Genomic DNA, 144,179 nt, shown 5'->3' with positions numbered 1-144,179 from the left:
ATCTGGCTAGGGGGAAAAATGAGAGGAAAAACAGAGAAGAATAGAGAGTTCTCTCCCTTTGTTTGAGGTATGGGAGGGAGAAAACCGTGATATACAAGCAAATCTTCATTGTGTCTCGATTGTGAGACATGCAAAGTGAGGGGCAATTCCATACCCTTTCATCATTTACCAATATAGCAACATTAACACAGCCACGGTGAGAGAAGACAAAGGAAGGAAAGGAAAGGAAAGAAAAGGAAAATGAATGAAGACAGGAGGGGAATGGCGGATGGGCTTGCTTGAAGAAAACTGTGACATGCAGAAATAAAATATAGCCGAATTAAGACAAACAAACTGTAGCGTGAATGTCTGAATGAGAGACTTGTGAAAAGAAACGACAAAGAATGGGGAAAGACAGACAGGACGGTAAACTGTCATCTTTGAGCTGTAATGCTATGTTATTCTAGGCTAGAGAAGTCCCTCCCTAAACACTGACCAATTTCCACAATAGGCATGCAGGCAAGAGCAAGGGAGCTGCAAACCAACAGTGCCAGCGCTCAGTTCCTTTTGGCTAGCGGGGCTTGTCATTAAGATCTTTTTTTCCCTCTCTCTTCTGGAAATGGGTTCGAACCACCAGCAGTTCGAACCACCAGCAGTCCTGGAGGCCGTCTTAAGACTCCACGAAGCCACGTCATCTCCACAGTGTGTGTGAAAGAAGATCGAGGCACATTTTCTTGTGAATAGAGGTCAATGTGATTGATGATATTTGTGCAAGGTGAACATATTCCACTAGAATTTCCTTTTTGCGGTATGAAAATATGTTTCATAGGGTGCTTAATGTTTTGAGGAAAAACGAGAAGAATCTTATTAAAGGCCTCACTCCCGAACCCCCGAGTACAGCATCTTGCAATGGGTCTGTTCCACAAGATTCGCTACACCATGCACCAAGATACCCATGTACCTGTCTAAATACTTCCTTAATGTCAATGAAGTCCACACCCACAACACCAGAGGGAGTTCAACAAACCAAGATTCGGCACAAACAAGGGACTAAATTAATTTCGCTCCTATGCCACCAAAATGTGGAACGCCCTACCAACAGTCATTAAGACATGTGAATCCCTTGACTCCTTCAAAACCGCTCTCAAAGGGCATCTACGGACGGCTGCAATTCAAAAAAATCTGTCATACAGCAGTCATACAGCAGTCAAAAGACGTGGAAGCAGTTGAAAAGCAGAGGTAAAACAGAAGAAAAGTAGCAGAAAGAATTCCAATCCAGATATCTTGGAAGAAGCACAGGTCAGGAGAGAACCGGACCGGATTTAGAACTCAGCCAACCCCAGAAAACTGCAACAACTCTTACTTTTCTCTCTCAGTTTGTTTCTATTCTCTCTCTCTCTCTCCCCCCCCCCCCTCTCTTACTCTCTCAGGCATTTCTCTCAGGTCTCTCTTCTGTTTCATTCCCCTCATGCACTTCCTCACTCTTTCCATGTTGCTTGTCATCCTCCTGTCTCTCTACTACAACATGAAAAGAATATTGACATTGCAAATCAACAGAGGTCACCTGAAACAACTACAAAGAGCATAATACTAATAAACAGCCGTTATAATTCATGTATGTACTGTACTTAACATCTGAGAAATTTATGTTTGAGGAGGCGTGCATATTCTCTGCAGTCCCCCCTGTCCCCCCCGATTACGTTACTGAAAGCTTTTCCGTTTTGGATAAGATCCATGATGGTGGAGGTGGGGACGGACGAGCTACTTTTCTCTTGTAACTTGACACACACACACTCACACACACACACACACACAAGATCACAGGCATCTGCGCAGGGGTGTGTGGCGTGAACTACAGTACAGTCCCCATCACAGCACTGCTTGCATGTGTGTGTGTGTGTGTGTGTGTGTGTGTGTGTGTGTGTGTGTGTGTGTGTGTGTGTGTGTGCGTGCGTGCGTGCGTGCATGCATGCGTGCGTGTGCGTGCGTGCGTGCGTGCGTGCGTGCGTGCGTGCGTGCGTGCGTGCGTGCGGAGTGCGGACACTGGTACCCCATGGGGCAAGCGGAGGAAACAGTCCTGATTCCTGCACGCACAAGAGTGAGAGACAAGAGTGTTCCTAGATTGCTTACCTGAGTGGTGTTGCTCCAGTCACTCCCCCCAAAACTGAAATGTGTATCATTAGGAACAATATTTGATGTCACTATTCGACTGGCCTTAGTGTCCAATCACATTATTTTCTGCACATTACTTGATCAATGGCCACGCCCTGTAAAAAAGGTGACCCACAACCACAACACAGCATAATGTTTAAGAAAGTGACTATAGATCAGGCCAGTGTAAACAAAACACATCACCTGAAACAACCACTTTGACCTTCCGCTAAGCTGTCAAAATGAGGATCTGTCGATTGACTGATTAGAGGTTTGAGCTCTTGCTCATCCTGAAGGCCATGGAGATGAAAACTGATGGTTAAAGTTGGAAAAGGCAAAATGAACAGTAAGCCCCCCTTCAATCACATCAGTCCTTTATTAGCATGACAGCTGTGTTTCCTTAGCTGGGTGCATGTATGTGTTAATTTGGTCCGACATAAAACCCAGACCCTAAACCTAACCTCACAGGAAGCCACGGGTAAGTTTTAACCTAGCTGCCACGCATGTCTTTCCTGCTACACTATGCATGCGTGCATGCGGGTGCGGGTCTGCCCATAGATCCAAAGTCCCGTTAGTCCAAACATGCATTAAGGTTGGCGAACATGCATTAAGGTTGGCGAACATGCATTAAGGTTGGCGAACATGCGCTGCTGGTTGGCGAACATGCATTAAGGTTGGCGAACATGCGCTGCTGGTTGGCGAACATGCACTGCTGGTTGGCGAACATGCACTACTGGTTGGCGAACATGCATTAAGGTTGGCGAACATGCGCTACTGGTTGGCGAACATGCGCTACTGGTTGGCGAACATGCGCTGCTGGTTGGCGGACATGCACTGCTGGTTGGCGAACATGCGCTACTGGGTGGCGAACATGCGCTACTGGTTGGCGAACATGCGCTGCTGGTTGGCGGACATGCACTGCTGGTTGGTGAACATGCGCTGCTGGTTGGCGAACATGCGCTGCTGGTTGGCGAACATGCGCTGCTGGTTGGCGAACATGCGCTGCTCCCGTGCTTGCGGTTATGTTTAGGGTTAGGTTTCTGTTTTTTTCTGGCTATGCTGGCTGGTCCTTTTGGTCCTTTTGGAACCCCATCCACACACACACACACACACACACACACACACACACACACACACACACACACACACACACACACACACACACACACACACACACACACACACACACACACGACTGACGACGAATGAGACGTAGCTTGCGGAGTTAGTTCATTCAGACACACTCAAGGGGGTTCATGCCATGCTCAAGGCGCACACTATACTCAAGGGGTTAACATGCTGCATTACTATGTGGGTGTACAAGTGTGTGCAAGTCCCTCACGTCATTGTGGCAGCGGTGGCCGAACGGATAGCGGCGCGGTCTAGATACCGGAAGGTTCCCAGTTCGAATCAGCCGTCCGACACGTTAAAATTACCACCGCTGAAATGCCCTTGAACAAGGCATCAACCACTACGATGAAATGTGTTCTATGAGCAGGGCCTGGCTGGAAACAAGTTCTTGAGCTTAGCCCAGATACCCTGGGTAAATATAGATTTCATTTCATTTCATTTCATTCGCCGATGCGGCAGTCAGCTGACCAATTGGGCGGGCTACTTAAGCTCACCAGTCTGCATGCTCTTCCTGCCTTCCTCTGCATATGGTCCCTGGTCGTATGTGATGTTTTTTCCCACCACCACCCCAGCACCACCGGTGGGCTCTGCTATTTATGTTCCCCATGGGGGGTTATTGTATATCTATCTCCCTGCTCTTAATGTTTTATGTTGTTGCTTAATCTTGCCGAGCAGGGAGAAATCCAGCAGAGCCGAACGCCAAGTCAAATATCATATGCACACTCATTACTCATTCTGTAATAAATATTGGTAAATCTATTCGTGAGTTGTCTGACTGAACTGATATAATTTTGCTGTAAAAATCAACACTGGTACAGGACTTGACCATGTGGTCTTGAATGAGGGAGATAAATCAAGTGATAACCCTGTTTCATCCTGAACAGGACTTTGGCAACAGGCAGTACAAACGTTAATATTTCAAAAGAGACAAACGCTAGAGGAAAAGGATAGATGTTCTCTTCCTCCTCCCTCCCTCAGAATACTGTACTGCACACGTGGAAGACATTTCTGTTTTCAAAGTTTTCAAGAGTTCAGAGAAGGGGGAAAAAAAGGAGAGGCAGAAAAGAAAAGAAAAGAAACATATTGAATCCAAACCCCTCCTCTGCATTGTGACTGGCTGGAGGACGTCATCTGGTCAGGAAGCCTGGATTCACTCTTCATTCGTGCGTGCGTGTGTGCGTGCGTGCGTGCGTGCGTGCGTGTGTGCATGCAAAGAAAAAGTAAGAAAGAGAAACAGAGATGGAAAGAAAGGGAGAGCTCCTGACTGTACAGATAATGAGAGACAGACAGACAGACAGACAGACAGACAGACAGACAGACAGACAGACAGACAGACAGACAGACAGACAGACAGACAGACAGACAGACAGACAGACAGACAGACAGACAGACAGACAAAAGACAGACAGACAGACAGACAGACAGACAGACAGACAGACAGACAGACAGACAGACAGACAGACAGACAGACAGACAGACAGACAGAGTAACACATGTGAGAGAGAGGACAAGCCCATTCCTGTCCCACGTACTGCCCCCAAGTTGTAAAATCCTGGATGATAATTTAGCCCTGAGGGTGATGGGTCAGAGTTAAAGTAACACTCAGAACTTTACAGTGCATGCGTGTGTATATAAACCCTGGAATGAATGGGACCTAAAATGCTGCCTTTCAACATAATGCAAAGGAGGTCCTATTTAGAGATGGCTGAGTGATAACACCCCCCCCCCCCCCCCCCCCCCGGGTCACAGAAGTATATTCTCTATGGATAATAACCCTATAGTCTACCACTTGGCAAAGCGACTGTCAAGGTTTCAGCCTCCAGGAAGAAACCCTAAATACAAAGGGAAGACATCATTGCACATAACAACCACACCAAGGGGTCTAATGAAGTACTGTCACCTCGGAAACACATGAAAAACTGAAAAAAGAATACACTTTAACAACACAAATCTTCTCTTATGAGGCTCCCCGGCTAGGGGTGCATACGTTGGTTAGACATATTAACAGTCCGACAGGCATTAGTCCGACAACACCGTCGCTCCCGACATGTACAACTAACCTGTGGGCCCGGGTTAAAACTCACGCGTGGCTTCCTGTGAGGTTAGGTTTATAGGATTGGGTTTTGGGTAGGATGTCGGACTAATGACTGGACTGGTCATTAGACCAAACACATGCATCCCCTGGCTAAAAATGCTTTCAGTATAGGCCAAAGACATACATATACTTTACATGAAAATGTCTGAGAACCATTGCTTTATCTAATGCTCTGTGCAGGAAATAGGGACACCAGATTGAAAGTGGCTGAGAAAGGAAATGTTGCCGGTTTGAATCCCCGGACTGGCCTTTGAACGAGATATTTACCCTCCTGCTGCTCAGTGGCAGCATACAGTTGGAGGCCATCGATATTGTCCTTTTCTTTTTGCTGAGGTTTGCGTGATCTGCGCAAAAGGACAGTTAACCCATTTTGGGCGGGAACCCCTTTTGGTGTTATAAATTATGTTATAATTTAGCTATTGAAAAATAGCAGATCTACAAGCTCATAGCGCGCCACCGAGTGGCGCGCTACGAGCTTGTAGGTCTGCTTTTTTTGAAAAATCGTGAAAATATTTATTTCAGAAAACTGGAGGATTTAGAAGGATTTTTTTTAAATTTGAGGTCAGGCCTAAATGGGTCAAATGATAAGGGACAATATCGGTGGCACCCAACTGTAACTGTGGTGGTACCTGCAGCTCCCAGGTGTGAATGAGTATCTGTATGATTAGTGTGGCAATGCTACCCTGGATTAAAAAAGAGAAAGGCCCACGGGGGGAAATCAAAACAACAGACAACACTTTTGGAGGCTGTGCTCCCCCTTGCATCTCATTCCGTTTCTCCGTCTTTGTGGACAGAATGCGACAGAGAGAAGAAAAAGGGACAAGACACTAGTAGGCTCCAATTTTGTCTCTGACTTTACCCGCAGCGCGGCCCGCAATTCAGCCGCTGCCCTGAACATTACGAATATAGGAGCTTTCTCTGTCCCTTAATTGTATTTTGTCCAGCATCACCCGCTATCTTTTTTGCCGACACCGGTATTTGCGCCTAGAGGTGTGGTCATGGGCGTGCTGGCACGGCCTACACGCATTTCCTAGTTTACATAGAACTTTTAAATTTTAAAAATTAGAAAGATTTGAGCGAGTTGTGATTCAATGAAAAGACGAGTGTTCTTGGCTCTGTGCGGGTGGAGAAACACAAGCACAAGTGAGACTTCAAGGCAGCAGCGGGCTTAGGCTATGAAGCAATATAGCACTAACGGGCAACGCATAAGGGATCTCTTAAAGGCAATGGCACGTGGACTGGTGATTTGTTTAATTATTGTAACGCCCAAACCACATATGCATAAGGTGTTTAAGGGATTTAGACAGGTAACCAAAATACCAACTTTAGTGGGGGAACACCCTTTCCCCACTCCTAAATCCCCAAATAGTGGCTTTAGATGAGACAAAAATGGAGCCCACTCACAAAGTGAAAGAAATGCTAAAAGTGAGAGTATGCAGTGTGCTGAGAGAGAGTGGGTGGAACGAGACAAGAAACGTTGACAAAATAAGAGGGGCAGCTAGGAGAATGAAAGGACACAGGATGAAAATTAATAGTCGAGAGCAAATGAGAGGATAAGAGAGAGAAATCAAAGGAAGGAGGAACTGAGTGAGGTTCACAGTGTTCCTTTAAAGTAACCAAATGGACCCTTATAGATCTTTAACTCTTGAGTGTCAAATGACACAAATTTCACATTCTCAAGAGTTACATTATTGTTAAACATCTGCATTACTTACTTTACAAGAATGTAGAAGAATTGTTCATTTTGATCAACGTTTTCCTGTCATCTCTCCTATCGTACCAACATCTAAACAGCATGGAATTGTGGACAAAATCTTATCCAACAACAACAAAATATTCTGTTTTGGGTCTGAGAGGGTAAATCTCACTTTGGGTCTGAGAGGGTAAATCTCACTTTGGGTCTGAGAGGGTAAATCTCACTTTGGGTCTGAGAGGGCAAATCTCACTTTGGGTCTGAGAGGGTAAATCTCACTTTGGGTCTGAGAGGGTAAATCTCACTTTGGGTCTGAGAGGGTAAATCTCACTTTGGGCCTGAGAGGGTAAATCTCACTTTGGGTCTGAGAGGGTAAATCTCACTTTGGGTCTGAGAGGGTAAATCTCACTTTGGGTCTGAGAGGGTAAATCTCACTTTGGGCCTGAGAGGGTAAATCTCACTTTGGGCCTGAGAGGGCAAATCTCACTTTGGGTCTGAGAGGGTAAATCTCACTTTGGGTCTGAGAGGGTAAATCTCACTTTGGGTCTGAGAGGGTAAATCTCACTTTGGGCCTGAGAGGGTAAATCTCACTTTGGGTCTGAGAGGGTAAATCTCACTTTGGGTCTGAGAGGGTAAATCTCACTTTGGGTCTGAGAGGGTAAATCTCACTTTGGGTCTGAGAGGGTAAATCTCACTTTGGGTCTGAGAGGGTAAATCTCACTTTGGGTCTGAGAGGGTAAATCTCACTTTGGGTCTGAGAGGGTAAATCTCACTTTGGGTCTGAGAGGGTAAATCTCACTTTGGGTCTGAGAGGGTAAATCTCACTTTGGGTCTGAGAGGGTAAATCTCACTTTGGGTCTGAGAGGGTAAATCTCACTTTGGGTCTGAGAGGGTAAATCTCACTTTGGGCCTGAGAGGGTAAATCTCACTTTGGGTCTGAGAGGGTAAATCTCACTTTGGGCCTGAGAGGGTAAATCTCACTTTGGGTCTGAGAGGGTAAATCTCACTTTGGGTCTGAGAGGGTAAATCTCACTTTGGGTCTGAGAGGGTAAATCTCACTTTGGGTCTGAGAGGGTAAATCTCACTTTGGGTCTGAGAGGGTAAATCTCACTTTGGGTCTGAGAGGGTAAATCTCACTTTGGGTCTGAGAGGGTAAATCTCACTTTGGGTCTGAGAGGGTAAATCTCACTTTGGGTCTGAGAGGGTAAATCTCACTTTGTGTCTGAGAGGGTAAATCTCACTTTGGGTCTGAGAGGGTAAATCTCACTTTGGGTCTGAGAGGGTAAATCTCACTTTGGGTCTGAGAGGGTAAATCTCACTTTGGGTCTGAGAGGGTAAATCTCACTTTGGGTCTGAGAGGGTAAATCTCACTTTGGGTCTGAGAGGGTAAATCTCACTTTGGGTCTGAGAGGGCAAATCTCACTTTGGGTCTGAGAGGGTAAATCTCACTTTGGGTCTGAGAGGGTAAATCTCACTTTGGGTCTGAGAGGGCAAATCTCACTTTGGGTCTGAGAGGGTAAATCTCACTTTGGGTCTGAGAGGGTAAATCTCACTTTGGGTCTGAGAGGGTAAATCTCACTTTGGGTCTGAGAGGGTAAATCTCACTTTGGGTCTGAGAGGGTAAATCTCACTTTGGGTCTGAGAGGGTAAATCTCACTTTGGGTCTGAGAGGGTAAATCTCACCAAATGGTGGGCCGTAGCGCAAATGCCCAATAAAGAATGGGCCTTGATGTGAAAATGGGTTGAAAACCCCTGCTGTACTTCATCGTATGATGGTGCTGGTGTGCCACAATTACCTGATCTACAAGCTCATATGCTTCAGAGCTGACTGTGTATACTGTAGTATAGAGAGAGGAAGGCAGAGGAGAGGAGAGGCAGTAGAGTTTAACCAGATGCAGTATAGTTGAACAGGGACGTCGTCAGCCAGCAGGCATGTGCTCATGCTTCAGCTATGTAATGGACTGCTTTCTCCATGCTTACACCCCCCTGTACCTCAGTTAATTCCTCTCTCTCCCTCCCTCTCTCTCTCTCTCTCTCTCTCTCGCATGCACGCACGCACACACACACACACACTAACACACACACACACACACACACACACACACACACACACACACACACACACACACACGCGCGCGCACACTTCTCTGTATCTTTATCTGTCCTTCTTCTTCTTCGTCTTCTCCCAAGTTTCCAGGCTCTCTCTCTCTCTCTCTCTCTGTCTCTCTCTCTCTCTCTCTCTCTCTCTCTCTCTCTCTCTCTCTCTCTCTCTCTCTCTCTCTCTCTCTCTGTCTCTCTCTTTGTCTCTCTCTCTCTCTCTCTCTCTCTCTCTCTCTCTCTCTATCTCTGTCTCTCTCTCTCTCTCTCTTTCTCACTGTCTCTCTCTCTCTATCTCTGTCTCTCTCTCTCTCTCTCTCTCTCTCTCTCTGTCTTATAAACATGCGTAGAGGGGGCAGAGAGGGGGGGTGGGGTGTATGTTCTTGCATGCATGTCTTCTTAAAGAACTTACTTTGCTAGAGTAGGGTACTACGTTGGTGTTACCAAGTAGGTCATTGACTTATCGGCTTATAACATGTTCGATAATTAGTTGTATAACACATCTGAGAGTCACGCCATGACTGCACAGCTACCGTGTACTGTATACATTTACAAATTCACTATACCCATTATGCAGATGGAAATAAGTGAGTTGCTTGTTAACAGCGCGTCTATTTTAGATGAAATAACTAACACACATACATCAGAATTACTCCATTAATTGTAATTGCGGACCTGGCATCAAAGAGTCGACACAAGTCAAAGCTGCTTTGAGACAGAAGAACTGCGGCTGAAGGCCACGTAAAACTCTCCTCGTCTGTATCCTTTGTCTGTGACTGAGTAAGAGGTCGTCTCGAACAGACTAGCAGATCTGTAATCCACATTTGCTATGACTGTGATTTTCCATGGAGCACTTATAGGAGACAGAGAGAGAGAGAGAGAGAGAGAGAGAGAGAGAGAGAGAGAGAGAGAGAGAGAGAGAGTCAGCGAGAGAGAGGGGGGGGGGGGGGGGGGGGGGGAGTGAGAGAGAAAGAGAAAAAGAAAGGGGGAGGGACTAGACAAAGGAAACTGGGAGGAAAAAAATAAAACTGTCTGCAATTCTCCACTGGAATTTCTGGCATCATCAGCCAAACCTTCAAATGTAACCAGAAGGGTTGTCAGTATGCACTCTTATACGTTTTACATACACACATACTCACGTATACATGTATACATGTGTACGCACGCACGCACGCACGCACGCACGCACGCACGCACGCACGCTTGCACGCACGCACGCACGCACGCACGCACGCACGCACGCACGCACGCACACACACACACACACACACACACACACACTCACTCACATGCGCGGACACACACACGCCAGTAACCATGCTGGAAATTGTGGCCAATATACTAACTCCTCCAGTCCTCCTACAGTTGAGTTAAGCATGATTTCCCAGACCAAAACTAAACAAGCTATTTCTCTATTTCTGTCATTTTCTATGCCTACTGTAATAGGCATTAAGAAAGCCATCAGCCCTTCAATCCAAGATGGTTTAATTTATAGTACATTGTCGGGGGGGGGGGGGGGGGGGGGGGAGTTGACTATTTTCACCCCCATTTTTCCTTCTGTGATAACATCCCTTCTGTACTGCAGTAGCCACACTGTCGATAACAAATGTACCTGCTGCTTTATGATGGCATATAGCTTGAGGTATTCGCTCAGCCGTAGGACGTCAACAAGAGGGTCACCTCAGCCAGCGGGCGATGATGTCATCAGGCCAGTGTGTAAATGGCACAGCCCAGCGGGGGACACAGGCTTTTACTAATGCCTGCGATGTGGGAAAATCAGTTCCTGCCACTTTAAGACTCATGTGCCCGCCACATGGCTCTGTAAGCGTGTAATGTGTTCCAGGTGCGCGCGGCGGCAGTTTTCTCAGACACACACACACACACACACACACACACACACACACACACACACACACACACACACACACACACACTCAGACATTTGTACTGTACTATGTACAGTACAGTATAGTAGACATATACCAACACACTATGGATGCATGTATGTCTACATACACAAACACACAGAGCCACAGGTCCCAGGGGGGGGTTTGGAGCGCTGACCTTCAGGCTTTACGGGGCTCTCTGTCCTCAGAGGAGGCCCTGATGACCCCGATCAACCAGGCATGACCGCTTCTTCACACACACCTCTAATGGCATACACACATGTAAACCCTACAAACACACATACAACACAATACCTAAATTGTGGTCTGGGACAAAATCCCTCACACAGTGCGTTTGCCTGTTATCTCTCCTAATGGAACCAACATCAATACAGCATGGAATTGTGGACAAAATCGTATTCAAAGACAACAAAATATTCAACGTTTTGGGGTCTGAGAGACTATAAATGTCATCAAATGGTCATGGTTCCATGTCTCAAATGCTGCTGCTAGGGTGCTGACGAACACTAGGAAATATGACCATATTACACCAGTCCTAAAATCCTTACATTGGCTACCAGTATCCCAGAGAATTACATTTAAAATGTTGTTACTTCTATACATCTGTTTGTGGCTCTGGGCTCAGCTACATCTCAGACATGCTTGAAGCCATATGAACCATCTAGAACCCGTAGGTCATCTGGGGCTGGCCTACTAATTGTTCACCCCATAGTTGGAACAAAACATGGGGAAGCAGCATTTCACTATTATGCACCACAAACCTGGAATAATGTGTATGAAAGGTGCTATATAAATTAATTTCCTTACCTTGCCTTGCCAAATGCCGAATAAATAATGGGCCTTGATATAGAAATGGTTGAAAACCACTGGCATAATAAGACACGTACCCCACAAAAAAACCCTGAAGGACTTTTACCACACATCAGTAACAGCAACACACACACACACACACACACACACACACACACACACACAGAAACAGAAGAATAAGCTCCAAATCTCCTAAAACAAAATAATTCGACTTCTTCCTAGGCCTGGGACCGATGACCCACCAATATGCAGAGCATCTGGATAGCATTGGCTGGCTCCGGGTAGAAGACAGAGTCAAACAATAATGGGTCTGACATTTAAAAGTGTACATGCAACTATGCCCTCCATGCCCATTTACTTGACTGATTACTTATAAAAAAGTGAGCAACCCCACAGCCACAAAACTAGAGGTAGTGTAAACAATGATCTGCATGGTGCCACCCACTTACAAAACAATTATGGGTAAATTCACCTTCTGCAGTCCATGTCTGTAAGATTTTGTTGTGATATCTTTACATGGAAATGTATTTTCCCATCTGTTGCTTGATGTCAGTATACTCATTGAGCCCCTTTTATTTTCTGTACAGATTAAACGGAACAATTTCTCCCACAGCCCAGCAGGCTATGCAACTCTGAGGGTTCAACAGGAAACATAAAGCACCCGAAGCCAAGCAGTATAAGCTCATCGCAGGGCAGTCTTTAACTAACAGAGTGCTAGCATGAAGCCAGCGCACTTAGCTCATTAGTCAATTAAAAGGATCTTGTTCTATGGAACCCCCGCTACTGTTCCTGAGCTCTATTTATATACAAAGACTGCCCAGGAGTATGTTTGTTGTACCTGAATAGAAACCAGGGGCGCAGACGTTGGTCCGACGTGCAACAGTCCGACACATGCATGAGTCCGACACATGCATGGCCGGTTAAGACTCGCCCGTGGTTTCCGACATGCGTTGCCGGTTGAAACTCACCCGTGGCTTCCCTGTGGTTAGGTTAGGGTTTGGGGTAGGTTAATAGGTTAGGGTTTGGGGTAGGTTAATAGGTTAGGGTTTGGGGTAGGTTAGGGTTTGGGGTAGGTTAATAGGTTAGGGTTTGGGGTAGGTTAGGGTTTGGGGTAGGTTAATAGGTTAGGGTTTGGGGTAGGTTAATAGGTTAGGGTTTGGGGTAGGTTAATAGGTTAGGGTTTGGGGGTAGGTTAATAGGTTAGGGTTTGGGGTAGGTTAATAGGTTAGGGTTTGGGGTAGCTTAATAGGTTAGGGTTTGGGGTAGGTTAATAGGTTAGGGTTTGGGGTAGGTTAATAGGTTAGGGTTTGGGGTAGGTTAATAGGTTAGGGTTTGGGGTAGGTTAATAGGTTAGGGTTTGGGGTAGGTTAATAGGTTAGGGTTTGGGGGTAGGTTAATAGGTTAGGGTTTGGGGTAGGTTAATAGGTTAGGGTTTGGGGTAGCTTAATAGGTTAGGGTTTGGGGTAGGTTAATAGGTTAGGGTTTGGGGTAGGTTAATAGGTTAGGGTTTGGGGTAGGTTAATAGGTTAGGGTTTGGGGTAGGTTAATAGGTTAGGGTTTGGGGTAGGTTAATAGGTTAGGGTTTGGGGTAGGTTAATAGGTTAGGGTTTGGGGGTAGGTTAATAGGTTAGGGTTTGGGGTAGGTTAATAGGTTAGGGTTTTGGGGTAGGTTAATAGGTTAGGGTTTGGGGGTAGGTTAATAGGTTAGGGTTTGGGGTAGGTTAATAGGTTAGGGTTTGGGGTAGGTTAATAGGTTAGGGTTTGGGGGTAGGTTAATAGGTTAGGGTTTGGGGTAGGTTAATAGGTTAGGGTTTGGGGGTAGGTTAATAGGTTAGGGTTTGGGGTAGGTTAATAGGTTAGGGTTTGGGGTAGGTTAATAGGTTAGGGTTTGGGGTAGGTTAATAGGTTAGGGTTTGGGCGTAGGGTGTCCCTGTGAGGTTAGGTTAGGGTTTGGGGTAGGTTAATAGGTTAGGGTTTGGGGTAGGTTAATAGGTTAGGGTTTGGGCGTAGGGTGTCCCTGTGAGGTTAGGTTAGGGTTTGGGGTAGGTTAATAGGTTAGGGTTTGGGGTAGGTTAATAGGTTAGGGTTTGGGGTAGGTTAATAGGTTAGGGTTTGGGGTAGGTTAATAGGTTAGGGTTTGGGGTAGGTTAATAGGTTAGGGTTTGGGGTAGATTAATAGGTTAGGGTTTGGGGGTAGGTTAATAGGTTAGGGTTTGGGGTAGATTAATAGGTTAGGGTTTGGGGTAGGTTAAATAGGTTAGGGTTTGGGGTAGGTTAATAGGTTAGGGTTTGGGGTATAGGTGTCCCTGTGAGGTTAGGTTAGGGTTTGGGCGTAGGGTGTCGGACTGTCAGACCCATGCACGCGTAGAAACCAATCAGCATATTCAGTTGCCTTTTTGTATAGGCCTACACGTGAAACATACTGTATGAATATGTGGTTGATATTTGTTTTTGATTTTCTGATTCCTTACATAATACCCTTTCCAAAAATGTATAGTTATGCAAATCTTCAAAAGAAATCCAACAAAACTTTAAACCAAAGCATAAGGGACCTGACTATTAGCTGCTAAACACGCTTTCCATGTGTATAATGAGTTTCTGAACCCTGTCATTCTGTGTGCCCTATAGGTAGCCCTTACCTTCCGTTTGCTAACCACAAGCAACGGTATAGAGTCAAGCATTACCTGCAAACATCCTTGGTTAACCACAGGCTGCCAAACAAGTTTCCTGTGCTTACAACTGCCCAGCATGCTCTCACCTGGGGTTTTAGCGATATCATTACCACTATGTCTTGGTGTTTAATTTAGATGTATAGTAGCTCTAATTCAATGATTCGCAATCTTTTTAGACCTTAACCCCCCAAAATAATCATATTTGAATTGGAGACCCATTTCACCCTGACAAGCACTTGAAATTGTAGGAGTTGAGGCATTACATTTAGTTTGACTCGGTTCTACAGATAAATATATTATAAATATTGTTTTGCCTCAATATTTAGTTGTTTGTTGATTATTATTATTTTTTTTTATTGTAGGTATTAAATAGGTCTGGGGCAGGGTGGTGCAGGCGGTAACGCTGTTGCCTCACAGCTATAGAAGGTCCTGGGTTCGATTCCTGCTGGGGACGTGTTCTCTCCTCCATCAGTGCCCATACTCTAGGTCACAAAAGGGCCTTTCTGTGTGGAGTTTGCATGTTCTCCCCGTGTCCCCTAGGGTAGGTAGGTAGGTACCCTCACAAAAAACATGCAGTAATCCTGGTCTCTATACTGCCTACCCCTGGCCAGCCGGGACGCCTGATGGGAGGGGAAAGGAACTGGTTGGAATAACGTGTTCCTTCCACGCTCTACGTTAAACCGGGGAAACTCCCCCCCATGGCGGGTGAAAAGAAGCGGCTGGGACTACTCTTCCAAGGAAGCATGAGGTCAGTCCATTGGTCTCCCCAGGTTGGAAGAGGGAGTGTATAGCACCCAGGATTACATTAGACAAGTGGGTGAAAAAAAGGGTTATAAAAATTGTGGCATAAAGATTTTGGAGAGGAAAAGAAAGGTTGAGACCCAACTCAGAGTTGATTTCGTCGACTATTACTATGACACAAAATGTTCGTCGACTACCTATTTTCACTGACGAAAACTAAATGGAAACTAAGTGAAAACTAAGCTATGATGACTAAGACTAAATACATTGACAATTTTGTCAACAAATAAAAAAGAAACTAAAATGTTAGGCAGGGCAGTCATTTTACACTTGGTAGCATGCTGAAAATAGCCGATCTACAAGCTCACAACACGTCGCAGTGTAAAATCAAAAAGTCATTACGACGGCATCAAGGCCAGCCAAAATACATTTTAGTCGACTAAATCAACTGTAGATTAGTCGACTAAAACTAGACAAACACTAAAACATTCCAGTTGACTAAAATGTGACTAAAACTCAAAACTATCCAAGCGACTAAAACTAAAATCTAAATGTTTCTGTCCAAATCAACTGTTAATTCATTATGCTTTGATGTAACGTACTTGTTTCCGCCATTGCTCTGAGTACGTAACGTGTCCCTGTCGCTTTCCTCTGGCTTAATCACTGCATTCACCTACTGTATTACACAATATGCATGGGCTTATACTGTATGGCACATAGTGATATCACAAAACACAGTACAGTACATAACTCTAAATAATGCTAATGTTGTAGCATTGTTTTATTAGCTTGTACATTGAGCTTGTACACTTGTAACTGCAATGACATTCTAAGCAAGCATTTGTGTTCAGTCAGATCAGATGCAGGAGCAATTTGATTTGTGTCTGGGGGGAGGTAGGAGGGTGCTGTGGTATCAGATTTCCCCCTCTCACTTCATTTAGGTGTAAAATTACCCACAAACCAAGTCTACAGTCTAAAAATAAATTGTACCCATAATCAGTCTTTTTCTGAGCGTTGAAACAAAGCAGCGGAGTCCCTTATCAAGTGCAAACAGTCACATCTGTGTAGGCTACCCCCCCAGAAAACACTGTCTTACAGTCAGTGAAACATGTCTTTGCACTGTGTCCTGCCCCTTTCTTTTCCTTTTTCCATGCTTTTGAATCCACAGTGTTTTCTTTGGACATTACATTTGGGACTGTGTTCCAAAACCCAAGTATCCAGACAAGCTGTGCTACAGGCAAACAGTGTGGGAGGGGGGGGGGGGGGGGATGAGAGAGAGGAGGGAGGGAAAATGATGATGTGGACCTTGTGAAAAAGTGAAACAGTACATACTTGGAGGAGGATAGATTGGAGGAAAAAGAGAAAGAAGGGAGTGTGTGTGTGCGTGCGTGCGTGCGTGCGTGCGTGCGTGCGTGCGTGCGTGCGTGCGTGAAAGTTTGACAGAAAAAACAGAGAAAATTATAAAAAAGAGACACGTGCTTGAATTTCATACTCTAATCCAGCTCGCTTCTTTCTTTTAGATCTTTGTGTTACCATATGTTTACTGACTATCTCACAGCTTTGGCCACCTTGTCTCTTAAAATCATTGTTATGTTCTTTGATGTTAGGAGACAGTTTCATTTGACCGCATGCACCACAGCATACCTATTCTGGAGCAAACATTCGGTGAAAATAGCTGATCTACGAGCTCACAGCGCGTTGCGACACGTTGTAGATTATAGACTGTTTTGGGTGAAGAGATATGGTGTAGATTAGAAGGAACAAGGAGGGACCCTAGTATAGAGCCCTGGGGGACCCCAGGGTCAATTAAGTATTCTACTGTATTATTCTATTAAGTCTCTGAGGCGCTACACTGTCTCTATACATTCTATGTATGTAATTACCTTGCTTATTGTAGGCCACTCTGGAGAATGAATGAATGATCAAATGAATGATCGAATGAATGAATGAATGAATGAATGAATGAATGAATGAATGAATGAATGAATGCCATTTTTATTTTGGTGTCATGCCACTTTGGCCCATCCCATATGGGATTAAACACACACACATTTAACAAAAATAAATATAAAACAACTGACAATTACAATCCTTCCTGTTCATATTAAGTCTTGCCTTATTACATACACAACATAAACACATATCATTTAACAAAATGAAAACAAATAAGACAATGCCATTTTACATGTAAATGGCCTTCCTCATTGACCAGGCCTTTTCAAGAAATGAGGCAAATGTAAAAAAGAAAATTGACGTTTCAGTTTCTCCGAGTCATCCAACCACACAAATCCATAATTCGCATCCATCTTAATAAAAAGTCTCTGCCTGATAGAGTTGTATAGAATGGGCAAAAACTAAACAAAATGCATATCATTTTCCTTTAGATCACACAACATAATCTATTCTCCTCAACCGTGCCTGCCTACATATCTATACCAGTCTCAATATAAAGACAAAGTATGCAATGCCAGCCTTGTTTTGGGTATATAAGAATCGTTATGGAGTTTAAGAGGTTAAAGTTTTTTTTTTTTCGCTCACAAAATGCATTCATTCAAATGTTTTATTTAACCGACGATTGGGATTTAGGTTGTTTCTACCATGGGAGTTAGGTGGGGTCCAGCTCGGAAAAAAAGATGTAAAAAAATATACTTTAGATGGATTAATGCTTATTAATCAGATCTCGTGTTGGAATGGGATTATCTTGTTCCCGTCTCGCTCCCAGACCATTCTAAACTGGCCAACAGCTGACAAGATATGTTAAACTCTAATCCCGAGTTTTTGCATAGATTGTGTAGCACACTGGAGAAGGTGATTTAATCCGTAAACTCATGAGCAATATCAAAAGAGCTTGGTCCAGTTAGGTTAAGGATGCAGCACATATTGTGGATGTGGTTATAGCTGGTCTTGTTACTGATAACAGTCAGCTCCCCTCACAGCCTCGGCAGCTTTCTTCCCACCGCGGTTTAGAGAATGGAAAAAATGACTGTAGACCCAGACATTGGGCTGCTGGTTTACTGCTCACCGACACACTGGACCTGAGAAAACATGAAGACAGAGAAGGAAAGACAGATAACGATATATTAAACATATGTATACAGTAAGACAAAACTATAGCGAAATAAATGCACCGTGTATACAGAGGGATTGTGCTAAAGCCGAGTTGACCAGGGACGGATTAACCCCACAAGGGCCCCTGGGCCGGTACATTCTTTGGGGCATTCTAGCACGCGTGTGCGCAGAATTTGAGGTTTTTTGTGTTTTTATAAAACATTTTACCTAAATTTAACAAAATCAATGGCCAATGAAGGTTCCCAGGAGCTTTTTTCAGGGCCTCAAACCCATTACAGGGCTTTACATTTTCCCAGAAGGGCCCTTGAGAGCCAAGGGCCCCTGGGCCATGGCCCCATTGGCCCAATGGGTAATTTGGCCCTGGAGTTGACACATCCACACACGCTGCCAGTGTCCTACTGCCATGACAAAGACAGATTGAAGATTAATTGAAGGGGTTCAGATTGCATAGACAGCCATGTTACCTCCACAGGCATTCTCTCTGGTTAAACTCACCATCACCTCCATGGAAGACAATTTGATGTTTGTCTCTAACACTTGTTGGGTCTCAACTACCCACCAGTGAAACTAGAGCGGTGCCCATTGGGCACTGGCTGGAACGATGCAAGTTGGAAATTAATGCCCCACCCAGTTATTAAGTCTGTGTCCCTTTTATGCCCATATATGGAGTTCTTTGTCATGCCCAAATATGGAGTCTATGCAGATGTCAGAACCTCGGTGTGATGTCAGAACAGGCCAGCTCCATATATGGAGATCTGTCCAGAGCCTTGGTAGAGGCTTTTGTCCATGGTTCTGGACAACCGGCGATCCGACAGACTTGACAGCGGGCACTGCACTCCCTGTGGGGGTGTGGAACGTGTGTGTCAAATTTGAATTTGGTGGGGCGAACGGTTCTGGATTACAGACATACGTCGTACGTACACACGTACACACAGAGACGTGGTGCATTTATTGCGACCAAAGGTCGCAGTTAACTATGGAATCGTGCATTTCCCGTCAGTGTGTTGGTTGGTTGGTCGGGGTGAGAGAGCGTGTGACATCACGTGACATCATCAGGGATGGAGCACGTGACATCACGTGACATCAGAAGGGGTGGAGATCCCTGATGTCATCAATATTAAGCCCATATATGGAGATCCCTGATGTCATCAGACAGTGGCCTTGTGGTTAGAGTGTCTGCCCTGAAACTGGGAGGTCGGGGTTCGATACCCGGCCGGGTCATACCAAAGACTGTAAAAATGGGACCCAATGCCTCCCTGCTTGGCACTCAGCATCAAATGGTTGGATTGGGGCTGCAGTGAGACGCAGATCCTTGGCTGCATCTCACCATAGATATATATAAACACTAGATGGCTCAAGGCGGAGTTTCTGACGTCGTTCACACGGCAGCCATCTTACTTCGGGGCTACAGTACAGTATGTTCAATGGCAGCTCAAACAGAAACAGTCATAACTCGCTCAAATCTTGACGGATTTACAAACGGGTTGGTTTATTACAAACGTTGTCAACGTGGCTATGATTCAGGACGCTTATCTGCTTAATTTATGTTTTTTATATGAACGTCGTATAAAATCATATACGTATGCGGACGTCTCTGACGTTTATAACAAACCAAACCGTTTGAAAATCGGTTGAAAATTGAGCAAGTTATGGTCATTTAAGAGTACATGCCCTATAGACACAATGTTATGTGTCCCGAGGTAAGATGGCCGCCACGTAACGACGTCGCTCTCCATTGGCCAACAGCGCGGGTGAGCTATCTAGAGTTTATATATATCTATGCATCTCACCGCTACAAGAGATGGGTCAAATGCTACTGTTGAAATGCTGAATGCTACTGTTGAAATATTGAATGCTGTGTGAAATCGTACGACTTTGAGCACGTGACATCACGTGTCATCATCAGGGATGGAGATTCCTGATGTCATCAATATTAAGCCCATATATGGAGATCCCTGATGTCTTCAATATATGGAGCTGACCAGTTCATATGTTGATCCTTCCCCATCCATCCTTCCTCTTCGATGTCTCCCTTTTGACTGATACCTGTCCATTTAAACTCTAGACGGGCCTGCCCCAAAGTTATTTGTGCAGCCGTGCCCGGCAGCCGGCGAAAACTAGAGTTCTTAACAGGCCCGAAACTTAAGATCTTACCCCCCATGCCAAAGCGCCAGTGCTCGCCCAGCAGTCTGCTGTCACCCAGGCGGATGTGTGCACGCTTCTCGCCCTCAGGTGTCTTAGGATAGTTCTTAAAGTGGGCAGCCTAAGGTGTCGTGACAAGTCCATTTGATATTTGGAATTATCTGTAAAAGTTTGCAGTTGGATGAGTCAGACTCCTGCATCAGTATGCCAGTCAAAGCATGAGGACCAGGGTGACATTTTCTACCGGTAATGGTTTATTTAAATTCCATTCAGAGTGACAGATGATATGGAAACTGATGGAAACGATGATGATTGTAGGTCAAAATAATGCATCAAACAGGAACAAACTAAAAAGTAGGAAAACAAAAGTACCAACTCCAGGAAATAACTTAATCTTATGCCTCTCAAACACCCACTCAAAATGACAACTGCCTGCCTTTTGATTAAGGCCATATACAATCAGCTAGTGTTAGCTGGGCTAATCACTCAAGTCATCAGTACAGGTGTGTACTCTATTGTTTTCGCTAAAAGGTATAATATGTGTTCTGTCCTGTTTAATTGGTGGTTTGGTTAAGTACTTGCCTCCTACTGGTGAGGGGAACAAGGCCCCAGAACACCTGGCCAAGGCCAACGTGGAAGCGCTCGGCTATACTGGTCAAGGCCATAGGTCAAGGATGGGACTGCAGGCGGGCCCGTGCATTTAGCACAAGTAAACCCCGTGCAGCTGGGGTTTAACATTGAGCACTTCCACATTTTGGACACCAAATTTTGGTGCCCAAATCGATAAAATGCATGAGTAGACCGTTCTTCCGGGTGCTTCAAAACGCCACTTACTGTAGCAACCTCCATTGAAATGAATAGCAGGGGGCGGGGCTGTCACTGCCGGTCTGCACTCTATCCTTTATAACTCTATGGTGGGGATAATTAATTCTATAATTCTGGTGAGGCTCTATACATAACTGTACAGGTACTATAGACAGTCCCACTCATCTTATACAGACACATCTAACATCATTCGACCGAGCCCCACCTGTGGCAGCAGCGCTCTCTTCCCCCAGGGTCGAAAACTTGACCCCCGCTTTGAGCTGTTTAAAAGCCAGATTGCCCACAGCAAGTGTCCAACACAGGAGTTTATGTGGCAGCCTGGCAGGTGTGGAGGTTTGATTGGTAGCAGGTGGCAGACAGTTCAAGCTCTGATTTGAGCCTTGAACAAATACCCTGGTCCAGCAGAGCAACTGTTTGATGTCCCTTTAAAAGACCATATACTGCTGTGAATACATAACTGTATCATGTCAATTCACAGTTTGGGCACAGTTTGTACATAAACATTGCCAACTTTTCCGTTAATGGCTTTATTTCGGGTATGTTTATATTTTCACCATAGTCATTAACCACTTAAACCCACTAAGAATCGATAGCAGGGCCGCTTTGAAACCCTTAGTATTGTTATTCGAACAATATCTGAAATGTCATGCTCATCAGCCCATTGACTTGAACACTTGACATTATTGTAAACAAGCCATTGGATTCCATTTGAACTTGCAGGGACTTGAAATGTTTGAGATAGGTAAGCAAACACAGTGAGGTTATGTTATCATTACATTTTACTGCATTTTAAGGCTCAGGCTGATTCGATTGATTGATTATACGAAATAAATTCAACTGTGTGATTATTCAACATCTAAAGCCACTAGGAAGAAAATGGTCTGTGTTTATATGTGATCTATGGTCAAAGTTGTGAAGTCAGTGCTTATTGATCCCATAATTCATTACATTTTGAGCATGCATTTTTGGATTCTGTGCATTGGAAAACATAATAGGCAGCATAAGCAGGCTGTGCAATTGTACAACACATTCTGTTTAACGAATAGATCTACTGTATAGTAAGAGAAATCTATGAAAATCTGGGAACTAAATCGTTACCAAGAAATTTCTTCACCAATGTGTTTCTAAAGGTGTCTAATAACATGTACTAAAAGTTTGAAATTCAACTCCCGTGGGAAATTGAGTTATTATCATAATATGTGACCTATACCCATAACATCCTATATAAGGCAAAAAAGTCCAAATTTCATCATTCTTTAAGTAGCATGTGACATATGAAACTAGGGTGTTTTCATGATTCTGAATCCATTCCAAGCATTAGTTTTGCACAAAGAACACTCCTTGGGAGGAAAACAGCCATAGCTGTCATCACAGGTCAGCCCATTTGGTCAAGTGGATATGGCCTAATTTAGCACAAGGAGTGTTTTTGTGCAAAACTAATGCTTGGAATGGATTCAGAATCATGAAAACACCCTAGTTTCATATGTCACATGCTACTTAAAGAATGATGAAATTTGGACGTTTTTTGCCTTATATAGGATGTTATGGGTATAGGTCACATATTATGCTAATAACTCAATTTCCCACGGGAGTTGAATTTCAAACTTTTAGTACATGTTATTAGACACCTTTAGAAACACATTGTTGAAGAAATTTCTTGGTAACGATTTAGTTCCCACATTGGTCAAATACCTGATAAAATGCCCTTAGTAGCTTTTCTGAGACCCCATTCTTGTGGAGATCTCTCTCTCTCTCTCTCTCTCTCACTCACTCACTCACTCACTCTCTCGCTATCTCTCTCTCTCTCTCTCTCTCTCTCTCTCTCTCTCTCTCTCTCTCTCTCTCTCTCTCTCTCTCTCTCTCTCTCTCTCTCTCTTTCCATCTGCTGAAATAATTTGAGTGGAAGAGAGGAGGTCTGGAAAAGTCATTTTACTTCCTGGATTGTTGACGACTGCAACCATAAAGAGAGTGAGCCCAAGCGACTGGCTCCTCAAAATGGCTTGGTGGAAAAGGCTACACACTACACAGTAAAATATTCAGTATTCATTTAACTCTGACAAGAGTGTACAAATGTTCATTTTTTTTGTTTTTGGAGCTAATCTGGTTTAATCCTCTCTGCTTTTTCTACAAACTGTTTTCAATCAAACAAACTGCATAGATGTGTCTATCTCAGAGAATCTTTCTCATAGACCACGTTCAGCAATGCTGGAACGTATTACGCTTAAATAGCAATTTCTTGGGACAAATGTACCTTTTATTTGGTTTTTGAATTGGAGCTATAACACTGAGGATTGTAGTGCAACCTTTCTGATGAATTTAAAATGGAGGACCCCATGATGGAAAGAAGCCTTAGTGCTTTCTTGGTTTTTACCAGCTGCTGCAATGCGCTGGTCAATGTCTCGCCATAGCAACAGTCGTGACATTTACGCAACTTATCCGTGGGTTTTTCCTCATTGGCTAGCCTCTAAGCCAATGGGACACGTCCCATAAAACCCATTCTACAAACTGTTAATACAGTTTTCAATCAATCAAACAAACGGTATAGCTGTGTCTATATATCTCAGAGATGATTTCTCATAGACTTTCTCATAGACTCTTTCTCAATCTGATGTGTTGACAACCACAAAACAACCCTTTTAGTTTTGAGGTCTCATTTGCTCTTTTCACCCTAAACTGGCACAGTTCTTCATGACCTTTCCTTGCAAAACGTCCTTTGTCTCAAGAAAAGTAAGAATGTGAAATATGCTACATTCCATTAGGATCAGATGAAGAATGAAAGTGTTATGCGGCTTCATCAGTTTAAATGTTATATTTGGAATGCAGCTTTGGGGACAATTGGTGAAATGAAACGTGGAGATGGACAAAAAAGGGGACGTCTCAGCCATGAGCAGGATTGGTTGCGCGGAGGTAATGGTAAGACGTGGGAGAAAAGGAGGAGGAGGAAGGAGGATTTGTCGAGAAGAGGAGATTTGTCACTTCAGAGTTCCACCCGCCTCCCTTATAGAAGTGCACCACAGTGTGTGTGTGTGTGTGTGTGTGTGTGTGTGTGTGTGTGTGTGTGTGTGTGTGTGTGTGTGTGTGTGTGCGTGCGTGCGTGCGTGCGTGCGTGCGTGCGTGCGTGCGTGCGTGCGTGCGTGCGTGCGTGCGTGCTTGTGCGTGAGTGCTTGTGCGCGTGTGCTTGTGCGTGCGTGCGTGCGTGCGTGCTTGCGTGCGTGCGTGCGTGCGTGCGTGCGTGCTGCGTGCGTGTGCGTGTGCGTGTTGGGCGCAATTAATAAAGAGCATCTGAAAAACTGAAATTAAATTATATATTGTGTAGCTTCCACAACATCATGTCTGATATATTTCCACCATTTAAAGTTGAATATGCAATAGCCATTGCCCACATTACTGTGGGGCAGTGGAGGCAGTTGGAAATCACATTATTGTGGTATGTGGAGCTCCGATTCACTGCACGAGCGACACTTTTTCCATATGCCTATTGGAAAAAGGAGAACTGGAAAGATACCTCCCCCATGAATGTTGGGCCAGTGAACATCCCAGACTTTGAAAAGTAAAAGAGCAGATTCTAAAGGGGCGGAGTTATACAAGGGAAATAATGGGAGGAGCAATAAATAAAAAACGTGGGGTATCAGATTTCGATATTCACGACAGATTCAGAGTCTCTAAGAACGACAGTGTTAGAAAAGAGACTCAGCCAATGGACCTCTGTGACTCATACGCGTTCCCCTCCTGATCCCCTCAGACTCCCCCAGCCTCCCTCCCTCATTAATTTGAGGCCACAAATGGTAGCAATCTATCGGCTTTATGTAGCATCCTAAAGTATCATCCGCCGTGTGGTTGTTGTTCATCAAAGTTAAAGCGTTCTGCGTTTCTCCAATTTGTTTTTAGCTGCAAGCTCTAGCTGTGCCCTTTTCAATAAAAGCTGGTTGCGGACGGAGCCCGGCCGTTGTGTCTCTTGTCTTTGGCATGTCGACCTGGTCTCAGAGAGCATTTTCCCAGATGTGTAATGATATACGACTGCACTGAACTGAGAGAGAGAGAGAGAGAGAGAGAGAGAGAGAGAGAGAGAGAGAGAGAGAGAGAGAGAGACAGAGACAGAGGGAGAAAGAGAGTGGGAAAGAGAGAGCATGTAGAGAGAGAGAGAGAGAGAGAGAGAGAGAGGGGGGGGGGGGGGAGAGACAGAGAGAGAGAGAGAGAGAGAGAGACAGAGAGAGAGAGAGACAGAGAGAGAGAGAGAGACTCCAGACAGCTGGACTCACTTAAATGTGTTCTTCGTGTGTGCTGTAATATGGAAAAGATTTCGGCACTCTCTCCGCTCTGCTCGCCATTCTGAGCTCAGTTTAACCCTTAAATTGCTAATGTAGACTCCGTTTAACAATAAGTCCAGCCTCTGCTTTGATGACGCCGACAATGACACATTGTGCACAGCGTGCACACGACTCGTACTGCTACATGTCCATCCTGTGTACCTAATATTAAAGGACCACTTCACCACTTTTCAACATCTCTTCATATAATTGGTCCTCACTAATGTTCATGATAAAACACCACCATTTTTTCCTACTCAGTCTGTGTCTCATAGGAGGGCTTTGGGCAGTTCGGACACCCGTCCACCAGTGACATCATCATTAGGCAGATTTTTTTTAAAACAAGATTTGTTTTAAAATATATTTAGATTATTATTATCGTGATAACGATGGCTTCAACTTTTGCATTGCAACTTTTCAGGAAAAGAAAGCCTGCCGTTTCTATTAGCTTGGATTCACCATCGATGATGTCACTGGTGGACGGGTTTCTGAACTGCCCACAGCCCTCCTATGAGACACAGACTGAGTAGGAAAAAATGGTGGTATTTTATCATGAACATTAGTTAGGACCAATTATAGGAAGAGAAGTTGAAAAGTGGTGAAGTGGTCCTTTAAGGATTGCTTCATGTGCAGAAGACATGATTTTTTTCCTACCAATTAAAATTTAAGAGAGCACAATAGCAGCTACTTTGTCAAGTTCATGGGAAAAGATGTCAGACCAAAACTATACTGATGGGTTTCACAACATTTTGATTTCACACAATATCTCAGCTAATTCAACTTATAGAAATTGTTAATGTAAGCAGTCTAAAGGCATTACATAGAATGATTTGTACTGAAAGGTTGAAGATATCTTACAATAAATGCACCACCAATGCATCAAGTGAAGTTGATCAAGACTCCAGCTCAGGAATAGAGGTGGGGAGCAATAGAAGATCTCAGAACTTCTGCTGCTATCCATTGAGAGGGACATCCCCAGTTTACCCAGATGCGATAATTTATATTTACAAACACGAAACACAGGGCCAAAAGAGGATTCCATCACCCTGACTATCACCCTATGCAGCTCATTGTGTGTGTGTGTGTGTGTGTGTGTGTGTGTGTGTGTGTGTGTGTGTGTGTGTGTGCGTGTGTGCGTGCGTGCGTGCGTGCGTGCGTGTGTGCGTGCGTGGGGGGGCATGTGGGTACATGAGACTGTGTGAGAGGTTTAGAGGTTTAGCAGTAATAGTAATATGTGTCACATAATAAAACGATTTTAATCTAACCAGGTTTTGGAATTATTTCACCATAAATGCATCACAACTTCCTGCATGCTGGTGCCCCACCGCATGTTCCCTTTTTATTTATTTTTTCAGGTGAAACCTCACATACAACAGGCCCGTTGCTATTAGCGACCTATAGTCATGATTGACTGCCCCCTAAGCCAATGGTATAGTCTGAAACTTGTGTAGCCAATCACGTAGTAGCAACCTAGTCATGATTGGCTGCCTTCTAAGCCCTGCCCCGCACCGCGGAAGTGAGCGCTCCCTGGGAAAGCGTCTTGCCCCTCAGACAGTCTGCCACTGCTGGTAACTATCTCGGTGACACAAGTTCACCAGTAGAATTTGTTGGGCCTAAATCCATTGTGAAAATGATCTCTTCCTCAACTGAAACGCCCTTTGCATTATTTATTCAGGCATGTCTAAAATAAAACTCCTAGCTGGACAGTCTCTAAATGCCACTGAGTTTCTTTTCTCTTTCTCTCTCTCTCAAACCGCGGGCCAGCTCTATCCAGCAATTAGCTGCTAGCCGTGGACTCCAGTGACATTGTGCGGAGATATTTCTGTCACGTTTATTATGCCTTAGCTGACCAGACTGAGTCATGTGGACACGCAGGCAGACCTAACCATGTGTTAGTCCCAGCCAAGGGAGGCTCCCTCACTTTGATTTTCATTTTCTTTCCCCTTTTTTTTCATTCTTTATTTTTTGTATTCACGTCCTTTCTCATTGCTTCAACTCTCTTGTCTTTCAGGGGTATTGTTTTTGGATCGCCTGAGATACATCCTCAGAGAAACAGTTCTTTGCTAACAGTAGGCTTAGGCTACGATCAATAGGCCTATACAAGACATGCATTCAGTGAGTATTAGTTAAACTCAGAGACATTAAAAGCTCAGGATTTAGCAGTGTAAATTTTGCCCAAGATTTCAATTTCATCGGTGTGTGCGTGTCCGTGCATGCGTGCGAGCTTAGTGTATCTCCTATCTCCAGCAGAAAAGACCCCTTAGCCTCTGACTCAACTTCTCCGCCATGTTCATTTGCGATTGTTGACATGTATTTATACTCTCCCGTACCTCCCCCTGCCTCCCTCCCTCCCTCCCTCCCCCAAACATCTGCCCATGCCCACTCCCCGATAGCAGACCTCCTCAATAACCCCACCCCCTCACTGTCTTCAGCAGCAGGTCTGCACACACACTCACAATGTTCCACTGGAAACAGCCTGCAGCTGTGCTAGCCTAGAGGCGTAGAGTCAGAGAGAGGAGGAGGAGGGATCAAGAGAAGGAAAAGAAAGGGGGGGTAATGAGAGAGAAAGAGACGATGGAGGGATCGGGGATCAATAGGAGGAGAAGAAGAAGAAGAAAAAGAGGGGGGGTAAATGAGAAAGAGAAGGTGTGGGGAGATAAGAACAAGGCGGGGGTGGGGGAGAGGAAGAGGGGGGTGCAACTGAGAGAGAGAGAGAAATGGTGATAAATAAAGGGAGAGAGACCGTGAGAGACAGGAGCCCTTGCAGACTTGGCTGGGTAGTTATATAATTTGAAGCACATAAAGTAAATGAGAGCTCCTTAAAATGTGTGGCCGTTTTTTTACGGGTCCCTGCACGGTTCCTTTCTCTCTTCCTGCCTTCCTTCCTGGGTGAGCTGAGCAGAACGCATGCCAGTGGCCTCAGCATTCTGATATGCGCTCAGGCCTGTCAGGCCGGCCAGTGAGCGGAGTGCTTTGAAGCAGCTTGTCTCCTTCATGGTGCTTAAAGCCTCGAGCATGTGTCAGCAGCCTCCAGCTCACCTCCGAGAAAGGAGAGCGTTTTTCAAAAGACTATACTGCACCATGCAATGGGCTACTTCTGTAGTGTCCTTAGTCCCCAAATTGAGGCCATTTAATACAATCAAGTTATGGTTTACTTTGCAAGCAACTCTGGTGTTTTAGGACTTGAGCCTCCTGGCAATGTCTCTAAAATGACTGCGCTGTTATATTGAGAAAAGGCTGTCTGTTGAGTTTCAGAGAGGACATACCCTTAAAGCGATGTTGAAATATGGTAGAACTGTGCAGGGTGGCCTGTGGCCACGTCTATAAGTCAAATTATTGTTCATCATCTTTATCCGTTTCTTCTGTGTGATCAAGGAACTGCCGATTCCATTCACTCTCATTGTACAGGTATAATACAAAAATATATATATATAATCACACTCCGTGTAAAGTGAGGGGTGCTCTTATCATCATGCATCATCATACTGTACATCACATTCCGTTCAACCAATCGAATCATCGCTATGGGGTCCACACATTGCTCAGCCAATCAAATCATCGCTGTGGGGTACACAGAGACAGACAAAGCTGGGCAGCCCCTCAAAATAATAATAATCATACTTTTAGCATACCGTACAGTAAATTAATGTAAATGAATTGGACTCTGCCAATTTATTAAAAATAACTTTGTCTTGGCCTGGTATGTACTGTACATGTATCTATTTTGACTACTGGTTGCAGCATTGGGGGCCTATTGATGACCTTTTTGTTGGACTAAACACTAAAGTATTTATAACATTTTACTTTACCCAAATTGCATACTACTTTTCTAAGATGTTGGCAGAATCCCCTTGCTTATGTGCTATTCACCGATCACCACAGTTTGCGAGGCACAAAGACAATGTGACAATATTTCGACAATGACAATATTTCGACTTACTGTATATCATGGCCAGGCAGCTCTACAACCCAAGGCTCTACCAAAGCTCAACACATTGCTTTAAATGTTTTCCCTTCGCATGGCTTCAAATGGAAAGTTTATCACCACAGTATCCTGAGCAGAGATCGAGAGAGAAAAAGCTCCCTGGATCATAGGCTGTAATTTCAAAACCCCAGCTGCCCCGTAGTTGTCTGCTGCTAGTGTGCACGTCACTGTGTCTACTGTACATGTGTGCATGTACTGCATGCATGCATGTACAGGTATGTGTGAGCTTATGTGTGTGTAGCCTACTTGTGTGTGCCTAATCAAAGTGTGTGTGTGTAGTTGTACCCTGCGAGCCCCTGTGTGTGTCAGTGTTGATTTTGACAGCAAATTTAGATTTTAGTTTTAGTCAGTCTTTTGAATAGTTTTAATTTAGTTTTAGTCACCTTTTAGTCACCTGGAATGTTATAGTGTTAGTCTAGTTTTAGTCGATTAAATATCATAAAATGTACAGTTGATTTAGTCGACTAAAATGGGTTTTGGCCTGTGTAAAATGTGTAGTGTAAAATGACTTATACAGGATCACTTCTCCACTAGTCCCTTGCAAATATTTTAGTCTCGTTTTTATTTGTTGACGAAATTGTCAGTATATTTAGTCTTAGTTTTAGCCATCATAGCTTAGTTTTCATGTAGTTTCCATTGAGTTTTCGTCAGTGAAAAAAGGTAGTCGACGAAAGTTTTTCGTCATCGCATTAGTCGACAAAGTCAACACCGGTGTGTGTCTGAACAATTTTGTCCTCCCTCTTCTTGAAACTCTGCTCTCTTGTCTGTCTTCTCTTTATAGTTTTCAGTGAAGTGAAATGATTATAGGAGTGTAGTTAGTGCTCCTCCTCCTTAATCACCCACTCTCTCTCCCTAGTTTTCTCTCCTCCATCATCGCTCTACCTCTACGGACAACTGCTGGTACTCAGGTGTGTGGTCCATATCTCCATACATATCATTATTTGACAAAATGGTAGATCAACCACATGCACACGCGCCCGCACGCCCGCACGCACGCACGCACGCACGCACGCACACACACACACACACACACACACACACACACACACACACACACACACACAAACACACACTTGTACACACACTCCTCACACATCTGTCCTTTTTATTAAAGTGTCCTACATCAAAAGATGCCGCACAGGCTTACAAGACACTCACAAAATGTACATACGCAATGATACACCATAAACAAAATACAAAAACAGTTACTTATGGAATGGATACATCGTTCTCCAACTGCCATGCCTTCTCTATGAATTTTCCTAAAACAAAAACGTCCTCGGTGAACAACCAACTTAACATACAACATTCAGACATCCGAAACAAATCTGGGTCAATTCCTATCCTGTATTTTTGTCAAATAAAGAGTTTCTTAATGATACAGTGGACAATGGCAAACAAAATGAAACCTCTACAACTCCCAGGTCACAGAGAACACACAGTCACTGCTTCTCAGGAATGCCAGTATATCTGCCCACCTCTAATGCCAGAGGTATATATATAAAGTGCAAATGCTTCTAAGCCTCATGCTGTCTGATGATTAAATGTGTGTATTGAACAACAATGTGAATGTGATAGTGTATCTTGTATATGAATGCACATATGCAGTACCATGAGTTGGTACTGCATATGTCTCCACAGGGTGTGTCTGACTAGCGCAGCGCTTAATGGAAACAAGTAGGCTACAGGGGATATATCCTGCAGGAGCTAAACTATAGGTTTCTGTTTACTTCAGAAATGCTACGCGAATGCTACAATATGCTAATGCTATGCTGAACCGAGGTTTTTGTTTTTTTGTTTTCCTGAGTTCGTATAAGGCCAAAAAGCAATGCACGCAACCTTGCATATAATTATGTTGTGCCCTCCTGAGTCCTGAGTCCTGCAGGCATGAATTCTTCCACTTGTATTCCTACAGTAAGCTACAGTAACCGTGCTGTCTGTAATGAAATGAAATGAAATGAAATCTATATTTACCCAGGGTATCTGGGCTAAGCTCAAGAACTTGTTTCCAGCCAGGCCCTGCTCATAGAACACATTTCATCGTAGTGGTTGATGCCTTGTTCAAGGGCATTTCAGCGGTGGTAATTTTAACGTGTCGGACGGCTGATTCGAACTGGGAACCTTCCGGTATCTAGACCGCGCCGCTATCCGTTCGGCCACCGCTGCCACACTGTCTGCATGAGCTAAACAAGTTTTGCAACTTGCCTGCTGTAAAATGGCACTGGATCTCTCTACCTCGATCCCAATTAATTGCAAGATATTCTATAGGACAGGACAGTATAGTGTTAAACAGACAGTGGTGGAAAAAGTACTCACATTTTTTCCTTAAGTAAAAGTATTAATACTGCAAAGTAGAACTACTCTGTTTAGTCTGTTACAAGTAAAAGTCCAGAATTCAAAATTTACTTTAGTAAAAGTATCGGTATCAAAATGTACTTAAAGTATTCATTTGCAAGATAGTCCCCATTCAAGTTTTCAAATGTATAAAAATAATTTGAAAATAGCAGATCTACATGCTCACAATTGCGTCGCATGGCGACGCATAGCCCTGGTCCAGTGTGTTAGCAAGTCTCTCTCACTAACGCCTGGCGGGAAGGCCTCTGCACACACAGGTAAATTCCACTGCTGTGCGAGCGGTCCAACTTTTTACCGCAAATAAACAAAACTACTGGGCTAATCACCAAAACAAAGCCTGTTTTGTGTTGGTGGCTTCCAGGCTGGGAAGTGTCTCAGGTCCTCAGCTTCTCTAGAATCTAGATCGGCGGCAGGCACAACCCGGAAATGTAGTAGTAGAAGAAGTTACTCTGTGACTCTGTCCGGTACATTACTTTATAAAAATGACACAAAGTGTGTTAGTGAGACAAATGCACTGGCGCAGGGCTAGGCGATGCACTGTGAGCTTGTAGATGACTCCAGTTGCTTTTAAACACTCTGAGCATCGTTACCTAGGGAGACTATAAAATGTGGCACTTCCAGTGTCTCCAGCAGATAGACAACGCTGATGAAGGCTTGAACGCCGAAACGCGTTCGTTGTACAAAGTAACTAGTAATTAAGGTTTTCAAATTATTGCAGTGGCGTAAAATTACAATATTGGACTCTGAGATGAAGTTTTGGAAATGGGAATTGGCCTACTCAAGTAAAGTAGGCTACAAAATCCTCAAAATTGTTCTTAACCGATATTCTACAATGTCCTCTCGTCCAGCTTACCTGCAGGTGGCTCAGCCATATGCTCCTAGTGAGGACCTGCCTTTGGATCTGCATTGCCTGGCATGGCATGTCTCTCCTCTTTCTGACCTTGAAATAAAGCAAAACATGGCAAGAACATTATCTCAAAAGAAAGGTCTACAATAAAGACTACTTTCTGAACGCATATGCTTACTGCAATGTCATGTGGCACCGATGGTTTTGTGACGCAAGTTTAGATTAATGTAGAAGGATGACCTGACGAAGATGTAATTGACTCATCGAAACGTTGTCACTTTTTACCTGCACCCTGATATAATAAAATAAGGGCCTAAATCGTCTGAGCTGCTCCAGTGCCTTCTTGTTCGCAAGTTTAGATTAGTTTTTGTTTTGCACGGGCTATACAGTATTCTATAGATGGTGAATAGGCTTTTGTGTTGTTGAGAGGCATTGAAAACATTACACATGTATACTGTAGATTATGCGTTTTCGTCTAACAATCTATCATAGTATTTCAGTCCTATCTACTGTATGTTCACGTATTCTGTTCCTTTCCAGCTGGTTGGCAGGTGGACAACTACCCCTGGCATGAAGGGATTCGCTCCACCCATAATCCTTAGCGCCTGCCTCTGGATCCGAGGGAAACATGAGACACTGCGAGAAGGAACCAAACAGGAGACAGCCCAGAGACATCCAATCAGAGCAGAGAACATCTGGAGGAATCAGAGTGCATGCCGAGCTGGCATGCAGCATTCGGAAGACAACAGAGGAGTTATATTCAAAATGGCTGATGGTTAAAAAGAATTGAATTGAAAAGTCTGAATTAGTGTCTCCTCCTGTACCAGTTAGTGTCATACTGGCTGTGGCCAGCTTTAACCATGGTCACAAAGTATCTGAACTGGGACACATCATTTGTTTTGATAATGTTTCGGACACCATCATTGAATATCGACACATACAATGTATTATAAATGATGAGATTATATTGAAACCTCTGTATCAATGCACTTGGTATGACATTCAAATAAATTCAATTATGTTATATGTTATATGTTTATTTTTGCATTAGCAAGGAAACTATAAAACCAGAAATGAAATCTGAAGCTAAGCTACCATTACAGATGTTGTTGGAGACCTAAACCCTAAGTGTGCTCTTTCTGGGGTGAACATTATGCGAAAACAGCAGATCTATAGTAGTAGTACTGCGAGAGTGAGGTCTAGCCAACACCAACTCGGGATTCCTGGATCGCTGCCCTCCACAAATTCCTATCCAACATCAGGTTCTTGAGCTCTGCGGTGTTGTCAGCCAAGCTGTCGCGCCGCAGCACGTCTACATAGGTGGTACGCTTCTTTCCCCTCCTGGCTTTGCCCTGGGTTGGCTCCCATAGGGTCAATTTACTTGCCTCAAGTTCTGGGTGCCTGACGCAGTGCCCTGCCAGCAGATCTATAAGCCCACAGCGTGTTGTAATGCAATGTGTCGTGAGCTTGTAGATCTGCTATATTCAGCGAGGAGATTTGGTGTAGAGCGAGGGGGGGAAAAAGGTGGGGACCTAGTATAGAGCCCTGGGGCACTCCGCTTATCTAAGTATACAGTCTCTAAGTGGTTTACTACCCTGACAGCCGTCAGTGATAAACATTCTTGGGTGGCTGGCTGGCCCAAATCAAAGGTTCCGGTTTATGAAAAGGTGATGAAGATACCTTTAGGCACAAACTATAGCCGATCATGTCAATGATTTCCTGCTGCCTCCAGATCCTCCGAAAACACGAGCGTGTAACTACGGGGCTGTCAATGGGAGAACTGCCATCTTTAAAACACATTTCATCTGCATGGCCCCTCCCATACAGCCTCCACACACACACACACACACACACACACACACACACACACACACACACACACACTCTTTCTCTCTCCCTTCTTTTTCAACCTTTTGACTTGGGACTGCTAGTGGGGGGGGGGGGGGTGAGATGAGGTTGTCTGGATATTCCTGCGATGACTAACTTTTTTCTGGCATAGGGGGAGGAGGGAGAGGAGAACTGTCCATGAAGAGAAGGGGAGCAAAATCATAGATAGTTGAGCAGCCATTTTGAGCTGGTCAGTGCCATGAACAGATACAAGCTAAAGCTAAAGAAGTTCCATTGAAGTTATTTTCTGTATGGTTTCAAAGGCTTTAGGTTAAAAAAAGGCAGCAGCATCTTTCAGCACAGAATGGAACAGAACTGAACAGAACAGAACTGAACTGAACTGAACTGAACTGAACTGAACTGAACTGAACTGAACTGAACTGAACTGAACTGAACTGAACTGAACTGAACAGAACTGAACAGAAAGACTAATAGAATACTAATAGAATAGAAATCCCTGCATTGTATTGCAATTGTTTAATAGCTTAGCAGCAATGGAGTGCACGTTATCCATCACTGTTCAAATACTGTGTGTTCTTGGTGTGGTCTCTGTGAGTGGAGGGTTGTCCCCATTCATCATTTATCATGTGGCCTTATACTGGCCTAGTCTAAATGTAATAACATTATTGGTAAGAGAGCACACCATGAACCACATGAACCCTATATGCTGGGCATATCATAATTGGTGAACATTTGTAGATCGCCTATTTTCGCCAGAGATTTGGTGAAGAGGGTCAAAGTGACAGACCAACGGATGACCCTGTTCAACTAAGTATAGGGTTTACAGTATGTGGTTAATATATACTGTTCGATCTTTAGGTCCACTGCAGGTATTGTCTATTAATCATGAACTTAGTTGCTGGTTGATATTTACACAGCCTACCTTTTGACTCTTAAAGATGAAAGTGCAAAAATGTATATCCAGAAGGTTTATGACAGCAGTGATGTCAGTGACTCACACATGCACCTTTCCAGAGGGAATCTTTATATCACTTGTCATGTTTTGACATGTTTTGGCTATCCATTTATTGGGAGGGACAGTGGCAGTGTGATCTTATCAATTGTTTGGGTATGAGGGCCATTCTGAGTATGCCTATTACGAGCCACAGTAGTAGTAGTAGTAAGTAGACCACTCACCACACTGCATGTCTGGTCATGTGGCCAGGTATAGGAGCTCAGAGAGAGAGAGGGGGGGGGGGGGGGGGGGAAATTAGATATGTCCCTCACACCTGTAGCTCTCCCAGTATGCATGGCTGTGTTGTGATAGTTTCTCCATTGCATTCCATAGATAAGCATTTGCTGCATAATTAAAGGCTGTTAAATTTTGAATCAAATTATAAACTGTACCAATTAGGTCACATTTTTAGCTTGTCATCATAACTAAGCAATAGGTGTATGGCCTATTGTGGGACACTGTGCAATGGCTGCAGGTGTATGGTGAATGCTTTGCACGTGGATAAATTAAAAAAAGAAAGAAAAAAAAGTGCTATGAAGGATATTGCTACGTGTTACTTACAGTAGGCTATACATAGACTAGGCAAAATAGCCACAATGACACGATTACATTTCATACCAGTCACTGAAATCAAATAATTGAGCTTGGACGTGCGAAGTGTTTTTTAATCCATGCGTAAAACTTAAAAAAACCAAAAACAAACACCTCCTAACTTCACAGCAAATTAAATGTCAGCCATCTCCGCTTTACGAACTATATACTCTATAAAAGACATGACGAGTTTAAAGAGGCCTATAGGACTTCCCGGTGCCCACCGAATGCCAGCCGACGCGCCGCGCCTCATGGCGCATTTTACGCACACTCTACCCGGGCAGCGCAGCGCCACGGTGCCCACGGTGCACCCATCCATTTGGGTTCGGACGCTCCGGATGCGCCACCATGCACCACGCGTAAAAGACCGGTCTGAGAAGAAGAAGAAAAAAAATGTAGGGCCTTCATCTCCCTTTTAAACGTCGACGCTGTCCACGTCCTCAAAAAGAATGGATCTAATTAAAACGTTGCACTCGTCATCATCGCCGATGCTGTGCCAAACGGTTTATACTGGGGAGAAGAAGGCTGGGAGATTCTGGACCACATGACTGACTGCTGGGCTGTGCGAGCTGGAGGGAGCGCAGTCAGATTTCAGCTTCTGCTCTCCCATTGGCCAGTGGGCCGACTTTTGACACGCATGCGAGGGAACCTCCTGCCGTATAAATAGGGCCGATCGAACTTTATTATTCTAGCATCACGGCAGCCGGTTTCTTTGGAGTTACGCGCGGAGTTACTGTATGCCAGCGTAAAGGTGGTCTAAAAACAAGGGGCACAGCAGGCACAAGGAGTCTGCATGTCTGTTTAGAGACATGCTCAGCTTTGTGGATACCCGGATTCTGTTGCTGCTTGCAGCAACCTCATACCTAGCCTCATGCCAATGTAAGTTTGAATAATCATGCTTTTTTCCTCTGGATACTTACTTTTCGGGTCCCAAAGTTTTTGAGGATCTCGCTGAGCTGCGTTTTGAGCTTTGACTTTTACAGCTGGGAATGTACTACTTGAAGGTGAACCTATGAAGACAGCACAAACCACCCCTGATTTAAACGGTCAACGGACTGAGCTCATTCGATGGATATTTTGTTATTCTTCAGTGTTTCCCAAAGGATACAATTTGATTTAGTATAGGCTATCCATGAGGGAGAAGCAAGCAACGTTGACCAAAAAGTTGTTATGGCTTTGAAAGAAACATACCGTAGTCTCTTTCCTTAACATTTAATGTTTTTTGGAGCTATAGATTTGGGTTAAAGCTGTGTTATTACTCCCTATAGATTCCTACTGGGATGAAAAGTTTGGGGCGTTGTACACATTGTTCCATCCAGGCGTTCAGAGGATGAAGCTCTAGTATTGTAGGGAACAGCTTACGTCGCCCCCTGGCGGCCGTGGTTGCGAGCATCCTTTTTTGGGGGGGCATCAATTAGATTTTCTCCTCCAACAGACAGATCCAGTTATCAAGACAAAGCATAGGCTGAAATGACACGTTGTGCTAAAATACATTACAGTGTTATTGTTTAGTGCCATAATGGGGCCTTTTCTATGTCCTTCTTTAGTTCATATGGTCGTACCAGAGTTAGTGGTCATAGTGATGTATTAATAATTAGATTATAATTTATGCAGATGTCTTTATATCTTTAATAATTAAAGGCAGCTTCACCAATTTCAGCATTCTACTTCAAAGTAGGGATGATTCTCTTTGAATACTCAAGTGCGCCGCCTTGTGGTCTAGTCTGGGCATGAGCCATGAGGCCTCAGCCATCAAGGGCTAGGCCCAGTCCAAATATAGCACTACCCAAATGAGCAACATAACTGTAAAAGAAAAAAATACCTGTTCATCACTCTCTTATAAGGCATAACGGCAACAGTTGTTTGGCCTAATTGAAAGCTATTGTCAATTTTCTAATTCTGATTTATTTTACCCTATTGGCCTGAATATAAGACTAAGACTTTTTTTCCAATGGAGATATCCTAAAAAACTGGGTCGTATTATAATTGGTGACTAGACTATTTTACTTTAAATGTTCTTTTTCCACAAATGAGTCTTTAAAAATGGGGGGTCGTCTTACAATCAGAGTTGTCTTATATTCGGCACATTACGGGTTTTTAGATCTAATCTGGCACTTTTCCAATAGTTACAGGACAGAATAGACTCGATGGCAGAGTATTATATGCAGCTGTTTATACAGTAGTTAGTTGTTAACCACATCCTACTCCAAATGCTGTATTTCTTATCATGTTGGTGTATCAGTAGACCCACAGGCATAATAACATACCTGCCTGGGCCTGTTGGCAGCTGGAGCTTCTGATTTGTTTTCATGGACCCGAATGGAGCATTCCAACTGATTCAATATGAATACTGCAAACATTTCATCAGACAAAATTCAACCCTTAAAACCTGACCTTTTGACCTAACGTCTGGAGGATATAGGACGGTCACTGCCTTTAAAGATATGACGCAAGAATGTGTGTGAACATTCTAACCTGAAATGTATACAGCACCAACAGCCACAAATGATATTTACGCAATGTAGAGGCTCAGAATTACGCTTGATTCGGTCAGAAGACAACGGCCACCTATAGGAACGTCTGACAAAATGACGTCACGCGCACGTCACACTTTCGTCACGGCTGTAGCTACGTTGAATGCTCGCAGTGCCTTTGCTCCAAGGAACGCGTGAGGCCTTTACGCGTCCACAATGTCCCCTTTTATTGTCTATCGCAGTGGTTCTCAAAGGTTTTCAATTTCAAGGAGCCCATAAGCGACCATTTTGGTTCCATTACACTCTCTTGAGTTTTACAGACCTGACCATTTGGATTCCCCTCAAAGGAACCCCGAGGGTCCCCGGACCCCACTTTGAGAACCACTGGTCTATGGATATGGCAGATGCGGCGATTTGCTAGATGAAGGAGCTACTTTTATGCTTTCAATAATGTATGCTCCATATGGACTGGTTTTCCAATGTGGGCCTATAGCCTAGTGCAGGCTATCATTCTCCAGAATGTTTAAGTGTAGATAAGTGTATTTCTGTGATGCCCCTGAAATAGAAGCCTATTCTAAAGGACGAGACCTATAGATGTCTAGATGCCGTATGATTTTGTTTTAAGCTGATTATGTCCTAAAAATGTTAAATGTTCTAACAAGAGTATCCATTTTCTCTCTCCCCCTTCCCTTCTCTTCCTTCTCCTACAAACATCACAGACGGGGTTAGTACATATTACATAATGCATGAATTTATCAAAAACAAATTGTTCAGTTTTTACCTTTCTTTGCTGTCTCCTGCGTTCCATGCATCCATAACACGCACTGAAAAGACACTTTGCCTAAATCTAATCTCAGCAATTTGAGCGACTTCGGCGATAGCAGAGCATTTATGAATACTTGAACCAAGTTACTTCTCCCCCAGTCCTCTCCCTTCCTGTTCATGAATAGGTGAGGGTCTCATTGGCTACAGTTAATGTCAGTGAAAGCTAAAACCTGCCCGTAAGGGGGTACTCATGGGGCCTGGTACAAAGGATCCTTTCTGAGGACAGGAGAGAGAGGGGCAGGGTGAGATTGCCCCCTAACAGCTGACGTTTGGTCAGTTCTGCTTCCTCCCCAGCGCCTTGGTTTGGATTGGATTTTAGAGGAGCAAGCTGGTCTCAGAGCAGTGTCTGAAAAGAGCAGCCTGCATCCAAAAAGGGGGAGAAAGTCATTATTAAACTGAAAATGTAACCCGGGAATTGATCAGACATTCCACCATCTCACATTGCATAATGGGAGATCTGTTGTTTTGCCATTCTTATGCATTGGATTGAATTGACAGATCAGGCATAGAATGTAGCTTTATTCGTTTAAAATGCTCTGCTCGTGACTGAAATTGCTTCAAATTACTAGCAGCATCCTGGTGTCTTTAAAGGGCAGCGGGTCATGTTTATCATGACTATGTTTACCTGTAAACAGTAGCCACGTGGCTTCTAATGCTGCTGGTGGCATGGCCTCGTCATGATACACCTGTAACTATGACAATGGCAATTATTGATTATTTATGTCATTTACACAGTTTTAATAATTGTAAAGCAGGTTTATGTAGGAGCATGTGCTAATAGGCTATCCATTCATTATTACCATTATTATGTTGTGTAATGATAACAGGACATATTTAAGACACAATGATGAATGGTTGATGCAGCATGCACATTAAATGACACAAGAAAGGCACGCTGAAAAGACAGAATAAATAAATCTTGCATTTATTTATCTTCTTTTCTATTCAGGAAGGACCTCAGGTGAGCACAAATACCTTCTTATGTGTCATTTAGCATCCAGAGTGTCGCATTATATTGTAAGAATGAAGCAGTTTAGGCCAGCAAAAGGTTAAAGTTCATCATTGTGATGCACTGTAAGGCCTATAGTCTTGTGGAGTTGATTGAACTGTGTTGTCTTTGTCTTGCATGCCTTCTGATTACATGGTGTGTTTACAGTACGTGCACATGTAGTGGACACCTTCATGTAGTGGCCTTGAGACAACAACCTAAGCCTAATTTATACTCCGTAGTACGACTGTGTCTGCCTCATTCTTAGCTTGAAAATCAGTTATTGTCGGATTGTCAGTTAAGTGACACGGTCGTATGAACGAGTATGAATTTCGGTTTTAGGTGTAGGTTTAGGTGAGTCGTACGCGTATAGTGGCATGCTTTGCTAGATGCACGTGGCATTGATGTGTTTCTGAAGTTGTAAGCTGCTTTGTGGTTGGGCCTCATTGGGTTTTGTTTTTCCACATCATAGGGACCCAGAGGTGACAAAGGGCCTCGAGGAGACAAAGTAAGTTGAAAGAAAACCGTACTACCTTTCAGTTAAACAAATCTGAATCACCATGCTGCCCACATGAGCTGTTGGTGTGGCCAGATCGGCCACTAGAGCTTCTCATGTGGTCTGCTCTGTATATATGTTGCGTACTTGACGTGGCGTCGCGTGACGTCATGTGACCTGTCAACGCCGATAGGACACGCCCCTTTGTTTACATGCCACCCATAGCCCCATGGCTCGGTGTCAATGGCAGGTGTTTCAAAGAAAGTGGTATTTTATTCAAACTGTATTACCAATTATCCCAAACGTGGTCATTCCTTTACAACATCTTGACCTAATTCACTTCTTTGACAAATATTTGTGCTTCCTTTTGCCCACTTTTGCTGAATTAAGATAGATAAGATACAGCATTGGTAATACGATAATCTCCAACAGTGAGATTTGTCTGATTTACAACAGATACCTCATAATTTACAGTATACCCGCTTTCAATCTCACATAGTTTAACGTCTCACTATGGTAGGTAGCATCATAAGCCTTCAGTAACCGTTTACTGACGACGTCGCCTATGTTTTGCAGGGGCCTCAGGGACCTAACGGAAGAAATGGAAACGACGGACTCGATGGACCCCCCGGCCCCCCTGGACCCCCTGGACTCGGAGGAGTAGGTTTCTTGTCTTCACTTCACAAAACACCCTGTAGCTTCTCTCTGCCTCTGGGTCTGTCCCAGACTTGGGTCAGATGCATTGTCTTAGTTGATATATGGCATGCTGCTCCTCCTTCCCCTGTGTTATACAAATCCAGCCGAGCACTGAATATGTGAATAATAATCTATATCTGAACGATGTATGTACTACTGTATCAGTATGTATTTGGCCCATCTATGGCTCAGACCAGGATGCTGGCCAGGCTGTGAGTAACATGATCACAGTAGCAATATGGAACATGATTTGGGAAATAGCAGATCTAAGCGCTGTAGAAAGAAATGTGGAAACACGTTGAAGGGGATCATATAAGTTTGCCCATAAAGCACATTCCAAACACTTTGTATTTCAGTAGCTGTTTGCCCCGCCCACTATGTCATTCATGTCTTAACCTGATGACCTTTGACCTTTGACCCCTCCTTGCCCCCTTATGACCTCCGTAGAACAGGATTAAGGTCATTAGGGTGAGGGTTCACATACAAGGATTGCATACTGTAGTTACGAGATTAATTTAATTTCAATCTAGTTGCCCATCATTTTGTACCCAGCAAAATGCATGAAGGAAAGGTTGGAAAAAGGCCATTTTATAGCAGATTATTGCAGACATTAATAATTAGCTAAACGTGGAAGTTATTTCAACTGTTAAGCTATATGCCTATATAGAGTCATCACAGATATGTGGATGAAGGGTTAAAACATTTTAACATATTGGGGGCGCTACTTAAATATCCATTCATGACTGGAAATGACCAATTAATAATCTACAAGTAAAAATAAGTATTTTAGTGAACACGTGTTTTCGAAGCAACAGTAGTTGGGTATTATAGTAAAACATCTAGTAATTACTATGTATTTTACTTATGTATGTTTTGTTTTGTGCCTGGCCAACAGAACTTTGCTGCTCAGTACGATGGTTCCAAAGCACCTGAAAGCCCAGGCCCAATGGTGAGGATCACACACACACACGCACACGCACACACACACACACACACACACACACACACACACACACACACACACACACACACTCCCGAGAGTTTAGAAATCACACCCGTTTGAACTGTGAAGTGAGGGGCACTCTTATTATACATCATCGTCTACACATGATGTAATTTCTTCCTTCATTGTCAATGGCATTTAATGTTTGAGTTGCCACATATTTACGTCATATTTGACGGACATTTGACCTAATTTCTCCTTTCATTGTCAATGGCAAATATTGAGACAAAAGTGTGTGGACAAAAACTGTATATAGGAGGGGCTAAAAATCACACCCGTGTGAAGTGAGGGGCGCTCTTATCATCAATCGTACATCATCATACATCATCTCATTCCGGCCAATAACAATTTGCGTCCTCACCTTCGTCATCAATGTTTGTGTTACGCAATGTTTGTGTTTACACCCACCAAAGCTGGACATAGGAGATGTACCTATAGGGCTTTGATGTGTCCATTCATTGTCAATGGCATTTAATGTTTGTGTTAGGACAAAGTTTGTGCACACCCACCAAAGCTGGACATAGGAGATGTACCTATAGGGCTTTGATGTGTATGCCTACAGATTAGCTTTCTAACGAAGGAGTCCCAGGTAGAAATTACACACAAAACAGTCACATAACTTCACAGTTCTAAAAGGTTTCAGGTTTTAGAAGGTTCTGGTTTACCTTTCGTAGTCGACAAAGAGCCTCATGATCGCACATGTGTACACACTACGATACTGATTTATCCCACCTGACACTCCTGATATTGTGAATATGATTTAGGATATAATTAACTTATGATGTGTCAAATGTGTTTGTTTGATTGATTGATTGATTGATTGATTGATTGATTGCTTCATTGATTGGTTGCTTGATTGGTTGCTTGATTGAATGGTTGGTTTATTAATTATATTAACAATTTCTCTGCTGCAACAAACCGGATTATGAATATTTGGCAATAAACACCTTGAACCTTGAAATGTGTTTCTCCATAGGGACTGATGGGAACTAGAGGCCCCAACGGACCTTCCGGACCTCCTGTAAGTACACACACACGCACACGCACACACAAACAAACACAAATCCATGTCCCATTCTGTTTTCTATGTCATGACTGATCGACTGATGTGTCTCTTGCTCCTAAACAGGGACCTCAGGGACACACAGGACATGCTGGAGAGCCCGGAGAGCCTGGACAGTCTGTAAGATCATCCTCCTATGTCGTTAACCATTTCTGCTTTACCTTGGAACTGATACGAATGTTAGTTTCGCATGTAGTTTAGGATGGCGAAGCATTGAGGCTAATGGTAATGTGACGACGGGGATTGTACATGTACATTCCTCAATGCATTTTGATTTCTAATCTGTGAGAGAGAATTCAAGCAATTCGTTTTTCCCTCCCCAAAGGGCCCCGTTGGTGCTCGTGGACCCCCAGGACCATCTGGCAAGGCTGGTGAGGATGTAAGTATCCTTGTTCTGTCACCATTTCATCATGTCCCACACTTTGACCCACCTTTTCAGACTCCATCATGGCCCATAGCACTTATCCTACCCCCTTAGATAGCACTTTTTTGACTAGCATTTGAAACAGACTTATAGCATGTCATGTAGACAGCACAATAATTGCATTGTATGTAGTCATAGCACATCATAGTACATATGTATAGCATAGTATAGTATATATGTATAGTGTCATTATATAGATATGTTCTAATTACGTTCTTAGCTTACGCATGTTTCTTGATAAATGCTTTTTATATATGTGATGTATTCCCACACTTTTGTTCTTGCCTAATGTAAATCGCTCTGGATTAAGAGCGTCTGCTAAATGCCTAAATTGTAAATTGTAAATTGTCCCCTCAGTTCTTCAGTTCAAAGTCTTTAGCCGTTTTCAGACAAACCTTTCCTCTGTTATACCCTCGGAGACGGTTGGTGGTTTTTATACTATAGTCTACACTAATGTCACAATGTTAAAATGGTGTCTCTTGGCAACTACAGGGCAACAACGGCAGACCTGGCAAGCCCGGTGACAGAGGTACCCCCGGCTCTCAGGTGAGTGATAGTCCCCGAAGGACCCCAAACATTGTGCAGAATATATATTCAAAGATTTGCGCCACATTTTCACGATTTTTCTAAAATAGCAGACCTACAAGCTCGTAGCGCGCCACTCGGTGGCGCGCTATGAGCTTGTAGATCTGCTATTTTTCAATAGCTAAATTATAACATAATGTTTAAAACACCAAAGGGGTTCCCGCACAAAATGGGTTAACCTGACATCACAAAACAGCATAGTATTTGATTTGATATGCATCTCTTGGCTAGACGCACAAGCAAAGGGACAGATTGATGCCTAGTACCAACACAGGATTTGTCCTATATAGTACTAATCGTGTCAAACATCTCTTTGTGATCCGATCCTCTGCAGGGCGCTCGTGGATTCCCCGGAACCCCAGGACTTCCCGGAATGAAGGGACACAGAGTGAGTGTTGACCTCTCGATCTGCCCTGAGTGCCCTCAGGACACCCGCTCTGTACTGTACTCCTTAGCACAGATAACATTGTCTAAAATGGAGGAGGAGAGTCGTCTGTTCTATACTGTATACAGTATATAATTATTGTTTTGCTGTGGACAACACCGCCTGGACAAGCTAAAGAACTGTGGACTATGCACTTCCAGTACCAAACTTCCTGTGCACTTCCTACTTCCGGTTTCCTGATGGCGGTTAAGGACCAGGAAGTGCTCCGTGACTCCACATTGCATTTTAATTATCATTCCTATCATAGCCTTTGAATTTAATATATGGGAATAATAATTTGACATTTTACATAAACGTAATTGAATCTCACCCTCTAAATTTGACTGAAAGGACAATTGTCATAATTTGTTTTCCCTCGCTTAATAGTTATTATTATAAATAATAATTTGGCACTTTTCCATATTTGTGTTAGAAAGATTAAGCCCTTTGGACATGAATGTGTCCAGTGGATGATTTCAGAAAGCCTTTTATTGGAAACAGCACCAGATTAACAACTCGTTGCAAATCCAACATTTGAGGACACCTGCTTTCCACCAGGACTGGCAGTAATGTGCCTCCCATGAGACCAATGGTTTTTCCTATTTATTGTGATAGTTATAATGACAATTATAAAATGGTAAGCATTTTCTTTTTATACAGAAAGAAAGTGCTTCATGATATGGAGAGAAAAATAGACAATATAAAAGCATTGGTGGACATTAAGGAAATCAAAAAGAAAACAAAACGTAATGCACTCCAGATTAACCCACCTTGAGAGCATGGATTATCCAGTATAGATTCTTAGAATTCCATTGTTTGGATTATTCTTTGCATCACCATAATTGGGAGTTGTAGTCCCAAGAGCCTGTCTCCCCACCATGCTTGTAGGCTGTGTTTTTAGTCAGCTACAGCATTCTCAAACGTCTCCAATGTGTGTTCCAGGGTTACACTGGTCTGGATGGACGCAAGGGAGAGCCTGGCGCAGCTGGAGTCAAGGTAAGATATCAAAGATGCTCTAACCTCATATCCAAGTCTTCAACATTAGTTAAAAACTGTGAAAAGGTTTCATGAATCATGACACGTTCATTCTGGAGAGAAATTCTAGATCAGTGCAGTGCATCGGAAATATCTACGGTGCTGCATAAGACCATGCACACGCCATAACGATGATGATAACATTCATGTGGATGTTGACGACATATTTAGCCATAAGCAACTCAATCTATGACACCTGGTCACCCTAACTCACTCTGTCCTGCATCTCCTATAGGGTGAGACCGGTGCCCATGGTGCTTCTGGAACTCCTGGACTTGCTGTAAGTATTAGTAACAGCTATATATCTGTACATAATATCTTTGTCGTAGCTTTGTCATTTATACCCAGTTGCAGAGTATAATAAGCCAAACTATGTTATGGACCAGGCCAGGGGAAATATGACTTATTATGAGGTATAAAATACAAACAGGGTTAGACTCAGACAAAGAGGCTTATCCGATCCAATTGGTTCCATTTGTTGATCGCACCATTGTCTGTTTATGCGAGAGTTGATTAGATTTTTGATGATTGCCTTTTCATTAGACACTAGTTGATCATTCCTACCACCAGACACTTGATGTACAATACTACATTTCATTAGATTAGCTGATCGTTCCTTCCTTTGTTTACCACCAGACACTTCATGTTTTCTTCCATGTTCTCTCCTCTAGGGCCCTCGCGGTCTTAATGGTGAGAGAGGTCGTGCTGGCCCTGCTGGCCCCGCTGGTGCTCGTGGCGCTGATGGCAACGTTGGACCCGCTGGACCTGCTGTGAGTACCGTCCCTTAAGTCTGACACTTTACCTCTATCTTTAACATAGAGATAAGATAAAGCATCCGTTTCTCGTTCAGTAACCTTCCTGATTCCAAAAGGAAGTAGTCCTCATTGGTGATGATGAAATGATTACTATATTTACCTAGGGTATCTGGGCTAAGCTCAAGAACTTGTTTCCAGCCAGGCCCTGCTCATAGAACATTTCATCATAGTGGTTCAATGCCTTGTTCAAGGGCACTTTAGCGGTGGTAATTTTAACGTGTCGGACCGAACTGGCGACCTTCCGGTATCAAGACCGCTCCGCAAACCGTTCGGCCCACCGCTGCCACTTGACACATGATGTTCATGAGGCCTAGTCTGTGTTTTACCTTGAAGATTGCTAAGTGTATCCATAGTCCCGAAACTGTAGCCCCAGGTGTTTCAGGTTTTATTTTTGTCTCACCAAAAATCAAAACAAATGACGATTATTACAACTACAACCAGGTCAGAATATTCAGTGCGGAATATGCCTCAATGCGACACGTTGAGAACTTGTAGATCAGCAATTTTCACTTTTCACCGCACGACCCCATAATGTATTATGGTAGTATACTAGAAAGATGAGAATTATAACCATTGACCCTCATGTGAACTATGACCTCTAACGATATTGACCTTCTTTCTCCCAGGGTCCTCTTGGTGCTGCTGGCCCCCCAGGTTTCCCTGGCTCCCCCGGCCCCAAGGTAAGTGTGATGTCACTTCTGGTGGCCTTTCCTTTCTTTTGGGAATGGTATTAATATCATAAAATCATAAAAGCTTACGCTGCCATATACAGTATATGACATCATCATACATCACATTCCGTGCTCATCCAATCAGCTGAGCATATTCCGTGCTCAAACGGACAAACACACATACACACTAAGATGTTCATAGGAGGGGCTCAAAAAAAAGTATTGTCAACATGAATTTATGCTAGAAATGGTCCCTCATTTGCAATGGTGCCAACTTTGCCAAGCCTACCACTGAGAATACTAATACACACATGGTCAAAAGATACAAAAATAATAATATTTGAAATGTTAACATTGACAAAAGACATATTATGTCTTGATGATTTATTGAGGTCAATAATTAATTCCAAATCAAGACATGTTACTTAAATTGTCTTTATTGTTCCGTTTTGCTCATTGTATACAGTAGTATCCCCAAGGGAATAGCTACAGTAACTAGCTAGATAGCTAGACTGTCACTGTCAATTGACAGAGTTGGACCAGATTCATGCTTCATGCAGACTATATGGTATAGACATAATCTGTGGCAATATGGCACAATCACAGCCTGCACGATGGCCTCGAGTCCACTCGCAGAGACCATGACGCACTGTCAAGACCGCACAGACCCCAAGATACACCAGGCTTAAGGCAGAGGTGTCAATTCAATTCAATTCAATTCAAAGGGCTTTGTTGGCATGAGAAAACATACGTAAACATACGGAACAATACAATCAAAACAAAAAGTCATAATCTCCAATAAATCTATTTCTATCTACCGAGATCACTCGATGCTAGTGCAGGAACACACACAATGATTAGTCTTTAGTCTTTGCAGTTTCCATTGATGAGAAGTGTCATCTACAATTATATCATAGAGGGATTATATTCATATATCAGCACATTACAGGGTTTTATATCCAGTGCTGACTTTGTTGCAGTGCAGTGCAGTGTTAGCCAGCCCAGCAGGTAGTGGTACTAATATTGACGATTATAACTGTGTGTGACTGTGGATGTTTCTGCTCTGTGACAGGGAGAGATTGGCGGTGCTGGATCTTCCGGCCCATCTGGCCCTCAGGGATCTAGAGGAGAGCCTGGAAACAATGGCGCCGGTGGACCCGTCGGTCCCACTGTAAGTGTAACAGCTGATGTTGCTCATGATATGGCATTATTCTCACAGTACTGTACACGCTGGCCCTGGTACGGCTGGGAGATATTGAAAGAAATATCACTGTCTCTATCCATAATATGATGATATTTCAGAAGATGTTTATTTTCACACATTTTTAAAATGAAAATGAATAACGATGATATGATGACAAAACCGGTAGAGGCACTCAGCTCGAATGAGATCAGAAAGTTATATCATGTTACTGTAACATTTAAGATCAGGAAAAGACAACATTCAAGCTATAATATCATGATGTTATGATATGCTGTATTATAACCAAAATCTCTGTCGATATCTAGTCTCATATCACTTTAGTTATATTATATCAATATGTTGCCCAGCTCCTGGCCCTGAGTTGATTCCAACTTATTGTATTTCAGTCAGGAGTCAGGACAGACTCACGAATGGGTCAAATATATTCATTGAATATAAAATGAGCAATATATTTATTTTGTTTTCACGATTAATTGGATCCCTACCAATAGGGACTCCGAATCCCAAGAGTATATAAAAGTTGACCCAAAATGGCAGGTGGTAGCTGGGGTGGTGGAACAAGACAGCAGCACAGACAGCAGTAGGCAGCAGCCAGCAGCAAATAGCAACGCAACTTCCCCATTTAAATAGGGTGCTCTGAAGTGAATATGTGATTGGTTGAGAATTGAAGCATGGTGGTGAGATCTACCAATGGTGGGCCAGCAGCAGGAGTTACTTCCCTGACAGAATTAGCATGTACCATGCGTGAAACTAAGTATAAGATATTAATACTGTTTCACAATAGTTTATGTTATTTCTATATACATGTAGCTTGGTTGAATAGGATTTAGGATTAGGATAGGATTTAGCCCATGTTGGTAATAGTCATACTGTAATAATCAGTTGTAATCAGTGTACATACTGCACAAATGCCAGAAGACAATAATATGATATAAACGTATAACGACAATTGTTTGAACGTGGTTTAATGTTCTTTGTGCATGTTTTGACACGCTCTTATGTTCCCATTGCCTCCTGCAGGGAAACCCTGGAGTCAACGGTCTGAACGGAGCCAAGGGAGCCGCTGTAAGTATACAGTTCACCGGGGTCAAAGGTCATTTAGTAACCACATTCATGGACCTCAGCAAATAAAGTGCCCCTACCACACACACACACACACACACACACACACACACACACACGCTCTTGCCACACAATAACTCAATGGGCAAGGCTCTTAGATTGAAAGCCGTTTTGGCTGGAAACCGAGAATCAGGAAGTAAAAATCCGCTGTTTAACATGTCCCACGATTGTCATTTAATCCACCCAAAACTATACTTTTTTGTAAGCTAGGATCATATCGTTTGGAGAAAGGAGCCAATTAACACTATAACATTGAACACCCTTACCTGTGAGGACATTTAAAGTTAGGCGTGTTGATGTCTAAATGGACCTCTTGTTTTTCTCCCCTGTGTGACCTATAGGGTACCCCCGGAGTTTCTGGAGCCCCCGGCTTCCCCGGAGGCAGAGGAGGACCTGGACCCCAGGGACCTCAGGGATCCGCTGGACCAAGAGGACTTGCTGTGAGTACACATTCATTACACATGTAGGGTGCGTCTCAGGTCCTTATGCTACTCTGTCCTAGCTCCTCCATCCTCACTCAAACTGAACATAGACTCAGTCTGCCATTTTCGCTTGTTCCCGCTCGAAGGGTCTTGGAATTAGGATTGGCACGTAGCCTAGGATCTAGACTGTCATATATTTATTTTATCGGTTCTGACATTTTGTGTATCTACAGTATGACGGTCTTGGTAACGGAACCATAGAGTCCCGTAATGGCCGCAATCTTTAGCAGCGCTTATCTCCAAATTGAGGCGCAGATGAGGTGATATGAGGTGAGGCACGATGTTAGGAGTCCAATAAAAAATGAGCGCGAGGCTCCGGCTAGCAGATTAGCGTCTTTCATGATAGTTTCATGCTAGATCGACCTACGGAAACAGCATCGTCAATTTGTAGTTTTTTGTAGACTTTGCCTGGAAAGGGTTAAAGGAGTGGCTTCAAATGTGTTAAACAATACGGAATAATACGTAACGCAAAGAGCCTGTATGATCAGGTAACATCCATGGCTTTGGGTATAAAGCACTTTATATTTTGAATTTGTATAATTTAAGTAAGATGTACGAGGCTTACACACAGAACACTATTTGGGGAAAGTCACCAAGACTGTCATAGATACACGGATGTCAGAATCAATAAAAGACATCTATGACAGGCTTGATCCAAGGCTAATGTATATAAGGAGGCATCACTGGGGAGCTATGGGAAAGGAAACCTATCCCATCACTGGGGAGCTATGGGAAAGGAAACCTATCCCATCACTGGGGAGCTATGGGAAAGGAAACCTATCCCATCACTGGGGAGCTATGAGAAAGGAAACCTATCCCACCAGGAAGGCTTTCCAAGCTGTACAGCAGTGGTTCTCAAAGTCCCCTCTATCCCACTCCCCAGCTAAATGATACATACAGTTGGGTGCCACCGATATTGTCCCTTATCATTTGACCCATTTAGGCCTGACCTCAAAATTTGAAATAAATATTTTCACGATTTTTCAGAAATAGCAGACCTACAAAGCTCGTAGCGCGCCACTCGGTGGCGCGCTATGAGCTTGTAGATCTGCTATTTTTCAATAGCTAAATTATAATGTTTAAAACACCAAAATGGGTTAACTGTCCTTTTGCGCAGATCACGCAAACCTCAGCAAAAAGAAAAGGACAATATCGATGGCCTCCAACTGTAGTTAGGAACCAAATTGACCCTTATGGGTGTGTAACTCAGAGAGTGTACAAATGGAATCAAATGAACCCGTTAGGATCCATTTGGTTCCATGTGTACACTCAAAGTTCAATCGACATTGATTTTACAATATACATTGTTGGGGTCCCAGAGACAGAAAGGCCATTGCATGGGATTCCGTAGGCTAATGCATGTCAAACTGGGGGGTCCTTGTAATGAAAATAGTTGAAGATCACTGCTAGAGCCATACAAATCTTCTCTTATGGGGGTCCCTGGCATATCTTTTCAAATGGGGGTCTGCGGACTGATAAGTGTCAATTTGGGGGTGCTTGACATGAAAAGGTTTGAGAACCACTCACATGACATGTGATCACCCTGCCCTTCAAGCTGACACTATAGGCTAATGCCCCTACATCAAGCGTCAGCTGTGTTGTTGTCGAATGGACGTCGCTTAATATGACGCTTCGGAGGAATTCACGTCCCACTCCTCCGAACAACATTTCGTCGTTTCCTCTCTCCTTGCCTGCATGGTTTCCTCCTCCATGCATCCTCGGGGGAGGGACTTAAGTTGGCAAGGAAAGGAAGCAAGTGAGGGGAAATGAGGACTTTTATATAAAGGACCTGAGGCACACACCCATAGACACACACTCACGTGCACACACATAGATTTGTATATCAGATCAGTATATGTTATAGCGAAGCAGTGTCCCAGGAGGTCAGCTGGGAATCAGAAGTCTCCTCCCAGTGTCATGTGGAAGTTTCATTGAGCAAGACACTGACCGCCCCTACGTGATCCCTGGGCACTGCCCAGTAAATCTTATGCTGCGTTCACACGGGCAAATGCAAAACATACAAAGATGCATATAGCTACGTACACAGTGTATTTGTAGCTGTGTGTCTTTGTCTCTGAAGTTGAAACCAGCTCGACGTTTTGTAGCTTTGTTTGTAGCTTTTCCAGCCAGCTACAAACGTCGGATGCATCTTTGCATCTTCATCTTCCATTGATCACTGGAATATTAGTTGTTGTGGCCATAGATATATATAAGAAAGGCTAGATGGCTCACCCGCGCTCTGGCCAATGGAGAGCGACGTTGCTACGTGGCGGCCATCTTACCGAGGGGCAGCATAACATTGTGTCTATGGGCATGTACTTTTTAAATAACCATAACTTGCTCAATTTTCAACCGATTTTCGAACGGTTTGGTTTGTTATAAACGTCATAAGACGTTATAAGACGTCTGCATAGTTATATGCTTTTATACAACGTTCATAATTAAAAAAAACAACATTAAGCAGATAAGCATACTGAATCATAGCCACGTTGATAGCGTTTGTAATAAACCAACCCGTTTGTAAATCTGTCAAGATTTGAGCGAGTTATGACTATTTTTTGTTTGAGCTGCCATAGAACACACTGTACTGTAGCCCCTCAGCAAGATGGCCGCCGGGTGCACTACGCCAGAGACTCCGCCTTGAGCCATCTAGCCTTTATATATGTCTATGGTTGTGGCTCTGTCACTTCCTGCTTACGCTCAACGTCGGTTGACCGGTTTGAGACCGCCTACCTTTCATAAAGCCGCAGCACCCTGTATATATTTTAATGTATTCTTTTCACCATTAACAGGGGTTCATACATACACTATCATCAGAATTAAGTAAAGAAAACGGGTTGTGCGGAACTCTCTTTAAGCAGTTAAGAAAATGTCCCCCTGTTGTTGTTTTTTTTACACAAATCGAACCCTGACTATACATTGCACTTTATTGATCCTGCAGGAGGGTTTCAGTTGTTACAGCGACATACAGTACATAAATGTCCTAAATGATACAGAAGGACCTGATCATTAAGACCACTCACTATGCACATTGCAGCGCACAACGCGTCGCTAATGTGTCCATAATGGCCGTACAACAGCAGTGTGCAATGTATTCAGGATAGAAAAATATTTTAATAACATAGTAGAAACAGTATATAGCAATAGTAGAAACAGTACCTAAGAATATCAATAACTAAATGAAAGTATAATAATGAATGACAATTGAATGGTAGTATTGCTTGTACATGGAGAAGCTTCAGCACAACACAACAAACAGAACTGCATGCACTCCAACAGCTGGTTCTGCGTCTCCATTTCCTCACTCTTTTAATCCAGTCACCTCTTATCGATGGTTCTGACGTCTTCATTTCTTTATCCAATTCAGGGAGATCCCGGTGCAGCTGGTGTCAAGGGAGATGGCGGTGTCAAGGGAGAGCCCGTAAGTTTGAACCTTGTTCCAAAACATAATTCATGTATTCAGTTTTGTTACAATACAACGTAAACCAAAGATGTTTTTTCATATGAATAAAAAACACCTTTCTATTGTCTTGCTCAGGGACACTCCGGACCTCAGGGAACCCCCGGACCTCAGGGTGAGGAGGGTAAGCGAGGACCCACTGGCGAGCTCGGTGCCACCGGACCTTCTGGACTCCGTGGAGCTAGAGTGAGTAGAGTAGTCAATGGTGGAAAGTAACTAAGTGCATTTACTCTCAAGTTTACTTTCAGTTTACTTGAGTATTTCCAATTTTCATCTCAGAGGAATATATTTTACTCTTACTCCACTACAATTATTTAGTTACTAGTTACTTTGTAGATTGTGTTGTACAATAATATATATTCATTTCACACTTCAGCCCTATATATACAGCACATATCATATCATATTTGACAATAGCCCATCTACAAGATGCGACGCATTGTGCACTTGTACTTTTGCACTTTTATACATTTGAAAACTTCTGTAACGGGACATTCTGCATCTACCTTTGGTACTTGAAGTACATTTTGATAATCATCTACTAATGTCTGTGTGTGCGTGTGCGTGTGCGTGTGTGTGCGTGTGCGTGTGCGTGTGCGTGTGCGTGTGCGTGTGCGTGTGCGTGTGCGTGTGTGTGTGTGTGTGTGTGTGTGTGTGTGTGTCTCCCCCACAGGGTGCTGGCGGAAGCCGTGGTATGCCCGGACCCGAGGGAAGATCAGGCCCCATTGTGAGTAAACATAAACTGAGAATACGTCGGTTGAACAAGTGTGCCTCCAATAGGTTAAACATCTTAATCTAAAATATCTAAATGGCCATATACTGTAAGTGTATAAGACTGCATAGTCACTGTAGACACTGTAATCATCATGAGAGTGAACACATCTGGTGAAAGTTCAAAGCTGTTTTAACATACACCTGTTGACACCTGCTCTCCTTCCTTCTCCCTCTTTGTCTGTCTCTCTCTCTCTCTCTCTCTCTCTCTCTCTCTCTTTCTCTCTCTCTCTCTCTCTCTCTCTCTCTCTCTCTCTCTCTCTCTCTCTCTCTCTCTCTCTCTCTCTCCTTTAGGGTATGCCCGGACTCCGTGGTGCCTCTGGTGCCTCTGGTGCTCGTGGAGCCCCCGGAGATGCCGGTCGTGCTGGTGAGCCTGGTCTGACTGGCCCCAGAGTGAGTTATTGTTTTCTATTGTTTTTGTTTCATTTTGATTTGGCTTTTTTTTCTCTTCTCATCAGGAGTCTGTTTTCCGTTTTCTCTGTCAATGTAGTGAGTCATTAAGAACTTGAACCCTAGCATCCCAATTCTGGGGCCAAGATTTGGCACAAATAGCAGATGTACAAGCTCACAGCGCGTTGCAACTCGACACGTTGTGATCTTGTACATCAGCTATTTTCTGCAAAGTTAATTTGTCTAGAGTGAAAACAGGTGTGGGCTTAGTATAGAGCCTTTAATGTTAATTGGGGTTGACCGGCCACCTTAAGTGACTTGATGCAAAGATTTGTGGAAAGCAGTGCTGGCACAGAAGGTACATTGGGACACACGTTGCCCTTCGTTGGAGCGGTGTGCACCGCTCAGAAGTAACATCATCACAGTATTTTCAAGAAGATGAATCACTGATGAATATTTTATCTTTACAGGGTCTCCCAGGCAGTGCTGGAAGCGGTGGACCCCCAGGCAAGGAGGGACCTTTGGTGAGTAGTACAGCACAACTGAACTTCATTCCACACCCTAGTTCAGGGGTGGGCAACTTTGACGATGGAGAGGGCCACTATATTTCTACACTCACTCCAGAGGGCCACTATATTTCCACACTCACTCCAGAGGGCCACTATATTTCCACACTCACTCCAGAGGGCCACTATATTTCCACACTCACTCCAGAGGCCCACTATATTTCCACACTCACTCCAGAGGGCCACTATAGTTCCACACTCATTAAGTGAAGGTGGGGGGGGCCGCATGTGGCCCCCGGGCCACCAGTTTCCCATGTAGTTGCCCTAGTTAATTCATCTCTACTTCATCAGTATGGATTACAGCTACATGTGATTGATTGACTGATTGATTGATTGATTGATTGATTGATTGATTGATTGATTGATTGATTGATTGATTGATTGATTGATTGATTGATTGAAATTTGTATTCAGTTTGAAGAATGGGTACAGTTCAAAAGAAAGTACAGGTCAATACAGAAGCTGCTACTGTATGAGGACATAACCAGGAAACACTCAGAACATTTAAAGATGTACAAATATATACTTCTATGGAAAAAAGGGAAATCATATACAGTTAAAGAAAGTTCATAAAGGGGAAAAGCATACACACACACTACATTATAGTAGATATACATGCACTCCTCAATGGGATGTAATAATGGAACTTCTCTCTTCTCCCCCAATCAGGGTCCTGCTGGACAAGATGGCCGCTCTGGACCTCCCGGCCCAACTGGACCTAGAGGCCAGCCCGGAAACATTGGATTCCCCGGACCTAAGGGACCAGGAGTAAGTGGATTCAGGACAGATATTAGACAACACCATGACGTGGAGAGTAGAAGACAAACAGCATGTTCTTGCTGTTAACCCATTTTGGGCGGGAACCCCTTTTGGTGTTAGCATTATGTTATGCTTTAGCTATTGAAAAATAGCAGATCTACAAGCTCATAGCGCGCCACCGAGTGGCGCGCTACGAGCTTGTAGGTCTGCTATTTTTGAAAAATCTAAGAACCACTGACATAGAAACAGAAAACTGTCAGGATGTAGAAGACATTTTTAGAATCTGATCTCAGGTCAAAATGGTTAATCTCTCTTCTCTTTCTTTCTCTCTTCAGGGTGAGGGTGGCAAGCCTGGTGAGAAGGGATCCACTGGCGCCACTGGACTGAGAGTAAGTCCCAGTCGAGTGTCATTTATCACCAAAGCTTAGTATAGATGTATGTATCCACCTGTCACAGATAAGTCATTGTTCGCCTGTCTGCCTTCATATAGGGAGCCCCTGGCCCTGATGGCAACAACGGTGCCGGTGGTGCCGGTGGACTTATGGTGAGTATTAGAATTTCTAATCTTGCATTTAATGAGTAGTTGCTCTTCTGACCGATGACCACACTGTAACCGTCTGCATGTCATTCTTCCCTGTGATAATCTTTGGTCTTTTCTCTCCCTCTCTCCCTCTCTCTCTCTCTCTTTGCTTTCAGGGTAATGCTGGTGAGAAGGGAGAGCAGGGATCCGGTGGAGCTCCTGGCTTCCAGGTTTGAATACGTTATCTGTCTTCAATCAAAAATAGTTAATCTATCAGATTAAAAAGCACGTTGCATCGTGATAGAGAACACTTTGTTTATTCGTTGAAATAGAACAACGTTCTGAATATTCAGTCAGGGAACTCAGACAGGCCTCTCGGGCCACCCGTCTACCTCACTTAAACCAAGTAAAGAAAAGTAAACGCCAGTGATATTCCATTATGATGAATTACAATAATACAGTATGCTTGTCTTTGATGTAAGTATGGTTATGCAAGCAGTGTTATTGATTTTGTCTTTGATATCTTACAGGGACTGCCTGGCCCCTCTGGACCATCTGGTGAGGGTGGCAAGCCCGGAGACAGAGTGAGTATGGCACACATACTCACACACTGCTTTACAAAGGGCGGCTGTAGCTCAGGAGGTAGAGCAGGTCGTCCAATGATCCCTGGGTTGGCGGTTCGAATCCTGGCTCCTCCTCCTGTCTACATGTCAAAGTGTCCTTGGGCAAGACACTGAACCCCACATTGCCTCCAGTGGTTGCCACCATTGGTGTGTGAATGTGGCAAGGATGCTGGCGTTGCCTGTTTGCTGCTTCACCTCCCAATGTATGAATGTTTGGGCTTTGAGCACTTGAAAAAGCGCTATAAAAATGCAGTTCATTTACAAAGAGATCCTTTTATTTTGGTCTCGAGTAGCGAGTCCACTATTGTTGTCGTCATTTTTCCCGGGGCCGTTTGCCCTCTGGGCTGTGACGTCATGTGGGTCAACGCATCATCATCGAGTAGAGAGCTACTCGAGCCCACACTGTTTCTTCAGGAACAGTATTTTCTAATTATTTTTAATAACCATAAGAGTATATTGCTGATAACACTGTAGGAATCAAGTCTTCATACAAATGCCATTGCTGTGTAATGTAGGAACCACAGCTAATATTTATACTAAATTGTTTTCCGTCTCTAACCAACTGTTCTCTTGTCTCTATAGGGTGTCCCAGGAGACCAGGGTGTTTCTGGACCTGCTGGTGGCAAGGTAAAATAGATCCACCTGTTTTCGTCTCATAATCCCATCATTCCATAATCCCTTGCTTGTTTTCTCTAGTTTGCATACATCACGCATAAAAATGCACCATTCACACATAAATGCACCATTTTCAAACATCAGACAATACTGCGTCCCTCTTTACATTGTTCAGACAGAAAGATAAATCATGTTCGTGTGTGTGTGTGTCCGTGCAGGGAGAGCGTGGTAATCCCGGTGTTGCTGGATCCACTGGATCTCAGGGATCCATTGGATCTCGTGGACCTGCTGGAGCCCCAGGACCCGATGGTGGCAAGGTAAGATTATTGTCCTGGCGATAAAGGGCGTTTGTAACTTAAAAAAATAAATAAAATAAAAAGGACTCGTAGAGATAGTACTCTGCGCCTGAAAACAAATACGGGAAATCGTGCGTTTTGGTACCTGCAGAGCACTACCAGTGAAGCTCATGTTTGATGGGCGGAGAAGGAAGTAAGGAACCATAATCTTTGCTGTGTTGTGTTTCCAGGGAGAGCCCGGCGGTGCTGGACTTGGCGGAGCCGCTGGACACCAGGGCGCCGGTGGAATGCCCGGTGAGCGTGGAGCTGGTGGTACTCCTGGAGGAAAGGGAGAGAAGGTATGTCCAGTCAAATGTCCTCTATATAAAAATTAAAAAATCTTCTACATTCTCTAATTGTGTAGTCTTGTAAATTAAGTAATGCAGATGTTTAAACAATAATGTAACTATCTACATTCTACTGCAGAGGTTTATCCCACATGCAGTGCTATAAATATGGCAACACAGAGTTAGACCCATTCTCTGGGTAGTTTAGTTCTCTGTTCTAGTTGGAGACCAATTAGCTTTCTGTTCTGTCAGATTTGAACCTGCTTTGTCAAACCACTCATTTTAATCTGTGTCTGTCTTGTCTGTCTGTCACCTATAGGGAGAGGGAGGCCACAGAGGACCTGAGGGCAACCATGGAAGAGATGGACAACGTGTAAGTTAATTAAATTGTGCACAGAGAAACCATTGTAATTCCATCCAATAATGATTGGACTGTACCAATAAGACCTTTGGTCCCGTCTCTTTTTCTAGGGTATGCCTGGACCCGGTGGACCCCCCGGACCTGCTGGTGCCAATGGTGACAAGGTGAGAAGTCCTTACTTATATATATATATATATATCACTCACCTTCACCTTGAAAATAATCAAAAGATGTGTGTTTTTCGGATCCCCGAAAAACACACGTTTTTCGGGGATCTCATTGAAAGTGCAATGGTGAATTTTGGTGGTGGTCTAAAAATGTCTAAGCATCTACTGTAGATCCTCCATAATGGTAGAGAAACTCCTGCAAATGAGAACAATATTAGGGACAAGGGTATACCATCAAAACATTTCTCATTTTTGTAACGAGCCAAGCTTTGAAATAGCTCGACCCCCTTGAGTGAATATTCCTCTCATCCTTCATTAGAAAAATGCACAAATCCCCCCCCCTCCCCACACACAATATCTGAAGCAGTAACCTTAGTACTGCCATCTACTGGCTGTTTTGTAGTACTACACCAATTGTGTTGAGGGAATGGAAAGGGAAAGTGAAAGTGTATTATATATCATATAAAACAATAAAGTATTCAACAATTTATTTCTACAAATCCCTTTATTGATTTTGCACAGAAAAGGAAAAACAATAATTTATAAAGATGTTTTACAAAGTGGTCTGTAATTTTCTGAGACACAACATAAATGACTCCCTAACCCTAAACAATTTCTCTTTTCTGTTTCATATGCAATTTAAGAATTTGCAATATACAAATTAAGTATTTGTGGTCAATGAATTAGGTTGAGTTAGGTGCCAAACAGGAGTGATGGTAGGGTGAGGACTGAGGATAGATGATTCCATAGTATCATCTTCTACTGTCTGGACTGAGGATAGATGATTCCATAGTATCATCTTCTACTGTCTGGACTGAGGATAGATGATTCCATAGTATCATCTTATGCCCTAGCTTCTACTGTCCGGACTGAGGAACTGCCTTACTATGGTTCAGTGAGGAACCACACTAATTATACTTGGTGCTGATGGCTCCGCTCTTTTAAGATCTTCCCTGATTTAGGACACTGGAATCATTACGGCCTGAGTCTCAGTTGTCAGTCTGTTGATCGAATGCTAAGCTAAATCAGAGAATGCAAATGCATTCTCCCATGAGTAAACAAGATCGGGCCCAAGCAAGACATTGGATCAGTTCATCATGGAAAGCAAAACATTGCATTTCAGTTCAACGTTAGAGCCATACAGACATTGATCTTCAGTATAACCTTTGAGCCATGCGAGACTCTGAACTAGAAAAGGTGGAGGCTGGGGTGGTAGAGGCCAAGCAGCAGCAGCAGCAGTGAAAGAAATGGTGAACAAGATAATGAGGAAGCCATTATTTGTAGTTGTGGAATAAATGGATCAATGGCGAAATTGAATTATCATTCAATTGTAATGTGATCGATTCCTCTTCCATCATTACTTTTCCATTAATTCCGTCAACAGTCCGGGTTCTAGTGTTGTTCATCCTCTGATGATCCTTATTATTTTATCCTCCAGGGAGAGATTGGTTCCTTCGGACCTTCCGGCCCTGCTGGTCTTCGTGGACCTTCTGTAAGTAACACGCACGCACACACACACAAATTTTGAATTCACGACTTTTACTTTATTGATACTTACTTTACTTTAGAGTAAAAAAAATGTGAGCACTTTTTTCACCACTGCTGACACTGCCTTTCTTCCTCAGGGAGAGCGTGGAGAGGGTGGACCTGCTGGAGCTAATGGATTCGCCGGAAGCCCTGTAAGTTGTTAGCCAATGACCAGACACAGGATATCATATCACCTATAGGGCATTGGCTCCAAGAAAAGCATTGGCTCCAAGAAAAGCATTGGCTCCAAGAAAAGCATTGGCTCCAAGAAAAGCATTGGCTCCAAGAAAAGCAAAAAATAAAGGACCGATAAAAATGTGTTCCGCGATCCACAAATGGGAGTGTTTGGGAAGCAGTGACCTATAGGATCATCAGCATCATCCAGACACTAGATCCCTCCCCACCACACACACACAATACAAGACCATAATGACCCAAGACTCTTCAGCATCATCCAGAGAGTAGATCCCTCCACACCACACACACAACACAAGACCCTAATGACCCAAGACTCTTCAGCATCATCCAGAGACTAGATCCCTCCCCACCACACACACAACACAAGACCCTAATGACCGAAGACTCTTCAGCATCATCCAGAGAGTAGATCCCTCCCCACCACACACACGACACAAGACCCTAATGACCGAAGACTCTTCAGCATCATCCAGAGAGTAGATCCCTCCCCACCACACACACGACACAAGACCCTAATGACCCAAGACTCTTCAGCATCATCCAGAGAGTAGATCCCTCCCCACCACACACACAACACAAGACCCTAATGACCGAAGACTCTTCAGCATCATCCAGAGACTAGATCCTTCCCCACCACACACACAACACAAGACCCTAATGACCGAAGACTCTTCAGCATCATCCAGAGAGTAGATCCCTCCCCACCACACACACAACACAAGACCCTAATGACCGAAGACTCTTCAGCATCATCCAGAGACTAGATCCCTCCCCACCACACACACAACACAAGACCATAATGACCCAAGACTCTTCAGCATCATCCAGAGACTAGATCCCTCCCCACCACACACACACACAACACAAGACCATAATGACCCGGGCCTCTCGCTGCTTCTCCCACAGGGTGCTGACGGTCAGGCTGGACGCAGAGGAGAGCGCGGACCTGGTGGTGGAAAGGGAGATGTTGGCGGCGCTGGCCCTGCCGGACCCGCTGGACAGTCTGGACCCTCTGTTAGTATAACACACACACACACACACACACACACACACACATGGAAATGGCATTGATCTTAAGATCTGATATTAAACATGATACAATCCACGAGAATGCACACATTAACACTGGTGTCCATTTTGATAAAGTTGTGTGACTTAATTACTTAAACAGTGTTTTTCTTTTTTCCCATCTAGGGCCCCTCTGGACCTGCTGGCCCCCCTGGTGCCCGTGGTGACGCTGGCCCATCTGTAAGGACCCATATATACTGTATTATACGCATATAAAATCATAATTAACATTATGCTACATAAATATTAGACATTAAATTATACGAATCTTTATATTGTTAGAAACTATGAAGGGAGTTCCATCCCTTCATAGTTTAGTACATATTATGAAATAGACCATATTTATGGGAGCATTTTAGTTACATGCACGTTCTCAGAATTTGAACAGAGGTTTTGCTGTGTGCTATGTGTGTGTGTGTGTGTGTGTGTGTGTGTGTGTGTGTGTGTGTGTGTGTGTGTGTGTGTGTGTTTGTGATATCAGGGCCTGACTGGTTTCCCTGGTGCTGGTGGCCGTGTTGGAACTCCTGGACCTTCTGTGAGTAAATGCTTTCAGTATTGGCGGATAATTTGCCATCTTAACGATGATCAATGTAAACACAGACACGCTACACCTCGCTCTTTATTCATGACTTACCATCATATCGTTTGTTTCACACATTATATTCAGATAATGGAATTTGAAGGTTTAATTATAATTATGATCCGATATTTATATTTTCATAGAACACTTATGCCATATCACAATAGTACAATATCCCAAATCACAGACAATACCCAGTCTAATATCACGATGATAGGGATATAATATTGATACTAGGGATGTCCCGATCACGTTTCTCTTGCTTGATCATTTGAAAATGTGATCGATTTCCGATCACGTGATGGGATCGGGACAACCCTATTATGCATCCATTTCTACACGCTCTGTATTTGGGACTCAAATCCCTCTCCCCCTCACAGGGTATCATCGGTGCTCCTGGTCCCCTCGGTCCTCAAGGCAAGGACGGTCCTCGTGGTCTTCGCGGTGACGTTGGACCCGGCGGGCCTTCTGGAGAGCAGGGTATGGTTGGACCAGCCGGTCTTGCTGGAGACAAGGGAGCCAGCGGAGAGGGTGGCGCTTCTGTAAGTGTCAGCGGACAGTGCAACCATCAAGCGTTCTGAGACATTCAATGAGAGTTTGTGGAAGTGGTTGATGTATGTATATGTGACAGTATTCTGCTATTGGTGTTGTTTCTGTGTAGGGAGCTCCTGGTACCTCCGGACCTCAGGGTCAGCTTGGACCTGGAGGATTCGTTGGTCTGCCCGGCGCCAGAGGAGATCGCGGTGTTCCTGGCGGTGCTGGTGGCCCCGTAAGTACTCCAAAAAATGCACAAAAAGTACACAATGACCCGCACACCGTCTGCACTTTATTTAAGCAACGTTTCGGTCAAAGACCTTCTTAGAGTACAACATCCACACGGACAGGTGCACTGCATCAGTGTTGAGTTCGTTGACTAAAACCATGACCGAAAATGTTCATAGACTATCGTTTTTTCACTGAAGAAAACTACACGACAACTAAATAAAAGCTAAGCTATGATGACCGAGACTGAGATGAAATATACTGACAATGTCGTCAACAAATGAGAACTATAGACTAAAATGTTACGGAGGGACTAGTGGAGAAGAGATCCGACCACAAGACAAGTCATTAAATCACAAAATGTGAGTACTTTTTCCACCACTGCTTGTCGGTTCATATCAGTGAACCCTGTGGTCGTCTGTGCTCCATCCACAGGGAGAGGCTGGTAGAGTTGGACCCGCTGGATCCGGAGGACCCCGTGGGCCTGCTGGAAACATTGGCATGCCTGGCATGACCGGACCTCAGGGAGAGGCTGGACGTGAGGTAAGACCCGCTGTTACACCCCCCCCAAAGACCTGCTGCCGTCATCCTAGCCACTGTTAGATCCTGTAACTCAGTGGTCTTTAAAACCCTTTTCTCATCAAGATCCATTTGCTGATTAGCCTATCAGACCCCAAAACTAAAGAATATTTTGTTGTCATTGGATAAGGTTTTGTCCACAATTCCATGCGGTATTGAATGTTAGGGAGATAACAGGCAAACGTTGATCAAAAATAACAGTCCTTGTCTTGTAAATTAACTAATTAACAATAGTTTTACTCTTGAGAGTGTAAAATGAAACCAAATGGACCCGTCCATTTGGTTTCATTTTACACTCTCAAGAGTAAAGATTTAGCGGTTTTGAAGGAGTCAAGGGATTCAACATAATGGTTGGTTAATTTAACTAATATCATTGTAACCTCGAGCTGAATGTAAAATAAATTGTGTGCCATCCACAGGGTGCTACTGGTAACGATGGACCCCCCGGCCGCCCCGGTGTTGCTGGATTCAAGGTAATCAGAATCAACTCGTCGGAATCAACTTCATTGTCACACCTTTACTGTCATTAAGCTATCAGAGGACATATAGAAACACACACACGCACATGCACACGCACACGCTCACACACACACACACACACACACACACACACACACACACACACACACACACACACACACACACACACACACACACACACACACACACACACATTTTAGGCCTGCTTACAACACATGTTTTAGGCCTACATTACAAACCCCTCTTACCATTAACTTAGGCTCACTTTGTTGGACCAAAACCAATTTTGCTACTCTTTGTCACAGGGAGACCGTGGTGAGCAAGGTTCCGGCGGAGCAATGGGAATGGCAGGTGCTCCTGGACCCGCAGGACCTACTGGAGGCGCTGGCCGAGGCGGAAACCGTGGAGAGGCTGTGAGTACCGAAACCAAAAACCTTAAATCCATAATCCATACTCCATTATCCGTTTTTGAGATACATTATAGTTTACAGTATAGTGTCATGCTATGTTTGTTACTGAGAGTGTATACAAATATAACCTAAATTAAATATACGTTCAATAAATATTACATTTTGTGCCCTCTCAGAGTTACAGTAACACTGAGGATTTTTTACCGTGTCGATAGAAACTAATGTGGTTTCCTCCACTGTACTTTCCACTGATCAACTGATTCTTCCACCAGGGTCCAAATGGACAAGCTGGACCCGCTGGAGTCGCTGGTGCTAGAGGTGGACCTGTAAGTACCGCCACATACAAGATATATACATTGGTACTTTTTTGTATAGCATGCCGTCATCCAATTTGGTCATGTGTCTGAGCACACCTGTGTGTGTGTGTTCTGTAGGGACCCGCTGGACCTCGTGGTGAGAAGGGAGGTGCTGGAGAGAAGGGAGAGAGAGGCATGAAGGGACTTCGTGGACATGGCGGTCTCCAGGGAATGCCTGGAATGAACGTGAGTGGCTGCTTGCACACACTCACACACTGAATTTTATGTTCAACACATCCCAGCACACTCAAATATCTAAAATGTTTCAAAACGGTTCTTTTTCAAAAAAATAGAAAACGAATGGACTCCCGCACACTGTCTTCAAATGCAGTGAAATAGTTTGTTAGGGAACCAGCAACGTTTCGGCCATATATCAAAAAATAGAAAACAATAATCTGTGTTCCAATGGATTCAATCGCAAGCTCTTGTAAATACTTGTCATTGGCTCAATATTTATAAAACCCCCAAAGTCAGAATTAACCACTTTCACATTCACTTTCAAATGATTGTTTCAATATAGGGCAATGCAATCAATGTTTTGTTAATGCACTGCTATGTCTCGCTCTCCTCACAGGGACCTTCCGGTGACTCTGGATCTGCTGGCCCCTCCGGACCCGCTGGACCTAGAGTGAGTAGAAAACGCCTCTCACTCACAATCACGGCGGTCACCTCCTAATGTATAATAATATTACCGGAAACACACAGAGAGCTAGCCCTGAATGAACACAAGAGCTAGCCCTGAAGGACCATAACAGGTAGGGAACGTTGAGAGTGTACAAATGGAACCAAATCCATTTGGAGTTACGGGTGTCATTGCAAATAAAACATTTGAGAACCACTAGTACTACTAGTGCACTCCTAATGTGCCACTGTGTCATAGTAAACACGTGTCATACATATTTTGAAGAAAAATGGATACTTCATTCAGTAATAAGATGGGACATATTGATGACCCCTGATGATGATGATTAGGCTGTTTATAGCCACATGCTATGAGACAAGTTAGCTTGATGATGAGATGAGATGACGAGACTGTTTCTGCCTCTATCTTCTCCTGTTTAGGGCCCTGCTGGACCCCATGGACCCGTCGGTAAGGATGGTAGAGCTGGTGGCCATGGAACTATTGGTGCTCCTGGTTCCCGTGGACCCAATGGATACGTTGGACCCGCTGTGAGTATACTTCTACGTTGTTCTAGTCTCTTTAGTCTTTACACACAGGATAATAAGGACAATTATATGGAACTGCAGACTCTCTCCCAATCTTACGCTGTAGTCTGAAAACTCACCTCTTTAGACTCCATCTTAGCCCGTAGCACTTGCCTTAGCCTCGACAACCATACAGGCGTATGCAAAGGCTAAACTTATGTAATTTAGATAGCATATTATGTAGACATAGCACTCTATAGCGTATACTCATAGTTTCATTGTACAGATATACTGCTGTTAGATGGATGTTAGGTTCTTAGCTTGCTTATGTTCCCTTGATGACTATTTATATTTGATGTATTACCATGTGTTGTTCTTGCTTACTGTAAGTGGCTCTGGACTAAACCCGCTGTGTGCCTGACCCTCAGGGTCCTCCCGGATCTCCCGGTCTTCCCGGACCCGCTGGCCCTGCCGGTGGCGGATATGACGTCTCCGGTGGATACGACGAGTACAGGGCCGACCAGCCCGCCCTGAGAGCCAAGGACTACGAGGTGGACGCCACCATCAAGTCCCTCAACTCTCAGATCGAGAACCTGCTCACCCCCGAGGGATCCAGAAAGAACCCCGCCCGCACCTGCCGTGACATCAAGCTCGGACACCCCGAGTGGACCAGTGGTAAGTCGTTGTTGTGGAACTCTTGTTTGAGTGGCCGATATAGCCCGCAACTATTGGAATCTAGTACCTTAGGGATGTCCCGACTCCCCAATATTCAAAATCACAGACAAATATCCAGTCTAATATCATGATATGGATATAATATTGATACTAGGGATGTCCCGATCACGTTTCTTTTCTCCTGATCCGATTCCGATCATTTGAAAATGACGTGATCGGCCCCGATTCACGTGAATGGATCGGGACAACCCTAGAGTGCTTACAAATGTGTATGTGTGCCAAAAACTGATTTCCCTATCCCCTCTGTCTTCTCTGTAGGAATGTACTGGATCGACCCCAACCAGGGCTGCAGCTCCGACGCCATCAAGGTCTTCTGCAACTTCGCCACCCGCGAGACTTGCATCTCGGCACAACCCGAGAGCATTGCTCAGAAGAACTGGTACAGAACCACTCAGGCCAAGAAGCACGTCTGGTTCGGAGAGACCATCAATGGCGGCACTGAGGTGAGACCCCACACACACACAGGAAGCAGATTGATTGGCTAATCTCTTAACAGTACATTCACTGATTGGCTAGCCATAATCTGACAGAGTTGACATTTTTTTAATCCCTAAATCCATTACCATATATACCTACATTTCCTCTCCTGTTCATTGGGCAAACGTACTTACACATACAGCCAAGCCAACTATATACATACATACATCACACCCGTGTGAACTGAGTGGTGTAAGGTCACACGGGTCTGACGTAATTAAATCATGTCTGACGTAATGAAATCACACCCGGGTGAACAGGGTGTAGCAACCAGGGTGTAGCAACCATGCTCATTTTTTCTGCACTAACAAAGCCAGTTGTAGGAGTGGTTTACACCACTCAAAAAGACAATATTTAAACATTAATTTTGAGCTTCTCTGCCCCCTGCAGTTCGCCTACAACGACGAGACTCTGAGCCCCCAGAGCATGGCCACGCAGCTGGCCTTCATGCGCCTGCTGTCCAACCAGGCCAGCCAGAACATCACGTACCACTGCAAAAACAGCGTGGCGTACATGGACGACCAGAGCGGCAACCTGAAGAAGGCCGTGCTGCTCCAGGGCTCCAACGACGTAGAGCTGAGAGCCGAGGGCAACAGCCGCTTCACCTTCTCCGTGCTGGAAGATGGCTGCACTGTGAGTATAGGCCTACTGTGGAACAAACAACTGTGGGATGGCTTTTTGATTTAAATAGTACATCTCTGCTGTCGGAAAGAAACGGCCTAACTCCATAATGTTCATTTTTCATTTCCTGAAACATTTTCAGGAGATGAAGAAAACCCTTTATTTTGAAAACAAAGCAATGCTGCCTCATCAAAGTTGGTGTTGTGACTTATATTGTCAATTACTATCATGAGACGGGGAGAGGTGGTGGAGTTAATTGCTTTAGCAGACAGTTTGAGATGTAAAAACCTCAAAATTGGAGTTAGGTGGTTTCCTCCTGACAGCAACAGTTATAGAGATATAACATGAATTAATACTAATACATATTCCTGTAAAAGTGCCAGCTTGGCAAATTTTTAACTGTAGTCATTGGGCTTAAAAAAAAAACACTTCATAAGCACAAACACAAACACTTTAAAACAAGGAAAACAATACATAAAACAAAGCATGCTTCAGATTACAGAGTATGGCGGTCACACACTTCAAAAGGGAAATGTGTGTCAAGTCTTGTCAGACTGTCCCATGTGTGAGCTGCTCATAGGTATTCGGGCCTAGTGTGTCTATCATCACTTGTTTCTGTAGAGCCAAGCCATGCAGAATCTTATATCTGTACATTTTATAATATTAATAATATTACGGCTTAATGAATTATGATTTTTTATATCATATAAGTTGAACGTTGCCATCATAATTTGTAAGATTAGAATGAATTGTTAGATATTTATTTCAGAAACCACTGGCAGCTTTTCTCCGGAAGCACAGACATTAGGTGTGAGATTGTGTGTTGAGCACTTGTTTTTGGGGGCGTGTAAATTAGCATGTACAGTATGTTGATTTGACAGGCTACAGTGCGCTATTGTGAAAAACAAAATGTCTTCCTTTCCCTCTACAGAGACACACTGGTGAATGGAGCAAGACAGTCATCGAGTACAGAACGAATAAACCATCTCGCCTGCCCATCCTTGACATTGCACCTTTGGACATTGGAGGCGCTGATCAGGAGTTTGGTTTGGACATTGGCCCAGTCTGTTTCAAATAAATAGACTCATCATGATAAATTAACACCAACAAAAAAAAAAGAGAGAAAGAAAGAAAAAAAACCAAATCCCTGCCCCTTCTTTCCCGTGTTGTTTTTGTACTGAATGCTGATCTCTCTCTCTCTGCACATCCACTTGCTTAAGCTGGGCAACTATCGGAAAGGACTGAAAGGACTGAAAGGAACGTTTGTGCAATGCAAATTAATACAGCCACCCAAAGGGACGCGGGATAACACCTTGTGGGACGACATGTCATCCTTTTGTAAAAAATAAAAGAAGTGTAATAAAAACGCTGAAAGTATGCATCACGTTGTGGTCTTTGTATATATCTTCCAACAAGGAGGTTTAGAACCACAATTTCCACGAAAAAAAAAGGTTTAAACTACCTCATGCCTGTACTAAGAAAATACTATCGACATAACGTGGGTCCACAACCAACATGTTATGAATGCTAAGGCTTCAAGATATTGCCCTGTATCAGAAGGTTCTTTTTAAGCCTAATTTACACTTTTTTCTTTTTGCATGACAGCGGTGTTCTCTTGAGATATGTTCATTTTCGGCGAACAGCACATTCATGCGACAAAGTCTAACTTAGGCTTTACTTGAAGCAGAAATCTATGGTGCTATAATGCAGCTGTGGAGGAAACCACCACTTGTATTGATTTGTATTGACTTCTGAAGAGTCGTGCACAGGTCCCCCCCCGATGATCCCCCATTTCAAGCAGGTGGACATGTTCCTGATGTCTGGTTTTTGTTTTGTTTAGATTTGTTCAAATTTTTTGTCTTGAAGGTTTTCTCTCTGTTCAGGCTTTTTGCTCTTCAAGTTCCACATCCAGTGTTCATACTGACAGCACATATTTCATCCAATTCTGAATGGATTCTCTTCTCTTTTTGCGTCTCTCTCTCTCTCTCTCTCTCTCGCTCTCCCTCTCTCTCTCTCTCTCTCTCTCTCTCTCTCACGCTCTCTCCCTCCCTCTCAAAAAAGACAACACCTGAACACCACAAAGTTTATTGTACCTATTTTGTATATGTGAGATGTTTAAATAAATTGTGAAAAGTTCTGAAATAAAGCATGTCCAATGTTCCAAAACACACCATTTAGTGACGTAAGTGCTTTCCTGTTTGGATTACAGCATTAATTCAGGTTAGAGTTGATCAATTGTCACCATCTTTTGGTTACTGTCTATGGTTTGGCAAATGGTTTTACATATATTTTGACTGGAACATCTATTGTTGGAAGCACATCCATATTTCTATATTTCAAATATATGTACAGTACAACTCTGTTTACACTGTCCATGCCAATGTCTGATTACTAACTTCCAATGTTTCTTGTAAATATTTGTCCTCTTGTTTTGTTTTGCTTTCCTTGCATAATACAGCTTTTGCATCCAAATAAATTGGTGTGATTTGGATCAAGGCTTGAAGTGCAGTGATGCATGCACCTACACTCTGGGCAATAACACAACGTTGGTATTATTACAGAATTTAGTAAACTGACATTACTGAAACTAAGACCACTTTTGGAGCTCGCCCTCCCTCGAAACTTCTTAGATAATAACTGGGTTAGATGATTTGAGTTAGGTGTTAGGAGTTAGGTGTTAGGAGTTAGGTGATCTGGCACTGACCGTGATACTTATATCGTACTGACCATGATACTGACCATGATACTGACATGATACTGACCATGATACTGACCATGATACTAACCATGATACTAACATGATACTGACATGATACTAACATGATACTGACCATTATACTAACCATGATACTAACATGATACTGACATGATACTAACCATGATACTGACCATGATACTGACATAATACTAACCATGATACTGACCATGACACTGACCATGATACTGACATGATACTAACCATGATACTGACATGATACTGACATGATACTAACCATGATACTGACCATGATACTGACATGATACTACTAACTATGATACTGGCATGATACTGACATGATACTAACCATGATACTGACCATGATACTGACATGATACTGACATGATACTAACCATGATACTGACCATGATACTGACATGATACTAACCATGATATTGACATGATACTAACCATGATATTGACATGATACTAACCTACTGACCATGATACTAACCATGATACTGACCATGATACTGCCATGATACTAACCATGATACTAACCATGATACTGACCATGATACTGACCATGATACTGCCATGATACTAACCATGATACTAACCATGATACTAACCATGATACTGACATGATACTGACATAATACTGACATGATACTGACCATGCTACTGAACATGATACTGACCATGATACTAACCATGATACTGACCATGATACTGACCATGATACTGCCATGATATACTGACCATGATACTGACCATGATACTGCCATGATACTAACCATGACACTAACCATGATACTAACCATGATACTGACATGATACTGACATAATACTGACATGATACTGAACATGATACTGACCATGATACTAACCATGATACTGACCATGATACTAACCATGATACTAACCATGATACTAACCATGATACTGACCATGATACTAACCATGATACTGACATGATACTGACCATGATACCGTCATGATAGGCTACTAACCATTATACTAACCATGATACTGACCATGATACTAATATGATACTGATACTGACCATGATACTGCCATGATACTAACCATGATATTAACCACGATACTGACATGATACTGACATGATACTGACCATGCTACTGACCATGATACTGACCATGATACTGCCATGATACTAACCATGATATTAACCACGATACTGACATGATACTGACATGATACTGACCATGCTACTGACCATGATACTGACCATGAAACTAACCATGATACTGACCATGATACTAACCATGATACTAACCATGATACTGACTATGATACTAACCATGATACTGACATGATACTGACCATGATACTAACCATGATACTGACCATGATACTAATATGATACTGATACTGACCATGATACTGACATGATACTAACCATGATACTAACCATTATACTGACATGATACTGACCATGATACTAACCATGTTACTGACCATGATACTAATATGATACTGATACAGACCATGATACTGACATGATACTGAACATGATACTGACCATGCTACTAACCATGATACTACCATGATACTGACCATGATACTGACATAGGTTCATAGGTTTGGGATTTCTAGTGCAACCCATCCAGATATGACACTGGCCCGGGGCACACAGTCCGAAGAAAGAGAAAAGAAGGATAGGCTACAAGAGGAAAAACATAGGACCAGACAAAGAAGAAGCTCACAACAAGTGAACCTAGGAGTCCTGTCTACAGTGAAAAGGTGGGTCTTAATCATGGTTTTAAAAGTCGCTAGTTGGGAGAAGCTTTGATTCTCAAAGGGAATTTGTTCCACAACTTTGGTGCCTGCATAGCAAAGGCACTGTTACACATCCTTACTGCGCTAGACAGTGTAGTCTTCATGTAGCCTACAGCTTCATGTACAGTCTTCATGTACAGCTGACTGTCAGATCTGAGTGACCTGGTGCTGTGAGATTGGTCTAAGAGTTCCACAATATCAGGGGGTGCAAGACCGTAATGACTGGGGTGGACGTTAGTTTTACAGAACTGACCACTTCCAGGGCGGGTGGAAGTGACCGTCTGTTAGGCCTTTTTTGCGGATTTCTCTGGCACCGGCGCCACCTTCTGTCCCGGAGGGCTGCGCAGTAAAGTGTTAAGACCTGAGACCCGTTTCATAGATATTCATATGTTTTCGCCGCTAGGCGAGCCCTGTGTCTTATGTATGAATGTATAGTGGGTGCTCTGCATGAAAGCAGTAGACCAGGGGTGCCCAAAAGGTAGATCGCGATCTACCAGTAGATCACAAAGGCTGTGCAGGTAGATCACATTACATGCCCCTAAAGAGTATTTCATTTAAATATATTGAAGGAAAAAAACGATAAAAAAAAAAAAAAAACATTGCTCCCCCTCTATTTCCCATTCCAAGTGAATTTGTCTTATACTGTACAGAATGTAACACGAACTCTACTATTCCGAAGCCCCGTCAGGTACATTTAAACTATTTTCAGCAATGGTATAATAATTGATTTGGTGGGTAGATCTTGCCGAGCTGGTCATTTAGCTCTCAAGTCAAAAAGTGTGGGCACCCCTGCAGTAGACCATATCACAAGCATAAAAAATAGTGTATATAACATCAGACCTGGTTGGAATGAGGTTGTAGCTAAGCATCATGCAGAAGCCCGGGAAGCTTATAAAACCTGGGACAGGGCCGGTAGACCTAGACAAGGGCAGGAGCTTGAGCACAATGCTCTGCATGGCTCTCCCATGCCAGGTTTAAGTATGCTGTAAGATTCATTCATAAAAATGAACAAACCATGAGGGCTGACTCCATGGCAAAGAAACTATTAAATAACGACGTTATTGACTTCTGGAAAGAAGTGAGACTTTTAAATAAAAGTAAAGCATCATTGCCATGCTCTGTAGATGGAACATCAGGGGCACAAAATATAGCTGAGGTATGGCGCAAGTTAGCACTATAGTAACCTTTTCAACTGTGTCCAAAGTGAACTGTATCAATCAGACAACGTCAAGAGTGATGACTCTATGGTTAACACAGGAGGTGTATAAAGCAATACATAATCTCTCTAATAATAAGTCTAGTGGCCTAGATGGCATTGCTGCTGAGCATCTTAAATATGCCAGTGTAAAATTATCTCCTCTCCTTGGATTGTGTTTTACTGGTTTTATGATTCATGGTATACTTCCTGATTCCATGCTCTCTGTTTTATTAGTCCCAGTTATAAAGGACAAGGCTGGTAAAGTTAGTACAGTGTTGACAATTACAGACCTATAGCTTTAGCCAGTATATGTCTAAAGTATTGGAAAGGATTCTGTTGGACAAGATATGAGTACATTGACTCCACAGACAATCAGTTTGGAGTCAAACCCAAGCATGGCACTGATCTGTGTATATATGCTTTGAAGGAAATTGTAAACAAATATAGAGGGCAAAACTCAACAGTCCTTATGTCATTTATTGATGGGTCGAGAGCCTTTGATCGTATTAATCATAGGAAGCTTTTTTATTAAACTATAAGCCTAAGAGGGATGCCTGGGGGCATAGTTAGGATCTTGGCCTATTGGTATGCCAACCAGACCATGAGAGTCAAGTGGGGCAATAGTGAATCAGGCCCATTTGGGGTCACCAATGGGGTCAGACAAGGAGGAATTTTGTCGCCTATTCTTTTTGAGTGGTGTAAACCACTCCTACAACTGGCTTTGTTAGTTTACGTGTCTGTCTGTCTGTATGTCTGTCTGTCTGTTCGTACCAAAAAATTTGCATGGTTGCTATGGTCACCCAGTTCACACGGGTGTGATTTGTTAGTCTACGTGTCTGTTCGTACCAAACAATGAGCATGGTTGATGCTGATTGGTTGATGCTGATTTCATTACGTCAGACATTACGTCAGACCACAGCTGCAGGCTATATAATACCTTACACCACTCAGTTCACACGGGTGTGATTTTTTATTTATATATGGATGATCTGTCAAAACAGTTGAATGCTTGTAACACTGGTTGTATGCTGGGTAATGATCTTGTCAATCATTTGATGTATGCAGATGATTTAGTCATACTGAGCCCAAGTAGCGCTGGACTACAGCAGCTGCTCGACATATGTACTGAGTATGGCATTGAAAATGATATCAAATATAATGCCAGTAAGAGTGTTGTTCTTATTTGTAGAACAGAACACTCTCGGTGTCTGTAGTAAAGTCAAATATCTTGGACATTTTATTACAGAACAATTGACAGATGATGATGATATACACAGACAGTGTCGTAGGATGTATGCACAGGCGAACACCCTCGCACGCAAGTTCAGTATGTGTTCAGAAGCAGTTAAGATTACTCTATTTAGAGCTTACTGTACACCACTCTACACTGCCCACTTGTGGTCAAGCTACAAAAAAGCAAGTATTCAGAAACTTCAAGTAGTGTATAATGATGCCATGAGAATTTTACTCAAAAAGCCTATAGATGGTGCAGTGCAAGTGCAATCTTTCTGTTTGTGGCTGCAAGAGTCAATACTTTTCAAGCTGTTCTCCGGACCTTAATGCATAGATTCATGTGTTGCTTGGATGAGTCTGTGAATAGCATCATCGTCAGTATAAATAACCCTTTCAAAAGTTGCACTAGATACTCCTCTAGCCTAGAAGACATTGGCTTAAAAGCTTTTATTTATAACTGTCACAAATGCCTGTCTAATATGTACATTTGGACTGTTTTTTATTGGATGTATATTGGATTTTGTGATTTGTATGTTTCTCTATGGACCCTGAATCTGCAATAAAGGCATTCATTCATGCATGCATTCATTCATTCATTCATTCATTCATTCATTCATTCATTCATTCATTCATTCATTCATTCATCCATTCATTCATTCATTCATTCATTGGCCTCTCATTGTAGAAACAGCCTACATGCTAATCTGCGGTACACGTGCACAGGGTTATTAGTCTTTTTATGCTCAGACATAAGATGCTCAGATGCTCAAATGCTCAGACATAAGATGCTCAGATGCTCAGATGCTCAGAACCCCCAGTGCCCCCCTCTTCTCGGTTGTGGGAACAACATATCCAACGATGAGGACCCCAGGCCCAAAGATGTCCCCCTGGCAACTGTTTCAACTTTGGGTCAGCCTACATGTAAAAGTGCCCAAAGTTGAAGGGCAGAGCTTCAACTTCAGCTACCCAGTACCCAGGGTTGAAGCGCCCTTCAATTTTGGGCACTGGATAGCTGTAGTTGAAAGCTTCAACTTCAGCTACCCAGTACCCAAGGTTGAAGCGCCCTTCACCTTTGGGCACTGGATAGCTGAAGTTGAAAGCTTCAACTTCAGTTCATTTGATCATCAACTTTCAACCTTGGTTCAGTCTACATGTAAAAGTGCCCAAAGTTGAAAGGAGGTGGTCAAATGAACTGAAACTGAAGCAATGGTGTAATTGTGCCAAAAGTTGAAAGATGTGAGACCTCAAAGTGGGGTACATTGAATCACTGGTCCTGGGTCAATCCTAAATTGAAAGAACTTCGGATATATATAAAATGACATCAACAATGCAGTTATTCATAATAAAGGTATTATTAAAAAAAACTCCTATCACATCACATTCACCACAGACTATAACATTATTTCTCATTTCACATTAAGCTCCCTTTAAAATATTGAGACAGAATATAGGCTTTTCTGCCACCTTGTGGTGACAACGGACCATCACAGAATACATCAACATGTCATGACATGAAATGAGTGATTTCCTTGTAAAACAAAATAACTATGAATCTACTGCCACCTACTGGGGTTTAGAATGATAATCAATAACAATATAACTATGAATCTACTACTGGTGTTTATAATGATAATCAATAACAATATAACTATGAATCTACTACTGGTGCTTGTTGTAATCTCTAAGTACTGGACCCTCGTCTGGTTCTGACAGACAGGTAGTGTGTGCAGGCTGGGTGGTGTGTGACAATCCTGTTGAAGTATTCCTTTGGTACGGCGACTGCGGCGGCGGGCCCGGGAGAACAAATTAACGGACACCAGGGCCGGTTCTAGGGTTTGACACCCCACCTGCGCCGGCGGAGTCGCCCCCCCCTTACAATTCTGTCTGCCCACCTGAGTGGGGCTGGCTAAATCCGGCCCTGATGGACACGAGACAGTATCATGCTAAGGTTCACAAAGTTTATTACACAAACAGGAAACATATATAGTGCTGGATCATAATGACGTGACAATAAGATATGAGACAGAAGAACGTGCCTACTGCAGCAAGGCTGACCTTGCTGCCGCTGAGATGTCTCTCGTAGCCTATCTATAAAGTATGCTACAGTACAGGCAGTACACAATACATATCAAGTACACTGTATCTCAAGTTCAAGTACATAGACTAAGATGTACTGTGCATGGGCTAATATCATAACAGTGCTTATAGTGATAATCAATAACAATATAACTATGAATCTACTACTGGTGTTTATAATGATAATCAATAACAATATAACTATGAATCTGCTACTGGTGTTTATAATGATAATCAATAACAATATAACTATGAATCTACTACTGGTGTTTATAATGATAATCAATAACAATATAACTGTGAATCTACTACTGGTGTTTATAATGATAATCAATAACAATATAACTGTGAATCTACTACTGGTGTTTATAATGATAATCAATAACAATATAACTATGAATCTACTACTGGTGTTTATAATGATAATCAATAACAATATAACTATGAATCTACTACTGGTGTTTATAATGATAATCAATAACAATATAACTGTGAATCTACTACTGGTGTTTATAATGATAATCAATAACAATATAACTATGAATCTACTACTGGTGTTTATAATGACTAGAATTTTGCCGCCCTTCGGGCGGCTCATCCTAGAGTTACGTTGCAGCGCAATATGGGAAGAAGGAAATTGCGGGAGTTGACAGACTCCACTTCATGTTTCAGCTGTGTTTTTAAACCCAGTAGGCTATTGTGCCCTGCACATGTAGAAACGGATGGGTTATTAATTATTATTATGTATTGTTGCGCGCGCGCACACACACACACACACACACACACACACACACACACACACACACACACACACACACACACACACACACACACAGGTTACTTTGAATACGTGGTGGGACTGGGAAATAAATAATGCGCGGAAGAACTTGGCATCCGCGTTTTATGTCGATAAGAGGTGGTGTGTGTGTGTGGCTGGCTGGCCATCGTAGACACACGCACACCCTGAGTAAATAGTAGGCCTATGTGTACTGCACGCGCGCACACACACACTCACACACACACACACACACACACACACACACACACTCACTCACTCACTCGCGCACTCCCACGATGCGAAACAAAAATCCTCCATAGTGTACTGTGAAGTTGTGACAGCTGCTTAATTTAGCTGCTTTCACCAAGCGCAGTTGTGTGGCGTTTGCCGTGCGATAGGCGAGAGATGTTTTTTTCGGGTTGCTGCTGGCGGTGGCCGTCATGGGTCCTTATTAGTGTAGTGTAGTCAACACGACCTGGTGTCGATGGTGAGGTGGATTGTTCGCCTGTGTCCGGCACAGCAGCCAGAGGGGGGAGGGGGAGGGGGCTGAGTTAGGATGAGCTGATGTGGAGCAGAGGCAGCGAGGTTGGACAATGGACATTGAGGGGTAGAAAATCATCCCGGTCGCGTGGTTCATGTAACGTGTGTGTCACTGTGAAGGCCGTAGACTACAATGCGCCATTGGACTGGTCCCATGAAGTGAACAGAGTTGGCGTAACTCGGCAAAGTGGTGACGATTTTGACGTAGGCTGGTGGTCTTGCCCAATAATGTGTTTTTTCATTAAATGGGTATTGTACTGTAAATATGACAGTTGCATGGATGCAAAGTAGTGGTTGATGTCTGGACAGGCATGCTGTTGGTGTTGTGCATGGTGAGATGTGTGCAAACGGTGTGGTTTGGTAGGAGAAGGCGGACAAAGGATGGGGTGTTGCGCTGGCTATTAGTGTGGCAGGATAATCAATAGCTTCAGTTTCAGTTCAACTTTGGGCACTCTTAGACCATTGCTTCGGTTTAAGTTCATTTGACCACCTTCTTTCAACTTTGGGCACACTGCTTCAGTTCCAGTTCATTTGACCACCTTCTTTCAACTTTGGGCACTCTGCCTCAGTTTCAGTTAATTTGACCACCTTCTTTCAACTTTGGGCACACTGCTTCAGTTTCAGTTCATTTGAACATACGGCTTCAGATCCGGGCACCCGGGCCTTGGGCGGGGAGTGGGAAGTGGGCGGAGTTGACCCTTCGACTTTGGGAACTCTGAACATACGGCTTCAGATACGGGCACCCGGGCCTTGTGGGAGGGGAGTGGGAAGTGGGTGGAGTTGACCCTTCGACTTTGGGAACTCTGAACATACGGCTTCAGATCCGGGCACCCAGGCCGAGTGGGCGGGGAGTGGGTGGGGAGCGGGCGGGGAGCGGGCGGAGTTGAACGAGCCCCCTTCCACTTCGGGCACTCGGGCGGGTGCCCGAATCTGAAAGTGGTGCTGCCACCCGGTGGAGGCACTTATATGTCAGGGTCCGAATCTGAAATCCGGTAAGTTCCCTATCTATCCGGAAGGAACATAGGGTCTGTTTTGTAATGAGGGAACATAGGGCTGAGGGAACATAGGGCTGAGGGAACTTGGGTACGGTCCCCAGGAAAGGAGAAAGGAGATGGCCTTCATTTTTTCAACACATTGTTTCCAGTTGGCTTCTTGTCATTATGTTGCAGGACAACTAAAAGGCTCAAGAGAGACACCCACACGCACAGAGCCGAGATTAATCTGAAACATGAAATGGCATCTCATATTTCCTCAGGCCTAAAAACTATTTTGGACAATCTTTCCATTTAAAGTGATTTGTATTTATTTATTATACTGTATAAAAAGATCTACATTTACTGAATATGTGTGTGCCTTTTTCTCATGCACTTTGACACTTCTGCTATTACCTTCCACATCTATCCCATATGGGAAAAAGGTGGGTCCCACAGAATTGCCAAGGTAGGGACCAGGTAGAACCCACTTCAAGCCCACACAGGCACGCCCAAATGGGAACCATCTGGTGCCCGCTGACAAGCCCACTTGAGGCCCATATAGTTCAGCCCACCTTGAAACCATAACAAGGGACCCATGCCAGCCCCACATAAATTGCCAAGGTGGGGCCCACCTAGGCTATAGGACCCAGGTAGAACCCACTTAAAGCCCACACGGGCTAGCCCAGTTAGGACCCACTTGGGTCCCACATAAAATTGCCAAGGTGGGGCCCACCTAGGACCCAGGTAGAACCCACTTAAAGCCCACACGGGAAAACCAGGTGAGAACCATCTGGTGCCCGCTGACATTTCCATATGTGTCCCACATAGTTATCCCACCTGGCTCCCACATAGGCAGCCCACCTCTAAACCATATGGGACCCACGTTGGTGTGCTGGCTGGGAAATATCACGTCTCCAGTTAGTTATTTTTGTAGTGCAAGAACTCCTCTCTAAACATAGTTAAATAAACACTGTATAAATCATTGCTGTGACCACCAATGCACTTGGTGAATATTGTAAAAAACAATTAATACAGTGTGTCATAGCTGCCTGGTATTTACAGCATGGCTCTCTGTGACATTAAGCTCCCCTCTTGTCTTTCTATATAAATCATTTCTGATGGAGTTGCATTGGTCCTAAAAAACGTTTAGTTGCAAGGAGTTGCATTGGTGTGGTTTGGGCCTTAAAGGCCAGACCGTGCCAAATGCAACTAGTCGCCACCAATGCAACTCATTGGAACTGCATGCCATTGGGGAAAATGGTTAAGTCCCCCTTTACACGAGAATGGTGTTCATAGAAAATGGACAAATATAGTATAATTTGCTCTTTGCTGGGGTCTCTTTAGATGGGAAAAGCGTTTTCGGGTGGTGAAAATGCAACAAAGTGAAAACACCTTCAAAGTGGAAATCTTTGTCTCCATGTAAACAGGCAAAACGGTGAATCCGCAAAACTTGTGACATCATGGCTCACGTGGGCTAACGACGCATATGTTTATTACATTGATGCAGAGCCGTAGGTGATATTTTGGAGAGCAAGCGCTCCCTCATCCCGCTCATCCTACGAATGCAAATGTAGTGACTGACTAGCGATGGTGAATGTAAACATTAACAAACAGTCTTTTGATAGTAGAATGGAACGGTGGTTCTTGTACACATGGGTGCCTGGTCTATCCTGCCACCCTAATTAAAACCCACGCACCCCGTTTGTCCGGCTGCCTTTGTCCGCCTTCTCCTACCAAACCACACCGTTTGCCCACATCTCACCATGCACAACACCACCAGCATGCCTGTCCAGACATAATGCACTACTTTGCATCCATGCAACTGTCATAATTACTGTACAGTTGTATTTGCATGAAAAACCCTGTTATTGCGCAACATTTCACAGTGATGCAAATTACATCACATTTTATATACACATGAACCATGGAGAATTATTACCTTCCACATCTATCCCATATGGGAAAAAGGTGGGTCCCACAGAATTGCCAAGGTAGGGACCACCTAGGGCCCAGGTAGAACCCACTGAAATCCCACATGGGCAAGCCCAGTAAAATTGTCTAGTTGGGGCCCACCTAGGGCCCAGGTAGAACCCACTTCAAGCCCACACAGGCACGCCCAAATGGGAACCATCTGGTGCCCGCTGACAAGCCCACTTGAGGCCCATATAGTTCAGCCCACCTTGAAACCATAACAAGGGACCCATGCCAGCCCCACATAAATTGCCACGGTGGGGCCCACCTAGGCTAGGACCCAGGTAGAACCCACTTAAAGCCCACACGGGCTAGCCCAGTTAGGACCCACTTGGGTCCCACATAAAATTGCCAAGGTGGGGCCCACCTAGGACCCAGGTAGAACCCTGTTATTGCGCAACATTTCACAGTGATGCAAATTACATCACATTTTATATACACATGAACCATGGAGAATTAAGTCAGGTAAAAGCACATTTGTATCATATTTTGTGTAATTATATAACACTGTTACATTGGTAAATACAAATTTTGGGGAGCTTTCAAAAATGTGTGCAGACGTATTCTTTCTTTTGAAATGTATAGTTACCATAGTTACCATGCACCCTGCCATTAACTTAATGGCAAGATGGCCGCGGTGTACATATGGTCATTGGTCATCATTGGTTTTTTGATTGATTGATTGATTGATTGATTGATTGATTTATTAACAGTTTGCAGAATTACAGTACATTTCAAGTACAACTCAATACAAAAACTGTTAACAGTGAATGGACGACACCATAAAGCATTACACTTGTTTACAATAGCAATAGGGCCCACCATTTTCAATTCATCAAAACATTTAGAGACGTACGAATATACACAACTCAATAGATGAATAATCACAGGTTAAGCAGCTGCTGAAACTAATAGCAGCCCCAAGAGAGAGTTTAGGTGGCTGTCAGATTGTGGTGAACTTAAGTGAACTAATGCTGCTACCGCTCCGTGTGGAAGCAAAGCAAAGTTACTATATTTACCCAGGGTATCTGGGCTAAGCTCAAGAACTTGTTTCCAGCCAGGCCCTGTTCATAGAACATTTCATGGTAGTGGTTCAATGCCTTGCTCAAGGGCACTTCAGCGGTGGTAATTTTAACGTGTCGGACCGCTGATTGGAACTGGCGACCTTCTGGTATCAAGACAGCTCCGCAATCCGTTCAGCCACCGCTGCCACACAAAAGCTGATAGGCCTCAGTGAGAATTGAACTCACGACCCCTGGTTTACTAGACCAGTGCTCTAACCACTGAGCTATGAGGCCCTGGAGACTGGAGAGAACTTAGAAGCAGAGAACAATAAAGTTTATTGCAACTTTTATATATAGTCTACAGTAGCCTCAGCCTGCCCGATTTCCCTCGAGTAGCCTACTAGAATCTACTGTGCACTGTTGTGAGGAGGAAAACGTAGGCCTAAAGGTCACGCAGGATGCAAATGACAATGGGAGACGCGAAAAGCAATAAACCGCGCGCGCGCACACACACACGCGCGCGCGCACACACACACGACAACAGCAGTGCAGCGATTGGCCGCAGATGGCGGGGGCGTGGACGCTCTCTCAAGCGTGCACGACGGCTCCAAAGCAGTCCGCTGCAACGCAACCGCATCCCGTCCGCTGCTCTATTCTATCTGCTTGTTGTCATGGAGGAGCAAACATGGCGGTCCTGGCCTATAGCCTAGGCAAACGAGAAATAAATCACTATTTCACCATAAAGAATGCCAAATTAATCTCCCTCGTCGCCGTCATCGTGCTGCTCGTGTTCCACACGGCTCAGCGGTACTATGGGGGTAAGTGTGGTTGGTCCGCATGGACAACTGACAATAAATAACACACACGGGTAGCTAACGTCAACTAGCTAGCGGATTGTGTTTAATAATGACGCTTAATTTGCATTGCATAGTTTACGTGCGACACTTTCGCTCGTCCAAAAATGTGTATATTATTTTCGCAGTCGACACTTTTTTGATAATGTTACGTAATTTTCACACTCTGGCGACACTGACTGAACGGGGCGACGAATTATATCAATTAAGACTTAACGTACTGTAATAACGTGACTGTTACCACAATAGACTAGAGAGAGAGAAATGCGTGTAACATTGCATTAAGCCCGTGCTTTAGTTGCTTATAAAGGGCACGTTTAAAGACAAGACAAATGCAAACGCCAGTTAACAATAGTAATGCACTTCACACTCTATTTACTAACGTTAGAGGAGTAGCACGCTAGCTAACTTTATAGCCATCACCACCCGCGTTGCATTTATGTTTACATTCCCCCCGTCAGTCAGCAGTCAGTGGTGATGCTGTCCTGCAACACGGACACACACTTTATTTATAGCTGAGTGAGAAGCCTGAGATCAAGATGATTAGCTGTCACCAAGTGGTGAAACTTTATAGCTTAACTGGCGTGGGTAGGGTACACCACACCAGACCTGTCCTGCTTGCCGACGATGGTACAACGCTTTTGTATTTTGAGGCATCTATCCTTCGCCGCCCTGAGACTATTGATGAAAAGACGCAGCACGCGTCTGGCTTGCGAATCGATGACCCTATACTTATAATAGATACAGCTAAATAAGCGTTCTCTTGAGCCTGACTGCCAATCCATCATCATCATCATCTGATCTTCGGCTGTTTGCATGGATTGATTCATTTGATACCACCTCCGCCCGGGCCCTTTCTTTGTGATGCAAATTAATGGCAGGAGAAGAAGATAATATGCTTGAGCTGCTGAAATGTTGATGGCTTTATATTGTTATTGCATGCTGCTGCTTAGTTGAGCAATGCTTTGTTCCTTATATTCACTTCACTGTTAGGTAGGTCTTGTGTAGCATGTACCAGACCGCAATAAGCTGTTGTTCCCCTATGATTGTTCTTCTGACAAACTGAATATTAAAAAAAAATAAAAAATGAAGACAGCGTGTCATAGCTGTCATAGCGTTGCTAGTCTAGGCCTGGTATTTACAGCATGGCTCTCTGTGACATAAAGCTCCCCTCTTGTCTTTCTATATAAATCGTTTCTGATGGAGCTGCATTGGTGACATGTCCTAAAAACCGTTTTGTTGCAAATTGGTGTGGTTTGGGCCTTGAAGGCCAGACTGTGCCAAATGCAACTAGTCGCAACTCCTTGCAACAGTAACCACCAATGCAACTCCTTGGAACTGCATGCCATTGGGGATAATGGTTAAGTCCCCCTTTACACGAGAACGGTGTTCATAGAAAATGGAAAAAATATAGTATAATTTGCTCTTTAGATGGGGAAAAGTGTTTTCGGGTGGTGAAAATGCAACAAAGTGAAAACACCTTCCAGAGTGGAAATCTTTGTCTACATGTAAACAGGCAAAACGGTGAATCTGCAAAACTTGTGACATCATGGCTCACGTGGGCTAACGACGCATATGTTTATTACATTGATGCAGAGCCGTAGGTGATATTTTCGAGAGCAAGCGCTCCCTCATCCCGCTCATCCTACGAATGCAAATGTAGTGGTTGGTATTCACCCTTGTTTTGAGTTGCTTAGCGAGTTAGCGGTATGGTTGATTGCACTCTCCCACAGTATTTAAGGAAAAAAACACATTGGCCATTTTGACACAATTCCTCAACCAGGATTTGTTGCAAGTAAGCCAACGTGGTTCTGTTGGTCACTCTAGCACATACAGCATGCCCAAGCTGATCCCACAAGTGTTCATTTGGGATTCTGGACTCACGGCAGGCCATTCCATCCTCTCCACTCCCAAAATCTGGAGTTACTCTGTGATGATCTGGCTCTGTGGGGGGCGAGCATTGTAATCCTGGAGGATGGCGTTGGGTCCCAGATTCTGAAGATATGAGATCGCCGCTGGATCCAGAATCTCATCCCGATATCTCGCTGCATTGAGATTGCCTTCAATCATGACAAGTTCTGTCTTGCCTGTGAGAGAGATACTGCCCCATACCATGCCAATCTGTTGTGGCTGTGTATGGATCTTCCAGATGCTACTGAGTTCCCTAACACTGAGTGTAAAATTAATAAAGTGTAAAAATGGCCAATATGTGTTTTTCATCCAATCCAAAGCAGCTCAAAGCGAGGGTGAATACCAACCATTTGCCATTTTGGCAGATGAGCCGGTCGGGAGCAGATGATATCGCTACGTCATATAGTATTGTTTTGTAGTCATCAATCTTCCGGAACTTCCTTTTCCCTCAAACCGATTGTTCTCAATAAAAGCCACAGGCTACGAGAGCTTTTATTATTCTGGTTTGAGGGAAAAGGAAAAGGAAGTTCCTATTGATTGATTGATTGATTGATTGACGGGGCAGTGGTGGCCTAAAGGCTCATTCATAGTGGTGAGGGGACCACCGGAGCTGAAATAACGTTGAGTGGTGGTGAGTAAAAACAGAGAATGGCTGGGGCGGTGGTGGTGGTTTGCTCTTCACCGCGGCTCGTGACGTCATGTTGTAGTTTGGTGGTCACCTCACCACCGAAAATCCAGACTATGAATATAGAAAAATCTGGGTCGGGAAGTGATTGCCATCACTCACCCAACACCTCTGAAGTGCCCTTGAGCAAGGCACTGAACCCCCAACTGCTCCAGTGGAGCTGCTTAGTGGCCAACAGTATAAGACTGTGGTTGTACTGGTCAGCTACCAGGTTTTAATGTGTGTGTCTGTCTGTGGATCTCTATGTGCAGGGCGTTGCTGAAAACGAGCACTTGTGCTCAGCTACTACCCTGGGTAAATAAAGGATTAAAAAAAAATCCTGCCTGATGACTACAAAACAATACTACAACATGACGTAGTTGTATCATCCGCTCCAGAGTCCAGACCGGTTCACACGGCAATTTTGTAACAGAGACCAGGCTTTCCTCCGAGGTGGAAAGCCTGGTGACGCGAGGTTAGGTGTGGACTGGTCTGTACTTATCCTGTGAGCCCAAATAATAAACTTATATCCTAGAAATATAAGGTGTCTCTGACTCAGTTTGCCTCTCCAGAGAGCATAAGTCCTTTAATAATTATAACCCATTCTGTAAAAATAAAAAAAGAATCACACTAGTGTGATGATGGGCGCTCTTAGCATCATACTTCACATACATACCGCACTCAGCCAATCAAATCATCACAAATTTGGTACACACAAACAAAAAGTAGTAGTAGTAACAGGAACTCGGTTTGGCTCCTCCACTTTGTTGGTCCGCTCCCTCCCTGGTGTTTCAGTGTTTAAATTCATACTACTAACATTACATGAAAGGAATACATTGCTTTTATGAATTTAGTACAAAGGACCCCAATGGAAACAAGTCATAGACCTGAGACCTTGTATTGAACTGTTCTTTCTTTTTGCAAACAAACATGTTTAAGGAAGTTGTGCTGAGACATTATGGTACACATGCATTGTGGTCCAGCCAGGGGGAAAGAGTGTAATGGCTTTGTCGGCTTTCAAACAATTCAACAAACGCACTAATGCACCCAGACTTTTGCTGTAGTGTACGCAGGCGTAAAGAAATCATTGTTCACAGGTTGAATTCATTTTTTGTTTGCATATTTACTGATCCATTAAAGTGCATTTCACTGATCCATTGTGCATTTAAGTGCATTTATAAAGTGCATTTACAAAACCAATGCTTCAGTTCCATCCCTGTAGCACTGGTAAAAAATGTCACATGTTTAAGGCAGTTGTGCTGAAAGATGATGGTACTACTACAGACATGCATTGCGGTCCAGCCAGGGGGAAAGAGGGCAATGAGGCTTTTTTTTTTGTTTGGCGTGAATGGCATATTCTTTGTTTATTTCCTTCAGGCGGAGACACATGTGAGTGGCTGCTGTCCAGCGGCCGCTACTTGGGGGAGAATGTGTGGCAGCCTCATGGCTGCATGATGCACAAATACAAAAGCACGTGAGTCCCACACAAGCATTTATGTGTTTCTATCAGTGGTTCTTCCCAAACTTTGTCATGTCAAGGACCCCCAAATTGACACAAATTAGCCCACGGATCCCCTTTTGTAGAGCTAATGCCAGGGGACCCCCATAAGAGAAGATCTTTATGGCTCTAGCAGAGAGTCTCAACCCGTTTAATTTCATGGAACCCCAGTTTGACAGGAATTAGTCTACAAACCCCCATGTAATGGCATTTCTATCTCTGGGACCATAGATATATATAAACACTAGATGGCTCAAGGCGGAGTTTCTGACGTCGTTCACCCGGCAGCCATCTTACATCGGGGATACAGTACAGTATGTTCAATGGCAGCTCAAACAGAAACAGTCATAACTCGCTCAAATCTTGACGGATTTACAAACGGGTTGGTTTATTACAAACGTTGTCAACGTGGCTATGATTCAGGACGCTTATCTGCTTAATTTATTTATTTTATATGAACGTCGTATAAAAGCATATAATTATGCGGACGTCTCTGACGTTTATAACAAACCAAACCGTTTGAAAATCGGTTGAAAATTGAGCAAGTTATGGTCATTTAAGAGTACATGCCCCATAGACCCAATGTTATGTGTCCCGAGGTAAGATGGCCGCCACGTAACGACGTCGCTCTCCATTGGCCAACAGCGCGGGTGAGCTATCTAGAGTTTATATATATCTATGTCTGGGACCCCCAGTGTGTGTGTGTGTGTGTGTGTGTGTGTGTGTGTGTGTGTGTGTGTGTGTGTGTGTGTGTGTGTGTGTGTGTGTGTGTGTGTGTGTGTGTGTGTGTGTGTGTGTGTGTGTGTGTGTGTGTGTGTGTGTGTGTGTGTGTGTGTGTGTGTGTGTGTGTGTGTGTGTGTGTGTGTGTGTGTGTGTGTGTGTGTGTGTGTGTGTGTGTGTGTTATTTCTTAAAGACTCTGTTACGAGTTATTAATAATCCACCACAGTGTGTGTGTGATTGTTGGGGCGTAGGCATGGGTGTTCATGTGCCAAATAGCCCACAGAGCCCCAGCTATCATCCCTGTTGGACAGGCGATTTAGGTTTTAATTATAGAATATGAAGAACCAACCCAGTGCATGAATGTTTGTCATCTGCAGTTGTTGTTTAGGATGATGAGCTATTGGATTCTTGGCATTAAGTTTTCCTCTCTGCAGTGAAGCCAAGACCTGCCTCGCTGAAAAGAGGGTGGCCTTTCTTGGTGACTCCCGAATCAGGCAGCTATTCTACTCCTTCATCAAAATTATTGACCCGGAGCAGAGAGAGGAAGGAAGCAAGGTATGGGTGGGGGAACAGCATGCAAAGCTATTAATGTAATTACTTGCGCGAGCAGAGCGCGCAAGTACTGTAATCGGCTGCGTATGTCGGTGGCGTCGCTCGGCCAATCGGGGATTGTGTATTTTTGGTGGCATTGACAATGAAAGGAGAATTTACGTCATATGTGCCTGAAATATGACGTAAATTTGTGGCCACACAAACATTAAATGCCATTGACAATGAAAGGATAATTTACACCATATGTAGTACCATATGCAAATCGGCTAACCAATCGCATGAATTCAGTTGTCATCTTACATGTTCATGAGTTTTTCTTAAAAACACTGTATAATGGTTAAAGATAACATAAGTTGACAAATTAATTCATGCGGAAGTACATTAATTTTTTATTGGATGATGTATGACGACAAGAGCGCCCCTCACTTCACACGGGTGTGATTTCTTTTTAAAGAGGGGCGGACAATTAGTTGACAGGAGTCAGCAGTAGGTTAACTTGCGCGCTCTGCTCGCGCACAAGTAGGCAGCTCGACAGTGCATTTCTAGTTTTTGTCTGAAGTAATAAAATCACACCCGTGTGAAGTGAGGGGCACTCTTATCATCGCACATCATCCATGATCTACTTTCCAAAACGTTATTTCTGATAATAGATGTCGTTAAATATAAATGTTGTTTAATGTCCGGTCCCATGTCCTTAAAGTTCAAAGTAGCTTATTAGTACAGCAGATAATAGGAACGATCTTTCACTTGGTGATACAAGCGTGAAATTTGGCATGAACATTCCTCTGGGTCATCTCTTTAACTTTTTAAACCGAGCCAACGAAAAATCCAATATGGTGGTCATTTTTCAACATGGCCGACAAATTAAAAAGGCCTTTTGTGGCGGTTCTGGACAACCGTGGGTCCGACCGACTCGAGACCGAGCACTGCACTCCCTGTGGGTGTGTGGAACGCGTGTGTCGAATTTGAAGTCGGTGGGGCGAACAGTTCTCGAGTTACGTGGATTACAGATGTACAGACACACAGACTTCGTGCATTTATAGTTAAATGTTGCCATCTTGTTGTAGCCCAGGTCTCCCTTCTAAACGAGATTATTAATTAATATATATGTCAATGGGCAATGCCATGAGTTTCAGAGGGTTTTTTAGACTGTTCTAAGGGTGGTCTAGAGGAAAAATGGGGTAGGTATTTGTGTCATTTGCGTCCGGGTAGCTCAGTTGGTAGAGCTCTCGCCTTTGGACGACAAGGTCATGGGATCAAACCCAGGCACCGTAGCACCATGGCTTGAATCCTGTGGTAAGTGCTGGGAGCTGGTATTAGGTGTGTTGACAGAGAAAAAGATCAAATGGTGGAAGATGAAGAAAGAACAATGCTGTGTGGAGTTCAGGGAGGAGATAAGAAAGGCAGTCATGAAGGAAGTAAGCAGGAGTAAAAGGAGATGATGGGTAAGGCGAAGAGAGAGGTGATGGGAGGTGGTGTGGGCTAAGAAGTGGTGAGGGCTAAGATAAAGTATATGAGATGTAAGGCAAAGAGACATGGTGGGGGGGGGGGGGGGGGGGGATGATTTGTACCAATTGGCTAGACAGTAGACAGTAGTGTAACAGGTTAAGGTGAGTATAGAGATGGAAATGTTCTAGCAAGCGAAGCCAGTGTATTGAGAATATGGGACACACGTGTGTGGGACACAGGGGGTGCAAAGCAATATGCCCGTTTATCCGTCCGAATCACTCCGTTAGCACACATCTCTCTATGCACAAAAAATGATGCATGCCACAGGAATCCATCTGCACTACATTGCATCCATGCGACTGTCATATTTACCGTACAAATATTTATTTTGTATGACATACTGTTATTGCGCAACATTTCGCTGTGACCCAAATTACATTGCAATTTCCACATTCACCGACCCCTCCCCTTTTCACTGCGCGTGCACACCGCCCATTGGCATCCCTTGGCAATATGGTTAAATAAACTGATGGGTGGGGAAAGGCTTTGAAATGCAGTCATTGCAGACAGCAAGTATAGGCCTGGATGGATGGATGGATGGATGGATGATTGAGGGGGTGTGCTCACTGCTCACTCATAATGATTTGACGTCCCCCATAGGCTCGTTTTGCAACCCCAAACTCAGCCATCATCCAACGCACGCACGAGAGAGAGAGAGAGGGGAGAGAGAGAGAGGAGAGAGAGAGAGAGAGAGAGAGGAGAGAGAGAGAGAGAGAGAGAGAGAGAGGGGGGGAGGGAGAGAGGGGGGGAGGGAGAGAGAGAGAGGGGGGGGGAGGGAGAGGGGGAGAGAGAGGGGGAGAGAGAGAGGGGGAGAGAGAGGCGCACCGCTCTAGTATGATGTAAATTCTCCATTCATTGTCAATGGCATTTAATGTTTGTGTTCAGACAGAATCTACACTATAGCTGTTTATAGGAGGGGCTAGCGCTCTTAAAAAACAACTTCATGTCAAACAAGTTCAGAAAATATTGTGATATTGTACTAAGTGAAAGCAGGCAGCAGAAAGTAGAAGGAATGGGACATACTAGTGTTATTACACAACATGTCTGCTCTGGGGAGTATGAGTAGACTGGTTCAATCCCATATAGGGAGGAAAATAAATTGAATTTCACTTGTCTTTCCTTTGGATGTGTTTGCTTGCAGCATGAAAACATTCCCTTTGAAGATGACAGCTCCTCAGTCAATGTGGTGAGATGATGTTTTTATTTGTTATTTTCCATCCCTTTCGGTTAGTGTTTTTTCCTCAAAGCTCACTTGAATTCATGAACAGATGGTAAATACATTTGTTATGAGCAGTCAGTCAGATTTTACATAGGTCATTTTGCAGTACATAAAAGTATTGCAATGAAATGGCTTTCTTCCTGATTGCTTAGGATTTCCTGTGGTACCCAGAGGCAAATAACTCCATGAAGGATCGCTTGGTGTCATGGACACAGGTGAGATGTGAAGCAATTGCAAAGCTATTCTAAAGAGACTGTTTATGTACTGTATGTCATTCGTCCTGCAGTGTGTGTGTGTGTGTGTGTGTGTGTGTGTGTGTGTGTGTGTGTGTGTGTGTGTGTGTGTGTGTGTGTGTGTGTGTGTGTGTGTGTGTGTGTGTGTGTGTGTGTGTGTGTGTGTGTGTGTGTGTGTGTGTGTGTGTGACTGTGTGACTGTGTGACTGTGTGACTATGTCACTGTTTGCAATGAGTCAATACACTAGACTAGACTATCATCATCGGATCACAACAGAAACCTACTTAACTTAATATATTAGATCTCTAATTTAGACTCTCAGGGCCCTATTTTCCGTGTCTTGAGTACCAGGTCTTGACTTAATTTGACCCATTTTGACCTGAGATCAGATTCTAAAAATGTCTTCTAAATCTTGACAGTTTTCTGAAAAAGCTATGTTTTTATGTCAGTCGTCCTTCGATTTTTCAAAAATAGCTGACCTACAAGCTCGTAGCTGAGCTTGTAGATCTGCTATTTTTCAATAGCTAAAGCATAACATAATGCTAACACCAAAAGGGGTTCCCGCCCAAAATGGGTTAAGACATGGAGGCATGGCCAGTGCTGTTTGGCTGTTTTGAGTGGCCAAGCAGCATTGACCACGCCTCCAGGTCTAAAGTTAAACCCACTGCCAGCCAGGATTAATTCATCTATTTATCGCGCATTGCCAAGGTTTTTCCGCTTTCAACCCTTATTTTGAAGAGCCAAATATCCGCAACCGGGTGTTACGATGACGTAATGCTGTGTGTGGTGTCTTGACCAGTTGTTGTTCTCTCGCTCGGTGCAGAAAAACCCGCCAGCGGACAAACGTTTCGGCTATAGCCGAAACGTTTGTCCTTGGTTTCAAATATGAACTAAACTATTTGAACTACAGTCTTGGTGTGTGCGAGGACAAAGGCCTCTGGGGGCCATCACATAAGATATGGTGCATTTGATGCTGAAAGGTCAAGTGGGGTCCATTATTGATTAACACATTGTCATGAATAAGGCACTGTGTCCACTGAGAGCGCCTTTTCTGCTGAGGATGTCGATGCAATCTGTTATAGGAACAGAACGTTCAGAGTGATAATTATTGAGGTACCATCAACAGGAGAACACAGACTTACAGTTCAATGTATCGACAGTTGAAGCGTATATGGGAAAAGCCATGTGTCACACAGAGGAGAGGGCAACACTGCGTGTATCAAAATGACGGAGCGGTTGCGCAAAGACCCGCCCGGCAGCACTGTTTAATGCAATTTAGTATTTTTTGTTGTTTTGATGACAAAGTTGTACAGTATCTGCCGGCGTATCTGTGTATCAGATTGTGAAAATATAATATAATAATAATAGGCCTAATAATAATAATAATAATAAAGTGATTGAAATAACTAGTGTATTGTCTGCGTGTGCTGCTTGCTTATTTTATGGATATACATACTGTTGACTTATAACTTTGTCATGAGTAATTCAAAAAAAAAATACTTATAACTGGCACAAATAAATTGCATTAAACAGTGCTGCCGGGCGCGTCTTTGCGCAACCACTCCGTCATTTAGAATTAGGCGGCAACACTCTAGAAGTCTCTAGATATACAGACATAAGCCAAGCCCCTCTCAGGAAGCAAAGGACATTAAACAAAAGACAACAGGGGGTAATTATCTCACAAAACAGCATGACCACAGCATGACCTCACCCCAGGCCAACCGATAACAAAGGGTTAGGAAAGGTTAAGAAACACAGCTGGCTTAGGGCTCTTTAAGTTTAACTCAGAATTCCTTGACGAGGAGTGCCGTGGACTGGATATTATAAACATTATGTTATAATTTAGCTATTGAAAAATAGCAGATCTACAAGCTCATAGCGCGCCACCGAGTGGCGCGCTATGAGCTTGTAGGTCTGCTATTTTTGAAAAATCGAAGAACGACTGACATAGAAACATAGCTTTTTCAGAAAACTGTCAGGATGTAGAAGACATTTTTAGAATCTGATCTCAGGTCAGAATGGGTTAACACACATATCATGTCCGTTGTCCTCCCGTGCAGTGTTTATCAACGCCCTCAACATTGAGATCAACCATTTATTCCTGTGCTAAAATGTCCTGATCAAATGGCTTAGGCGAAACAACATGGTTGTGTGGTAATGATTTAACGTCGGATCAAAATCAAAAGATTGGCGCTCCTCTCCAAAAGTCGAATGAAACGCCCAGTGCGCTGGGAAGAGAAGTGCACCAGCGCCTCTTCACCTTAATTATGCATGGCAGATTGGTGCTGCCAGCTGCCAACTCGAAAGGCCTTTTCTGTAGACACCGTTCCTATCTGAATTCTGAAACTATTCATCATAGGAGAATGAAAATGATTGCCTGAGGCCATTTTACGTAACCTGACTCCGCCAGATGGGGCAGCTGCCGCTGATTGGCCAGGCCGTTTTGTGGCCGGAGCATCAAGTCTGCCTGAGAGTTCCCAGATGGGAGCAGGAGGGGGGAACCCAGTGTACTCTCTGCTGCCCCATCTGGCGGAGTCGGGTTACATTTTACGTCCCACTCCAGCATTACGTTTTCCTACATAACATAATATATGCACACACTGTGCTTAGTGTGACCACAGTGGTCTACAAATGTACATGTCACAAATGTAACACGACCTGTTAATGGATATGCTTTCCTCATTGTGATGTTGCAGGAGCTGTCGGCGAAACCAGATGTAGTCGTCCTCGGAGCTGCAACAGTAAGCTGTTTCAGGAGCACTTCTTTACATGTTACACGGAAACACGCTGAAATGGTTGCAAAGTGAATTAATCCCATTTCCATGTTCCTCCCCACACAGTGGTCCATCAAGTTGCACAGCGGCAGCAGCGAGACCCTGCAGCAGTATAAAGTCAACCTGACGTCCATGTCGGCTCCTCTAGAGAGGCTGGCTGAGGATGGAGAAGTTTACTGGGTTCTACAAGGTGAATAATAATAATAATAACATGTCGGCTCCTCTAGAGAGGCTGGCTGAGGATGGAGAAGTTTACTGGGTTCTACAAGGTGAATAATAATAATAATAACATGTCGGCTCCTCTAGAGAGGCTGGCTGAGGATGGAGAAGTTTACTGGGTTCTACAAGGTGAATAATAATAATAATAACATGTCGGCTCCTCTAGAGAGGCTGGCTGAGGATGGAGAAGTTTACTGGGTTCTACAAGGTGAATAATAATAATAATAACATGTCGGCTCCTCTAGAGAGGCTGGCTGAGGATGGAGAAGTTTACTGGGTTCTACAAGGTGAATAATAATAATATCCTAAAACAAAGTTAACCCATTCAGGCCTGACGTCGAAAAAAAAAAAAAAAAAGTTTTCTAAATCATGACAATTTTCGGAAAGATTTGAGGCACATTTTAAAGATTTTTAAAAAATAGCAGACCTACAAGTTCATAGCGCGCCACTCGGTGGCGCGCTATGAGCTTGTAGATCTGCTATTTTTCAATAGCTAAATTATAACATAATGTATGGGTTAACTGGTGGCGATAGAGGGTAGTTAGCGACGCCAGCCAGAATAAGGCAGATTACCATGTTTTCACATCCGGCAGACCTCCATTGCCAGAAACGGCTTATGTTAGCAGTAGCTCACAATGTTTATCTTTCGCCAGAAACGTTAATATTTCGGGAGTGATGCGATGAAAATTCACAAATCTGATCCTAAAATCGGATGGATGATGATCACCACGGACAGAGCTTGTAGTTTCAGAGATAACAGCCAAAGAAGATCCTACTTGTAATGGGACCCTATGGAATGCGCGCGCACGTCTCCTGGTGCTGGCGAAGGCGTTGCCTAGCAACTGGGTCAGTGTTAAAAGTTGATTTTCAGCGAGACGGTTTCATATCGATAAGTACATTAATTGACAGAGAATTCCGTCAAAAGCAGTCTGATTTTAAATTACGGAATATTCTGTCAAAGGCAACAAATTGGTTTATAATGATAAATATTGTTTAAAAAAACTAAAACAATAGTTTGGACCTACTCTAAATTCAGGAAAAAGCATAATTTGAATCAATTTAATTAGCATTAAAGCTCGCAGCCTCTCATATGGAACTGTAAGTGCTTTACAATAACCTAAACCTTTTACAATATAAATAATATAACAAAGACTGGTTTCTACGATCATCTTCATCTGCACACTTACTCTTTCACCGTCCAAACAACTAACCTACAACATTTCAGTTCTGCATTTTCTGTCATAACCAGAAGCTTAGAAGCTCATAGCGCTATGAGCTTGTAGGTCTGCTATTTTTGAAAAATCGAAGAACGACTGACATAGAAACAGCTTTTTCAGAAAACTGTCAGGATGTAGAAGACATTTTTGTCTCCACCAGGCCGAAGGCATGGGGTGCACTCCGTCCGTCCTTCCGTCTGTGAACAGCTAATCTCCGGCACCGTTAACCCGGTCGATGCCACATTTTGCACACACACTCCCTGGATGCCAACGATGAACCTCTGCCCCAAAATGTCCAGAACGGCTTGTTATAGCGCCACCAGGAGGCCGCTTTGTGCAAAACAAGTTTTTGGACAGTACACCTACAGATTTTGTCCAAACATCACGCAAATTGGTACACAGTCTCTCTAGAGCCATTCAACGAAACTGGTCTTTCAGATTTCTCAGACTCCATCCTGATTGGCTAAGATTGGCTTCCAAAGTTCGCAGGAGTGCTCAGTTTCTAACAAAATGCTGCAAATCATGAACACATTGTGTGACTTCCGTGAAATTGTGCACGCACATTCCCACTAGGCCGAGGAAGAAATGCCACATGAACATTTTCAACTCAGCCTCATGGTGGCGCTATAACTGGCCGAAAAGTGTTTTTACCTCTAACTGCACGGATCTGTGGATAACTTTGTATGCCAACTCCCTAGAGGCCAAGGAAAAACCTTTGCCTGGAATTTTTCACATCTGCTCTTTATAGCGCCACCAGGAGGCCGACCTATGTAAAACACATTTTCTAATATTACTCCTTCAGATTTTATCCAAATTTCACACAAATCGGTACACATGCTCTTCATAGTCATGTGATCAACACGGGTTTGTTTGATTTCTCATAATCCACCCTCATTGGCTACGATTGGCTTCTAAACCTTTCAGGAGTAGCCCGCTTTGTACCCGTTTTGTACAAATCGCCACAACTACTCAACGCAGCGTCCGATTGTGGTGAAACTGTCCATGCATATTCCCACTAGGCTTTGGAAGAAATGCCACTTGACAGTTTTCAAATCAGCCTCATGGTGGCGCTACAACAGGCCAAGCCGCGTCACACACACACGTTTATATTGCTCCTAAACATTTTGCCAAACATCACACACACACTCCTATCCTCCTGGTGGAGACCTGTGCCCAGAAGGGCACTTTTTCTAGTTAGAATCTGATCTCCCCCCTAGACCCAGTACATGAGGCAGTGCTGAGTGAGAGCCGGCGGATGATAACAAACCAGCAGTTGCAGCTCTACAACGAGGTGGCGGCGGACGTGCTCAACAGCAGCAAACGGAACGCGCGGGCCCGTGTCAAACTGCTGGCCGCGTCCCGCCAGGCTGCTATGGAGACCATCAGCCAGTCAGCCGACGGCTTGCACCTGCCGGAGAGCACCAGGAACGTGGTGAGCCAATCCCCATGAGGCAATAATATGAACTGGCCGGGCGCCCAGTTGGCTCGGCCCGTTGATGCTTTGACTGCATAATGACAATGTTACGGGTTTGAATCCGAGTCGAGGACTTAGTCTTGGCATGTGATGTCATCCTACACTCTTCTTTCCTGTCTCTCTTCACTTCACTTCAAACTGTAGGCCAGGAGATTTGAGTACCTATGGTTGGCTACCATCCATGGCAACAGCTAATGGGCATATAGTTCACTGTGAAACAAGCTAATCTTTGATGTCCCAGAACAGAAAGCAATTATCCGAAGAAGTAGTTAGGTTTGATTTATTTGTTGATTTGTTTGTTGGCTTCGTTCAGCACAAATTCAGTTCATGAGTCTGTACAGGCATGCAACAGACTCCCAACTGAAATATGTGCCACTGATTTCTAACCGTCGGCATGTTGTTCTCTGTGTGGTCCTCCCTTCCAGGGCGCCATGGTCCTCATGAACGCTGTGTGCAACAAGCTGCTACGGCCCATCGATGGCTCCTGCTGCCAGACGTTGCCGGTGCCCAACCTCCTCCAGAAGCTGTCCGCCTGCGTCTTCCTGGGCTCGGCGCTGGTGTTCCTGGTGCTTCACGCGCTGGGCCACAACCACCACCGCCGGCACGTGCCCACAGACGTGGAGAGCCTGGAGGAGAGGAAGCCCGCGATGGCGGCTGCGCCGCTGGGGCCCAAGGCGCCCTTCCAGGCACTGTGTCGGATGGGGATCATCATGGCTTACTTCTACCTTTGTGACAGAGCCGATGTGTTCATGAAGGAGCAGAAGTTCTACACCCACGCCACCTTCTTCATCCCACTGGTCTACATCGTTGTCTTGGGGTTTTTCTTCAACGAGCACAGCAAGGAGGTGAGATATGGAGTACTTGCCCCCATGTGGCTTTTTACACCTTGATGCTGGGGAATAGTAGTTTGGTCTTTCATTCTTAGATTCCTGCCTGGACATTCATTCATTTCATTTGAATGTATAACTAATTTTTATCATCCGGTCTAGCCCACGCCTAGACCCGATCACACAGTCGAAACAGACCACGCCAAACTCTTCTCCCTTCTGGCTCCAAAACTATGGAATGAACTTCCCATTGCAATCAGAACTGCAGACTCACTCCCAATCTTCCACCGTAATCTGAAAACCTACCTCTTCAGACTCCATCTTAGCCTGTAGCACTTGCCCTATCCTCGACGACCTTACAGGCGTATGCAAAGGCTAAACTTAACTTATGTAACTTAGATAGCATTGGGTTTTTTTTCTTCTTTTTTTTGGCGTTTTATGCCTTTATTGATAGATACAAGTGGAGAATGACAGGAAAGAGGGAGAGAGAGAAGGGGAGAGACATGCAGCAAAGGTCGTCATGAACGGGACTCGGAACATGCGACACGCTGACAGGGCAAAGCCTATATGTGGCATGCGCCTGGACCACTAGGCCAGTGGGCGCCCCATTAGATAGCATTTTACTCTATAGTGTGTGTGTATATATATATATATGCATAGTTTTATTATATAGATATTCCACTGTTAGGTTCTTAGCTTATGTATGTTTCATGATGACAATTTTTATGTATTTTGTATGTATTATTTTTCTTTGTGCTTACTGTAAATCGCTCTGGATTAAGAGTCTGCTAAATGCCTAAATTGTAAATTGAATCCAGTTCAAATGACATTAGTATACTACGATATTTAAAGACGTAAGTGATTGCTGACACTAAATAGACTTCATTTCAAAATGAACAGATACTTTACCGTAACCAAGTGAAACCTTCTACCACACAGACCAAGTTACTGAACCGAGAGCAGACGGATGAATGGAAGGGTTGGATGCAGCTGGTCATCCTCATCTATCACATATCTGGAGCCAGCGCTGTGAGTACTGGTCCTGGACCTTGTTCATCACAATGTGAAGGATTAACATCAAATGAATGAACATAAAGGAGTAGTTAGAAGTGTCTTGTCAGGGACACCAGCAAATAAATGGCACCAGCAACACCTAGCCTGGGGGAGCCTGGGATTAAACCAGGGACCAGAGCCACTGTCACCGCAATTTTGTTTTGTTTTTTAATGTTGGATTATGACACCCTTGTTTAAGGGAGCTCAACAAATGCAATAACTGTCTAGGTTTTGCCGACCAGTTTATTAAAACAAATGTAATGCTTGAATGAAAGTACAAATCCTCAGAATCTGTACTTAAGTACAGTACTTGAGTACATTTACTCGGTTAGTGTCCACCTCTGCTCGCAACTAGGTACAGGAACACTGAGAGAGAACTGAAAACCCTGAATTGCACTGACCATGAGTCTGTAATACATACTGAGTCTGTAATACATACTGAGGGAAAATCCATAATTGTCTGACACATCAAAAACAAGTCGTAGTGTAGACGGGTCATAACATTTATAAGTGGTTACACACCCGACACCACTTTTTTTGGAACCGCTGTAGTTCTCCTCACACCCTGCAATTAGCCCTTCGCTAAACCCCACCCCAAAAAGTGATTGTCCAATGCCAATAGTTTAACAACCGTTGCTCTGCAGGTCAAGCTTTCGCCACCTCATAGCTGTCAATGTTATTTTGCAAGCATGGCTCTGTTGTTGAACACAGCTTAACGACCCAGGTGATGGCAATAATACTGTAGACCGTCCGTAGTCTTAAAGTTACACGACCCAGGTGATGGCAATAATACTGTAGACCGCCCGTAGTCTTAAAGTTACACGACCCAGGTGATGGCAATAATACTGTAGACCGCCCGTAGTCTTAAAGTTACACGACCCAGGTGATGGCAATAATACTGTAGACCGTCCGTAGTCTTACCGTGCAACATGAAAACTCCCGTTGGACCTCGTTAAAGTTTATTGTTATACTGTTTCTCCCTCTGTCGAATGAATGAATATTTTATTTTCGTGTCCGGACAATTTCTTGACCCATCCCACATGGGATTATCAGACACAGCAATTTAAAACAATAACAAAACAAATGTCAAGGGGCACGGTGGCACAGTCGGTAGTGCTGTTGCCTCACAGCTAGAAGGTCCTGGGTTCGATTCCCGCTCGGGACGCTGTGGGCGCTTGCGGCGTTCCCATACCCGAGGCGGGGTTGGCGAAAGGGCCTTTCTGTGTGGAGTTTGCATGTTCTCCCCGTGTCCCCTAGGGTAGGTACCCTCACAAAAACATGCAGTAATCCTGGTCTCTAAAACGACCTCCCCCTGGCCAGCCGGGGCGCTTGATGGAGGGGAAAGGAACTGGTCGTAATAACGTGTTCCTTCCACGCGCTACGTCCGGCCAGGGAAATTCCCCCCCGTCAGGTGAAAAGAAGCAGCTTGGACTCCTCATGCATAGAAGGAGGCATGAGGTCAGTCCGCTGCCCCCCCAGGTTGGCAGAGGAAGTGTAGCGCCCAGGATTACATTAGATAATTGGCACTGGGTGAAAAAAACTGGGTTGCAAAATCATGGGATAAAAATTATATAAAAAAAAAATCTATGTTATTGAAAAAATGTCATGCGCATTTGTCCAGTGCATAGCCTACTGCAGGCCTTGTTGACTAGAATTTAGAAGACATTTTGGAGCTCTTGCTACTGAAATGATTGAATATTTATATGGAGAAATCCCGTCATTTAACATGTATCTCAATGGGAGAGAAGGACAGCTTGCCCTGTCTCGTCGCTGCTGTTATAACGTGCCTATTGGATAAAGACGGGTTGGGGAGGGATTTGGCGAAGGGCTAATTAAACTCTGTGTCACCAGCCTCGTGACCTTGGGCCACTAGACTTTCCACCTTGGAGGAAAGCCTGGTCTGTTTCGACTGTGTGATCGGGTCTAGGCGTGGGCTAGACCGGATGATAAAAATAAACGACAAACGTTTTTGCCAGTCACAAGTTGGAATAAAAGATGCATATACCAAACAAACGTTTCCAAGAAGTACTTCAAAGAAATTTCGGATTCATACGCCGCATCAAGGCTTTTATTGGGTAGGCCCTAAAATGACTAAAATGAATTAGTTTGGGTAATTCTGATTCCGGTTTGGTGGTTCCTGATGACTACAAACCAGTGACTAAAACATGACGCAAGTTATCATACGCTTCCGACTGGATCAGAAACCCAAAAATGGTATACCTCCCCGGCTACCAGCCTTGGGAAACGGGACATACAGTAGAAAAAACATTTAAAAAAAAGCCGCCCAAAGAAAAATACTAGACTAGTCTTTCTTTTACTGAACAGTACTACACCGCAGACTAACAAAAGAATGAACAAAACTACAAGTTCAAAGGGGGGGGGGGGGGGGAACGCAATGTTCGATCAATACAAGCAGGCCGTCAACTAACAAAGGGATGTTTACAATAGTAAGCGCAGTAGCAGACTCAGTGCCATGGTGTGAGGCTACCTGATACTCTGGCTACTCCAATCCAGTGTGAGGACCCAGATTTCATTCAAACTCTTGTCTTGTCTCGCATGTCTCTCCTCTTTCTCTGACTTTGGTTTCCTGTCTCTCTACGCTGACCTATCTGGAATAAAGCATAAATATATAATGTATGTGTAACTTTTATTTATATATATATCTTCCATTTTCAGTTTATTCCAGTGTACATGCACGTGCGAGTGCTGGTGGCAGCATACCTCTTCCAGACTGGCTATGGGCACTTTTCCTTTTTCTGGCTCAAAGGAGATTTTGGCCTCTACAGAGTTTGTCAGGTGAGTGCAACGTCGGCTGTGTTTTTACAGGGAACTGAGATGTACCATTAGACCGATTAGTTATTGCACCTGTTGTGACCTGATACCTGAAATTAATTTAACTGTAACTCCACTGTGTGTGCGTGCGCGCTCTGTATGAATGAATTCGCAGGTGCTGTTCCGTCTCAATTTCCTCGTCCTGGTATTGTGTGTGGTAATGGACAGGCCCTACCAGTTCTACTACTTTGTTCCTCTGGTCACCTTCTGGTTCGTCATCATCTACGCCACACTGGCCCTGTGGCCTCAGATCCTCCAGAAGAAAGCCAATAGTAGGTGTTGCCATTAATGACATTCCTAATTAATAAAATGCAGCATTATTAAAGCCTATTATCAGATGCAGTAGAGTCATGTATTGTATTTGATATATTTTTCTGTAGTAAATTTGATCTGTGTTCTAATTGTGTTTGCCTCTTAATGTGTGTGTTGTGAACAGGTAGCGGCTTCTGGCACTTTGGAGTGTTAGCCAAGTTACTAGGCCTGCTTCTGTTCATCTGCTTTTTTGCCTACTCCCAGGTGAGCAAAACTTCTTAGATTACATGTTCTCCCAGGCACATGATATAGGGCTGCTTGATAACGATAAAAGTGATATTGCATTATTATTTACGTGCAGCCTTTCACATAATTTCCTGTAATATGGGTATATTAGAGTTACATGCTTTTTGGTACAATAAGAATAGGGAGGAAATCTAACGGTAATTTAGCTGCAATTTGCAACTTTTTATAATGGGATTAATCTAGAGTTGCAATACCCTCCATTGACTGCCCATTCATCCAATTTGAATCTGTGATCTGTATGTTCTCTCATCTTAGTTTTAGTCAAAACTCTGGCTGCCGCGTTTTGGACAAGTTGTAATCTGTCAGTTGTTTTCTTGTGTCCATGTGACCGCTGCATCTCCAGGGTTTCTTCGAGAGCATCTTCTCTGCATGGCCTGTCTCCAAGCTCTTTGAGCTCAATGGAAGCATCCATGAGTGGTGGTTCAGATGGAAGCTGGACCGATTTGTAAGTGACACTTAACCCATTTAGACCTGAGACCGATTAAAGAAGAATGTTTCTATGTCAGTGGTGCTCAACCTATTTCATGTCAAGGACCTTAGCAGCCCCTATTTCTGCTAAGCTTGTTGCTTAGCAGAAATAGAAATAAAAAATAAGCTCTAAAGATATTTTAAAATGTTTTTGTGAACAGAAGTGGTGAGTCTGGAACTGGTGTAGTTCCAGACTCTATATAGCATTCAGGAGGTGTAGTTCCAGACTCTATATAACATTCAGGAGGTGTAGTTCCAGACTCTATATAACATTCAGGAGGTGTAGTTCCAGACTCTATATAACATTCAGGAGGTGTAGTTCCAGACTCAATATAGCATTCGGAGATTGTGGAATAGTTGTCTGGCTACGCGAGACTAAGTGTGACTGTGATCCTGCTGTGGTTGCAGGCGGTGATCCATGGCATGCTGTTTGCCTTCATCTACCTGGTGCTTCAGAAATGCCAGGTGTTGACGGAGAGCAAAGGAGAGAATCTGTTCTCCGCCAAGATCTCCAACTTGCTCCTATTCCTGTCCATCGTGTCCTTCATGGTAAGTTACAGGCTGAGGCTACATCAAAATACATGTTGGTTGGTATTCAAATCTGTGCGGCTCTGGAAAACTATTCTTTGTAACAGTGTTTTTTTATGATTAATATTTTTTATTTTCAATAACACAGGGTACAGAATTTTTTTTCGCAACAGTGCAGAAACAGACAATTAAAGCAGAAAAAAAAGAAAAACTGAGACTGCAAAAGTGAACAATAAAACAACAAAAGAAGAATCTGCTCAGTTTACAATTAGACAGTGCCTCCAGTGTGCGCCTCCCACTTATCCCATTTCAACAGTTGTCAACTTTGTTAAGAAGTCTGAAAGACGCTGCCACTTGACCAAGTTGATCTTTGTAACAGTGTTGATTTCATCGACTAATACTATGACAAAAAAATGTTCGACTAACTTTTTTTCACTGTTGCGACGCGTTGTGAGCTTGTAGATCGGCTATTTTCAGCAAGTGTAAAATCAGTTGTTACGATGGCATCGAGGCCCGCACAAATGCATTTTTCTCGACGAAAAACAACTGTAGATATAGTCAACTAAAATCGCATGACATTTAGTGGACTAAAACTAAACATTTCAGATGACTAAAATATGACTAACACTAAAACATTTCAGATGACTAAAATGTGACTAAAACTAAATGAAGTTTCATTCCAAAGACTATGACTAAACAAAAATAGTTTTTTTTGCTGCCAAAAACAACACTTTTGTAAGATTAGTCTAAAGGTGAACCTCATTTATTGGATAGTTAAGTGGAGAGGGTAGAAATGGGGAAGGCCTTGAGCGGGATTCCAACTCGGGACCTAGTGAAATCCATGGATTGCACACTTAACTAAACCTTAAGCCACCAGGGGTTAGACTTATTTTTGTTATAATTGTGATAATCGCTTTTGTTTAACGTCTTAATAGTTGCGTTTATAACAGGCAAAAGAAAGTCCATATTTACTTACCATGCCAGTACAAACATATTATCATATAATAGTCACTGGCCATTTATAAAAAACAATTTATAAAACAAAGCGGGGGGGGGGGGGGACATATTTATATATTTACATGTCGATTTCAGCTCTGACAGACATGCTCTAGTATGTGAAGAGTCTGCCTGTGCTATTAACTCATTTTGTTTTTCTCCTCTGGTGAAAAGCTGGAGGTAGAGTGATGGCAGGCTCCCAGTCAAATGTGGTCACAATTGTCAGCAATTAACCTGTTAAAGGGATTGCAAGGTGACCTGCTTTCTAATCTCTCCTTCCTCGTCTTTGTAGACGTACTCGGTATGGGCCAGCAGCTGTAAGAACAAAACGGAGTGCAACGAGATGCATCCCTACATCTCCGTGGTCCAGGTACATTCTTAATTCATTTAGGACTGAGATTCTACTGATTCTACAAAATGTCTTCTAAATCCTGACAGTTTTCTAAAAAAAACTGTTTCTATGTCAGTGGTGCTCAAACTATTTCACGTCAAGGACTTCCAGGGACCCCCTGCAGAAGCAAATATTTTGAGTTAAAAACATTCACTGTGAATGAATATATATTCAAAGACATGCATGCGTTTTTACGATTTAAAAGAAAGTAGCAGATCTACAAGCTTGTAGCGCGGCACTTTTGGTCCCGCACTATGAGCTGTAGATCTGCTATTTTTCAACAGCTAAAGTTTAAAATAATGGTTAAAGTGGTTAAAAGCTATAAGGTGACACCTACGGGCTAAATGGGTTTATTAGGTCTGTGTCTCTCTGTCTAAAGATTGCCATTTTCTATGGTTTGCTCTCACCCCCCTTCACCACTGCTGTCTGTAGTATATTATTATTATTAACTGTCTGTCTCTTTCAATCTACTCTTATTACCACCAGTTTTATTGTAAACATTTACTGTGTGTGTGTGTGTGTGTGTGTGTGTGTGTGTGTGTGTGTGTGTGTGTGTGTGTGTGTGTGTGTGTGTGTGTGTGTGTGTGTGTGTGTGTGTGTGTGTGTGTGTGTGTGTGTGTGTGTGTGTGTGTGTGTGTGTGTGTGTGTCAGTCATCTCATACTGTACCTATACACTTTCAAAGTTTATAATTCCCTGGTATTTATCTTAAGCTGTTATTATCCTAATTATAAGTTTGGTTGTAATAACAAGGGAGTTGCCCTTTTCCATGGCAGAAGATAATTACTATCTAGATTAAAGTCACCACGGTGGGTGAAACGGTTGTTTTGAAGTAGGGCAATAACCCGGGAGCTTTTGGCAACAGGCTAGGGTGCGTTTCTCCTCCTATTGCTCATACGTAATTGGACACACCAAACAAGTGCTGGTCCTTGTACTCATCCGATCCTAAAATGACTTGACATCATCCTAAAATGTCAATGACTTGACATCATATTGCAATATATATTGTGATGATGTTGCTGGTAAATCAAATGTAGAATACAATGTGAACACCGCTCGTTCTATCTATGGTTCATTGTTTCCTCCGTGAAAATATTCGGAAAATGTAGGATAAAGTCTAAGGATTGTTCTGAAATGCAGCTTGTTTTGTAAGCCTGTTAATCTGCTAAAAGTACAAATACTGTCTACAAAGCTCTTTAAAGCATTTGTCCTTTTATATATATATATAAATAATATATATATTACAAAAATTGCAATCTCTTGCAAGACTGATGTTGCATCCATCAGTACTGCAATTTCATTCCGTTTTGTCTGTTGTGTACTTGCTCTCTCCTGCACAGATCTTGGCCTTCATTCTAATCAGGAACATTCCCGGCTATGCTCGCTCTGTATATAGCTCATTCTTTGCCTGGTTTGGAAAGATCTCCTTGGAGGTAAGATGGTGCTGGCGCCTGGCAGCACAGGAACCATCATCTTCTCATAATAACTTTGCATTGATGATATTGGTCCCTATGTCAGCTATGTGGATGACGGATGATGCACAATTTGCGTATTAGATGCCTCGCATGCTTCAGTACACACACACACACACACACACACACACACACACACACACACACACACACACACACACACAAATTGATAGCTTCTTCATACTGTCTGTGAACTTCATCACATAATTCAACGATGTTACCACCATGTCATACTGTATGTTCACAGAATGAGTTCAAAGGAGGTTTCCCTTGATTTTAGTATTTAGATACATTGATACTACTATATGTTAGTAAATCCAAAGATGACAATTTGAACTCAAATCACCAATTCATTCACCAATTTTATAAATATATGGAATTCACTATAAGTGGCCATTGGGTGCTTTAACTAAAGTAAAATAAATAGCATTTTGTTTGTGCGAGAGCAACACAACTTGTTTCTGCCTACAAATACACCTTCAAGAATGTAATCATTTTACTTAAAGCACCAAATGGCACAAAAAAATGCCCAGCAATTATGGAATATTATAATTGTTTGACCGTTTAAGTCATTATAAAATGCAATATGTGTTTAGCCTGATTATGTGGCTGAAGCTAGAACTCAGTGAGGGGGCGGGGTCTAGGGTCTGGAGCCAGGTGTTATGATTATTGTTATAAAGCATTATAATTCATTCAACCTGATAAATGTAATTATACTGTGTTATAAGCAGATGCCTCATTAGTATGTTTATAATTAATTATGGGATGCATAGCAAGTATTGTCAACCACTATTGCAGGACTCTCATGATCTCATTCAGTCACTTCTCTGTCCACCACCCAGTGTTGATTTCGTCGACTAAAACTATGACGAAAAATGTCCGTCGACTAACTCTTTTCACCCACGAAAACTAAACTATGTTGACTAAAGCTAAGACTAAATATTACGACAATTTCGTCAACAAATAAAAACTAGACTAAAATGTTAGGGACTAGTGGAGAAGAGATGCACTGAAAGTCATTTTACACTTGGTTGCATCATGCTGTAAATAGCAGATCTACAAGCTTGCGACGCGTCGTGAGCTTGTAGATCTGCTATATTCATTATGTGTAAAATCAGCCATTACGACGGCATCAAGGCATCAAGGCCTGCCAAAATACATTTTTAGTCGACTAAATCAAATCGCACGATAGTTAGTCGACTAAAACTATCCCCCCCCCCCTCTCTCTCTCCCTGTCCCGCCCCCAGCTGTTTATTTGCCAGTACCACATCTGGCTGGCGGCGGACACCAAAGGCATCCTGGTGCTCATCCCAGGACACCCCTCCCTCAACATCCTGGTCAGCACGTTCATCTTCGTGTGCGTGGCCCACGAGATCTCGCTCATCACCAACGACCTGGCCCAGGTGGTCATCCCCAAAGACAACGCGGCCTTGCTCAAACGGCTGGCGGCCATGGGCGTCTGCAGCCTGGCCGTCCTGCTGCTGACCAGAGATAACCACCAGCCTACTACTACGCCTGATGCCTGAAGGCAGGAGGGGCTCCCCGCCTGGGGTAGAGCGAGCTGCCGGCCAGACGTTTAAAAAGACGTACCAGGGTCCAAGCTGGGAGCGCAGGCCTGTGTTTTGGTAAGGGGCCGTCGGGGAGGGCCCACCACGGGACACTGACTGTCCCCGGTTATGTTTGGTGACAACATGGCAGGCCCCTCTCCCATGTTGGCGCCCAGCATCGATTGCTTGGTTAGGAGGAAAGAAAAGTCGTACACTGAAGAAGAGGAGCCCGCTCCAGATGTGGGGGGCCTGTTCCTTTCGTTTCCTTTAGGAGAATAGTGTAAAAACAGGGGGGTGGGGGTGTAGGGGGTCTCATACTCTAGAGCAGCGGTCCTCAAACGTTTTTGGCCGTGCACCCCCTGTTACCTCATGACCTAGCTGAAGCACCCCCAAACGCTCCGTCTCGTTCTATTTGGCTGAAAATTATCATTTTTTTCATGGCAAATGATCATGGCAAATAATCACAGATTATTATAGAGGGTATGCGCATGCTTAAAGTGAATGGTACATCGAGTGGCAAAGCAACATGCAAAGTGAGTTTATCATTGTTTAACGTTGTTTAATGCAATCAGATAGGACTTTTCTGTTTGGATGTATGGGCTGTCAAGGCCAGAAAGTAGTTTTTTGCCACTCGGTAGGTATTCCTGCATAACTTCCGGGTTTGGTGATGATGTCACACGCATACCCTCTATAGAGAGACATGCATCTGCTGTATATTCCTGCAGCTGCTCTATGCATCTCCTTACAACAGTGATTTACCGGATTTTGCCGTTTGTGCTAAAATAACACCATAAAACTGCCATTACCCTGTTTATGTCACGCACCCCCCAGAGGGCGTTCGCGCGCCACAAGGGGTGCACGCACCACAGCACCCCCTAGAGGGGCGTTCGCGCGCCACAAGGGGTGCACGCACCACAGCACCCCCTAGAGGGGCGTTCGCGCGCCACAAGGGGTGCACGCACCACAGCACCCCCTAGAGGGGCGTTCGCGCGCCACAAGGGGTGCACGCGTCACAGTTTGGGAATCCCTGCTCTAGAGGATTACAGTTGATAGACTGGGTAGGGAGTGTGGATTTTAACAAAAAACGCAAGGAAAAACTAAAACGGAGGTCCTCATTTCAAGTCGTCGGATGACCTCAACGCTTGCCGTGTGAATTCTTTGCAGCACTGCTTTCTGCTTTTGGCCAGCCCAAATAATTCTGTTCCTTTCAAAGCCGTACTTGTTGTTGTTGTCGTCGTGTCACACACACCACGTCGGTATGGTAAAAGGCCAACTCTGGGAGGAAGCTCTCTTAACACCCTCTGTCTGCATTAGGGGAGCAGTTAAAAGATGTATTCCACTAATCCAGATTATTGACTTTCTATTTTATTTCATTGACCCTCAATTTTACACTCCCATCACAGTTTACGCACACGGGTGCTCAATCTACAGTTTACCTAATTCACATTGTGTCGTCATATTGCTGAATTTGTTCCGTCACGCCACATACCAAATGTACAAATGCCACTTGATTTGCTCTTTACAGTATTTTTTTTTATAGTGTTAAAATATCTCATTTAAAAAAATATGGACCATCAAGTGTGGGTGATCAAAATACATGGAGTGCAATTGATAAAATTCTTGGAATATCCCTTAACTGATTTTTTTCTTCTTCTTCCTATTGTTTTTTGATTTTTAGAACAAAAGAACATTTGCCTTGTGCGAAAAGGTGCAGTTGACCACCTATTGTAGCTCAGAAATTATGTGATATGTACAGTATTTAATGATTTAAATTAAGCTTATATATTTTATACAGATTTTTTTTTCTTTTTTCTTTACTATTTTTCATACAGTACGCCAACAACTGCTGTTTGTGAAGGACATTAGGTAATATAGGTAGGAATTTCTGTATTCCCCATCACATTTTACATGACCTTTCTGGTAGACATCAATGACGCTTTTCAGAGGCAGGTTTTTGCCTTCTGATGTCAGGCTATCCTACTCGGGATACTGTGTGTGTGTGTGTGTGTGTGTGTGTGTGTGTGTGTGTGTGTGTGTGTGTGTGTGTGTGTGTGTGTGTGTGTGTGTGTGTGTGTGTGTGTGTGTGTGTGTGTGTGTGTGTGTGTGTGTGTGTGTGTGTGTGTGTGTGTGTGTGTGTGTGTGTGTGTGTGTGTGTGTGTGTGTGTGTGTGTGAAAGGAGTGTAGCTAGTAATGTTTTATTTTGTATATTCTAGCAGTGTTCTTGTCCTCTTCTTTACGACTGGCCTCATGGAACTGGCAGAAAATGCACTGGTTTGTACATATTGTACAGTAGGACATCATAGCTAACTAACTGACTATCATTGCGTCAGTCGGTAGCCAAACCACTTTTAGTTTTTTGTTGATGAGTGAATGAATGTTATGGTATTGATTAAGTGGACGTGCAATTTCTCAACCTGACTGAAAGACGTTTGATCATGGACTTTTCTCACTGGCTTACATTTCCTTCGTCATAATGCACTTGGAAACATCATCATAATGTAATGTGGTAATTATGTCAACTCGCTGAGTACTGGACATGAGTACTGAGTACTGGACATGAGTACTCGGGTGACTCATTTCTCATGAGAAATGTAAACCGGGCCATTTAAAAAAAAATTGGCTTCTTGACAAAACATTTGATTTGAGGTGAGAGCTATAGAGCGTCGCAGTCCCGCCCCCTATCATGGACCAGGAAATGATTCTCGAACAAATAATTAGAAGGAAGGAAAAAAACGGCACGTTAAAACACTTTTTTTGTTGTTTTTCTTCTTTGTAATTATTTGTTTGGTCCAAAATATTGTTTGTGTTGTCATGAGTTGTCACGACTCGAGTTGGCTTTGTCCGCGGCGTAACCGTCTTTAAATAAATACTTTTTGAAATGTCTATGGGAAAAATGCATTGGGATTCATTTCCTGGTCCATGGTAGGGGGCGGGACTGCGACGCTCTATAGCTCACAGAAAGATGTCAGTATTTCTTAAGTCTGTCAAGTTAGCAAAAGTCGAATCAGTCGACACAGAATTACATAATTGTAAAATACAATAGCAAAAATACTAATGGACTAACATTGCTGCAGTTTAAGTACTGTCTCAGCACATTTATAGTGTGAACCCAATGCTTTAGCTAGATGTCAAGAAAACTGCAGATGTAACAATATTCATACAAACAAAACTGTACAGTAAGTTAAAGGGTTTTTTTTAATCACATGAGTTGTCTATTTCCTGTGCCATAGGGAAGTTAACAAATTTGGGGTGAGGTTTCTTTCTACATGTTTATGTAGATATTATGGGTCCACAAGCCAGCTTTTTATCGGTTTTCCTACAGAGTGGAACAATTTGTCAAAAGAATTTTAATGCTGGCAGTACTCCCCCTTGAGGCTCCCTAAGTTGAATAAAAGCCAATTTGAAATGTAACTTCAATCATCCAGCTTCACCTCATTGTACTGAAATTGGCAATTCTAAGATGCCATTTCCTTCTGATGTGAAAAGTTTACCGTTTTTTCCCCTTGTCAATTATCAGAATTCTATACATTTGGTAATTATTTCAGGCATTGTTTTTATTTTAGGTCGCAATGTAAAAGAACGCAACTATTATAACCCAGTCTCTTTGAAAGAAGTTTATGTATATTTTATTATTTTGTGATGTCTTAAAAATAATGTGAAATGTATTCATTTTATTTATAAATGCCTTTATTCCGTTTTGCATTGTTAATAATACATACCTTCATAAAATCATGTTTTGACTTGTATTTGTGGACAAAAAAATCACACCTGTGTGAAGTGAGTGGTGCAACTCTATGTGGGGGTCCCGGGGGGAGGGGGGTTCCGAGTCAGACCCACAGGAACACGCCCAGGGGGCCGGGCCGGTTCCGGCGTGCTGCCCCGCGTCCGAAACGGTTGAGAAATGACAGTTACCGTGTGGGGGTCCCTCTACTGTGCTGGCACACCCGAATGCATACAGTTAATACGTGCGTGTGTTTGTGTGCGCGTTAGGTTGCGCACAGGTGGTGAAAAACAACCATGCTGTTTTCGTGCTCAGACCCACCCAGCTTGTCACCCACCCAGCCACACACATAGCATAGGGAGTGGTTGCACCACTCAAAAAAAATGGTTCAGGTGAGTTGATGGGACATAATTGGTTTCTTTGAATTCAATAAGACGTGTACTTTTTGACTTTACTGTTATATGACATGGGTACACCAAACGATCACGAGACAGTTAAAGCAGTTCCATGTCAAACTCTTACTGGCCTTCAAACAGAACCATTGTGCAAGACTAGCCTGGCTAATAAGCCAGACTCAAATCACACTGTCTGGCTTATTAGCCAGGTTAGTGCAAGACCAGCCAAGTAAAATACAAACACATTAATTACATCTTCATCTTTAAAAATTACAAAATATGCCAACGGATGTACCTGGATAATCAAGAGCATTTGTTTTAAATATCTCAATAGGAATACCAAGTGCACATGGACAATTTTGGAATCATGCAGATTGGCACAAATGTGATGGATACAAAGCGATACAAAATGGGCACTCGAATCGTCTCCCAACACTGGCGATTCTGGTCACAAGTTGAGTGCCTCGGCCACCTTTCTTTCCTCAGGAATACCATTTACCTAAAACAAATGGATTAAAATCGGAGTAAGAAAACATTTGCATTGTTGCCGAGATTCTGGATGAACAGTAGGTTTTTTAATCCATTTAGGACAACAGATTCTACAAAGGTCTTCTAAATCAGTTTTCTGAAAAACCTATGTTTCTATATCATTGGAGCTCAAACTATTTCATGTCAAGGGCTCTAAAAATGATATGAGATTGGCCACCAACCCCCATTTGAAAATGTTATTCTTCCCCCCCCCCCCCCACGACTTTTCAGAAATGGCAGATCTACAAGCTCGTAGATCTGCTATTTTTATAAAGCTAAAGTATAAAATAATGGTTGAACACTAAAGCACAGATGCGTTCCCATCCTAAATGGGTTAAATCCAGGACGTGCAGGAAAATGAGCCAAAGCGGAGAGCCTCTTGTAAATTACTACATCAATATTTGCTTTAAAAAATATATTTTTTTTTTTAAAGATTGCTGTCCAATCATGGATGATGGGCTTATATGATTATATTGGTACACCTCTTTTGTATTAATCCACAATAAAATGAAAACTAGTAGCAGACTGAAAATACCCACCTCCAATCTTCGAAATGTTGACATGACATAATTATCTCCTTTTGTTTGCAGTGAATGGACAGAAACGATCAAGATTAATACTGGCATTCTCATGCAGTTCTACACCATGGACACTAGAGGGCACTTTAACACTAAAAGTGTCCCGAAAAGTGAAGAGCTCTCATGCTTTATCCTAGTGGAATACTCAAAACATGGTTAGTTGCAGTGGTGGAAAGTAACTAAGTATTTTTACTTAAGTACAATTTTGAGGTATTTGTACTTTACTTGAGTATTTCCAATTTCCAGTATTTTTACTTCTACTCCTCTACATCTCGGAGCCAAAATTTGTACTTTTACTTCACTACAATTATTTGAAAACTTTAGTTACTAGTTACTAGATTTAAAATTTTGCTATTTTCAATAGATTTTCTACACATTTTGAACTTGTGAAATGAGACATTCTGCAATATGAATACTTTTAGTAGCCTACTTTAAGTACATTTTGATGCTGATACTTTTATACTTTTACTCAATAGATTGTTCAGAGTGCACTGCAGGCGCATGAATTTCAGCCAGATTTGTGCTTTTAGTTAAACAAGTTGAATGAGGAAAGAGAGGGGAAACTCATAACGCAGCACTATCCATTCTGTTACAAGACATTGAACTTTGCCTACATTAATTACATTAATTAATTACAAGAATTACTCTGGTGGAAAGTACCTAAGCACTACTTTAAGTAGTACTTAAGTACAATTGAGGTATTTGTACTTTTACTCCACTACATGATTTTGAAAACTTTAGTTATATTACAAAACATAGATTAACCACTTCACCACTATATATATTTTGGCTATTTGAAAATAGCTGATCTACAAGTTCACAATGCATCGCGATGCGACACATTGTGAGCTTGTAGATTGGATATTTTGAAATATTTATTTTGTATACATTTTGAACTTGTGAAATGGGACATTCTGCACAGTAAGTACTTTTACTTTTGGTACTTGAAGTATATTTTGATGCAGTTACTTTTATACTTTTACTCAAGTAAATTTTTAATTCCGATCTTTTAAAGTATTTCAATATGGCAGTATTTGTACTTTGACTTAAGTAAAAAAAGGTGAGTACTTTTTCCACCACTGGAATTACTTCCAGTCAGTCCAAAGTCCAAACCTTTATGTATGTATAGCAGCTGGCATTGCTGGCAATGCTCTTAAAGGGTTAGTTCAGAGTTTTTGACTTGTTAAAGCTGTAGGAAATATAGTGCTTGCAAAGGTATTAATTGATTGCCTGAGTCCCGTGGTTAGAGTTCTGGTCTGGTTTAGGTGAATATTAAGTAGTTCCGGTCATAAGGTGGGGGTCAGCATTAAAAATAAATAAATCCACAAATCTAGCATAGTTTGTATTGTTCACCTATATTTCTACCATTGTACGTTTGTTCAACTTTGACCCCTCTGTCACATGGAACTATGGTTTTGTGCTGCTGCTGCTGGCGTAGTGATACTGGGCACAAAAATAGTTCCATGTGACCATGAGGGGTCAAAGTTGAACGGAAGTTTCTCTACTGTAGCTGGTAGAAATGGGTCAACAATACAAATGTTTTTGTATTAGTATTATTAGTATTAGTATTGTATTTAGTTTTAGTTTTGTGGGTTAATTTATTTTGAATGCGTGGCCCCAGACCCCCTCAAAATGACCGGAACTACTTAATATTCACCAAAACCAGAGCAGTACTCCCATCACGGGACTCGGGCAATCAATTCATACATTTCCAACCACTATATTAATGGAAAGTATTTCCTAAAGCTTTAACCCATTTTGACCTGAGATCCGATTCTAAAAATATCTTCTACATCCTGACAGTTTTCTGAAAAAGCTATGTTTCTATGTCAGTCGTTCTTCGATTTTTCAAAAATAGCATAACATAATGCTAACACCAAAAGGGGTTCCCGCCCAAAATGGGTTAAGTCCAAAAATCTGAACTAATCCTTTAACTCCCCCCAAGTTCATATTGAAGTGAAAAGGCGGATACGCTTTTGCCCAGTCTCATTAACTAATACATGTTAATAATTAATTACGAGTTTACGACCTACAACATAGTTTTGTTTTACTTTCAACTTGCCATTGTGCTCTTTTGTTTGATTTTGTATATGGGATATACAGTATAAACACCCTAATGCACTTTCCCCATTGCTTTCATTCTGTGGTCCAAATATTGTCTATTTGTATTTACACAATGAGGCTAACTGAAATATAGCATGCCTACATAGTACATACAGTACTTACTCGATTGCATAGTATTACTACTTACAATGTATTCACGCACAGTAAAGCAGATAATGGTGTCAATATTATATGTAGGCTTTAGCCAACACTAACCTGATGGCTGTTGCTGTGGTATAGTAATCTGGTTTTGCAGGTTCCTGGAAAAGAAGAATATTGCAGCAGTAGTTTAGGGCAGAGGTTCTCAACATTTTCAGGCTGTGACCCCACAAAATAATCCTATTTGAACTGGGGACCCCTCACCCTGACAAGGAGTTGCTCAAGGGGCATTCGGGGCATTCATTTGTTAAAAAAATAGCCGATCTACAAGCTCACTCACAACGCCTCGCAGCTTGTAGATCGGCAATTTTTTTAACAAATCTTGCCTATAATTTGACAATTTGGCCAATGTTTGGCCAGTTTTAATAGTATAGTTTGTTGATTACTTTTGATGCAGCAATGGCCTTTTTTCTTCTTTTTGTTTAGGCATTCAAATTGACACTCCACTGTCATCTGGGGACCCCCCTCAAAATCATGAGGGGACCCCCCTGGGGGTCCTGACCCACAGGTTGAGAACCTCTGGCTTAAGGCACACACACACACGCACACACACACACACACACACACACACACACACACACACACACACACACACACACACAATGGGTCTGATATCATGTGAAAGTATATTACACTTGGCATTAGCAAAATCAACAATAATTTTTCTGAGCTTCAAGCCCATTACTAAACATCATGGGACAGCCCGAATCCCCCTAAGCCCCTAGTTCTTATTTGTAAATACTTTGCCGTATCTCCCTACAGCTTTAGTTTTAAACATGGCATAGCTGGGACTGTAAGCAGGAACATAATGTTAAGGCATATGTTATTGTTACAGTTCCCTGTAATGACGGCCATTAGCCATGCATTTGTGAGCCGCCTAATGAGGATGGAGTGTGCGTGTGCGTGCGTGCGTGCGTGCGTGTGTGCGTGCGTGCGTGCGTGCGTGCGACACGACACACATGGCTATAACAATGGTTTTCAACCAGTGGTCCTTGAGGGACTTGAATGGACCCTTGTAGATCTTTATTTCGTGCGTGCGCGACACACATGGCTATAACAATGGTTTTCAACCAGTGGTCCTTGAGGGACTTGAATGGACCCTTGTAGATCTTTATTTCGTGCGTGCGTGCGTGCGTGCGCGACACACATGGCTATAACAATGGTTTTCAACCAGTGGTCCTTGAGGGACTTGAATGGACCCTTGTAGATCTTTATTTCTTGGGACCTCACTCTCAAGAGTTACATTATTGTTAAACATATACTGCATTAGTTCATTTACAAGACGTCTACACAATTAGAGAATGTCAAATAATTGACTTCACTACAGCATGGAATTTGGACAGAGTCGTATCCAACGATAATGGCTCAAATGACCGAATAAATAATGGGCCTTGATATGAAAAGAAACCACTGGGTTTAGAGCAGCGGTTTCCAACCCTGTTACCTTCCGACCTAGCTGACGTACCCCCCACATGGAAATGAAAATTGCATAAGCTATATAGAGACATATATTTACTATCTAGCCACATACTGTATATGAACCTGAATATGGCATATGCAGAATAGGCTATATTATGCATATACTTGCCATATATTGGCATAATATGTTAATATATTTAAAATAAAACCAAGGCACCACCATTATCCTTTTCATGTCACGCACCCCCTAGAAGGCGCTCGCTCGCGCACGCACCACCGTTTGGGTTTAGACCATCAACTCACGTCTGTGCCTGCATGAGAGGCATGCTGGTGGTCTCGTAGTTGTCGGGGTGGAGGGGCGGCACCACCTCGCCGCTGACGGGGTTGAAGATGGGCAGGGTGGAGAGGGGCCAGGAGATCTCGCGGTTCTTGGACATGTTCCTCAGCTCCTTGGTGGACTTCTGGATGGAGCTGTGGTGAACCAGCTGAATGCTGTCGAGGGATAGAGAGCCAAGTAAGTTGGAGATAACGTGCGTGTGTCAGAGATTTTCATTGCAGTTCTCTGTTGGCTCCTTTTGAAGTATTTTTTTGGTATTTATTGAAACACCTCCATGGAGCATTTCAACATAAGGCCTCACTCAGACCTTTACTGCATTGCTGTATGCTTGTTGGATGAATGTTGTGTAGTGTCATGGCCGCACCAATGCATTTCCAATGGAAGTCACATGGTTTGTAGTCCACATTTTGGACTACAAGCTGTTGTATGGCTTTCGGCTGTGTTTCGACTGCGCCCCTCCCCCTCATACAACACAAATCTTGTGTCAAACCATGTGACTCCCATTGGAAATGCATTGGGGCGGCCATCACACTACACAACATTCATCCAACAAGCATACAGCAATGCAGTAAATGTCTGAGTGAGGCCTTAGACTAACTGCTGTGGAGTTACGCTGCACATACACACACGGTATAACTCATCCGTAAACAACAAATATATTAGTTATACACCAACAAACAAGCCTATACTTGTGTCACACTGATTTCTTTGCATATCTGCTTTACAGTGTACACTACAGTATGTATTGTATGTAGTGTATATCAGCAATTCACCAGTGTAAAAATAACTAATACCTAATCTTATCCATCAACCTTTTTGAGCAGCTCATTGGATGGATGAATGGCAGCACACGTGAGTGTATATGAATGAATATGAGAATGTCGCCAATGACAACAAAGATGGAAAAAACTGCAAATCAAAGAGAAGGGGCTAAAAAAGCAAAAACCTGAAACTAAAGGAGTTAAAACAAGAATAAACCAGAGAAGAAGAGAAAGGCAAAACACAGGAGAGGTAAAACACTTACTCTGGTGTTTGCATGTTTCTTTTTTCCCTAGGAACAAAACAAAATGGATGAATTAAATTCTAATATTAATAGTCTGAGAGACATCCACACACAGAAGTGAATGGAGTGTTGGAGGGTGGTGGAAGTGGAGGGATGGGAGAGGTGGGGCACATCTCTCCCAGCCTGTAGATGAAGGAGAATAATGGTGGCCTTGGGCAGTGAGTGAATGACCAGCAATGTCAAAGCTATGTTTTAGAAACATCAAGAGGTGCATGAAAATGCAAAAAACAATAAAGTATATGGATAGTGTATGAATCATAATATTGTGGATGGTAATGACAAGCTGCAATTCCAATTCAAAATATAATTAAACACGCATGATTTTACGCTTTTACGAGCTTGTGGCGTCGTCAACAGTAGCCCTGCGCTAGTTAGCACACGTTAAATGTCCTCTACTTATTAATTTCCAATACTTATTATACTATAATCAGAGTAATCTAATAAGAGAGTAATGACACTCATTGTAACAATGGAATGCGGAAGTGCTCATTCTATCTCAATGGAATAGTTCCAGCCATAGGAGCAATGTTTGGAACTATCGCCCATAGGCACCCGCTTTGCGGCGAGATCAAAGCATGTCACCACTCTCTTACTAGATTACTCTGACTATAATTAGCTAAATGCCTCCACTTATCCAATGAGAAAAAAAGTAATGTCATGTTCCCTGTGTTATATTCTAGGTTTCCTCCATTGTTTGTACTGCTTTGTTTGAAGTGCTTTGTATACGTGCACGCACAAATAAAAAAAACAGACGGAGCCAGAACTTACACCCCTTCTCGACGGCAGCACATGGAGTATCCCAGGATGACGAAGAGGACCAGAGCCACTGCCGAGGGGACCGCCAGAGTCACGAGGAAGTCGGCGAAGTAGTCCCTGCCTTTCAGAGATTCGGACGGAGGGTTGTACTCCCCAAAGTCCGGCAGGACCCCAGTGCCCGGGTCCGGCCTGTTGTTGTGTATCGTCACTACCCTGGTGATATCGACCTGAAGAAATGAAAGCATAAACCCCTATTGATCAGTATCCAAATACAGTTGGGTGCCACCGATATTGTCCCTTATCATTTGACCCATTTTGGCCTGACCTCAACATTTTAAAAAATCCTTCTAAATCCTCCAGTTTTCTGAAATAAATATTTTCACGATTTTTCAAAAATAGCAGACCTACAAGCTCGTAGCGCACCACTTGGTGGCGCGCTATGAGCTTGTAGATCTGCTATTTTTCAATAGCTAAATTATAACATAATGTTTAAAACACCAAAAGGGGTTCCCGCCCAAAATGGGTTAACTGTCCTTTTGCGCAGATCACGCAAACCTCAGCAAAAAGAAAAGGACAATATCGATGGCCTCCAACTGATGGATGCGTCACTAATATGGCTACCAAAAGGCAAAAATAATATATATAATTTGACACAAGGAATGTTGTCTCAGTAAGACAGCCCTCCCCCTTTTCACCAGGCGGGGTGAGTGCACCAAAGCATTATGGTCATTGTAGTAATCCAGCTAGCAATCCGTCCAAACCCTAGTCAAACACACAGACTACATTATTTTTCTGGCCATAGAATGCAAATTTCAATTTGTGCTCCTGTTATCTACTACAAATACTATTACCATTGAGTGACTGCGGTTTCTTCCAGTGGTGAATTGTCCCTGTAAGCGGGTGCTTACAGGGACAATGGGGGGAACACGTCCACAGCATCCCCAGCGGGAATCGAACCCAGGACCTTCTAGCTGTGAGGCTACCGACTGCACCACCCTATCTAGACAATTTGTGACACCGAATCCTCACCAGGGAGATCTTGCACCAGTCGATTTGGAACTGCGCTTTGAACTTCTTGTCACAGCTGATGACGGGCTCCATCTCCTGGCTGCAGCGGAGCTGGTTGTGGGGACTCTCCACCTCGCGCAGGCACGATGAGAAGGGAACGTCAGCACCCACCATCACATACACCCTGGAGACAGGAAGACCAGGGTATGACATTAAAGAGACACCACACATAGGAGTGGAACCCAAGAGTGGAACCCAATTCAAAATACAAGAAACGTATTTAATATCATTATATAAAGTATACAAAACACCATACATTAGAATTACTAGAGGAACTACTAGAATTACTGTTGGAGCCTCTACAGCGGCCAGTGCCCGCTGGGCACTGGCCTACTTGGAACGGCGCAAGTTGGAAATGCATGCCCCACCCAGATATTATGTCTGTGTCCATTTTATGCCCATATATGGAGTTATTTGTCAGGCATGCCCAAATATGGAGTCTATGCAGACGTCAGAATGATGTCAGAACAGGCCAGCGCCATATATGGACCCAGGGCAGTGGGCAGAGGCCTTTTTGGGGAGCTTCTGGACAACCGTGGGTCCGACTGACTTGACAGCGGGCACTGAACGCGTGTGTCAAATTTGAAGTCGGTGGGGCGAATGGTGGGTTCTCGAGTTACGTGGATTACAACAGTACACACACACACAGACACACACACACACACACACACACACACACACACACACACACACACACACACACACACACACACACACACACACACACACACACACACACAGACAGACAGACAGACAGACAGACAGAGAGACTTGGTGCATTTATAGTTAGATAGAAAACTCCTTAGCTGCAGTGCTGCTTGCTTCAGGCCCATTTTAAGAATTGCGATTGGTTGGTTGACAAATTTAATGTGGCACCGCTTTAATGTGGCACATCTGGCAACAAACATCAAACAATCCTCACCCTTCTTTGAGGTCGTTGATGGGCAAGGGGACTCGTCCGCCGCGGTCCAGCGCCGACGTGATGTTGATGGCGTTGAGACGCTCCGGCTGCCACACGTTCTTCACGGCGCCCAGGAAGTCTCCCAGCACCTCGCTGGCCAGCATCTCCTCCACGTTCATGTTCCTGATGTAGAACTCTGCTTGGTAGGGCAGCGGGAACTCTGCGAGGAGGAGGTACAGGTATACGCATGGATTAAAGCTCAATAAATATCTGTGAAACAGCGTGAAATGAGCCGTGTGTAATACACACATAGTACAATAATGTCAAATGATGATGTTTTGGTAGCCTTACATGCTAACCAGTTGAAGAAATTGCAGATTGAGGTGTTAATGATTGCGGTTATAAAATATCTGAGATTAGGGTTTTCTGGAAGACTGAAACAACTAATAACCGACGGGGGGGGGGGGGGGGGGGGGTGATATCAGAGGGGCGAGGATGGTAACGAGAAAGACAGTCAGATGAGGTGGGAAGGAAGTACAGAAGAGGCAGAGGTTAACCCATTTAGGGACCAGTACAGTACATTTTTATTTTAGTTTTAGTCATAGTCTTTTGAATAGGTTTCATTTCGTTTTTAGTCACATTTTAGTCTAGTTTTAGTTTTTAGTCTAAACTATACATTTGATTTAGTCGACTAAAATCTATTGTGAGATCTGCTATTTTTGTAATCACGACTCTATAGCACAGCCTCTCCAGCACCTAGAACAGTGGTTCCCAAACTTTGTCATGTCAAGGACCCCCAAATTGACCCCCAAATTGACCCACGTTTGAAAAGACATGCCAGGGACCTCCATAAGAGAAGATTTTTACGGCTCTAGCAATGATTCTCAACCTGTTTAATTTCAAGGACCCCCAGTTTGACATGCATATTAGTCTACGGACCCCCATTTAATTTCTATCTCTGGGACCCCCATTTATATTGTAAAATCAATGTTAATAAATGGACCATTTGTACACTCTCAGAGTTACAGACCCATAAGGGTCCATTTGTTTCCAAACTATCATTTAGCTGGGTACCCCCTGGAACTCCCTCAAGGACCCCTGGGGGTCCCCGGACCCCACTTTGGGAACCACTGGCCTAGAAGATGACGCCGGCGTGTCTGTCTACTGTACCCTACTGTACACTGTACTGTACACCCGCCCCTGTTTACCACTTGGCCTCCTTTCTCAGGGTGGCCAGATGGCTGATGACATCACAGCGCAGGCAGAGTGATGTCACAGCGACGCGGGGGAACATCTGCCGAGCCCTCACCCGACTCGCCGTCCATGTTGTGCTACGTGTACCGTAACTGGCCCACAAGACAGTGCACAGTCATACAGATGCAAACAGATGCAAACAGATGTTCTAAATGAAGCACTGGAGGCGGACTGACTGTAGACGCTCTATGATTGGCAGTGGTGTGGCAGAAAGAGGTATGATGAGATTGGCTGCACCTGTGAGCTTGTGGCTCTTTTGAAACATATAATAAAAAACATATGTATGCTGTTTGTCTATGTAAAGCACTTTGTAATGCAAATTTGAAAGGTGCTATATAAATAAAGTTTTATTATTATTATCTATATATATATATATATATATATATATATATATATATATATACGCAAATTAGGGATGTTAATAGACAATAGTTAATCGTTAATCGCTGTCAAGAAATGAATCAATTAAACTTGAAAGTTAATAATTGAATCGGAAATTCTGCAGTTCTATCATTGGGTGGTTTTCTGTGAATATAATGCTGTCTGCGCGCGTGCACGCAGCCGAGGAACGCACATGTGGGCAAAAAGGTCCCCCCCCACCTTGGTAGCCACAGAAACGTCTCTGCTTTTGCATGTGATCAATAACAAAATGTATCAATTATCAATGAATGACTTAATCGATATTTCCTATCCCTAATACATATATTATTATTTTTTATTTTATTTTATTTTTCAGAATCCTTCTTTCCAACCTTATCTACTGACCAAATGCAGCCTAAAAATTATCAACATTTGGGGCTGGCCACATCAAGGGGAAGGGGAATGTTGGGCTGCATATAGTCTTGTGTTGCCAAATGCTTCCATCGTACAGTCTGGAGCAACGGAAGCTCTATCATTAGTAAAATATAAAGCGGAAGTGGAGACTCCTCCCCACTTCCGTTTCGTCTTTACAGTCACGCAAATGTATCATAATATAAATAGCAATCCCCTAAGCATATATAGCTTGTTGCTTAGCAGAAAAGGAAATACAAAAATAAAATGTAAAGATATATAGATATAGATATACTCAGATTTTGGGAGGTGTAGACTCTATAGCATTCGCAAGATTGTGGAATAGTTGTCTGGCTACGTACGAGACTAGGCTGCATACAACACATCCAAGGCACTGGTGAGAGGTGCACCACATTGCTTCCCATACACACACACACACACACACACATGCCTGCATTACTCACACTCACTCAGGTTGCAATTACATTTTTAATTTTACTTTTTTATGATCAACTCACTGAATCGATTACTCTATAATGTATAGCCAACTTTTATGTCCCACAAATGATCCAAAAGCGTGTACCGTGTTGCCTCACGATACGTTGTGAGCTTGCAGATCTGCTATATTATGATTTGTTTTTTTATTGATTTAATACAATTATTTTTTATAATGAATTAAATCGATTAGTTTGATTAACTGTTACACCCCGACTCATCATTCTCAAACAGCGACACCATCAATGCTATAGAATATACAATATATGTCAAACATTTATTTGCCATTTATTTGCCAGGTGAAACCTGACATACAACAGGCCCGTTTTTATTAGCGACCTAGTCATGATTGACTGCCCCCTAAGCCAATGGTGTAGTCTGAAACGCCACGTAAGCCAATGGGAGTCTGCACCACTCGTGTAGCCAATCACGTAGTGGTGACCTAGTCATGATTGAGCAACAAGGGCAACTACCAGAGGAGACTGTGAAGTGCCAATCAGACGTAGTGTGTTTGGTAAAATAGTCTTCTCTGTTAGAGCCTCCCATCACTGGAACAGTCTCCCTACAGAAGTAAGAGAGACCTCCAACTATTTGACCTTCAAATTCAACCTGAAGAGGTGGTTAAAAACAAATCAAATCTGTAATCATGAGCTCTCAGATCACTGGTGTCATTTCTCAATTCACTCAATTCACTTTGGTTGTTTTGTCCCCTGTACAATGTGTTATTGTTCTTGTATTGTATTGTATTGTATTGTACTGTATGTGTTTTTGTATGTATAGTTTTACTACAATTTTTTGGCTAACTCTGCTCCATTTACATGGATGTGAAAACTGACATGTTGATTAATGAGCATTGTCCCTGTCAAATAAATAAATAAATAAATAAAAGAGCGACAGCCCCGCCCCCCGCTATTCATTTCGATGGAAGTTGCTCAGTGGCGTTTTGAAGCACCCAGAAGAACGGTCTACTTCCCGATTTGGACACCAAATTTGGTGTCCAAAATGCGGAAGTGCAAACGGGCGCTCAATGTTAAACTCCAGCGGCACGGGGTTTCCTCCTCATAACTCCACGGGTCCGCCTGCAGTCCCACCTCTGACCAGTAGGGCCGAGTGCTTCAACGTTGGAGAGCCTCACTGGGGGGCTTGCAGGGCAGCCACTCTAGACAGCAGCTCGAAGCGACAACAGCTGCTAATGTTATGAGCTAACTGCATGGACAGCTGGAAAGCCACAACAACTACTGTGAAAGCAATAGTACAGTCAGTGTAACACTATGATTCAACACTTCCTTTTACCAGGTTTTGCAAGCATCATTCACTTGCTATATCCTAAGAAGGAAGAGACGTTATCTGGTGCAACATTGGATGCATCCTGTAGATTTAATCACATGTTTAATCGCTACATGTTCTGATCTCCGTTTGACCTAAAGCTCTTACCTTCAGTAGACATGATGTTTATGATCAAGTTGTTCTGCGCCGTCTCAAATGTGCGTCTGTTATAGGCGGTAATCTGCAACACACAGGTGAAAGTTTAAGCCGAGATCAGAGCAGCTTATACGGCAACAACTCCCTGGACAAGGCTGAGATGGATACGGCACATAGGCTCCAATCCTAACTGGGACCCTGTAGACTAGTAGAGGCACATGCTGGGAGAGCTTAAGCTTTTTGGGAGAATATTTTGCTACAGTAGCTTAAGGGGAGAGAAGAAGCTGGGAAAATGCATACTGGAATTCAGCCACTTAAACCCTACATACTTAGTTGACCAAAGTCCCTGAAGAGTCTATACTACTACTACTACTACTACTCTATACTATAGGTCCCTGAAGAGTCTATACTACTACTACTACTACTCTATACTATAGGTCCCTGAAGAGTCTATACTACTACTACTACTACTACTCTATACTATAGTCCCTGAAGAGTCTATACTACTACTACTACTACTACTACTACTACTCTATACTATAGTCCCTGAAGAGTCTATACTACTACTACTACTACTACTACTACTACTACTCTATACTATAGTCCCTGAAGAGTCTATACTACTACTACTACTACTACTACTACTACTACTACTACTACTACTCTATACTATAGTCCCTGAAGAGTCTATACTACTACTACTACTACTACTCTATACTATAAGTCCCTGAAGAGTCTATACTACTACTACTACTACTACTACTACTACTACTCTATACTATAGAGTCTATACTACTACTACTACTACTACTCTATACTATAGGTCCCTGAAGAGTCTATACTACTACTACTACTACTACTACTCTATACTATAGAGTCTATACTACTACTACTACTACTACTCTATACTATAGGTCCCTGAAGAGTCTATACTACTACTACTACTACTACTCTATACTATAGTCCCTGAAGAGTCTATACTACTACTACTACTACTACTACTACTACTACTACTACTACTACTACTACTCTATACTATAGTCCCTGAAGAGTCTATACTACTACTACTACTACTACTACTACTACTACTACTACTACTACTACTCTATACTATAGTCCCTGAAGAGTCTATACTACTACTACTACTACTACTCTATACTATAAGTCCCTGAAGAGTCTATACTACTACTACTACTACTACTACTACTACTACTACTCTATACTATAGTCCCTGAAGAGTCTATACTACTACTACTACTACTACTCTATACTATAGTCCCTGAAGAGTCTATACTACTACTACTACTACTACTCTATACTATAAGTCCCTGAAGAGTCTATACTACTACTACTACTACTCTATACTATAGAGTCTATACTACTACTACTACTACTACTCTATACTATAGGTCCCTGAAGAGTCTATACTACTACTACTACTACTACTCTATACTATAAGTCCCTGAAGAGTCTATACTACTACTACTACTACTACTACTACTACTCTATACTATAGAGTCTATACTACTACTACTACTACTACTCTATACTATAGTCCCTGAAGAGTCTATACTACTACTACTACTACTACTCTATACTATAGTCCCTGAAGAGTCTATACTACTACTACTACTACTCTATACTATAAGTCCCTGAAGAGTCTATACTACTACTACTACTACTACTACTACTCTATACTATAGAGTCTATACTACTACTACTACTACTACTCTATACTATAGGTCCCTGAAGAGTCTATACTACTACTACTACTACTACTCTATACTATAAGTCCCTGAAGAGTCTATACTACTACTACTACTACTACTCTATACTATAGAGTCTATACTACTACTACTACAAGTAAGACGCGCAAACGCGGGAAGCGAACGCAGCTCGTAAATTGCAATAACAATTAGAATAAATTACGTACTTTAAGGTTTTTTTTAAGTTATTTTTTTTTAAATTAAATGTTTTTTCAAGTTATTTTTTTAGTGTGTGTATGTGTGCGTGCGTGTTTCTTTTTTAGTTTTTTTTAAAAAAAGTTTTTTCTTTAAGTTTTTTTTTAAGTTAAGGTTTTTTTTAAGTTAAGTTTTTTGTGTGTGCGTTTTTCCTTTTTAAGTTTTTTTTTTAAGTTACGTTTTTTTTTAAGTTAAGTTTTTTTTTAAGTTATTTTTTTTTTTAAGTTACGTTTTTTGTGTGTGTGTGTGTGCGCGTGCGTGCATGTGTGTGTGTGTGTGTGTTTTTGTGTGTGATACAGCTGCGCCCTCTGGTGGTGGGCGGGTGGTGTTACAGCGTGACACACAGACACACACACAGACGTGATCTGCTGGGTCTCATAGTAAATGCTCACTGCGTTCGCAACTACTACTCTATACTATAGGTCCCTGAAGAGTCTATACTACTACTACTACTACTACTACTCTATACTATAGAGTCTATACTACTACTACTACTACTACTCTATACTATAGGTCCCTGAAGAGTCTATACTACTACTACTACTCTATACTATAGGTCCCTGAAGAGTCTATACTACTACTACTACTACTACTACTCTATACTATAGTCCCTGAAGAGTCTATACTACTACTACTACTACTACTACTACTACTACTACTACTACTACTACTACTACTCTATACTATAGTCCCTGAAGAGTCTATACTACTACTACTACTACTACTCTATACTATAAGTCCCTGAAGAGTCTATACTACTACTACTACTACTACTACTACTACTACTACTACTACTACTCTATACTATAGTCCCTGAAGAGTCTATACTACTACTACTACTACTACTCTATACTATAGTCCCTGAAGAGTCTATACTACTACTACTACTACTCTATACTATAGTCCCTGAAGAGTCTATACTACTACTACTACTACTACTCTATACTATAAGTCCCTGAAGAGTCTATACTACTACTACTACTACTACTACTCTATACTATAGAGTCTATACTACTACTACTACTACTACTACTCTATACTATAGGTCCCTGAAGAGTCTATACTACTACTACTACTACTACTAGTAGTAGTAGTAGTAGTAGTAGTAGTAGTAGTAGTATAGACTCTTCAGGGACTATAGTATAGAGTAGTAGTAGTAGTAGTAGTAGTATAGACTCTTCAGGGAGCCCCACTGGTGGAGAGGATACTGAGGCCGCCGAGAGGTCCATCAATGACAGTCGAATGGAGGAATTTCAAACTCCTTCACCAATACATCACCTCAAATTCACTCCGGGCATGATGGACCTGATAAACGCTGGAGTAAGGCTGACCCCCCTTACCGTACGGCCAGCCCAACAGCCCAAATTGCGAGAGATACCATGGCCAGAGTTAATCCCACGCTATATGCCACGCCCATATAGCCTAGAAAATACATTTGATAACTGATATGAACAGGGTCCATTATGCGTAGCAACAAACATGTATGGACCCCTTGCTTCTAGAAAGCCTGGTGTTTCAATCACCGTACAGGTTGAGGTTCACAACATTTCCACTGTTATTTCAAATAGATTGTCCAAGACAAGGAGTAGCCTGAAGAGAGAATGCTGCTTGGTTAATGTACCTCACAGGCATCACAGCCCCCAAAAATCTGATAACAAGCTAAACCTTGCCTTGTTTAACATCAGGTCATTAACAAATAAGTCCTCTTCTGTAAATGACATAATATGTAAAGAGAAGCTAGATATTATCTTTCTAACAGAGACATGGCTTGGCTCGGATGGAGCTGTTCTCCTAGCGCCAGCCTGTCCCGCAAACTACAGTTTCATCCACTCTGTTCGCGAGGCTAAGAAAGGAGGTGGACTGGCAATCATTTTTTCAGACACTTTAAAATTCAAGGCTCTGACGCTCGGCAGCTTTTCATCCTTTGAATACCAGGCCACAATACTGCAGGGTCAGTCCTCTATCCCAATGATCAGCATTTATCGTCCTCCAAAGTGCAGCAAAGCTGTATTTCTAACAGAAATATCAGAACTTTTATCTATCTGTTCCACTAACTATGACAGAACTCTTATCTCGGGCGATCTTAATCTACACCTGGACGATGCTTCAAATGCGGTGGCTCTGGGTTTCTTAGAGTTATTGCACTCCTTTGAGTTCATCCAACATGTTGTTGGGCCTACACATAAACAGGGGCACACTCTGGACCTGGTGATTTCTAGAGGTCTGAACATCACTGTTGAAAGGACTATTGAAATGCCTGAGCTATCAGACCACTATTTGCTGTGTTTTAATATGACTGTCTCTGATCTAGAGAAAAACATCACTGAATATACTATAAAAAAGCGTTTTTTTAGCTCATCTGCAGCCAACGAGTTCTCTCGTCATCTGGGCCCCCCCCTATCCGATACTCCCCCAGTGAATGATATGGTCCAAATGTTTAATCTTAAACTAGAGTCAGCTCTTGACATAGTGGCTCCTATGAAAACTAAAAAGAAACAGAACACCAGAATAACACCCTGGATAAATGAGCATACACGTTCACTGAAGCAAGATTGTCGTAGAGCTGAGCGAGCTTGGAGAAAAAACAAACTCACCATCCACCTAGAGATTCTTAAAAAGTCAACAGTCACATATAACAAAGCCCTGCGTCTGGCAAGGCAGGCTTATTTCTCTGGCATTATTAATGAGAACAAGAAAAATGCCAGAGTCTTATTCTCTACCATTGAACGACTTTTAAACCCCCCCCAGTCCTACAAGCAGTCGTTCCCGGCCTCTAAAGCTAAGTGTAATGAGTTTGCATGCTTTTTTGATAACAAAATTTGTAACATTAGAGCTGATATTATGAATGGTGCTGCTGCTAGCTCAAGCCCTCTAACAGCAGCTAATGGTGCCAGGGTTGATCTCTCCAGGGGGAGCCTATTGTCTTTCTGTACAATTGATGAAGACGAACTCCGAAAAACCATATCTCAGATGACATCATCCTCCTGTTCATTGGACACAATTCCCACCACCTTTCTCAAAGAGGTTTTAGACAGTGTGATTGGAGATATCCTAAAAATTGTAAACAGCTCTCTACAATCAGGCGTCTTTCCAGACTCACTGAAGACGGCTGTAGTTAGGCCCTTACTCAAGAAACACAATCTTGATCCCTCTGTGATGGGTAACTACCGACCCATTTCTAATCTGCCCTTTCTGGGCAAGGTTTTAGAAAAATGCATCTTTCATCAATTGGATGTGTTTCTACAGAACAACAATGTGCATAACAAATTCCAATCTGGCTTTAGGAAAGGCCACAGCACAGAAACAGCACTTGTAAAAGTAATGAATGATCTTAGGGTGTCTGCTGACAAGAAACATGTTTCCGTTCTTTTACTTCTAGATCTAACGGCTGCATTTGACACGATTGACCATTCAATTTTAATACAGCGTCTGGAGCACTGGGTAGGCCTGTCTGGCACGGCCCTGTCCTGGTTTTCCTCCTACCTAACAAACAGAAGCTATTTTGTCAATCTAGCTGAGTTTGACTCAGACAAACACAACATCAGTTCTGGTATTCCACAGGGCTCAATTCTTGGTCCTCTGTTATTCTCCCTGTACATACTGCCATTGGGAGAACTCATTACCAATCACGGAGTCAATTTTCATTTCTATGCTGATGATACCCAACTTTATCTTTCTGTAGATCCAGATGATCTCTGTGCCTTAGACCCGCTGTTGACCTGTCTGTCTAGCATTAAATGCTGGATGAGTGAGAACTTTCTCAAGCTAAATGAGGATAAGACAGAAGTTCTCATAATCGGTTCTAGTGAGCAGAAAGAATCGATAAAAAGCAGACTTGGCAACCTGACTGTAGAAGGTAACAGTACAGTAAAGAACTTGGGGATCACTATTGATTCTGAACTGAATTTTAATTCACACATTAATCATGTTACCAAGATTGCCTTTTTTCATCTTAGAAATATTGCACGAATCAGAGCCTATTTGTCACTGGACGATGCAAAAACGCTAATCCACGCCTTTGTTTTTTCTCGGCTTGATTACTGCAATGCACTTTTTTCTGGATTGCCTAAGAAATCAACTGACAGATTACAACTTGTCCAAAATGCAGCAGCCAGAGTCTTAACTAGAACTAAGATGAGAGAACATATTACTCCAGTCTTGGCCTCATTGCACTGGCTTCCGGTTGTTTTTAGGATTGATTTTAAAATTCTTTTACTTGTTTATAAAGCTCTCAATGGTCTCGCACCTTCCTACCTACATGACTGCCTGCCGAAATATGTCCCAAACCGCCCCCTAAGGTCTTCCACTGCTGGCCTGCTCGCTTTGCCTAAAAAAATGGCAACTAAAAAATACGGGGAAGCAGCTTTTTGCTTCTACGGGCCGACGGCGTGGAACAAACTCCCACTGTACCTTCGACAGGCAGCCTCTGTAGACATTTTTAAAGCTCAGCTCAAGACCCACTTTTACACCCTTGCTTTTAATTGATTTATCTGTCTTTTAAAAAAAAATGTTATTCATGTCCTCACTGTATTGTTTATGCCCTGCTTTTATTTTATTTTTTGTGTAAAGCACTTTGAGCTGCATTTCATGTCATGAAAGGTGCTATACAAATAAAGTTTTATTATTATTATTATTATTACTACTACTCTATACTATAGAGTCTATACTACTACTACTACTACTACTACTCTATACTATAGAGTCTATACTACTACTACTACTACTCTATACTATAGAGTCTATACTACTACTACTACTACTACTACTACTACTCTATACTATAGAGTCTATACTACTACTACTACTACTACTACTCTATACTATAGAGTCTATACTACTACTACTACTACTACTACTACTCTATACTATAGAGTCTATACTACTACTACTACTACTACTCTATACTATAGAGTCTATACTACTACTACTACTACTACTACTCTATACTATAGAGTCTATACTACTACTACTACTACTACTCTATACTATAGGTGACCAAAGTCCCTGAAGAGTCTATACTACTACTACTACTACTCTATACTATAGGTGACCAAAGTCCCTGAAGAGTCTATACTACTACTACTACTACTACTACTACTCTATACTATAGAGTCTATACTACTACTACTACTACTACTCTATACTATAGTCTATACTACTACTACTACTACTACTACTCTATACTATAGAGTCTATACTACTACTACTACTACTACTCTATACTATAGGTGACCAAAGTCCCTGAAGAGTCTATACTACTACTACTACTACTCTATACTATAGGTGAAGAGTCTATACTACTACTACTACTACTACTCTATACTATACTATAGGTGACCAAAGTCCCTGAAGAGTCTATACTACTACTACTACTACTACTCTATACTATAGGTGAAGAGTCTATACTACTACTACTACTACTCTATACTATAGGTGAAGAGTCTATACTACTACTACTACTACTACTCTATACTATACTATAGGTGCCGGCCTTTTTTTCTCCTCTACACCAAATATCTTGAGAAAAGATATTTGTATTGTAAACTTGTATATCTGCTATTTTTGCAGAACATTTGAACCAGAATAGGACTGCTAGGGATCATACGCTTAAGCACTTCACTTAACTCATGATCAGAATGTTCGCCGAATGTTCGCCTATTAGGAGTTATGATGACACGCTAGGGTTTATGTGGTAAACCGGTAAAGGCTATACTGAGAACTTCATACTGCAATATGTTGGGATGCTCCCATCAGGTTTTTTGGGACCGATCCCGATCACTGATTGTTTTTCTCATGATCGGCCGATACCAATCTTGTGCGTAAGGTGCAAATTTGAATATTTCCAAAAATGTCAAAAAAAACTAAAACAAAAAAAAAACAGTCAAAACTGTTCCTGTGTGTGGGGAGGAAGGGGAGAATGTTTAGGACCTGTCAGTGGTCCTTGAGGGGGTTCCAGGTGGTCCCCAGCTAAATGATGGAGAGTTGGTAACCAAATGGACCCTTATACAGTAGATCTTTAACTCTTGAGAGCGTAAAATGAAACCAAATGGACCCATATACGGGTCCATTTGGTTTCATTTTACGCTCTCAAGAGTTACATTATTGTTAAACATCTGCATTACTTAAAGTACAATTTTGAGGTATTTGTACAAATACTTTTACTTCTACTCCACTACATCTCAGAACCAAACATTTTACGTTTACTCCACTACAATTATTTGAAAACTTTAGTCACTATAGTTACTTTGGAGATTTAAATTTTGATTAGAAAACATACATTAACCCCTTCAGCCTATACACATTTCGGCAGGTTGAAAATATCAGATCTACAAGATCACAATGCGTCGCATCGCGATCTTGTAGATCTGATATTTTCAAAAGATTTTGTACACATTTTGAACTTGTGAAATGGGACATTCTGCAATATGAGTACGGTACGTGGTACGGTACTGATGCCGATACTTTTGATTTGAACTACAACTTGAGTACATTTTTAATACGGGACTTCTACTTGTAACAGAGTACATCTACATTGCAGTATTGATACTTTTACTTAAGTACAACATTTGAGAACTTCTCCCACCACTGCACATTTATGATGGTGGGCTTGCATCAGTGAGACTCACACACACACATTTATGATGGTGGGCTTGCATCAGTGAGACTCACACACACACCTTTATGATGGTGGGCTTGCATCAGTGAGACTCACACACACACATTTATGATGGTGGGCTTGCATCAGTGAGACTCACACACACACCTTTACGATGGTGGGCTTGCATCAGTGAGACTCACACACACACATTTATGATGGTGGGCTTGCATCAGTGAGACTCACACACACACATTTATGATGGTGGGGCTTGCCTCAGTGAGACTCACACACACACATTTATGATGGTGGGGCTTGCCTCAGTGAGACTCACACACACACATTTATGATGGTGGGGCTTGCCTCAGTGAGACTCACACACACACATTTATGATGGTGGGGCTTGCCTCAGTGCGACTCACACACACACATTTATGATGGTGGGCTTGCATCAGTGAGACTCACTCACACACACACACACACCTTAATGATGGTGGGCTTGCCTCACTGAGACTCACACACACACACACACACACACACACACCTTAATGATGGTGGGCTGTCCTCACTGAGACTCACACACACACACCTTAATGATGGTGGGCGTGCCAATGTTCTCGGCTGTGGGGGAGCCATAGAGCACTCCGTCGCCGTGCGGGGTCCTCTGAATGTAGCGCAGCCATCCCGGCCTGTCAGGGAAGCCCATCAGATTGGTGTTGAACGTGATGGGGTCCTTACTGGAGTCACCTATAGCAGAGAGGACACTTTTCTAAAGGCACTGGTTCTCAACCAGTGGTTCCTTGAGGGGATTCTAGGTGGTCCCCAGATAAATGAATGATGGAGAGTTGCTAGATCTTTAACTCTTGAGTGTGTAAAATGAAGGGTCCATTTGGTTTCATTTCACACTCTCAAGAGTTAAATTATTGTTAAATAAAGTGTACACAATTAGAGAATGTAGAAGAATTGTTATTTTGATCAACGTTTGCCTGTTTTCTCTCCTAATGGTACCAAACTCAATACAGCATGGAATTGTGGACAAAAATCGCATTCAATCATTCAAAGAAAATATTCGTCCTTTTGGGTGTGAGGGGCTAAGGGATCCATTTTCGTCACCGCTAAACCCCATATCCCTAAACTTCTTTGCCTTTTTTTACTATTTTGCAAAACATTTTTGAATAGTTAAAATGGCCAGTCTACTAGCTCACAACGTGTCAATGTAGATTGGCTAGTTGAACTATTCAAAAATGTTTTTCAAAATAGTAAAAAAAAGGCAAAGAAGTTTAGGGATAAGGGGTTTAGCGGTGACGAAAATGGAGCCCATAATGTCACCAAATGGTGGTCCATGGCTCAAATGCCCAATACATAATGGGCCTTGATGTGAAAAAAGGTTGAAAACCACTGTTATAAGGGGTGCCCCAAGGACACAAGTTTTCAGTTCGGTCCTCTTTACTTGCCCAAGCAGAGCGTGCAAGTACTGCGATTGGCTGGGTGGGTGGGTAGGTAGGTGCGTGTGTGAGTGTGTGCGTGCATGCGTGGGGCACGGGTTACAGCAATGTTATTTGCCTACCTGACTTTGGGTAGGCAGGGAACTCTCCTTTGAAGTGCTCCCTCTCCAGCACATGGACGAACAGAACGCCAGCAGAAGGGTAGACGTTCCGCTCCGCATGCGACCTCGACAAGATGGTGACCACTAGAGCAGACAGAGAGGACACGCGAGTCATTACTTCTTGGCGACTCGAGTTATTCTTCATTATTAATGACTTGCTGCCAGCAAAACTGATTGGTAAGGGTTATAGAGGGGAAGCCAAACACACCTAACCCTCAGGTTAACCATATTAATGCCAAGAACGTTCTTCTCTCCACGACCCGCCTGTGCCAAAACGAAGGGTCTTTCTTTTACTAACTAATGTTAGACAGCCTACATACGGATCCGACGTGCACGTGTGTGCACTTATTACTCATTTTTCTGCTCAAAATGAGCCGAATCCATTGTTTGGGACCACCAAATTTTGGTGGTCAAATGCGGAAGTGCAACCGAGCGCTCAATGTTAATGCCCAGCTGCACGGGGTTTCCCAGTCATGAATCCACGGGTCCGCCTGTAGTCCCTCCTCCTACCACTAGGGCCCAGAGCTTCATCGTTGAATAGCCTCACTGGCCCCTTGGCTGGGGGGCTACACTTCCTGGTTGCCCCGGGATCTCTTCTTCTACTGTGGTATTTCTCGCATTTGACTGGCACTGGCCTCGCGATTGTGTTAATGGGACCAGCTAACCTGTTACACTTCTCAGGACTTATTTGTTGACTCATCTAGCCTGCCTCCACAAGCTATCTTGTCCCGCAGCTATGAAAAACAAACAAAAAAAAGCAAACGGCTGAGGCAAAGCCTCTATTTCCCAGTTATTAGCTTCTACAAAAACGATGATATGCTTTAGAGAAGCAGAGAACCATTAAGACACCACGGCCTATTTCAAATCACCTGGGGTGAGGAGAGCAATAGACAGTAGCACTAAACGTCGCTGATATTGTAGGGCTTCACTAAGGATATGATGGATATTTAACGTGATATCAGAATAATGAATTATGGTGGTAATTATGATCCACACATCAATGTTTTTATAGTGTATGTACTATGTACACATATCTTTATTTACTGAAATTAGACTTTAGACTTAGACTATATAAATTAACGTACAGTAAGTAGGAGATGGGTGCAAAGATGATTTTTGGCAGGCTGTCTCACCAGTTGAACGGCCTTCACATATGATTTAATTACACACACACACACACACACACACACACGCACGCACGCACGCACGCACGCACGCACGCACACACGCACGCACGCATGCACATATATAATACACAGCAGTACCTGAAACATGTACCACAAACGACCACTTGGCTTAGTGGGGTCCATTCATCTCTGTCTCCTACTACTCTATGCCTCCATTAAGCTCTCAGTTTAGTCCCACTCCATTTCAAACACAAGTCTTTTTGTGTATATTGCTTGGCAAATGGCAGCCCCTTAACAGAGGTTTATGCAACAGAGAGCTGGAGGTGTTGCTGTGTGCTATTTATTTGTCTCTCTCTTCTGCATCATGCATCTCCTCCGTCCTCTTTCGAGCCGTCTACATTTTTGTATACCATTTTTCCAGTTCTCGTTTATTTGTATATGTATATATTTTGTCTCACTGTGTGTATCAGTGTGTATCACAAGAGAATTGGATAGGGGCGAAGAAGAGCCAGGTTGAAAGCTGCAGTAAAACGTCAGAGAGAGAGAGAGAGAGAGAAAGAGAGAGCTTTGGACTGTTATAGCCTGTGTGTGGAGTGTGGACACATTCTAGGTGCATTAAGCAGCTATAGAGAACAGCTTGAGAAAGCCGAGGGTGTGTGGGCACCTCCCTACTGGCACACAATGTCTTCAATAGTTTTCTTCACTTTCCCTGTAATTCCTTCTCCTCCTTCACCCGACAATATGCTCATGGTTTCAACAGCCCCGACTGATCTATGCATTACAGAGGGAAGTACTGTTGTTGATGTTTTTTAGACCTACAAAAGGCCTTTAATACCACTGACCGTGGTATGTGAAAAATGTCACATCTGGTGTGACCGCAATAGACAGAGCAAGGTGTTTCCCCGCTATTCAAGCAACATCATTAATTTTATCGCATCTGGTGTCAATGCACCGTTATACTTTGAGCACCCAACCCTTGCCAGTTTTAACTATGTATTAATGTGTGTATGGAAAAGAGAACTCTGCTGATAAATGGCCTACAAAGGGTAGAGTTAGTTAAATTAAGCAACAAGGTCAGATATAAATTAAGGAATAGTATCCTATGGGCTCTCAGTCCCTAGATTGCCAAATCCTAAATTCAATCTAGATGCAATATTGGTTGAAAACAGAAAATTATACAATGGTCCCAGATGCATGCTAAGCTGTGGCCTGGCCACTATCACACATTATATTGACCATATGGACTTTGTTCCCAAGGGTTTGGTCACAGGCAGCTACATGCAATCAATGGCATTTAGCAGTAGCTGTGTATGTGTATGTACTGTTGCTTCGAGAATGCTGAAGCTAAATCTGCCACGTTACTTTTGATAGCAGTGTTGTTGAAGCCAGGAGAGTGCAACTAATCTATGATTGCTGCTGTTGCTGCAACTATACGGCACAATGAACATAATAGCGTGAGGGACATTCTGGAGCCGAGAATAAAACCTCATTCAATTTCATCACATTGGCGTCGGCATCCATGATGGATTCAGTCGATCCGCAAATCCCGCTCTTAATGCACACAGTCACACTCGCAGTGAGCGCCGATTCTATTAGTCGAGCCATAGGGGCCTCATCAATTCTTCAGCACACAAATGGCCACGGTCACACACACACACACACACACACACACACACACACACACACACACACACACACACACACACACACACACACACACACACACTCCTGGTCAAGGTCAAGTATTGGCCATTGTATACTCGGAGACCCCTTGATATGGTGTTAGCAATTACTGCCCATCCGCAGATGAGACAGGCAAGCCGCCCAGATGGCCTGGTCTCTGCCACTGGCGAGGAATGGGGAATTACCTATGGGAATTGAAATGTGTGTTCGGCCCTCAGCTGTCACCCCTACCGCTGTACCCTTAAAGATTTACAAACACTTGGTTATGCACTGAACACCCCCAGCATCCGTATTATGGCCTGGGGAAAGCTTTCGCAGAAAATAGCAGATCGACACGAAGCTCACAATGTGTCCCAGACTCCCAGTGCGACACGTGAGCTTATGTCGACTGGCAAATAGAAAACAGAAAAGACACCATTAGATCCCTGAGGGACTCTGCTCCTCAACGACATGGGATTTAAGAATGCAGCTTACTGGTAACCTGAAGTAGCAGCCATTAATCTTCTAATATTCCACGGCCACGCTTGATTGCGTTTTATCCTCCTTTTAAAAAAACAATCACACCCGTGTGAAGTGAGGGGCGCTCTTACCATCGAACATTATCATACATCATCTCATTCCGGCCAGTCACAATTTGCGTCCTCACCTTCGTCATCAATGTTTGTGTTGCGCCATGTTTGTGTTTACACTATGACGTAATATTTGATGTAATTTGACTATGACGTAAAATGTACACTGACGTACAATTCTCTCCATTCATTGTCAACAGAGAATTAACTGTTTGTGTAGGACGTTTGTGGACACACACACTAAAAGATGGACATAGGAGGGGCTAAAATCCAACAGCCTCCTCATTGTGATTCCAGCCAAGGTATACTTAAAGCAGCCTCGTTAAAGCTGTGATGAGGTCGTGCTAATGCCATGAGATCTGGTTATTCCTGGCTGCTTGTACCTGGGCCAGGCCTTCTCAAGGTGATAGACTGCGTGCCTCTTATCTAATACATCACCTATTACAGGTTAATGCTAAAACTGTTCACTGTGCAGACTAACCTGGGGTATCTAGCTACAGTGCAAATATGTACAGACATACCTAAAGAAGACGGATTCAATAATACATATGTTTAACTATACAGTATGTGCACATTCCTGCTGACACACACACACACACACACACACACACACACACACACACACTCACACACTCACACTCACACACTCACACACTCACACACACTCTCTCTCTCTCTCTCTCTCTCTCTCTCTCTCTCACCCACAGTCAGACCTGGCAGGTGGAGCTAATTCCTGATTTCATTATGACTTTATTGGCCATCATTGGACTGAGCGACCTGTGGTAGTCTGTCTCGGGAGTGATGCCTTAGTTAATAATGCCAGCGGCTACTTAATAATAATAACCATCCAACGGCTAGATATCTTAGGAAGATTGTTTTTGTGTTTATATCAGCTGTGTGTATGTTATTCTGCTCTGGAGGACTGCATGTGCTTCTTTGGTTTTCAGTGCCGGTTGACGGAACACTGACAACAAGGAATCCTGCTGTTTGGATTAAGCCATGGTTTAACCCATTTTGACCTGAGATCAGATTCTAAAAATGTCTTCTACATCCTGACAGTTTTCTGAAAAAGCTGTTTCTATGTCAGTCAAAAATAGCAGACCTACAAGCTTGTAGCGTGCCACTCGGTGGCGCGCTATGAGCTTGTAGATCTGCTATTTTTGAGTGGTGCAAACCACTCCAACAACCAGCTTTGTCTGTATCTATGCATGTGTCTATGTATGTGTGTACCTGTACCTGTGTGTACCTGTACGTGGCCCCACGTACATGTGAGCATGGTTGCTATGGTTAGTGTGTGACGTCACTGACTAGTTGCACCACTCAGTTCACACGGGTGTGATTTTTCAATAGCTAAAGCATAACATAATGCTAACACCAAAAGGGGTTCCCGCCCAAAATGGGTTTTAAGGCTAGTCCTTCTAAAGAGACAGACCTGGAAGTGAAAGTACTTTGTGTCTTGATATGCAGGAAACTAATGGCTGAACAAAGAATACAGACGGTTCCACCCTTTAGATCAGCTTGAATTGCAGATAGACTCTATGACACAAAGGTACGTTAATCTATACTTAACCTCACTATAAGCAGACAATTTTAAAATATTGTAATTGTCACAATGTTAGAATCAATATTTTGGCGAGGGAGAAGTCCGCTCTTCTATGCAGGGGGATGGACAGTGGGATGGACAAATCTTTCTGTCACAGAGCTCTGAATAGGAAAGTGGGAGAAGTCATTCTGTGTGGTGTAAAAAGAAAGCTGATTTAATCATAATTATGTAAGCAGCAACGGGTTAGACTTGACTACAAATTACAATAATAAAGACAGTGTTACAGCAACTACCACATCTGTAGTATAGGATAACAAAGAAGACAACATGTGAATGGGAGAAACCACTTGAGCATGTCAGCTGTTATGACAAGGGAAGGGAACAGAGATGTTGATGTGCACCAGAGGCATTGAAGGAGAGTTATACGACATCTCCGTTCACTTCATGGGGCCAGTCCAATGGCGGCTCTTCTACATAGACTTCTATTGGCGTAGAGTGACAAAGGAATGCATTGGAGTCTATGGGCTCGCGCGAGAGACAATTTACGAGTACATGAACCACGTGCCCCGGGCCGTTTTCTGCCCCCTCATTGGCATAACTCTCCTTCAATGGCTCTGATGTGCACCACACTGTGCGTGGGCAGTGGGCGCACACACACACGTCACCCGACTCACCATCTCTGTGCAACGGCGTTCTCTGCTTCAAGCCCATGGAATGCTCCACATGGCCATTGCTTTCATGTAAATCGTTGTGTTTGGCATCATCAAAGGCATGCACAATGTAAACTACTGGATCAATAAATGAAAACAACAACAGTATAGTAACAATTCATGCCATTCTGAAAAGAACACATAACCCTCCCTAGCCATGCAATTATTGTAGATACAATATCTTACCTTTGGAGACTATTATCTTTTAAAATGGAAAGAAATATGATTGATGACTTTTGTAAATTAATGTTTCACATTTATTAGCTCAATGCTATCTCTTGGCAGGTTTCCGATTTTATTATTACTACTTTATTATTATTTTAGCAGATAAATCATTGCCCAAATGTAGGCCTATAATAACATTCATGACGCACCAAGAGATGGTTTAGAATGATGTAGTGAAAACATATATCTATATAAATATCTAATTACCCGTTATTCCATGTAAAGAACGGCAAAATGCCTAGACTTTATATTCCATGCTTTTACTGCGCCCATACTCCACCCAGATAACGGTACCTATAGCCTACTGGTTAGCCGTTTTTTCCACCACTCACCAACCCCTTGGAAAAAATGAGCTGTGCAGCAAAATAGCACAGCAGGCTAACTATAGTTAGCCAGAAGAATGCCAACAAGACGGTAGGCTAACATTTCCTAAATGCTGTCGGTGTATCCGTACCTACCCATAGACAGCCATAAGGCGAGAGGGGAAGCGTCCATGATGAATACGATGTCCCGTTAATCAAACATATTGGAAAACGATGTTTCTCTAATCGCCTCTAGTTTGACAGCCATAACAAGCATCCCTTCACGCGCACAGCATTCCTTCCTCCGCCTCCTTTCTTCGCAACATGCACGTCCAGGGAGCAGCGCCCCTTCTCATTGGTCGAGAGCTTTTGGCTCACATCTGGCAGGACAGAAAAGATGGTCATGGCGACTGCTTTTATTAATCCAAAACAAACGCTGCGATGTGACATGATGATTCTTTCTGGTTAGGCTACCGGTGTTACTGTTTACATTTATTTTTTTAATTCAGTTTAGTTGCAACATGCTGTGCCTTGTCTGCATGTCTGTCTGTCTGTCTGTCTGTCTGTCTGTCTGTCTGTCTGTCTGTCTGTCTGTATATGTCTGTCTGTTTGTTTGTCTGTTTCCATGTGTGCCCTTTTGTGATCTGAACAAGGCCTATATGTTAAATTATGTATTGCATTGTCATAAGGTTGCGTGCATTCATGGACAGGCACTGTGGCACAGAACAACCTTGTCTCAACAACTCTCAATAATAGTCAAGTCACCTTGTTTAGCAGATGTGTGCCCTCTTCTATAAATAGATATTGTACCTTTCTTTCTCATGGTCCCTCATATTAAACCCCTTGTCCAACACACACACACACAGTGACACACCCTCCAACACACGCACGCGCACGCACGCATGCACGCACACGCACGCACGCACACACAAACACACACACACACACACACACACACACACACACACGCCCGACCTCATTTAAGCCCAGCTGTAAAGACGGCAGTGTGACTGTGATGTATGAGTTTATGTGTCCATCCCCCAGCAGGGCCAGTCCTAGCAGACAGATGGTCAGGTTTGGTCCCCAGTGCCCCAAGGACTAGTCGGCACAGCTAAAGGGCCTCAAAGGACCTTAATTCCTCCCTCATGCCCCCTTTGGTATTAATTACAACTTAGTGCCACACTTATAGGCCTACCATATACTCTCTCCTGCAAACATGATGATCATTATTATTGAGTATTATCTTAATTCCAGTGATTACTTTTTCAATTAATCAAATAATTGAGAAGTAAGATTTTTGGAGGTAATAAAAAGTATTGAGTTGTTTCTCTCAACAAACATTCAGATTAAACCAACAGTGTCACACAAGAATCAAAACTCGTTGCCTTATTGAGATGAATTGAGCTTGTATGTAGATCTGCTATTTTCACAATCTTTGAAAATGTATCAATTCATTCAAATTGATTATTCTTCAAATAAATTACTCTACATTGATTTGTTTGATTAACTGTTGCACGCCTATATTTTGGACCTGTTTCTATAAACAGTATTGGCCACATCTGCCAAATTGATGTCTCACTAAGGGGTGACAGTTGAAACTCGATAAAGGTTAGAGGTGAATATGTGCATTTGCCTTTCTATCCAGAGGAGAAAAACAGGACGCCATCCCATCCTCTTTGCTCTCTGCAGCAAGTGGCTCAACCTCACTTTCATCTTTAGATTATTTTTAGGTTGCTTAGCAACATCTTCAGGTGGCTGGTGGTTTATGGTGTGGTATTAAGGGAATGAATCAAAACTATGAGCATTGATATTCACATTTGTATATGACTGACGAGGACTGGAATCAAATATTCGTTTTCTCTGCATCTATTACAACTGAGAGAACGTAATAATTGTAAAATATACTTGAAAAGATATTTGCACTCTCTCAGTCTTAAACCCGTATAAATATACTGTGTATTTACAATGTGAAAGCGCTATCTTTTCTATTTATAATTAATGTAATGTAAAATGTAAAAAATCTGTATTTTCTTGGGGTAATGAAGACAGATGATGAAATCTCACTCTCTTATGTTGGAGGGAGAAGAGTGTGAGAAGCTTGAGAAGCTCAATCTGTAAGAGCCACACACTCAACACGCCCACATAGGTATCACCACCAGTCAAATGACTATTATTTTATTTTACATATTTCAGGAATAAAATAAATGTGATCCTATTAGTCAAATTTTCATTTTGTAATTGTGATGTTTTGGTTTGTTTGTTGCTCCTTGCATAATAAAGCTGTACAGTTGTATACTGATTGCATCTATACAGCAGGGGCGCCGTCAGGCTCTCAAAAGTCCGGGGACCAGCCCACCACAACCAGCGCGCAGATAACAGAAACTATACCGCCCGCTCCGTCGAGGCACACACAAACAAACAAGCCCTAATACCACCACTTTTACAGAACAACATAAATGATACAACCAACAGACAACTACACAACCCTTTGTTGCTCTCACAAGAATGAAGCTGGCAAAAGGATTCAAGATAGAAGAGGGTTTATTTGTCACTCACTGCAGGTACAGTGAAATTATCATGATGGCACTGGCAGAATGGCAGCACGCCCAGACCTTTCCTGGTGGCCTGCCTCCTATTGGCATGCCTGCCTGTCAAAAGAAAAGGGGGGGGGGTTAATATCATGGCGGCCCCCTACGGTCGCGGCCCACCGGGAATATGCCCGGTACGTCCTATGGCCAGACCAGCCCTGACGTTCGCT

At 43.1% G+C, this 144,179-nt stretch overlaps 3 protein-coding genes across 5 annotated transcripts; 2 read left to right on the top strand and 1 right to left on the bottom strand.

Annotated features, from left to right (window-relative positions):
• Positions 1-40,899: 40,899 nt before the first annotated feature.
• On the top strand, positions 40,900-70,830 carry col1a2 (collagen, type I, alpha 2). Its single transcript, XM_079523160.1, has 48 exons — positions 40,900-41,034; positions 41,599-41,682; positions 42,614-42,667; positions 43,698-43,742; positions 43,851-43,904; positions 44,110-44,163; positions 44,701-44,754; positions 45,128-45,181; positions 46,160-46,213; positions 46,488-46,532; positions 46,924-47,022; positions 47,694-47,747; positions 48,811-48,909; positions 49,963-50,007; positions 50,406-50,504; positions 53,914-53,967; positions 54,085-54,192; positions 54,680-54,733; positions 55,072-55,170; positions 55,638-55,691; positions 56,403-56,501; positions 56,828-56,881; positions 56,983-57,036; positions 57,189-57,242; positions 57,543-57,596; positions 58,218-58,262; positions 58,469-58,567; positions 58,777-58,884; positions 59,192-59,245; positions 59,344-59,397; positions 60,839-60,892; positions 61,026-61,079; positions 62,032-62,139; positions 62,320-62,373; positions 62,675-62,728; positions 63,154-63,315; positions 63,435-63,542; positions 63,971-64,078; positions 64,534-64,587; positions 64,900-65,007; positions 65,277-65,330; positions 65,439-65,546; positions 65,935-65,988; positions 66,423-66,530; positions 66,935-67,181; positions 67,500-67,684; positions 68,109-68,351; positions 69,271-70,830. The coding sequence occupies exons 3-48, from the start codon at positions 42,665-42,667 to the stop codon at positions 69,415-69,417; spliced, it is 3,813 nt and encodes a 1,270-aa protein (XP_079379286.1). The 5' UTR covers positions 40,900-41,034; positions 41,599-41,682; positions 42,614-42,664; the 3' UTR covers positions 69,418-70,830.
• A 12,367-nt stretch (positions 70,831-83,197) lies between these two features.
• On the top strand, positions 83,198-111,862 carry casd1 (CAS1 domain containing 1). 3 transcript variants are annotated; one of them, XR_013791728.1, is made up of 19 exons: positions 83,198-83,432; positions 87,421-87,517; positions 88,697-88,817; positions 91,465-91,509; positions 91,695-91,757; positions 94,473-94,517; positions 94,617-94,740; positions 97,204-97,418; positions 97,886-98,305; positions 99,227-99,316; positions 102,017-102,136; positions 102,288-102,448; positions 102,613-102,688; positions 103,074-103,175; positions 103,607-103,747; positions 105,015-105,092; positions 106,452-106,544; positions 107,831-110,155; positions 110,310-111,862. XR_013791728.1 is itself a non-coding variant. In XM_079522694.1 (18 exons), exons 1-18 carry the CDS (start codon positions 83,300-83,302, stop codon positions 108,107-108,109), a joined length of 2,403 nt encoding a protein of 800 aa, XP_079378820.1. In that variant the 5' UTR covers positions 83,198-83,299; the 3' UTR covers positions 108,110-111,862. The 3 variants fall into 3 exon arrangements, 1 of the variants encoding a protein (XP_079378820.1); XR_013791729.1 differs by having other exon boundaries at positions 107,831-110,159; XM_079522694.1 differs by having other exon boundaries at positions 107,831-111,862.
• Positions 111,139-141,718, bottom strand: sgce (sarcoglycan, epsilon). Its single transcript, XM_079522695.1, has 11 exons — positions 141,578-141,718; positions 135,224-135,346; positions 134,246-134,403; positions 125,113-125,185; positions 121,180-121,378; positions 120,219-120,381; positions 119,202-119,416; positions 118,395-118,421; positions 117,337-117,525; positions 115,672-115,715; positions 111,139-112,745 (listed from the first exon to the last, which is right to left on the bottom strand). The coding sequence occupies exons 1-11, from the start codon at positions 141,612-141,614 to the stop codon at positions 112,729-112,731; spliced, it is 1,245 nt and encodes a 414-aa protein (XP_079378821.1). The 5' UTR covers positions 141,615-141,718; the 3' UTR covers positions 111,139-112,728.
• Between the last annotated feature and the right edge of the window lie 2,461 nt (positions 141,719-144,179).

This window comes from Electrona antarctica (genome assembly GCF_951216825.1).
Source record: "Electrona antarctica genome assembly, chromosome: 15".
NCBI classification, from domain to species: Eukaryota; Metazoa; Chordata; class Actinopteri; order Myctophiformes; family Myctophidae; genus Electrona; species Electrona antarctica.
The sequence above is the reverse complement of the archived record's forward strand: the minus strand, read 5'-3'. Positions and strand labels throughout refer to the sequence as shown.

What these genes read in the sequence shown, in the direction of transcription:
- col1a2 (XM_079523160.1), top strand. An exon ending in GCGGAGAGGGTGGCGCTTCT is followed by an intron (nt 63,316 to 63,434) that starts GTAAGTGTCAGC and finishes GTTTCTGTGTAG; the next exon opens with GGAGCTCCTGGTACCTCCGG. An exon ending in TGCTGGAAGATGGCTGCACT is followed by an intron (nt 68,352 to 69,270) that starts GTGAGTATAGGC and finishes TTCCCTCTACAG; the next exon opens with AGACACACTGGTGAATGGAG.
- casd1 (XM_079522694.1), top strand. Translation starts at nt 83,300, where the DNA reads ATGGCGGTCCTGGCCTATAGCCTAGGCAAACGAGAAATAAATCACTAT. An exon ending in CCTACATCTCCGTGGTCCAG is followed by an intron (nt 105,093 to 106,451) that starts GTACATTCTTAA and finishes TCTCCTGCACAG; the next exon opens with ATCTTGGCCTTCATTCTAAT. An exon ending in TTGGAAAGATCTCCTTGGAG is followed by an intron (nt 106,545 to 107,830) that starts GTAAGATGGTGC and finishes TCCCGCCCCCAG; the next exon opens with CTGTTTATTTGCCAGTACCA.
- sgce (XM_079522695.1), bottom strand. Translation starts at nt 141,614, where the DNA reads ATGGACGCTTCCCCTCTCGCCTTATGGCTGTCTATGG. An exon ending in TGCTGCCGTCGAGAAGGGGT is followed by an intron (nt 118,422 to 119,201) that starts GTAAGTTCTGGC and finishes TTTTGTTCCTAG; the next exon opens with GGAAAAAAGAAACATGCAAA. An exon ending in AGAAACATGCAAACACCAGA is followed by an intron (nt 117,526 to 118,394) that starts GTAAGTGTTTTA and finishes ATCCCTCGACAG; the next exon opens with CATTCAGCTGGTTCACCACA.